This window comes from Gavia stellata, chromosome 19 (assembly GCF_030936135.1).
Source record: "Gavia stellata isolate bGavSte3 chromosome 19, bGavSte3.hap2, whole genome shotgun sequence".
Taxonomy (NCBI): Eukaryota; Metazoa; Chordata; class Aves; order Gaviiformes; family Gaviidae; genus Gavia; species Gavia stellata.
In genome coordinates, this window is record NC_082612.1 from 1347540 (window position 1) to 1450128 (window position 102589).

The window sequence follows — 102589 nt, forward strand, 5'->3', positions numbered from 1 at the left end:
CCAGACCCCGGGTCCTGTCTCTTCCCACCCAGTCCTGCTCCTCAACAAAAAAGAGCAGAGGCAGCCCCTCCAGGCATATACTTTTTCTGATTGGTAACACTGTGCTGGAAGGTAATGGTTTTCAGGGAAACCAAACTGATTTTTTTTGTCACTGTCTCTTCTTTCCTTCATTTCATGTTGTAATTTTTTTCCTATATCAAACTGAAAACCCCAGGGAATAATTTACATTATTCTGACTTCCTCACAATTCCTGCTATGGAGAACTTCCTTTAACTCCCATGGATTTTGTAACACTGATCAAAAGTCAGCAGCAGGTCAAACAAATGCTTTAGGTATGACCTCTTTTGCTTTCTCCAACTCCTCATAGATACGTAATAACAAACCACAATACTTGTGTGACAGGGAGAGTTTGTGAATTTGCACCCTGGTTTTTTTCCAAGCGCTCACAAGTAGCTCTTGTAGATTTTTAAAGGCCCAGTGATACGAAGGCAGAATTTGTATTTTTTAAGCCTCCGTAGATTGCCTGCAGTGTTATAGCACTTTTGGAAAGCAGCTCTGTTTGTGTGTAAAGTTTCTCAGATTTTGTGAACTTGACATTAAAAATACCATCATTTAACAGTATAAATCTGTGTCTAACCATCTTGGTAGTTATACTCCGAATCATATCTCCTCACATCCTAAGTTTCTAGTGCATTTGCAATTCACCCTGGTGCTTTGGGGAAAGTGATGAAGCTAGTGTTTAACTCTTCAAAAGAAAGTGACTTGACAGTTGAAAGTAGTCATCTGTAATCTGACCTAAACACTTCCTACCCACACTGATCTTCTTAATCTGAGATAGTTCCTATCTCTGTATGACTGATCTGTGTACAGTATGACTGTGGGGCTGATGTTTACCAAACCACCATCAACCGAGATTTGAGCTGGCTTGAACTGTCAGGGTTAGAACTGCAAGTGGTTTTATACCTTTAGCAATTCCTAAGGTGTGTCCCGAACTTCTGAAAGCCCTAATCTCCATCTGCCATTCCCACCCTACCCTCTCTTCAGTATTATGCTTCATGGTTTGTCCTTTCTGGGCTTGGATTCTCTTTGAATAAAAGACATCTTCTCCTATTTATTGTAGAAAAGGTATTTGTCATTGCGATTCAATGAAAGATGTGAAAATTACTCTTACATATCACTGTTTCTCTTACTTCCAGCCCAGAGCTAATTTACTCTTATAAAAAGTAATGTAGTTAGAATACATGCATTTACCCACTTCAACTTAGCATGAACAGCTGTGTTGACACAGACCATTAGTGGTCGATGCCAAACTCAAAGGTCTGAATCTTTAATGCAGATCAAGGTTATAAACCTACAGCAAGGAGTTTGATTTTCCCCAGCACTTTTTTCCTGAAGGTCTGCCAATACCTGTTTGTTAAGTCCAACCCATTGAGGTATCCAATCCCAGGACAGTTAACCAGGAAATCATCCATTATGAGCGTAAGGCATGCACTGGGGGTAGTCTCTGAGCCAAACGTTTAACCACCCTCACAAAACAATATCCCCTCCCCATTCTTCTTAGGCGTAATAACCACTGGAGAGCTTGGAAACTGTTAAGAGTCATTACAAGCTTCAATTCCAGCGTATGGTTTATCATTTTCATTTCTGAAGCGGCACGCCTGACTGCATGCTGGCTGACAGTCTTCCATAAGGTTCATCCTGCCAACCACACATATTCTTCAGAAAAGATTTCCATTGCTTCTGTAAAATCTTCATGATTTCTGCAGTTTTGGAGGACAAAAGCTCCTTGGGTAGTAAGATGTCCTCCAGAAGAGTTTCTCATATACTGTCAGAGAGTAAGAAAGAAATGCAAGAGACCTAGGACCCCTTCTTCTTGGTTAGGCTTTGTGTTTGCATCTACTTTTTGGCTTTGATGAGGTTTAAAACATTCTCTCCTGAAAAGATTGTCCTCATGTATTCTAGTTTTACTGTTCTATTTGAACCATTTGGCCAAGTTCTCTTCCACCAAATCCACTAAGTATTTGCCAGTCTTAAAGCACTTGAGATACTTTGAGACAATTTTTTTCTCCTTCACGCTTAGTGTGTCCTTCCTAGGAATCTTTGAGATGGTTTAAAAGCAACTCTGACTTTCGCACTGCCCAGGAGGTCTGGTGGAGCAAACCTTAGAGCCTAGGTATTCCTCAGAGCTAGTAGGAAACAAACGGAGCAACACTGTAAGCTCACCGTTCACTGTCTGATTTGTAACACAGCCCTGGGAGCGAGAACTTCCCCCGTTCACCTTTTTCTGGTATTAGCATCAAATCTATCACCACAACTAAAAATGTTTTTCCCTATCTCTGAAGCGGATGTGAACAAAACCGTGTTACTTTGAGGTTTGCTGTCTGCCATCTCAAAGATGTAGCCCTTACAGTGTCTGTAGGCTTCATTGTGTTTTGGAAAAATATCCCTACTTCCCTATATCCCCCAAAGCTGTCTTTCACGTTTATTTGTATTCAAATGTCCCATGTCTGACTATAGAGATTTCTCACTCCTTATTTCAGACAGTCTCCTCCACAAATCATTGCATGAACACTCTGGGTTGGAAATACTGATGTCCAATGGCACTGCAGGTGTCGTCTAACCAGACATCACTACCTCTTCCTGAGCTAGGTGGAGAATCGCAGTTTCAGAGAAAGATATGAGAGAGTAAGGTTGGAAGAGCCCTCTGGAGAACATCCAGTCCACGCTCATGCAAACACATATGTGCGCGCGCGCGCACACACACGCACACATCTGACCCGTTCAAAGCAGGGTCAACTAGAGCAGGTTGCCCAGGACCTTGTCAAGTCGAGTTTTGAATATCTCTAAGGATGGAGACTTCACAACCTCTGTATGCTTTCATTTTACGCTAGAGTTTTGTCAGTAGCTCCTTGTTCATCCACGCTGGCCTCCTGCTGCCTTTGCTTGATTTCCTGCTTGCTGGGATGGACCGCTCTTGAGCTTGGTGGGGAGGTGGTATGTGAAAATCAACCAGCGCTCCTGGACCCCTCTGCTCTCCAGGATGGTCTCCCTTGGGATTCTCTCAGCTCTGTTTCTGGAATTTTTAAATGCTTTTCTCTGTGAAATGAAAGTCAATTTGGAAAGTATTGCAGATAATAAAATTGTCCATTCTGTGTACCAGGAGCAGTGACAGGGGCTCAAGAGCTTTATCTCATTCTGTACAAGTGGTGGTTAGTTGTAAAACACTGTGCAATTATTAGTTCATAAGGATTTGGCTTACGCTTTAATGAGGGAAATGTAACAGTATTTTTGATCAGGGAATGGTTACTAAACCAGAGTTTGAAAACAGTTTCCTTCCAGCTGATGTTGCAAAATGAGCAGGATGTGCACTTGTTGACTTGAACGTCACTCTGTTCACCTTTCGCATGAGTTTTTGAAGTACACTATAGAAGTGTGGGAAAGGGAATAGCTACAGATTACGCTTGAACTCATAGCCTTTGTTATTACAATCTTTAAGTAATAAGGCTTGAGTTCCAAGGCATACAATTGGACAGGAAGGGAAGAAATGAGTTCTGGAGTATAATTGTGCAGCGTCATTGACATTTTTAGTCTTTTATGCCCGGTTTCAAGATAGAGCTCAATTTATCATCGACCTTTGAAGCACTGTATACTGAAATATACCTTCAGAATGAAAAAGCTGACGTATTCTTTGTTGCTGGCGTAAACACTCCTTCCATGATAGACAAGAAAATCCTGTCCAAAGCTCTCTGTCACAGTAGTACTTTTCATCATGTACTTTTTTCATTGGTGTTTTGTGATTCTTGTTTAAGAAGTTACTAATTGTGTGTCATGTCTTAAACTCACCATAGTGCATTCTGAAAGGAATACTTGTAATTCCATATAAGCCAGTGCATGTCCTACTCTTTTCACAACCCAGTCTGAAAGGAAATGCCAAACATTATGGTAATCATTTACCAAAAGAAGTTCCAGATGAAAAGCACGTGGCTGTAGCAGAAGGCGTAATAGCAAAGAAGTTTGGTTTTCATACACATTTTTTGAGTACTTATGTGATTGATTGACAGTAAGAAGTGTAAACCAGGTAGCACAAGTTCAGCCAATGAATGGATTACTTCCCTTCTGAAGATACTAAAAATTACATTTTACTGTTTAGGCAGAAGATTAAGGCAAGTTGTGTTGCACCATGGTGAGTTCCTCAGAGTCCTCCTTTATCGGCCTCTCCTTATTTCTTTTCTGAATCAAAGCTATTTCCCAATAACCAACAGTTATTGTGCTGTTTTACTATGTTTTGGACAGATTAATCCAGGAAGGGATAGTGTTTCTTATTAATATGCAGTCAAATTGGAGTTTCAGTGGAAGACTTTTGGGACTTATTTTGAGATCTGGGAACAGGAACGGGCTGAGATTTCTGAGGTGCTTCTTATTACAGACATGTTTTTTTCACTCCAGTGCTGATCATTTTATTTTTAGGGTGATTCTTCCTTGTTTATGTGAGGGGGGTCCCATTTTATACTCTGGCTATATGATAGTGGTAGTGAAATAACTGAAGAGACGGTGCAAAAGCTGCACTGCAGAGGTGGGAACAAGAGGCCAGGGCAGAGGAAGGCACAGGAACTTCTTGTGCTGGCTTCCCCAAAGCGGTATGTCTCAAACTACATCCTTAGTTGTAACAACATAGCCTGGACGGTTATTTACTGTAATTCATGGTATGAAGCATCAGACATGCTGTATTAGCTGGCAGATAGTATCTGAAGGATTAGCAACAATTGCTCTGAAACCTTAAAGGACTGAGGCACCATCAAATTAAGTTATACGACACAATGGAATTACAAGGCATAATGACATTTTTATCACAGAACGAAAGCTGTCTTTATTAAGCCTTACTAACATATAGGTCACTTCATTTTGTGGCAAGTTCAGTCGTGTTGGCTCTTCCTGTTAGCAACAATGGGTGTGAGTTAAGGAAGCGCTGGGTAGCTCTAATAACACATCCAAAGGCCCTTAACCTCAACAGCAACCAGTGAGGGTATCAGGTACTCAGTGCTGCTGAGAAAGCAGTCAGACCATCTTGTTACTACATCTAGTTTACGTCTACTGTCACTGCTATAGCATTACAGCTAGAGCTATGGTATCAAGGGAAAACAAGCAGGCTGGAGGCAGAAGAGCAGTTGTTGCCTAAGGTGAGTTGCTCGCAGATGTGCCTCGTGTCTTTCAGACTGTGACTATGTCTCTCTGTGCCGTTTATCTGCAAAAGGCAATGTCCGTACATTGCGTCTTTGCTGTTTTTCAGGGCCCCGTCCTCAAGCCCATGTACCAGCCATTGCTCATTTCAAAATGAATCATTTGTTGTGGGGACATCCAAAGGCCATTTTCATGTCATTCTTTTACTTGGAGGCAGGAACTTGGTAATGAGTTCCAGCAAGGCAATAAAATTGTACCGGCATCATGTTGCAATCTTGTTGTGTTGCACAGTGTCGTCCTGGGAGCCCTGTGTAAGAAGTCACTTCTGCACTAATGGCACGCAAGCAAGGACGGTGACAGTTTGACAGAGCAGTGGTGGTCCCTCTGTAAGGACAGCAGGGCAGCTTCCTGCCTCGGGACAGCAATCGGCATTTTAACATTTCTGCTAAGTGAGAACGCTTCTGCTCTGAGCAGGCGGCATTTCACCACCGTTCAGCCCCAGTTCCTGGTGTAGCTCATTAGTGGGTTCAGAATAATCATCTGTCCCTGTAAGAGGATCAGTAAGTGGATGCATTAGGTCCTCACTTTCAGCATAAACCCAGCATAGACAGCATACACGTATAAAAGTCAGGAGTGGCAGAGAGTGCGCGTCCAGGGTTTCTAGCAGCACTCGCAGTCTTTCCAGATGTCATCTTACAGCCTTTGGTGCAGGGCTTACAGCGGGTTGTAAGACTCTAGCACCAGCAAGCATCCCATTTTCCTGTTTTGGAAGAGGATCTAGAATAACGGGCTACTTATCTGAAGCCAAGCTTTTGCACACTGCCTCAGCAAAAATGAATAATAGTAGGAGTGACTCAGCTCCAAGATGCTCTGCACACTGCCCCGTTGCTGAGCCACAGCTCTTCGGAATCAGACAGAGCCTTTCCACATCCTTCAGCGCTCTTGCACAACCAGCAGCTACTTGCTTTTGTCCCAGGCAAAGAAGAAGCCGCCTGAATCACAAAGCTGAGATCAGAATCTGGATCTGAAGTTCCCATTTCCGTGTGGATATCTGAATACAGAAATTTTGTCTAAGGCCCACCCTAAGGATATGAAATCACTTTGTGAGAAGAAAACATGAATGTGCATATTTTCTAGCTGGTGTTATCTGGTATGGAATGTGATGTTAACATTCTGCAGGCAAGTTAACAGCATGGCCTCTGATATGTAAAGTTGTACCCTTGAATCTGTATGTGGATACTTAAATAAGTGGCCTGATTTTCACATTTGTAACTGTTGTTGAAGTTGCTGGGTATCTGTGAGAGCAATAATCAAGGCTATGTCAGTATCTTACTTTAGAAGTGCCCATGTGAAAGCATGGACCCATTAGGAATTTTCAGCTTAAGGCAAGTCCCTTGTGAAAGAAAAATTTAAGGACAATGCAGGACAAAATCAGCAAGTAAATTAGATTTATTGCACGTACATGATGTGAAAGATGATAATCTCAGAGCAAGGACAATCACATGGCTAAAGCGTTATTAACCTGGAACCCCGGAGATTTCAGTCCAGCTCTTGGCTTTGGTGCAGAGTTTTGTGACTCTGGGATAGTTCATTAGGCCAGGATCTGCAAAGATCTTGTCCAAGATGAGGCTGTCACCCTCAAAGGTCATTCCAGAGCAAATTAATTATTTCTGAAGAGTTAAGCTCTATTTCTTTGTGCCTCACTTCTCCTCTATAAAATTACATAGCAGCATAGATTGAAGCTGTCTGTCTCCTAGGAGATGTGCTTGCGTTAGCTTGACTCTCCTCTAGAGATTCAGAAAAAGAAACGCTCTGAAGTATGCAGCATGGAGGAAAGTTAGTTTAAAGACCTTGAGAACTGAGTGATTAATGGGGTTTTTTAATTAAATAATATATACAATTTAAAAAACAGGAGCAGAGGATTGCCATGGGTTATGTGAGTAAATAAAGCATTGGCACAGTCCTTAGACACACCAAGTACAGACCTCAGACACAGTAAGAATAAGTGGGTTTTCTTTTTGCAGAAGTAGGATTTGTGAGTTATGAAGTATACTTTAAAGTATGAATCTAGAAGACCTTTGAAAGAAACACCGCCTTCATTCTGTCTATCTTGCATGAAAAGATGGAAATTATGGGTATGAGCTTATCTTTAACACTTCAGGCACTTTAACCTTTTAAAATGGAAACAGAATCTGTAATTCAGAATAACAGAGGCTTGCTTTCTTCCTTTTTGAAATTAATCTACCTTATAATCCTCTGGAAAGGATTCAAGCAATCTATTTCACCCTTATCACATTTCATAAACAAATAAACTAACACAGAAAAAACATGAGAGTTGGATTATGGTTTTGCTCCACACCTTAGAGCCAGGCAATTCAGCTACAGGCGACACACCGCTTTTCAATGCAACCTGGTTTGTTTTCATAGTAATGCCAGTTATAGACACTAGCTGAAAGCTGAACTTCCTGCCAGAAGCTGACATAGGTCACACTGCTAATGTAGGATTTGCATGATTTATTTCTCTTTTGCATTACTTGACCTAATACATTGTTAAGGGTCTTATTCACCCCACTGAAGTGATTTCACTATCATACTTCCCACTTGCGTAATCTGATTCCCCCCCCCCCCCCCATCTCACATGCCTTAACAAGATCACTTAAGTGAAAAGCACTACCAAGATTTTCTTCTGGAAGGCGATATGGCGCAAGCTTAAAGCATCTAGGCATCGAAGACCTAATTCCCACCACCTCTGCCATTTTACAATATCCAGTTCCTTTCACGTGCGCACAGTTTACCAGTCTTTTGAGTTCAGAGTTTTAATGGTTCTGTTTCTGTAGGTGTGAAACTGCTCCCTAAGGGACTGGGAGCCAAGCACCGTAACCCAGCAGGCAGGGCAGGGACCTCACTGCCCAGGCTCCCTCCCACAGTACCCAAGCAAGGTGAGCCAGGCAGGCCCAGGGATCACAGCCGGGTTCAACTGAGAGCCCACACCACCAGGCGAGTTCACCGCAATGAGGCAAGTCCAAGGTCAAGCCGGGAAGTCAAGTGACAGGTCAGGGGTCCATCAATGAGGTCCACGGCCAGGCAAACCCAAGGCTGAAGCTGAACCAGAGACAAGCACTCCTCCAACATGGTTCAAGAAGAGCAAAAAAAGCCAAAGCCAGAACTTAAATGGGCTTCTGGGCCCATGGGCGAGGGTGTGTTTGGGGAGGCTCCAGGTGAGGCTCATCAGGGCTGTTAAGGCCAATTGGTGCACTCAGGGCCTTGACAGTAGGCAACCTCTGTTGCAGTGAGATCCCTAATGCTGGAAATTCTATGTTTTCGCCTGCTTGTCATTGCTAGAAGAGCTCAGTGAGGTCATGAAATAATTCAGCTGGAAATACTGAAGGAGCAAAACTTAATCAAACTCAGCAGCCTTTCTTCCTTCAGCTACAGGCTGCAAAAATTGAAGTTTCAGCTTATGAGACCTTCTGTGACCTTCCTGAACGTCTGATTTCTTCCCCAATCTTACCCAACTCTTCTGAACAGAAATAAAACTCAATCTGAATAATTTCTGAACAGCAAAGGAAAAATACAGAGGTTTTCCTTCCAGCCATGGCACAGCAGTAAAGCCCTTCCTGAATCTCTTTGCCTGCCATTTCAAATGACAACTGAGCTTTAGAGATGTATCCCCTTTTTTTGAACTGTCTCCAATACATGTCTCTCAGTGTAAACAGTCCTGTGTGAGGTTACCTGCTCAGTGCCAGATACTGAGGGGATTTTAAATCACATGTGCTTGCTCTGGGCTTGATCTTGTGTCCCTTGTCAGCAGTGGCAAAATACCCTAGTGTTGTGTTTCATGGTCCAGTTGTTGCCTGCAAATGCCTTCAGTTTTGCTGAAAGCTTGAATGCGGCGTGATTTTCAGAGTGCATCTTCAGTTCTTTTTGTAACCCAGTGTCATGGTTTAACCCCAGACGGCAGCTAAGCCCCACGCAGCCGCTTGCTCTCTCTGCCCCGATGGGATGGGGGAGAGAATTAGAAAGGTAGAAGTGAGAAAAGTCGTGGGCTGGGATAAAGACAGTTTCATAGGTAAAGCAAAAGCTGTGTGCACAAGCAAAGCAAAGCAAGGAATTCATTTGCTACTCCCCATGGGCAGGCGGGTGTTCAGCCATCTCCAGGAAAGCAGGGCTCCATCATGTGTAATGGTTACTTGGGAAGACAAATGCCATCACTCAGAAGGTCCCCCCTTTCCTTTTTCCCCCAGCTGTTATTGCTGAACACGACCTCGTATGGTCTGGAACATCCCTTTGCTCAGTGGGGTCAGGCTGTGTCCCCTCCCAGCTCCTTGTGCACCCCCAGCCCGCTCGCTGCTGGGGTGGGGTGAGGAGCAGAAGAGGCCTCGGCTCTGTGCAAGCACTGCTCAGCAATAAGGACAACATCCCTCTGTTATCAGCACTGTTTTCAGCACAAACCCAAAACACAGCCCCATGCTACCTACCAGGAAGAAAATTAACTCTATCCCGGCCCAAACCAGCACAGCCAGGTCTATTTGAATCTCAAAGTAGGTACCCAAAACCATGTCATTATTTGGAAAACCCCTTGCCCATGGATTTCACCATTCCTTAGGTTTTTAGTATTAATACTTTTGTCACTAGTGATGAGGTTTTAGACTAAGTTTACTCATATTCCCAAGTGAGAGGTGTTACATAGAGGGAGCTTGTTACTATTAACAGCTATTGCACATTTTTTTTCCAGGGAAATTGCTTTTACTGTTGTAGCAGAAAAAAGAATGAAGTCACTGAAGTCACTCCGCCCCAACATCACGCACAATGAAATTAGGTGTTTTCCCCCACATTTTGGTCTGGTGTTTATTTTTGAACAAGGTAAAAGAATACACTAGCAGGGCACGTTGATAGCACCAGAAGTGTTGTCAGTGAAATGCATGAGAAATGTAGAAGAAAACCTAAAATAAAATGCTTGCCTCTCCTATAGATTTTGAAGTGCATGTTTAAAAGCTTTCCAGTGTATTTTAAGGTTCTGCCCTAATACAGTGTCCAAACATGGACATAAATTGTGTTCTTGAGGGTTGCTTTGAACAGGAATAGAATAAACTGATGCCTGTGTGATTTTCAGAACTGGTGACAAAGAGGTACTCGTATTTTATTTTATGAGAAACAGAGTAATTTATGATACTATGTTGAAAGTAACCGGCAGCAACAAGTTACTGCATGCATACACAAACGACCCAGGAAATAGCGAGCTGCTGACTGGCTAACCGAGCCTCCTCTTTTGAACACAGGTGCTGCATTGTATTGTCAAGTCTATTTTGGGGTTTGTGTTTGTAGTGTTTTGCTGTGTTGGTTTCGGGCACATCGGCCCGGTCCTGGAAACTGTCAGATTATCCATATGGGTCATAACTGGTAAGAAGCTTACGTTTATTACGAGATGTGCCCTTCAGCAGCCTTGGTGAAAACAGTGTCTAATCGACAGTGAGGGTCTCATCCCAGGAGAATTCCTCTCAGCAGAATCCTCTTGTACCACTAGTTCCAGTATCACTCCCTATCTTTCACATAAAGATTTCATTTGCTGTCCGTTTAGCAAGAACAGCAGCCGGGATGAAAAATAACATGTGTACTTCCTGCAGGTGATCCAGTGCTGGCATACCTCCGGAGAACTGCTCCACACCGGTATCTCAATCATTTTAGGTGCTGACAGATCCAGCAGATAAGAGCTCAGCCCTATTTACGTGATTGCAGTGTTTCATGGGAGAGAATGTTTTGTCTCTTTGTAGTCTAGAAACTCATTAATCTGAAAGCTAAAAGAAAGGATATTTTCCTATACACAAGAATGGCAGAAGCAGCCTCTTGCACTTGGGACAGAATGGGCTAGAGCGGCCATATCCATTTCTTGTTTTGTCCAGGACTTAGCATTTTTGGTCTAGATTTTTTCCTTTAATAATATTTGGCTTTGCTAGGAATATGGGGATTTCTCTTTGCAAGTGCTTCACTAACAACTTCAATCAAGCAGGAGACCATAGAGTCATTTCAGCTTCTTTGTCCAGGACCAGCTATCTTTTCTGTCATTGAACCATCGTAGAGCTTATAACCAAAACCGGACATCTCATGCCCTTTTTCTGCTCTTATTTCTTGTGCAGGAAGACCTGCTGATATCCCCGATGATGGACTCATTTTCAGTTTCACACCCGCTCCCACAACCTCAGACCCAGCATGGGCACCCCTTTGGTAGGGAAACGCTGAGTCTGGTTATTCGGGTGCAGCCAGCTGGCTACCAGTGTACTGTGGAGAGCGTACGAAAGGCAGATGTATCTAAGTCCATCCCTTCCCGCCCTCTTTTCTGCCCCGGGTCATCGCAGTAAAATGCAGAACAATAAAATAAAATTAATTAAAAATAAAACTAAGTGCTTCTTAAGGCGGTCTAATTAGGAAGTGAAGTTTTTCCCCACGTATCTTGTAGCCAGGAGGTATATGAAAGACTGGTAAGGCAGCAGTACCTACGCATGAAACATCCTTCTCCCAGGAGCCCACTCTGAGGCTCATGCCCCACCTCCTCTTCTGCTAAATAAAACCAGGGTGAGCAGTTCCCCACCCGATGTTGCGGTGACTGCAGGCGTTCTGGCAGCAGGAGGAAGCCGGGGAGCCCGCTCGGTGGGGCCGGGCAGGGCCACAGTTCCACCTGGAGGCCAAGTCTGATAGAGCAGCCTCTTGCCACTGAGACAGCCCTCGGCGCTTGCTCTTCATGATATTGAGAGAGAGTTCAACACCACATCCAAAATCTGTGTGTCTAGCCCTGTGCTTTTCATGCACATCAAGTTCATTCCACCTGACCATTACTTACGTAGAAGAATGTTTTGCTCTCACCCTGGAAGCTACCGCTGTGCTGCGACTGAAGTTGTTCCCCGCAGTTATCCCTAGCTGTAATCACATATTAGTATTATTACTATGATCAAAATGTCACTGACGGGAGACTTGATTGGTACACGCTGTGCCGTACTTACATTGTATGTGAAGCGTTTTAGAGGACAAGGAGGACTGTTGCCTCTTTGTACGTAACTCAGCTCTTTATGATGGAAGTTTTCACCTTCCTGATTCGCTTCATGTCAAACAGCGCAGCTCCCAAAGCAGCTCTCTGGGACTCAGACCACCTCTCTCCAAAAAGAAAAGTGACCATTATTTAGTCCTGCCTTCTGTTTCTGACCTTTGATTCTTCTACATGAGTCATTTCTCCCCTCCTTTTTTAAGGAATCTTTGGGGATGGACATTGTTGATTTCCTCCATGGAGCCAGCGTATCCCTTCCACCTGGGTCACTGCTGCTTGCAGGCATCCTAGCAGATCCTGAGCCACGGATTTCGCCAATAAAAGCTGTGTTAACCCTTCCCTAATATTTTAGGTGTAGTCCTGTGTTCACTGACTCCATCTTTCGTTCACTTTTCTACTAATTTGCCTGGCAAAGGCATCAACCTAGAGGTCTGTAGTTTTCTAGACTTTCAAAAGACTTAGCTCTAAAACCGGACCATTTTCAAGCCTGGTGTAAATGAGAGGTTTGGCATCTGCTATGTTTTATCTCCACGTGTAGCATGCTAGAGTCGGTATTCGCTTCATTTTTTCTCCATTTGGTCTTTCCTTAAACCTTGGAAGCTACCTTCCATTCTAATAGCCTCCTTACCACTGTTTAATTACATGGGCCTTGAAAACATCTTTCCAACATAAATTTAGCAGCTATTTTTTCTGAACTCCAGAGTCAATAGAGCATTCTCACAAGAGATAATTCTGATACACGAAGGCTGACAGCTCTGACACTGCACACACCAGCAAAAGATTAGGTTGCTTTCAGCTTCACCAAGTTAAATACCAGCTTTTGTCAAAATGAATTGTGTGCGCCAACGGGATGCATCCCTCCACCTTGGGGCACTTCCACTCCAGTGCACCCTGGTTATCCGAGGGTTACAGGGCAGGCACTTCTCAGAGTTCATAGGCATTTTTCTACATTACAGTGTTGCTGACTTCAGTTAGATCTAATTATTACTATTAGTGTTTATATTGGAGTAGTGATTTTTTTCAGTACTTCACAGACCAAGACAAAGGCTAACGAACATGTAATCAGAAGCCTTTATAGGCTTAACAGTCAAAAACATCAAGTACTAAGGAACAAGCCCCATTTAAGATAAGTGATTGGCATATGAAAAAACTTTTATTAGTATATCATCTTTACATCAAACTTCTGAATGCAACAGCAGTTTATGTACCAGGGAAGGCTTGCACTAACATGTTTTTCTGGAAACAGACTTGGTGGAAAACAGAGGTAAAGGAAATCAGAAGAGATCAGGATAGACAAGCTAAGTAGAGCTGGCAGACATGATTTTTACATTCACAAGAGCTCCTGAGAAAATCCAAGAGCCATTTCAGTTTACTTTCAGCTGTTAAATTAAGTATAAAATTATACATTTTGCAAAAAAAATTTTAAATTATGAAATTTTAGTTCCAAATATCAGTGTTTGAACAGATACAGCATTAATTAGAAAGATTATTCCACTCCTGAAAGTATTTTAACAGCATATGATTAAAATCAGTTTTACTCCACAGGGGCCCCGGCAGCTTGTAAAATTTAAGTGTTGCAGTGACACACGCAATGGGGCCATAGATGTAGGTTCTTGGATACAAACAGCATGAGGATTTGAGTGTCTTAGCTCAGTCCTTTTTAACTACATTTGCCATTGTGCTTGCTTTTTGTAGTAAAGTAAGAAAAGCAAACAAAGCCAGTTTAAATGAAGATCTTTCAACAGATATGCCTTAAGATACAGCATCTCGCATAGCCGCCCCAAGCACCCTGGAAGATGGAGCAGAGCGACAGCATCCATGACTCACGTAGGTCTGGTGCACCTTTTGCCGCAGAAGCCAGCAGGGGCCAGTGGAAGCTTAGCATGTTGGCCTGCAGGCTACCTGCAGCCCAAGCCCAGCTAGCCCTGGCAGGCACCCTACCCCTACCACCCTGGCAGCAGTTTAGCTGCTCAGCACACCCCCGGTCATCTCCCCTGCTAAAAATCTCCTCTGGTACCGTAACAGGGGAAGGTGAGCAGAACCAGAGAGTGTAGCCACAATGAACCAAGAGTCCAAGTACTAGGTAGGAGTCATTGCAATGAAACAGGACCAAAGTAAAGCCAAGAAATCAATCCCCAAATCACAACCAGACCATCCAGTGATTGCCCATCACATCCAGAGTGACAAAAAGCAATCTATTCCGCAGATCAGGATCAATAGGGTCCACTACCAGGCACAGATGTGTCCACCACTGAGACAAAGACCAACACTCCTCCAGCCCAGCTCAAAAAGAGAACAACTCCTCCAGGCTGAGCTTAAATAGGGTCATGGGCCCATGGGCGGGAGTCATGGGGTGGGGAGGTTCCAGATGAGGCAAATCAGGGTCATTAAGGTGAATTGGTGCCCTCAGAGCACAGACACTGAAAGAGATCTTACTTTTTATTGTGCAGCATGGAGCATTGCTGTATGAAGTCCGGTACGCTGGGAAAAAGCATATCCTGCACCTGGAAGGGCCTTGCTCAGTGGTGAGGGGAAGAAGAGGCAGAAGGATCTAACCCCAGAAGAATGTCACCGTTGATGAAACTTCAGGTAACAAAGGCAGGTGTCTGTGAACAGCAGAGACAAAGGACTGTCCCTCTTTGAAAAACATTGTCATTTAGTGCAAATCTGTGATGTTTTATGTCAAAAGAATGATGCCAGGCTTGAACATTCGCATCAATCTTGTAACAACGGTTGTTGATCTGTGAGTCTTCAATTTCAGGGTATTTCACTAGATATTCCTTAATTTTTTACAAAGGTGTCTGAAATTCTGGAATTTATTGCCGTAAATGAAGGCTTGAAAATTGAGTGCCAACTCTTGCAGCACTACTGAGCTGACTACTGCAGAAGCGTACAGGGGCCAAAAAGGATCTGGGCAGATGCCAGGGGCTCTGGGAGAGGAGCGTTCAGCTCCCTGTCTGTACGTCTCCAGTAATAGCCAGACATTTACTGCTCGGATGCGGTTCCCGTTTCTGCAAAAACTTTTGCGTAAAATTTCACGCCTGAAATTGCTTCCATTCCTGCACCTGTTAGAACCTGCGCTCTCTGCACAGACCTGGGCGAGCATACCATCCAACTTACAGTCCTAAAGACACTCCTAGTTCTCTACAGCTTTTTAGCTGATTGACCATCCTTTCGTTGGGGACTGCCTCCGTCACCAAGCAGCCCGTGGTTTCCTGCGGTGAGGTTTGCCTCCTGCAAGCGTGGTACGTTTCCCCTGTGCGGCATGCATTGTAGCAGCTGGGATAACACCATCCCAGAGGCTGAATTTGCATTTCCACTGGGCAGCTTGTTCAGATTCTTCACTTGTAAGGACATGTGTACTGGCTAGAAGCAAGGTATCACCCGCAGGGCTGAGAATGACAAGATGGATCAAATTCCAAACTGGAAGACACACCCTCCAAACAACAGTGCAGGGAAGAATCTTTCCAGAATTCCAACATCTCCTAAACAGCTATTGACTTGTTTATGTTGCTTGACACAGGAACAGGCAGAGCTCACAGCGCAAATCAGATAGTGGTTTTATATACTGCTGTGTTCCATATGCCTCCAGTCTCATCTGGCTCTGTTTTTCCAAAGTGCTTCTAGACCAGAAAGACATTCAGATATCCTCAACGGTGAGATAAAATTTTAGCCTTGTTAATTCCCACGAAACCTAGTGTAGGTTGTAAATGTGTTAGCCGAGCACTGAGAAAAGATTTAGCCCTTCAACGTTAGAGACACTATTGTTTCATCCAGTGCCACTGAAATGCCACCGCCTCTGCCATCGAACTGACACATAACTGCCAGCCATAGCACGCAGCGCTCACTGTGCTCTAGGACCCTACTCAGAAGAGTTTGGGCCTTGGATATCTGAATGAGAAGAGAAATGTCATCCATACTATCAGACACTCAGGAGAAGAATACGAATATGACACAGTAAGTATATAAATGTATTTAGTCTTGCTAAAATATACTAGGCAGCTGAATGCCCCAAGGGGTTATTTGATATTGTGATAGAAAAGCGGCATTATGGAAGGACAGGAGTGATCCAGAGCAAGCAGTTGCAGTGTCTATGATGGGGTGATTTTCAGCAAGAAGACTGAGCAGAGTTGAGGAGTGTCTCAGTGTCAGAGGGTGAACTTTCTTAGAGAGAACTGAGGAGTCACGGAGGTCTCTTCGAACCGCCAAACCCAAGGCAGACCTGCAGTGAATCAGCCCACTCTGTTTTGCTTTGCACTTTCTCCTTCATAGTGCTCTCTGTGCTTGTGCGAGATTGTCAAGAGCAAATTAATAAATAAATGCTATGGATGCTTATAGATCGTCTGCTCTACTCTCTGTTTAGATACCTAATGCAGTAAAAAACCTAAAAAGTCAGTTCTCTCTCTGAACAATTTTTATGATGCATTTCAGGGATGTTACTTGCTTACGCAGTCAATATTCATTATGGAAATGTTTGTAAGTCTCAGATGTTGCTGGCTTTATGCTAGCTTCCCAGCAGTTTGCTGTATCACTCAAGTTACTGGTGCTTAGCAGCAGACAATGAAGAACTGTATGCCATGCAGAGACACCGGGACACAATGTGAAGAATGTCTGCACTGCACAGCAACTGTGAGCAAAGGAGCGTGGGCTGCTCAGACACAGAGGCAGGCTGCAGGTGCCATGCGTTCCCCCCATGCCCACCAGCTTCGGATGCCTCACTTCATAATCGCAGAGCAAAAACAAGAGAGTACTGTTTCTCACGCTATTCCTTTTCAACCTGAACGCTTTTATTGCACAGTTAGTTACATATGTGAGGATAGCAAACTTATTTCAGTGTGCTTTGCTGCAGTGACAAACTATGTCCTCATCTGTACGGGAGAAGCTCTGGTGTGTAATGGCTCTTTAAGGAAATCTGATTTTGATCAGATTTCCTTAAAGAATGGATGCTAGAATAAGTGAGGTGGCATAAGTGCGAGTGTGCTCTTTATACTGTTTATCTGGGCACCTGATATGAGAACACATGGTAGGAGCTGAGCTCTTGCTAAGTGACTTGTGGTTGAGTCTTCTAGGTCCCCTAATGATGCTGTATACACTAAAAGGTTTTTTTTCCTTCAGTATTGATGGAGTTTCATCATTTTATGCCATCAGGAAACTTGGCCCAGTACAGTCATGTAAAATATGGTGGAGATGTCACATAGCTTTGCATCACACATTCTTCACTAAAATTGCTTTAGAATCTCGATCTCAGTAAAACATCTGCTAAATCCAGTTCCCATATCCCCTCTTTGTCCTTACCATTTTCTTGAGGTTTGTCAGTTCTAGCAATGCTGGCTAGCACAGGTTGTCGTTCTTTCTTAAAGTGACTTCCACTTAGTGCCCCAGAGCAGAGTACCGGGTGAAAAATTTGGACTTTCTGTTGGCAAGTGTGAAGAGAATGGTATCTAGAAACCTGGGCTACATTTTTTAACCACTAAAGTGTTTACACAGACAGTGGCAAGGTATTTAATGAGTGCTCTTTAACCCATATCCAGCCTAGCATTAAGCTAATGTAACATTAGGAGGTTTTTGCTTCATAATTATGACTCAGCATCAATTGCTATGTAGCAGGAATTTTTATCTTAGTTTAGTAGTACATTACACTGCATTTAGGTAGTACAGTTTATAACAGTGACACTCCTGAAGTGCAGTTTATTTTAAACTTTTTTTCCAAATACATCTTGTGGTTTACACACAAAAAAATTTGCTGCCAAGCCCGTCTCTGAAATTCGCCAGAGACTTGCGTGTGCTCAGAGCATCTCAGGATCTGGAACTGTGCACATTTTCGGAAGATGAAAGTCTGAGGAAAAAGAGATAATATCTTTGAAAGGAGATGATAATATCTTTGAAAGTCTGACTGGTAGGCTAGGGAACACTGACAGCATGTCAGTAAACAGCCTCCGACATCCCCTTGAATTCAATAACATGCAGGCACATTCAACAGGGCTTAGGACGGTGCTGCAGACCATATGCTAGAGATACTTAATCATTTCATTACACGGTGTCAAGTCAAGAAAACAATGTCTCATATGCATTGTGTTCATTAGAAATTAAACTCAGACTGATTACTGGTAGACTTTTTTGCATAAGGTTCATGTATTTATAACATGACTCTAGGACTGACCTTCAGAGGAGCCAAGACATTTCCCATTTCTTCCCCGAGTTTGCGGAGAAAAAATAGACTTGCGTACGTACGTCTGTGATGCAAAATATATTGGAATTAGAGTTATTGCTGAAGTTTGCTTTACGATTTAGGACATCTTAGGATGAGGAGAATGGGGAAAATTTGGGCACAATAATTGTCCCCTCTCAAATAGTCATACAACACTTTGCAAATCAGATCTTCCTATTTGTACACAATTTAAAGGCAAGCGTAGAAGTAACGGAAGAAATAACTGGTTGTTTTGCAAGGGCAGTTCCAACTGCAGCAGGTGAGTGTGCCTCCACAGGAACGATGGTAATAGCTTCAAGTCAGAATTAAGATCGGAAGCTTCCTCAAAACTCTAGTTTCGATCTCGTGTGACTGTTTGATTGTGGAGAGTACTGAACTGGTATTTTTAAAAGGAATAGAAAATAGGAGACAGTCCACATTATGACTTAACTGCTTTAAGAAAGACGTAATTAAAGAAAAAGCATTTGCATATGGGAAAGGGAGTCAGGTGCTACAGTCACATGGCCCTCAATTGACCATTATGGACGAGTGACCTGAGCATAAAAGGATCCTACAGGGCGAAGGGAAGGATGGCTAGAGGCTGGTCTTCTGTGGTAGAGTGCTAGAGGTCTTGATTGTGCCTCTTGAAAGCAATGCAGAGTAGGGGGTTAGTCTCTTGAAGAGAGAAGAGCCCAGGTATAGAGTGGTTTGTAGAAAGAAACCTGAGGACGTGACATTTTATGGAAAACCTTAGGTTTGAGGAAAATCTGGGTTTGGAAACCTTGAGTGTGGAGGAGTTAGGGTTTATAAGTGTTGTGTAACTTGGATGGGTGTGGTGAGGTTGTGATTTTACTCCTGGTTGAGCTTCAATGGGAGTGAGAAAGCTGTATGATTGTAGCTCTTCTGGACAGGGCAGTTCCCTCCGGTTCTGCCCTTTATTAGATTTTGTAGCTCCAGGCAATGAAAATCCTTGTATGGATTTCTAAAGCTCTATAACACCAAATGGATGACTTAATGGGTGTATATAATCAATGCTGAGTTATGATCTGTGACTAATGTTGTTTCAGGTGCTTAGGTAAGATCTGCCCCTCTAACAGTGGCTTGTGAGGCTGAAGACAGGGATATCTGCAAGCTGCTTTTCTTGCAGACAAAGGTCAGCACCTGGGAAGTTCCAGCTTTTTAAATGATGACAAAAACCACAGCCTTTAGCACACGTGCTGCTGCAAACATCAGCTCTGCTTCTTTTTTATTCTTTAAAAACTTGCAGCCCCCAAAATTCACGAAATAGTGTGTGCGAGGGACCATGGCCCACGATAGATAATAAGGCACTGCAGTGGATCTGTGCGTTGCATGTTTCATTATTTGAGCTAACGACCTGTTTCCTAGTTTCTGTTTTCCATGCTTATCAGTTGTGTCTGCAAAACATGTCCTGGCACACAAGTATTGCTGTTGGCACTTTGGTGTGATGATGGAAAATAATCTTGCTAAAGAATGGGAGGTCCCTTGCAGGGTAAATCCAGTAGTTTTAAATTCCTTGTGGCTATTACCACAGTCCTCTTGGTAATGTTTGTAATATAAAGGAAAGAACGGATCACTTGGTTTAGGTTAATTTTAGATCTTGTCAGTTGAGACTCTACCTTGGCATTGCAGTAGCTGGCTCAGAAAGTCCAAGAAGAATTTTCCATGTTTAGAGTTAATGATCTGAAGTTGTCCAGAAACAGCTGTTTGCAATCAATATTAGGGATTTTCCTTCTCCCTATAAAGCAGAGAAATCTGTTGGGAGCTCATGTATATCCTGTTGTGTTTATTAAAACACTTCGACTGAAGTCCAGCATGCAGGTATGATCTTGCCATGGCCAGCCTGCTTACTAAGATTGTGTACTATAAAAATAGAACAGGAATCTCTTAGTCTTTTCTGTTTGAGATGTTCTTCTAGCTTCAGCAGTCTGTTAATGATTTGAGGCCAAGTTATTAAACAGCTGAACTCCAACTTGCCATTATTTATTAACTTAAAATTATTTGAATATTAAACATGCAAGGAGCCAGAAATATAACCTGGCCTTTAAAGACTCAAGGATCATCACATTCCCTCTCTGTTCTAAACAAATCATCATTACCCTTTAAGGGGTGAAAGAGTATAACCAGGTTGTGACTTGTTCTTAGATTTCCAGGGCTTATAAACTACATTTATTATGGAGAGAGAAAATAATGCTCCCTGTGAATTGATTATTTACTATGAAAGGAATAGAAGCAGTCTGTTTCATGGAATTTACAGTTAAGTAATTTCTGCTATGTGGCCCTAAAGACCTCTTTTTTTTTCTTTTTTTCCTAATGTGATACCTATTCCTAGTCTGCACTGACCACTCTCCACGAAGTACTTACCAGGTAATTGTGTATGACAGAAATGAGATCAGAACTAGGCCATTGGTAGGAGTAGTTCAAGTGTGAGAGTGAAAACTAGAAACAAACCTGAGCCATCTTCACACAGCCGATGTAAAAATCAACACACTTGGTTTAACTGGAAATGAGTACTATAGTCCTTTATTTCAATCAGGTTTTTTGCTCCTTTATAGTATTGATTTCTTACTGAGACATGTTTGCATGATTCTACATCATTTAAGCATTGGATTTTTCAAAACTCGATTGTAAACTTAAAGCTATCCCTAAAAACTTAATATTAAAAACCCAAACAAAACCTTGAAAGTTGGGAGTCAGGGTGAAGCTTGAGTTACACTGAAGGGTTAACATCACGTTGCCTTGTTGTAAGCTAATAATGTGGTCTTCAGTTCTAAAAATACTCGGACACCTCCCGGTACCTAGCAGCTTTACAGTGTAAGTGTCCGAAAGGGTGGCGTGCTTGTCAGAAACAGATAGAGTTGGCATTATCTTGGTTTAGAGAGTGGAAGGTGCCGGTTTGTGCCTACTCTCTGCTCTAGCTCTCTGATCCGAGAGCCTCAGGCAGAGTGCTCAAGTGTCTGAAGCTGTGACAGGAAAAATCAAACCTCTGGTTTTAACCAAGTTGGGAAGTTGTATGGATTTGTATTAAACAATTGCAAGAGAGATGGAGCAGCTCCCGAGGTTGAGCCTGGCGTGAAGCTCCAAGCCCACCACAGCACGGAGCTTCTGTGCTGTTGTGAACTGAGCAAAGATCTCATGTGTTGACTCCTTCCTGTGTTTTGTGGGACTTCTCAATGTTACATGTACCAATGAAATCTTTATTCAAATCTTTTTCAGCTGCAGAGCTCGAAACTGCAGCATAAACTGTAATCCCAAATCTGTTGTGTGTGGAGCAATGAGTGTAGCTCTTGAGAGGAGTACACCAGAGGATAATGATGTGGTCAGAAATCAAATATTTATGGGTCTGTTCTGCCTATCCCTAACATAAAATTAAATAAAGCAGAAGTGACTTGATATAAATCGCACTGCAATAAGATGGGTATGAAGGCAAGTTCAGGCTCAGTATTTTTCATGCTCTTCTCTCTGTGGCCTAATAACTTATTTTTAGGCCTGATCCTGTGAATAAATTGCTTGCTATAAATGGATGGGCAAACAGTAGGAACTTGGAAAGTGTGTGTTGGTTCAAATATTTTTTTACAGCTTAAACAGCTGCTTAGACGATTAGCTGCTGAGCAATTAAGCTAAGCAGCAATGTATTCTGTCTTACAGACACAACTCTTGCCCAATGAATCATTTTCATAAGGCTATTATACAGCTAAGTAAGAAATTGAATTTACAGCTGTATGTGATTAAGTGATAGAGTTGTGTTGTCATAATTTTGGTCATAATGTTATAAATCCATATATTTATGCTTAGGCATGATCTGATTGTATGTATTGGTTATTCCACTAAACACTGAAGACAGGCGTATATCTGGAGAAGGAAAAGTGCCTTTATCCTGTGGATTAGAAAACAAGACAAGAAGTTCAAGCCTAACAGTGCTTTCAGCACAGGATGTTTCAGGGTGCACCCTGTCAGCAAATAATTACTAAGAGTCAGCAGGTTGCCTCTTATTATGAAGTTAGTGATTAAAGTGTTAACTGGAGCCTCCCCGTAGGTGTAACCATGACTAAGGGAGTGCTCCTGCAAGCTGCTTGGAGGAAGGAAAGTGGGTAGGTAAATATTCCCGACATGCACTGAGGTGCGGGGAGTGTCCTGGGTTTCCAGCGCTCCCAGTTTGTTAAGCAAAATAGTAATTAACAGCTCCGTGGGTTCCATGAAGTAGCAGAGGTAGCTGTCAGCCAGTGCAATGCTGTCATGCCTGGTCCAGGACTCAGTGAAAGGTATGTGGAACTCCTCCTTTGCTTCTCCTTCTCTGATCGTACGTTCAGGTAAGTGAAATGTAAAGCTGGAGCCGTTCGTCTGCTTGCTGTGTAACCTGCAGTGTCAGTGGAAAGCAAGGTCCTTTGCAGTCACCCAGAAATTGAGTCAAATTCCTTTGGGGTAATTAGGGTGCCGGAGGGAAGGAGAAATATTCGGTCAGAATTTCTCGTCAAAGAAGTTCCTTAATCTCAAGGTGGCTTTGCGTGAGTCAGAGTTGTGATTAAAATGGGCAGATAATAGGTGCTGCTGCTGCTCAGCGTGTACATGGGCGTAAGCCTTTGCTGCCCTTCATTCAAATACCGGTGTGATTTAAAAGGTTACATTGGTGACCTTGTCTGTTCTTTTTGGCGGGTAAAAGCTATCTTTCCTAAGCGACCTGAAATAGAAAGTTACTTCTCTTCATAATAATGGATTTACTTAGTGTTTGAAATACATGTGGTGCAAGCCCTGCTCTATCATCCTTGTTTGTGTGGAGGGGGGGAGCTTGTGTATCCCTTCCTTGGTGACTCAGAAAGTTAAGGGGCCCCATGCACAGATAAATACCAACTTACTTTTGGTTTCAGTAATCAAAGCCCATTCTGAACCTGCCGGAGCAGAGGGGTTACACCGTGTTTTGTGTTCAGGTACTGCTGTTACTGCTCTCTACTGCAGCAGGTAATTTCTAAAATAAAGTGTCAAGAAGTCTGCAAGGCAAAGAAAAAGCCCCCTTGTTTTCAGTGGGGAAAACACAGGTGTTGGCAGTAAGTACTTACTTTTGATTAGACCTTTGCTTTGGTGGTGAGGACATATAACTTAAAAAAAAAAAAAAATCCAATGAAAAACCCAACATGAAGGCTCATATAACTAGAGCGTGTGACTAGGTAAAGACTAGTAAAAATATTCTATTGATAATGAATTTCTTATGTATGTGAATAAATCCTAAACTCATTATTATACAAGTGGATAATGGTCCAAAATTTTGTTACATACCAGACACTTCTGAGTTCAGAAAATGATTTAAGTATATGTGGTATTGTGCCTACAGTGCGAAGCTCTTTGTGCTCTACGAAATATTAGATGTATATGTTGTCGATAGCTAAGTTACAGACAGCTGAACCTTGTGATTTCTGTATGGGAAACTGAGAAGGTTCACCCCATCCTGACTTCCTGTGGGTTTGGAACAGCTTTGGGAAGCACTGGGGCAAAATAGCTGGAAGTCTTTAGTTTTTCGTAATGCTGGTAGGAGCTCTGCGTAGCACACTGCTTGCTCTGCAGTCCCTATCTTAATGTATGGATATGCCAAAAAGCACATCCAGGCTGTTACATACAAATCAAAATGCTGCTTTGCTGCTCCTGCTTGGCTCAGGTCTGGATGTCGAGTGTCCCTCTCCTTACAGCCTTCCTCTGCAGTTGCCGCCTTTCATCCTTGTGTAAAAACCTGCACGGCTGTTTGCTCTTACCTTTGCTTTGTCATTCCTCCCCTGTCCCTGTGCTGTCCCCTTAAGCAAATAACTTAAAAATTGCTCTACTTCGTAAAATTAGGTAACTCCTCTCACTGCCTCTCCACTAACACTTTGACTTTTTTCTTGGAAAAAAACTGTTTCAGGTAAGATACAAATCCTACAGAAAAGTCAAGTTCACTGCCTCTGTGAGATTTGTCTTGTGCCTTGATGCGGCTATTGATCCTCTCGCAGCTTTGGGACTGTGCAGTGGTCTTTTTTCCCTTTCCTTTCCTAGACTTCTCTAATAGTTGCAGTCTTCCTCTAGAGTTGCTCTTTTTGCATCTGCCCCACTTCTGATTTACTCCTGTCTTTCCCTTCTGTTTCTTTTCTTTCCTTCCCTTCCAAAAGTATTCTAGGCTTCAGTCAGTCTTCCTCTGAGCATTAAGCTGCTGCTTGGTTAAGTCTCAGGCCAGGAGGTTAGTCCAGCCAAGGTCCCCCTGTCAAGGTCTTACCTATCTGAGAGAATTCTGTGGTTCTAGTCCAGTTTAATGTAACGTTGAAGATGGCTGCCTGACACTAAGCAAGTCATGAAATAGCTTTGAATAGATGGCCACAATCATATACTTTTGGAAGAGCTGGAAAATTAGCACTTCTTTTTCATTCAAATCAAAGGGAACAATGGAAAAAACACACTTGACTTCTCCTGTTTGCTTCCTCAAAAGAGCTACAGGGAAATGACATGGAAAACAATAAAATACCAGGAGGTGATAGAAAATGTGACAGCTTTGTGGATTTATGGAGCACCAGTGTAAATATACTGTCATTTGTGGTGTCAAATAATTGTGCTGGGGAAGTCACTGCGTGTTCTCAACCCGCAGGTTTCAGGGTTAACTAAAAATAAAGGCTGTGCAAGATGTGTGTAGCCAAAACGCGCCTATGGGAAGGGTACATGGAGAAGTGTTTTATCTCTAGAGCTGGCGGTGTGGAAATGTTCTGTACAAGCCTGATAAGCAGAACTGGTCACATCACTGAGGAAGATGTAATGAGCATTTCTTGTGCTTCTGTGCCAGCTCTAGGAGAAAAGGCCAGCCTTCGTCCAGGCTAATCGGGCAGCGAGGGAGGGAACAGGGGGAGGCATTGGAGAAGCATTGTTCCCATCACCAACTACTCTTCCAGTTTGTTACATTTTCAGCATTTTAATGGCATCCAGCTGATTTAAGATATGCTCAAGGTTTTTAAGGGAAATAATTTGTAAGAGCCATTCACTGTGTAACAAAACAGGTAGTTCACTGATAATATTTTTTTTGTGTAAAGATCACTTCTCTAAATCTGCAGAGTTCAGCTTTTTCTTTCTTATGAATCATTTTGAAGTCAAACTCTATTGGAAAAAATGCAACCATGAGCAATGAAGCGGTGCTAGAGCTTGCTAGAGTCACTGCTCTACGTTTAACAGTGGTGACGGCTATCTGCTCTTCTTAACGTGTTGTTTCCTGACAGATGGGAGGAAGCTTAAGTGTATATCCAGTTATTCAGGTGCCAATGTACATAAACTCCTCTGCATCTTTTAAAACTGCTTTGAAATTACATTGGCATAGGCAGTTGATTCAGTTAGAGGTATTAGTAAATCACAGAAAAGCAGGTTTCAAGGTGTGGCCGATGGTTACTGAGCTCATTTCAGAGGCAAAGACAACACTATTACAGTGGCGTACAGCAATCTCTTCCTTATAGACAAACTCATGTCTGTACAGAAGTCCCTGAGCTTATTTGGCTTTCAGGTATGTTTTTGCCTTGATGGATGTCACCTGAAGGGTAATGGGCATGTGGGATCTGTCCCGCTCTTTTCAGCGCGCTACTGATCCAGCACTGCTAAAACCCCAGCTGCTCGTGTAAAGCTCATTTTGGTAGCGCACTCGGGTTTTAGAGGTTGTGAAATAACTTCCTACGTGCTTTGTAGGTTGAAGATAATGTATTTTTATGCAAAGCTGCTCATTTATCCACGTATATATTCTTTAGAAGTCATTTATCTATGACTGTCAAAACTTCATGTAACTTTTTCTGAAAGAGAAGCTCATTAGTGTAGGATCATTTGCGCAGAAGCTAGGCACTTACTCCTTAGCTAGCCATGATCTTTTCAAGCTTGAATTTCTTCTCTAAATTGATTTTCTGAGGGCTACTTGTCATGAGTACTGTAGACAATAAACTGCTTTTCAGATGTCTTTGACCAGGCTCTGTCCCATGCAGTCTGAAATCAGACGCGAGTTGATCTCCTGGTGTAAGGGAGGATGGACATTAAGTGCTGTTGGGCAAATTCCGCTGTTGTCATGCCCAAGTAAGAGAGAAATAAAAGTGGAATAATCAGCTCCACATGCAGTCCTTGGAGATTTCACTGTTTTCTGTGGGATTCATTGTTTTTCCCACCCATCTGTGTGATGCCACTTCTTGGGCTGAGACTAAGGTTCTTTTAGTGCAATATCAGCTGTCAATCTTGAGTCTCTAAGTCTCTTCAGTTACTTTCCTCAGTTTGCCTTTTCTTCTAGTACCTGAGGGGGAGTGAAAGCAGCCAAGACTCCATAATTAAGCTTATTGAAGAAGGCATTGTTGGAGTTGCATGGGTCTGGCTAGTTGCCTTACACAACATGCTGGAATTGCTACATGGTGATCTGTAAATTATATTGCTACATCACTTTAATTATAGCCTTGTTCTCTCTTTAATATCTCAGCTGCTTTCTTTGCGTGCTGCAGGACTCGGCCAATGATCAACACTTCTCCTTCTCTTGTCTAGTTTTATGAACCTGGTTAAGAGTGGTTTGCTGAGTCACTTTTTTTTTGGTGACCCTGGGCAATGCTCTATCCATAATGAACAACTGAATCCTAACTAGTAAATGGCTTGCAGTCTCTGTCTACTGACAAGTGAAGCATAATCATGGAGTTGTAGAGTAGTCCTAAAACTACTTGAGAAAGTACTTCTATATGTAGTATTCGGGATTTAAGGTACTGTGATATACTTGGTGGGAATGGCTTACAGCCCTCTTACTAGGAGTGGGAAATACTCGAGTATTACGGCTAAGTACTCAGTAGTTAAAATACGGTATAGTTAGCCCTTAGCTTGAGTGTCCGAGCCTGTTTCACTTGCAAACTAAGGCTTTGTTGTTGTGTTTACCATTTAGTCTTTCTTAGTGGCATTAGTGGATATAATCTTTTTTAACCTTTTGTTTAGATTCATCTCTTCTGAATAAATGAAGAAAGTGACTATGAAAGCACAGCATCTGCATTCTGTTTCCATCAATGAGGAGAAGTTCATAACCAGGTAAATTATTAAATAAAAGAATTAATAACTTTGCTACTTTCTTTCAAGTTACTCCATATTTATTCATTAATAGGGGATTCTGTAGAGAGCTGAGCCTGTAGCAGCAGAAATTCCTACAACTTGCTATCTGTGAAGTGTCTACAGAACTAAGTTGCCCTTTATATGGATTTCAAAGAACAGAGCATTAAATCTTTTGGTCTGTGGATTTATTTCATTAGGTAGAACAGCACTTGTAGAGGATACTGAAATAAAATTCCAAGTTAGGGAAGAAGACCTTCCTATCTTTGAAAACTATTGGAATTGAACATGCATTCCAGTGTTCAACTTGAGCTCTACTGTTGGAGGCATGGGGTTTGGTCTCTAGCCCCAGCGGCAGGTTTTCTTTGCAGAAAGACCTACTGGCTGCCAGCTCTCTTCTGTGGTGAGTGAAAGTTGTTCTTTAACCTACTTGTAGAAAGCTTGGAATTGCACTCAAACTGTATTTTGTGGGATGCTTTTCCACAGTTAAATCTGGCTGGTAGGAATTTTTCCTAGTGCTGCCATAAACCCTGAGCCTCCTGGCGTATAGCTCCTTCCCCTTTTTAGGGGAATAATTTTTCCCTTGTTGACCAGAGCACAGGAGCTGGAAGAGGGTGCTCTTTTCTCACTTCATTTCCATCCTTCTTGATGGTCCTGTAGGAAGAAGCCAACTGTAAATGCACTCAGAGATACAGCCTGTGATAGAATTCGTCATGCTGCAATAGGTATTTGCATCTGAATCCCGATACTTTTATAGGTGGCATGAGCAGTGCTGTTGATTTCTCCCTTTTTAAGGAAGGGTGTCAGAGCTTTGCCCAAAGCCCAGAGGCAATAAATGGATCCTTCCCATAAAGAGTTGTTCCTTTAATACTGCTAGTAATTTGGGACACATGGTGCTTTTGTGTCAGGGGTAATTAATCTGTGTGAACTTCAGTATACTTGGCATGCAAAAGCATTGGAAATGTACCAGATGAACCAATGTCTGTGTTTTTATTGCCCTATGTATTTGCCTGTTCAAGTGGTGAAATGTGGATCCTGGTTGAGACCCTTCTGCATTACGGTCATGGTTTTAAGTACTGTTCAAGTTTCTTTGCCTTGAGGAAAAACAAATAGAGTTTCAAGAATCACTAACAGATTCTGCATGCACTCTAGCTTGCCTCCAATACAATTGGCAGACTATCGTCCCTCATCTATACCTTGAATCTGCTGTTACATTACTGCTCTTTCAGTTGTATCACGCAGAACTTGCTGACGTGGCAAGCCTGCTGTTGGGGAATTGCACAATGGCTGGATAAAAAAGCTGACCAAAGCATGTGGGATTATTTGGCTGGCTGAACTATTGCGCATTTAAGCATAACTGCCATAAGTATCCCTGGATAAATTCGTAGGGCTCGTGGGAGAAGAGGACACAGGTGAATTGTCCTGGGTTAGGGTTTCGAGTGAACACAAGCTGGGCTCTGTTGTGGTTTACCACTGGGGCACTTGACCTTACAGCTTGTATCCCGCTTTCATTACTGAAGAAAGCGGTGAATCTGCAGTAAATGTTACCTTTTTTGGGTTTGTATAAGTTGTTCTACCAGTTCCTTAGCTTTGGCTTGCATTAATAGCTGCACTTGGCTGTTGTCGCAAAGCCGTGCTGTGAGGAACAGTCTTTGCAACACAACAGAGCCGCTGATTTTCTGGCAGCGTAACTCTGAAGGGATGACCGTCTGCCTCTCGGTTAGGGCAGTCTTTGGGCCTTGGTAATGAAGATGCATTACACTAAGGCTGGTTCTGGAACTAGTAGGCTGGTGCGTGTGTTATTCCTCTCTGGGGCTAAAAGTAGAAAGATTTTCTTTGCTAATATCTTTCCACTACACAAGGACAAACAAGTCGGTGAGAGCTGCTGTTAAATCTCCCTCTCAGGGCTCTTCTAATGGCTTGTGTGGTTTGTCACCGTTGGTTGCACTAAAACAAGACTGAAACCTGAAAGATATATTTGTGCAAACATCTGTGGAAGTTAATGGGAAGTTTTTCTAGACAAGGCGTGAAACTAAGTGAAAATCTTGAGCTTGCTCTGAGAAATGCAATCTGCCTCAGGTAACCCTTACCACATCACTTAGTGCTTTTAGCCTATGATTTTATTTGCGTTTGTAGCCCACATGGACTAAGAGTAATAGATGGGCCTCAGAGTGTGACCAAGTCGTTATGCATTCCTAGCCTGTCTTCAGGGAACTGATCTCCGCAACTTTCTACCTAGAAAAAGCTTGCAAAATAACAGCTGTCAATAAAATGATTGCCAAAGGTATTAGGATGCCAGGTATGAAAAGACATGTTTTAAGCACCTCGCAAGCAGGATCAGCAGGTCTATCACAACATATGTCAAACAAAACTACGTATCACCTACTTGCATGTTAACCTTCCATTGTGTCTGGATTTTGCCTGCATATGAGGCCAAGACATGCATAATCTTGCTTACCTTTAGCCAGCATGATGAAAATTTCGCTTGTATCTGATTCATATCTAAGTCTATTAAAACTTTCCCTTTTGGTGGGAGGACCTGAATACAAGACCTCATGTCTCACGAGACACAAAGAACCTGTAAGAGCTATTCCAACACAATGAAAAGAAAGGTTTTTACCACCTGCATTACTAGGATATAAGATCAAAGTGGGTTGAAGTATATGTTGAAAATGCTGTTTTGGAGCCCAGCACTTTGTTGATGAAGCCACTTAAAAATATTTTTTTGGGAGTTGCAGTAAGTTAACCAAGTAAATAATTTACATCCAGAGTGTTAGAAGGGAATGCAGTTAACCTTGTTGAGTTTAGTGGTGCAGCCCCTGTCCTAAGGTTACCTGCTGAGTAACAGCCCTGCTGATCTTTTCCCTTCTCATCATGGGAAAAGGCTCACCCAGCAACAGGACACTGCCAAGTTCCGTTTATTAAGTGGAGCGAGGAAGGGATGGCGTATGCCAGGGACAGCTCTTCACTCACAGGCTCTGCCTGCCCCTCCGCCCCAAACACAGCATATACACGTGAACTGGCCTCCCTGCTCCCCCAGCTTCCCTCTCCAGTGTGTCAGCAGCCAAGCCTGGGGAAGGCCACGCTCCCGCTGGCCACTCTCAGTGTCCGGCTCTTGGGCAGCAGCGTCCATCAGTCTCACCCGGGTGCTCTGATTTGACGCAGTGTCAGATGTCTGCCTGTCCCGAAGGAAGAAGCAGTTGCTCCAGGTCTGTATCCTGTGTAGAGACTCACGTCATGATCTAGTTCTGCTTAGTGTTATTCAGAGATACCGTGTTGTCCAGCTGCTTTGGATACGTATAAATGGTAAGAGGTGCCTGAGAAACACAATCCTGCAAAAGGCACCTGCTTGGAGCTCTCAGAGAGACTGTAGGCAGCGCAGGCTGAAGGTGGAAGAGCAGTACGTCTGTCATAAGCCACAGAAAAGGGTGTACGCAGCTGGGGTAAGACTATGACAGTCCCAGGGGAAGATACTTTTGTTGTCTAATTGGTACACTTAAAACCATACGTAGTTTCCAACCAAAATAATTTTTATTTCTTTGCGTAATCCATCCTTCTCCTATTATCTCGCACTCATTTCTTGGAGTTTCTTGCTATCTTAGGTGAGATCCCCTGAGTAACGCTGACTTTTTTATTTTTTAAGTTGACACAGTCAACTATGCAGCCATTTAAACAGTCAGTTTGAGTAAACTGAGTCACAATCTGATCAGCGAGAGATGCTATGAAATAGTATTCATTTCACCTCTGAAAATAGCCATGTGAACAGGGGTGGACAAGCTGATCCTGTTCCTAGGGGAGAGATCACTCTTAGGTTTGTCATGCCTGATAAGGGTGCTGCTGTCACAACTGATAACGTCCTTGTCTTCTGGAACGTGGGTGTGTTGTGACGGTTACAGGAAAACAACTGTTAAAAATTCTCCTGAAACTATTCATGCCAGTGTTTCCGATGCCCCAAGGCTGTACTGTAAAGTTAATCTCTAAATCTATTTCTCACAGAAGGTGGTGTGTAATACTTGGCATATAGTCTTGGTCCCTATATTCCTGCACCTCCGACATTATTTCTTTGATGTTCTTGGTGAACTCTGAGTGCTGAAATATTAAAAAGTAATTTCTACTGAACGTCATTCCCATGTGTGACTTGTTTTTCAGTGATAGTGCTAGAAGTCAATTCTTGGTTTTGGTTTTGGGGTTGGTTGTTTTTTACTTAAAATTGGAGTAGTTGTAATAGTACTTCTGATTGTACATAGGTCTTGAATAGTTTCAGTAGGTCTCTGCTCTGTGGAAGTTACAGTGAGAAGAGTTTGCAAATGCTGTCTCTTTTGCCTATGGTTCAGCTGTTATAATATCTCATACTAGACAAAAACATGGAAATAATAGGCACTATTTGGAAACAAGCTTGGTGTCTTCACTCACCGCTGCAAGACAGTACATTAAACCATCTTGATCATTAGTCATCTCAGTTGGTGCTTCGAGTTTGTTCGTGAGGAAGTATTCATATGCTTCCATGAAATTGTTTGCCATGGTTAATTATCTCTGGTGGTGGAAATGGCTTTCTTGAATTACAGTCTAAATCTTTGCTGTCTAACTGGTGTGGGGAAGAGCGTGTCATTCTTGATGGTCCTGAAATATGTTATTACTTAATTCTGTCTTTTTTCGGTCCTCCTTAGCCTGAGCTGCAACTTGCTTTTTGTCTTCGTGGTTCATGCTACTTATCACTCCCCCTGCTCTTCTTTGGCCTCTGTCAACTTGGTGTGTATCCTTCTTCAAAAGTAGTGCTAAGAAGGCAGAGTACTTTGAGGAAATTCAGCCTTGAGCTGTAATTCAAGCAGCCTTGCTCTGAAGAGAATGTTTTGGTGTATGGTGGTTACTTCTCATACAACAGCATGGCACTGCTGACTTGGGATCAGCAGCTGCTTAGCAGTAACCAGAAGGTGCTTTTCCACAGCGCCGGTGCCGAAGCAATCATCCCTCAGCCTGTGTTTGTGCAACGTGGCATTTATTGCTTCTAGCCCGTTTACAAGGGCTATATGGGCAGGTCAGTGATGTGGGCTGTCCACAGCACTGCTGCTGTTAGCTCAGGTGGGAGTGGTGTTTGCACCGGCTGTCGGTGGAGAGCTGGCCTCGTCCTGCGCTGTGCCCCGAACCCACTTGGGATGCTGCAGGAGTGCTGTCTGTGCCCCCACGGACTGCTCAGGATTTCAGGATGTTGGGTAGCCCAGTCTCTGCTGAAATTTCCCAGGAGGTTTGGAATTCACATAGTTAAAATCCAGTAACTGAAGTTCATTTTTTCCAGACAAAGTTGCCAAAGGAGGCGGCAGCCGTGCCCTAGAAACTGGGATGTGCAGTGGCTCTGATTTGGTTATTTTGAAATGCCACCAAACGGGAAACGTTTTCTGAAACCCTCTTCTGCAGATTTGAGAGTTCACCAAGGATGGAGGCAGGCGTAGTTATCTCCGATGGAGGTTCTTAAATACTGTTTTAAACACCGTTAGCACCAGTGTGCCTCCCATTGCCTTCCTGCCTCGACGTTCTGCTATGAAAACACTGCGTTACGCTGCTGTTTTTTAATTGCATCATGAATTTCTGTTTGAAATCTGAGATGATGGGTAGGCTTATAATCCTTGCTTGTTGGCAGACGTTCTCTTCATCTCCATCCTTTCTCCTCCACACAAAGACTTAGCGTAAAGCTGTTATGCTTCAAGCAGAAGGAAACTCAAATGGTTTGTCTGGGCATACTGTAGATATTCTGAAATAAGAGGAGTATCTGTAAAAATACGGAAACCATCATGTGGGGAAAACGAATTGTAACCTAACTAAAGTTATCTGCAACATTGGTGCATGGGAGTGTTGTTCCTGTTTGCTTCCCACTCATGACTGTAACAGAAGTCCGAAGTACAAGTTATTCTGGGGCAGTGTTATTAACGTCACATCAGACTGTGGCTAACTAATTTCCTCTGTGTACCACATGTTTAAAGAAGCAACTTAGAAGCAAGCTGGTATCCTGACAAAACTTTACTCCTGCAAAATGATGTATTAATCATTAACAAACCTGTACAAAGATGCAGTGGTTAACACGGATACAGGGTGTTACCCTGCCACTTAGCACCTGGATTTTACACTCAGAGGTGTTTAAAATGTTTTTTTTTCATTGTGATCTTGTATTCTAGAGAGCAGCTCAGTTCTCTTCTGAAGACTTATAACTCTTACTATTCTGATCAAGAAAACCTGCAACTGTCACATAATCAGGTAAGGATCTATGTACAAAAAAATACAAAAAGCATGATGTGATGGTGGGAAAAGCACTGATGGGCACTGATGTTTAATGTGGCTAGACTGAAGAGTGCAGGATATCTGTTCTGTGTTAGTATATCAGAAGGAATATATCGCTGTAGTAAAAAAGCCCCAGCAAGTGCCATAGTCAAATGCTGTGAGGAGAAGAGAGCAGAAAGAGCTATGTTCAGACTAGTGGGAGTTTCACATTTTTAACAGTGTGATGTCCTTGCCATCCCATTCCATAGCGTATCACAGCAAATCATTCTTTGGGCTGATCTCTCAAGTGTTGTATTGTTAGCTGGGAGGGATTAGTACTGCAAATATTTCTGTGGGGTGCAGTTCCCCCCCGCCCCTTCAGCTTAAACCCACAGTGCGCAATGGCAGGACTGCTGTCACTCGGGTCAAGGGGAGACTACTGCTCTCTCCTCAAATGTGAACCTTTAGTACAGCGCTCGTGAGCGTAGCCCCAGGAACGCATCCTCTGCAGAGACCAGAAGGGCCTGTGGAGCTGAAGGATGGATGAAAGCACGAATCATGTCTCTCATACCACAGAGTCCCTGGTTTAGAGGTCTGAACTTACTTCTCCTTCACAAGCTGCGCTTCTCTTTTGCTGATCTCAAGACCCAAAAGGACATTAGAGCAATTCTGGGCAAAAATGGTCTGAAAATGGGCAGTCCTCACTTCCCTGTCCCAGCTCATTCTGCAGTGACAGAGTTCTGTGTCAGCAAGAATGGGGACCGATAACGTGTTTTGGACTGATGCAGTGCCCTGCGTCAACAAGGACGATTTCATTAACTGCTTCTTCCTCCTTTACCAGCAGTCGTTCTTCCCCTTTATCACCTTGTTAGCAGCCTGATTTCAGAAGGGCGAGTCATCCAAGTAGAACAAGCAGGATTTGACTTGAAATTGTATGGAATCATGGACATGTTGGTTGGAAAACCTCCTTGTTAAAGTCAGACCAATGCTGACACGAGATCAGGTCAGCTGCAGCTTTAGCTAGCTGTTTTGGAAATATGTTAAGTATGGCTGTTACACAGCCTCTCTCGGTGACCTGCTCCAGGGCTGTGTCGGCCTCAGGGATTTCATTGTATTCCTATTACTTAGAGGGGAAATTGATTATTATTACTCGATTATTATGCAGCACTCATTATTCCTTTTTTTGTTTTCCAGCAAGAAGGAAGCAAACCATTTATTGAAGGAATCTTGTCAATATTTTGGGGAGTCCGACATCCCATCCGATTAAAAATTCAGGATGAGAAGCAGATACCGTCTTTTGTAACCCTGAAGTCAACAGAGAACGTGGGTTTGTTCCCTAGTAAAAGGTAATGTATTAACTTCCATAAGAAGGAGGCAGGCTAGTGTTTCAAGACAGCTCATGTAGGTGGCTGGTTTTATATCCCAGATCTGCAAAAGCTGTGGTGGTCGCTTGCGCAACAGTACTCTGTAACTGGTGTGGTCTTCCAACAGCTTCTGCTGGGCAGAAAGGTGCATCTTGGTAGCATCTTGGTAGCATCTTGGTAGCATCTTGGTAGCATCTTGGTAGCATCTTTGGCTTTCAGCTTAAGAACAGTTGAGAAGGTGGAGGAGGCTGCTTTTGTCTATACTGACTATTCCCTTGCAAGTACTGGGAAATTTATGGATATAGAAATTTACAAAAAAGGCCCCCACCAAACCACCCACCCTCACATGTATATATGTACACCAAATAACGTTGGTAGCCCCTGAAAGACTCCATGGCGGTGTACGTTCTACAGAACGGAGCAAGAAGCTGGTAGGTTAGTGCTAAGTGATTGTTTTTCGCAGGTTACCTTCTCAGGTACTCCGGGTGTGACACCATTGCTTCTCAGCGCAAAGTTTGAGCCAGGGAACGAAGACTGGCTTTGTCTGTGCAAAATCTCATGTTAAAACCCCTTAGAAATACACACAGACCGGCTGCTCCCTCAGGCTGCTGCCTATGGCATTTCATACCTGAGTGCATTGTGCTGATTGGACTGCTGCTAGATTTGCCATATCTTTAAAAACTGATGTAGGTTCTTCGAGTATTTCTTCTTTCTGTTCTGAACGGTATTTCCCAAGCCTTGGTTGGTAGATTTTGAATGGTATCTGATGAGCTGAAGCTGAGTAATGTGTAATATGGAGGCTGAGCCAGTGTTTACCCTGAATGACTCCCTGATAAATTCTGTGTTTCAGAGCTTGTTTTCTTAATTTTCCATTGTCTTAGGTTGCATGTGGTACATGCTTGAATTGTGGATTTAATTCTGCTATAGTTGCAGCTGTGGAGTTCCAGTCAAGTCAGGGACAGTCTTCCTCCCCATCTCTTGCTGTTGCAATTAAGGGATGTAACCTGACAGGAGTAACCAGCCAAGAACTCGAGTCTGAGCCAAATCTGGTTCTCTTTGCTTACCTTGACCAGGTCTACTGGTACGGGATGCGTGTGGCCTGTAGGGTAAGGTCCAGTCTGGCAGTTTAAGTTATGCTTTGCCTTTTATTTCTTAAACTTATGACTGGTGGAGATCTGAATCTTAAAGTAAATATTAATTCATGATCACAGAAATGTGAAGCTGCCCTGACATGCTTTAAGGTATGCAGAGCAGCTTGACTGTTTGATCTTAAATGAACTTTTTAAATACATGGAACACAACTGAGATCGTCATTTGGCAGGTTCATTGGAGTTAGTTGAATATTGTTTTGAATATATATAGGAAATAAATTTTTTCTATATTCCTACAAATTGGTTTATTCTCAGTCAGAGCAGTAACTGGCCAAAGACTTACTGCTAGAGAGTTTATGCAATGAATTATGGAAATAGTGGCATAAAGAAAGTTGGGTTTTAAAACAGGCTGGATTGAATTCCCTGCTCTCGTACAGAACTGGTTTGGATAGCACGAGGGTCTAGCGGGGTAACTTAATCTTTCACGTCCTCCCCATCTGTATAACAGACATGATGTGTCCTGTGACGATTTAAACCACAACATGTATGTGTTTTCTGTATGCCTGCCTGGTATCCTACTTGTGATTAATCTAGGGCATTGCTATAAAATAGATAAAGAATTACTGCAAATTATTTAAGGAACATCATGGTCAATGTTGACAGGCTCTAAATAGGATTACGTTACATTTGGGATCCCTAGTCATACCACATTTTACTCACTATATTACGACATAAACTAAAATTACTGGCTTCATATACCACATTGAAGTCTGTAGTCATGTTCTATAAAGTTTTGAACAGGAGTAGGAATGTATTACGTGAAGCCTGGCTACAGGATAGATTGAAATCACTGAGTTAATGAGGAGTAATCAACTAAAATATATGTTTGGTATTTCAGGGGAATGACGCGCTGGGGAGAATTTGATGATCTACATCATATTAGCGGGGAGACCTTGAAATCTACTGAAGAAAAGCCAAACGTTGAGAAAAGTTAGTGTCGGTGCTCTTACGTTCACTAAAAATGTTTTGTTCTGTAACTGTGCAAAAATAATTTGACATATGAGGCCTTCCTTACCAGTAAGGGGAAATCTTTTCCTGTCTCTATTTAACATCTATTACATGAAGCACTGTCAGTGAAACGCTGACATGTGACTGGTTAGTGAAAACATTGCTGTGCAGATGACTTCTCAAACAGCTGGTGCTAATGGGCTGTGCTTCCACCAAAGAAATCATTCCCAAGAAGTGAACAAAATAGCAAACTCTGGGCACTGCAGACAGCCTATTCTTCTGCATCATTATGCCTATGCCTTGCTCCTGTCCCACTCGCCCCACACAGGCCAAAAATCACAGAATCACTAAGGCTGGAAAAGACCCGTAAGATCATCAGGTCCAACCATCAACCCAACCCCACCATGCCCACTAAACCATGTCCCGCAGTGCCACGTCCACACGTTCCTTGAACACCTCCAGTGACGGTGGCTCCACCACCTCCCTGGGCAGCCTCTTACAGTGTCTCACCACTCTCTCAGTAAAGAAATTTTTCTTAATATCCAGTCTGAACCTCCCCTGGAGCAACTTGAGGCCATTTCGTCATTAAATCATTAAAAAAAAAAAATCCCTCCCACAAGAACCTTCTTTCTGTAGGGGTGCTGGCAAGGAGGGGAGAGCAGCTGTACAATAAGCTGATGTGGTTTCATTTTGTCCAGGTTATTCATGTTACGAAAGCTGCACTCTGAAGTCCAAGAGCGAGCATGGACATGACTGTGCTACCCTGCCCAGGGCCATCAGCCATGCTGCGGCTGTGCGCAAGAGGACCAAGCTCCCCACGATAGCGAGGACAATAGTGGAAACTCACAGGTTTTCAATTAATGGCCACTTCTACAACTACGAGGTGCGAATGTTTATGCTTGTCTTTCATCACCGGAGGTTGGGTACTGGGACAGATACAGATGTCCAGCAAGCTTCTGGCCCTCCCCTGCACCCCCTGAGCCAAGAGGGGCACTCCCCACTGGCCCCCCACGGTGCCAGGCCGGTGGCTCTGGGCCTTGGGCTCAACCCCTGGGGTCTGTTTTCGGGGTCTGCTCCAGAAGGTGGGTTTCAAGTGCGCATGGCCACTGTGCAGTGGGGGTCCACAGCGGTCCTACGTACCGGGGTGCTCTCCTGAGGACACCGCCCGCCCTTTGCTTTACGGCAACAGTGGCAGCATACCCCACAACTTGCTTTGTACCAGAGCTGTGCTGGTTTATACCCTTTGGAGTCCCAGGCATTGAGTACAGCAATCCTCATACTCATGTCCCTTTGCCGCTGTGTTTGTTCCTAGACATCAGTTTTTACTCCTGCTTTTGGATCAGAAACCAAAATAAGAATAAACAGCCAGATGAGAACAAGACAAGTGATAGAACAATTGCTTCGAAAGTTTAAGGTAACTCAGCGTGTTTGCAGAAGCAAGTGTAGCCGTGTTCTAGAAATGTTAACTTCAGTGTGTCACGCCAGTGCTGTGTGGAGGGCAGGAAATAAAACAGAGAGGACAGTGCACGGAACGGACCACAGAGAAAAACCACACGGCCATTTTTCAGGAATGGGTTGGTTTTCTTTTACAAATGTTTCATGGCTATTTGAGTCTAGAAAAGGTATATGGGCTGTATAGTGTGGAGTAAAAGGAGCACTACAGAACCACTTCTCTATAAACTCATGCACAGGAGGGGAAAACGCTGCTGCACTTCCAGCATTTCCCAGCATGGAGAAAGGATGTTTGTTTGATGCACATGGCCGTGCTTCCCTCTAGTGACGGGCACTAGTAGTTATGTTTTGCTTAAAACAAAAGAGAATTCTCTGTTACCCGAGTGGCAGGGATACGAGTTCTGTTAGATCCAGGCACATAGAAAGCTACAGAAAGTCAGAGTTAAAACTAGCACTCAAGATCAGTGCCATACTGTCTGAAATTACCTTTTCTTTTTTCCTTGGAGTTTCTTTACTACCATCTTCCATTGGCATGATTATACCTGGTCAGAAATATATTTACCATTGGTGCTGTATGTTTCTCCAAGACTTGATTCTACGTAGCTTCTTAGTGTACAATTTTTGATAATTCTCCATTTAACTGGTCTAGAGACTTTGCTATTGCAGAATTACTTCATACGGTTAGTAAGACTTGGTAGTGTAATACTAAAAGGAGAAGTTGACTTCTACGGATAATAACCTAAGGACTGGAATTAAAGAGCAGGTTGTAAAGTTGTAGAGAAGAAGTTGAAGAATAGGTGTCCAAAAGGACTACTGTCTTCTGAATGTGGTTGTGTGATCGAGTGGATAGGAAGCGATCTTTACCCTAATGCTAATACTCTTGGCGAATATGCAAGTCACCTGAAAAGAAAGTTGTATGAAGTACTTAAGGATACTCCAAGGAAACAAGGCTGTAAAAATCTGGTGTTGTCTAAGAGGGTATGTTACTGATGGGGGCAATATGGTAATGTAAGCAATCATGAGGTGGTGGGGTACAGGGGCAATGGACATGGCAGCACAGCTTTCTATCTTACCCAAATCCAGTAGCTTTTAACTTTTCCCCAGCAGGATCCCAGTCTCAGACTTTGATCTAAATATCTGAGTTGAGAAGTACAGAGAGCGTCTGCTGGCAGTGAAATGTCAGGCAAGTGTATCAGTCAGGCTGAACAGACTTTTTTGTTTGTGTTTAACAGATAGAAAACAGCCCACATGAATTTGCACTTTACATTATCCACGTGTCCGGAGGTAAGTGTGGACCGCTTAACTTGGAGTGACAGGATTCATCACAGGCATCTGTCCTTGTTCAGACAGTGTGGGCTCAGTGTGGCATTTAGCCTTTTCCAGAGACCCCTTAGAGATGTGTGGCTCTCTGATGGAGACGGAAACCGGAGCAATTGTGCTCCGGCTGCTTTCAGCGTGCTGCCAGCATGGTTGGTTCAGTGAAACAGGCCTTCCTCTTTCCTGTATTTAAAGGCCATGCTTAAGACACTTTTCTGCTCTACCTTTTGTTCTGCACGGCCGCGCTGCTATGGTGGGATGCCGGGCTCCCGCTGGTAGTGTTATGGGGTTTTTTAACGGACAGTTTTGGATGGTTGTCCTGGATCGCAGATGCCTAGTTAATGTACTCGTTTTTCAGGGGAAGGTGTTTACTTCTGCAACACAGTCTACTCTGTCCCTTCAGGAAAAAGGAAATTTTATCTTTATTAGAAGGAATACCTGAAAGAATGAGAGAGAGAACTGATGGGCATATACCTTAAATGTCCAAATATGAAGTTGAAATTATGTTTGAAAATAATGAAGTATGTTTTGTTTAGGGGGGTCGTGATTGAGCTGATGTGCCTGGGATAGGTCTCTTCAATGCTTACTTGGCTACCTAAATTGCAACCTCTTTGTGTTGCATCTACCAATTTCTTTCAAAATGCATGCCTTAAGTTAGGGGCCCCATCCTCCTGTAAATACGTCTTAGAGACTTGTTAAGTATCTAATAATTGCACATCAGTCAAATACAGGATCTTTGTCAAGAGAAAAGACCACTGGTTGCATGAGGTATCTAGAGGCACTGTTGTAGGTTCTGCGCATCACGACTTCTCTTGTAAATCCCAGAAAAGAAGCAGCTGAGGAGTGGAGACGTTCCCTTACTGCACAGACTCTTGCAGGGGCCCTCGGAGAAGATTGCCAAGTTTTTTCTCATGGACAGGGATGTGGAAGAGATTAGCAGTGATGTATGTATATCATCAATTCTAATAGCTCACGGTCTTTTTCCCAGTTAGCATACACGGCAATGGGCATTTCTTGTCATCTTCTTGATAGGTTGCTCAGTATATTCAATTTCATCTTCCCTTTTTGGAGTCAATTCTGCACAGAATAAACGAAGAAGAAGAACAGGAGATTCAACGGACAATTGCAAGGTAAATAAAAGTAAAATGAGTGGGGTCGCTTTGAGTCCAGCAGAATATTTACAGTTACGGGTTGGCTCAAGAGCTGAAAGCATTTATGTAGCAGAGGGCATTTAGAACACTGTGCTGTGACTACTTCAGTGAAACTTGGTGGGATTTATAATCCTTTGTGTATCCTGCATAGCCAGTTGAGCTGTTGCTGTTAAAGATTCCAGAGAAATACTGACTACATACACATGGGGGGGATCTTTCCAGAAAATTTGGACCCTCAGGGTCACTTCTGTTTACTCTGTGTGTCTTCTGAGCCTTAGCCTGGTTCCTCAGTCTCTGCTTGCTGCTGCGTATTGCTTGGAAGGTATAAATGCAGTATATACTGTGGTACTCTTTAGGTAGCATAGCATTTAAGCTAGATTAGTGCCAAGTTCTTCATGTGCATTTCAAACTTCACTTCTGATAAACGGCATGAGTTCTTCTGATGGTAGCTCAAAATGCACAACAGGTACAAGTTAGAAACGCACCGGTATTTCTGAACGTATATATGAGTCCTGAGGTCAAAAGCAATGAGCGTCTATACCAGCTATGGCTCTGTTACCAAATGACCATCTGATAATCACTTTGAATCGAAGTGGCCAGGAAATGTAAAGAAAAAAATAAATAGCAATTGCCATTTTCTATCAGAAAAGCTTTCATAACAACATTTTTCAGCCATTCAAGTAGCACATTAGAATTTGGGTTCAATTTTTGCAGGACTCCGTGTTATATAAATGCATTCTTTCTCTCTCTCCCCCCCCATCTCAGGTACCTAAGAGAGAAGAGTATGATATGCCAGCACCTTCATAGTCGAACTGTTAAAAAAACAGAGACTGCTGTTTGATGTGAATGGCCCATTGCAAATACCCCACTCACCACCTTTGCCAAAGGAAAGTCAGTATGTTTGCTTGAGTGTGCCATGACAGAAGAGCACTTAAAGCACAGGGGTGTTCAAAGTGCCAAAGTTTCTCTTGATAATTATGCAACCGAAACTGAACCCACTCCTCTGCAGCTCTGGAATACAAGTTGGGAACCACCTAAGAAGATGCACTAGATCCCCCGTAAGACAGATGCTGAATCTAGCTTGAATCCTGTGAAAAGCACAGGCTTTAAAACCTACTAATTTGCAAACCATTACCAAAAGTCGAGCATGTAAGAAAAGTATTGAAATAACGAATGTGTTAATCGTACAGAAAATATGAAAATTAAGTATATGGTTTTCCTTCTACTGTAGAGAAATGTTGAATTACATGAGGAGGAAGCTTTTCAGTAGAGGTAAGCGGCAAGAGGTATTTATGTATCTAAGATTGCAGTTAGGCTTTTCACTTGTCTCAAAAAAAACCCAAACAACCTGTGCAAGAGAGACCTGAAATCCCACTGGCTTCAGATCGGTAGGTGCCTAACTTACTTAAGCTTTGAGCTACAGTTAGAAAAATATAAATGGAAACTCTCCCGCTCTAATACCTACTCAGCTTTTAAACATAAGGGGGAATTTATCTGTGAAATATCTCTTCAAGTACAAAGTAAGAACTCTCACTAAATACTGATGCATCTGCTTGATTGGGTCCTGGAAGGTACCTCAGGAGTTGCTGCTGTTGTTGAAACAAATGATTCCGTATTTCCTGTGTTTTGTATTTGAAAATGGAAATGAGAAGTGTTCAGTGAGAAAGGCTGAACATCACAGTCGTGACAGGGTCGGGTTGGTGTCCTTCCCACAGGTGCAGTTCTGGGACAGTCTGGCCCCAGCGCAGCATACAGCAGTCAGCTCTCAGATCCTGTCTGGTTGAGTTGTGCTGAATATTAAAGCTCAAACTGTAGAGATGTAAATAAAATCCAATTTGTGCACAATTAATTCCTCTCCTATATTAGTTTGTGTTTTTTACGCAGTATCTGTGTTTTGCATCAGCTGCCTTTGGCTTATGCAGATAACAAGATAAACACTGGGAAAGGGAGGGAATCAATGGGCAGAAAATGTTGCCTAGAAATCATGTGGAATAAATCAAATGTGAAAAACTTTACACTGCTTGAGATGATGTTACTTGGATGGTAATTTATAAATGAAAAGACAGTGTGCTAATTGAAGCTATTGTGGCTGGGGGAAGGGGTTTATTTTGATGTGCAGCCTGTTATAATCCTGCCCAGGATTATGGGCAAGGGAACACAGAGGGGAGAAATAAATCTAATTCAGCAGTCAAGATGCATGGTCTTAAATAACAGTTGCCTTAGAGGTGCAAATAAAGTTCCTTGAGGCAACAGAAGTATGCACACAACTGTCACTGAAATTTCCCCAGGGACGTGTTCAAATACATGTTAGCCACGTTTTAAGAGGTATGAAACTCACCCTAAAATGTCACAGGTTATTCTGGTGAGGTAAGGTGAAATTTCAGTGAAGTCTGAAGTAGACTGTGGTCAAGTTCTTGCCCAAACCCAAACATAAGTGGGTGGTTTCAGCCATGTCATGGCTGGAATTTTTGTTCCTCTGAAGGTGTTTTCAGCAGCAGCTGGCTCTACCAAAGCACTAGAGAAATGCTGGAAGAGTCAGAATAGGAACAGACCTCTCTTTCTGGATCTCTGGCTTTGTTCTGTTTTAATTACTATAAGGAGCAAATCAGAACCCATTTGCAAAGCAATGTTCTGATAGCTCACACTCATGAGCAGGAAAGTAAACTAGTCTGCACTCATTAGAACAGGGCAAGTGCTACAGCCATCTCCGCTGTCACGGCAGCACCTCTTTCTCATTTGAACCAGAAAAAAGGGGGTTTATGCAAAATAGGCTATTTCTGTGACATGTTCCATTTAGTAAATGCTTGAGTAGTTGTATGAAGGTGCAGTATGAAAATATTGGAATATGAAATATTCATAATTCCTTGGTCGGAGACCAAAAGAGAAATCAATGCACAGACCATGTGGAAAAGAGATAAACTGTTTTCAAGCAGGTTCTCCAGTCCGCTGTGTATGTACACAATTCCTAAATTGAGCCATTTTTGCCACCATCTGATGTTTAATACTTGAATTCTTTTTATTTTCCTTGTCCTGTTGATTTGGGACTGAAAGATGAAAATAACTGAAATAACTGGGGAACATAGCACAGATTATCTAGAGTCTGCTGGGTTTAAAGGCTACTGAAATAAAGCTGTGACTGTGCTGTGGTGTTAGTTCTTTGTGAATGTGGTGCTGGTCTAAATGAATCGTTTCTGACAGATACAGACAAGAACAGGGGAAAAATTTATTCCAGCGCATTATTGGATATTCAAGGTAACACAGCAATAAAAAACAGAGGTGATGGAGGAAATGGGGGTTGCTTTTGAATTTGGAGCCTAAGCCATTGACCATAAAGACAGCAATTAGAGTATGTATCTTACCTGAATTTGTACTACCAAACTACCCCATGAGAAAAATCCGAAGTCATCAGTGGTTTTAAAAAAAAAAAAAAAAAAAAAAGCTGAAAACCCAAGCCACCCCCCAAATTCCAGAAGGCTGATCTTCGTCAGAACATAAAATCTAAAGAAAACAGTGCTAAGAGAAGCCCAAGATGGCCATCTAGTCATCGGTTTGGTATTGAAAACATCACTGATACTTGGGTAAAGCCTGTTAAATATTTGTGACTCTCTTGCAGCTCCCCACCTTTCCCAGACAGTTGATCCTGGCGCTTTGTTGTCTTTACTGGGCACTGAGTGGCTGCTCTTTGTCCTGGGATCAGGCTTTTTTGGTATATGAAGATTTCCAAGTTCCTGCAGCGTTTCTAGTTAAATCAGGCAACCCCAATCTATTTTAGCGTTCCTTTTCATGTTTTCCGGATCGTTGACTGTTAACCGTTGTTCTCTTTTCAGCGAAATGCTTTCTAGAAGCGAGGAACCCAAGATTTGTCTTAATGCTCCAGCAAAGTCCTTACCAGAGGTGAGGAAAATGAAACCATGATCTGTGTGTTACATCATAGCTTGTTCTTCTGTTTCATCTGTTGTTCTGCTTATACCCCTGGTATGCAAGCACGACGCTAGACTTTAATTAGCAGCAAACCGTGGGTGACTCAGCCTGTGATTTGTTATAACTGCATTGTTATCGACACAACTCCCTAAGGAGTAGTTTTCCTGTACTGAAACAGTGCAGCTGCTTAATCATACCTATGTCATATGTTGAATTTGTCCTTATAGAACAGAGCTGTTGTTTTTTCTAGGCTATTTCTCTAATTTGCCAAGATGATTTTGACATTTAAAACATTGCTAAGGGATTTGCAACAGTGTGTCTCCGTCTTGGGGTCAGCCACAAGCCTAATGAATGTTTTTTCTTCTCATTATTTATATCTTTAATTGAAATATTGCCTCGCAGTATATACAGGATAGATTCCGATGGGACTCAATTTGGCCGACCTCTGCAAACGGACTCTGAAACCCCCTCTCTGATGGTAATACTTTAAGCTGGGTTTGTATTTTGAGGCGTTTGTTTGAGCAATGTTTCTTTATCTTAGAAATATTTTGAAATGCTCCTAGGATAACTGCTGCTAGGTACACCCATTGGAAGCATCTGATACCTGGGCATCTCTTCCCTCGAGCCAGAGGTTTCCCGAAAAAATCTTTCTTTCTTGTAGTACGGTTTTTGACATAGGATTTTTAACATGCCTTCTACTCACTTTTAATGTAAAATAAAGTAAAAACCCAAAAGCTGTTTGTGCGACAAACTACCTGCAGTGTACATTTGGCAGCCTCCCAGCGCTTTCTCTAAGCATTTGCCTGCTGACCAGGCGTTCAGCAGTCCCTGTTCTGTCCTTTCCATGACATTTCACTCGTCTTTCTTCTTTCTCACCCAGTTTGGGATGCCCAACATAATCATCTTCTGTGCTTAAAGGCAACTTGACAACTCCCCTAGAGCAGCCTATGTTAGTGAGTGAATGTGTTGCACTTCAAGGACATATATATGAAAAAATGCAAAAATAATTATTTAGTGATTGCAAAATAATTTAGAAGCGGTTACAGGCAGATTTTCTTAATTTGATCTCATTTACGTTTATGCTTCGTAAACTTAAGATTTAAAACACCTTTTTTTTCATGTGTCTGTGACTATTTGGTGTAAGGAAAAATAATATTTCATAACATGAGATGGTGGCCACATCTAAACCCTGGATTTCCAGCCATTTAACTTATTCTTTCAGTGGATTTCTTTAAGGTGATGCACACTCTCTCTGGACTTAAACTGGCTTGAAGTTACTTGTTTTGCTTTAAAGTTTACCTGTCCTTTCCAATTTTGAATCACAGTGATAAGAGGCAGAGGATAAACACGTTTAATTGTCAGGTAAGCTGAGCTTTGCGAGCAGACCGGGGTTACAGTTCCACAGCTCAGTGGATTCTGTGCGGGAATTTGATGTTTTGTGCGGAGGCACCTCTTTTACCGTGGTCACAGCGGCAGACCTGGAGCTGGTGTAAACCCTCCTGACTTCATTAGATTTGTGAGTAAAGAGCCACAACACAGTTTTCTCCACTACGACAAATCATATGTTCCTGTTTATACTTCATTGAGAAACAGTTAGAAAAGATATGCTCACTGTTAAGTTTGTGACTTCCTATCATTCAGCAAGCATCTTCCAACAGGCTGTGCAAGCTCTTTATGCTGACAACATTTTTTCGCTTCTTTTTATAAGTTCTGGACCCTGAAACAAAAGCAAAATATCTATGAGCAATGGAGTCAGGAAGACTGTGTGCTTGTGAACAAGTTAAATGAGTACAGCAGCAGTAGGTAATGTTTTATAATCTTTGCAAGCTGTCTGCAAACACTGTCTGTGCAGAGTGCGCATACATATATCACTACGTTTAATATGCGTTTTGCTTTTACTGTTCAGCTCAGATTACCTTAGAAGATTCGGTATTTGTCAGAAAAATATTGAAATACAGTTCTAGTAGGAAGAGTTAGTAGAATGCTGCTTTGCAGATACGCTGTTCGCATGTACTCAGAGGTGGACACTTCTTACTAATAAAAGAGAGAATTTTCTGTATTTTATCATTTGAAGCAAAGCAAGGCAAAAACGTAGGAAAAGAGAGCAAGGCTCAAGGGTTGTGGATGGTTTTTTCAAGTTCAGTTAAGGAATATGTCAAAGAGAGAGATGAGAAGTAGGCAAAAGGAGATTGACTGGAGGACAAAGAGAAGTCAAAGTAGCTCTGCAGTGTGAAGTTCAGTGAACTAAAATAACATAGGAAGGACAAGAGGAAAACAGAGGTAGGGAGAATAAACAGGGAACATGATTTGACCTAAAATTTGAATATAGCCTTTCTCTCCCTATTGCAGCAGAGCTTTTCAAGAGAAATCCAGTTAAGAACTGTTAGCCAGGGAAGGACCTTCGCCTGTATCCTTCAACAGTGCAAGCCCCAGCGACTCCCCAGAAGCAACGGATGTAGCCGAGCTCTGTATCTATAAACTATGTAAACACAAGACTAATTAGGTAAGTTCTCTAGTGATCATTCAACTGGTACACATATCTACTTGTGCAGGCAATGAAGTTTGTCTTTGGAAATGTAGCTGCAGGGATCCTGGCTAGCCAGGCTGTGGGTTTGCTGCTAAATGGAGAAATTCACGTTCTTGCCTATACTCCGTGTTTCCATTTTGATTCAGAAAGTACTGGTGAAAAGAGAAACGATACCTCTTTGACAAAACATGCCTCGGGGTTTTCTTCTTGGCAGCACTGTTCCCTCATGGCAGTAAAGGCCGCCGTGACGGAGGCCAGCTGGTCCTGTGTGAGCTGGGGCTTGTATTTGATGAGGTTGATGAGCATCCTGCGGGAAAAGCAGAGCAAGCCCTGTGAAGCTGGGAGGTAAGCACATGGCTTACGAAGCACGGCTCAAACGCGAGGCCTGCAAAGTCCCTGTTTTGTTCCTGCCCACTTCCTTTCTACAGCTTTTTCATTTTTATTCACCACCCAGAGACGTATTTGCAGCAGGGACCAACGATGCGCCCTGTTGCCCTGTGAAATAAAATACCATTGCTCGTTTTTGGAGTTGCTCCTGCATGAATACCCATGAATAAACCGTGCAGATGGTTTCCGTGTTGAGCACCGCTCCAGAGGGTCCAGGTCCATACGGGTTCACCACAGCACAAGTTAAGGGCCAAAGAGGGTTTTTTTTTCTTGCAGTGACAGTGGAGCGGGGGGGCCAGCACACAAGTTTTCTCTGACCAAGGCAACCAAACACCAGAGCTTTTCAGAGACTGAAGGGATGCTTGGGATGAGGAGAAATGTGTGGGCTTTCCCCTTCTGGGAAATGAGCCCTAATTAAGCCACAGAGGTCATGCAGGGCTTTAGGCAGTAGCTCCCTTGTCCTTCTGGAATCTTTTTATGCAGTGCCTTGTGCAGTTCCCATAAAGGGCAGTGGGAGGGCACGTTTTTCAGACCTAACTTTGGACACCTATTGCTCTCATTCTGCTGGTGTACGTAGCGGTGCCGCTACCCGCCTCTGAAAATGACTTTCTTCTAACCTAAGGCAGGTAAATGTAGGTTAAACCAGATAGCAGAAGGAAGTGGGACTAGCTGGAGAGGAAAGAAAAGGAGCCTGGGAGAGGGGTTGGGGGGTGCGTGGCTGTTTTTTCATGACGTGTTGTGGAACGAGAAGGCCAGACAGAGTGGACAAGGGAAAGGTGAGCATTGCCAGGATAAGAATAAGAAATGCAGGGGTAACAAAGTAATACAGGCGTGTCTTACTCCTGCTTCTTGTGCTGTAACTTTTCCTCTTCAGTCGTACACAAGTCTTGATGGAAGGTGAACAGACCAGGAGTCAACGATAAGGGCACATAATTCTCATCAATTTCGAGTTTCCCCATGCATGGCCTTCTGAGCGCATAGGAGCTACTACAACAGTGGCAAACTCCTGGGTTTATGGGATTGGTCAGGTGTCTTCTACATATTTCTCCAAGCACGAGATCGAGCTTTACCAAGAGAGGTGAAAAAAACAATTTTACATTATTTCTTCATTTTCAAAAATCCCTGAAATACATGCTGCTCTTAGTAAAGTTATAAAAAATAACTGAGAGTTGAAACTAAACCTTCTTTGTAAGATAGATAACAGTTTACATTTCACAGAATCACTAAGGTTGGAAAAGACCTGTAAGATCATCAAGTCCAACCATTTCTACTGAGTGCTGACTTTTGTCAGTGCAAAAATGGCTCAGATTTTTCAGAATAGTTACGTATATGCAGTTTTAGGGACTATCCTTTGCACAGAGAAACGATGCGATTTCTTTGTAGAAGCACGCTTGCATTTGACTTGTTTTCATCGGCAGGGTTTCTGTGGGGATGTTCGGCTGTTCTTGTAAAGGTGACGTTGTACGAGTGGGTGGCTGGAGGACAGGCTGAAGCTTTTTAAGCACTTTGGTTTACAGGCCTGGAGAATTCTTACGCAAGAGCTATACAAGATCGGTCGTTTTCATAGAGCCCTACAGCTTCGGGCATCTAGAAGGGATGAACTCAGACAAGAGATCATTAGCTTCAGAGCTAATTGTTCGGACTGCCTGCACTGCGTAACTGCTGTCTGCCTCACAATTTCCTGATCCTCCTGCAGTTTAATTCAAGCATTAACTTCACTGATGTGGGTCATGCTTACTTCAGGCGTGTATCTGGAAGTACATCTTCAGACCAGCTCAATAGCTCAGGGAACGTTTTTCTCATTTACCTTTAAGCCAAGCTCTCGGACCCTGCTGGCAGCAGAATTTGTGGCAGAGTTTCAAGGAAAAGTAGGACCAAGATACAGGAGAAAAATACTCACGTTCTCCTCGGCACAAGGCAGTAGCTTGTCCGGGCTTAACTGGCAGCATTTGGAGCCAATTGTAGTCATTTGCTTGGTGAATTTTATCAGCTCTGCAGCTGTCAGCTGAGGCATCTTCTTGGTGAAGCTCATGAGAAGCCTGAAACGATAATTTCTTGGATACTGGTGTTTTTGTTCCACCAGGCAGCAGTGAGCAAGCCCCTGCCTTCACATGTGTAAAGCTCCAGCCAAACCCCGCGGAACGCTCATTAGTACAAGGGCAGGACCAAGCCTGGTGTTCATAAACTCACGTAGGCGAGTATAAACGTGCTCTGTTTGTTCGAGCTCTCTCCTTTTTCTGACCAGTCTCTTACCAAGCCAAACAAACAAAATTAGTGATAACATTGGCAGTTATATGTTGGTGGGCCCTCTTACCAGGTGGTGCATATGTTTTTCCCGTGTTACTTATTTCCCTGGGAGCGTAGCGAGCTTGTCTAAGAGCAAAACTGAACTCAAGTGACTTCTTGGCAGACTAGATGAGGGCAGAAGATGAGCTCAAAAACGTCCACTTGTTTTTTCTTTTAGAAAAACTGTGCTTATTAACCATCATGGCCAGGAAAACCTTAACGACTGATACAACAGGCAGAAGCAGCCCACCGGGTTTGTTGGAAACCTCTAGTTCCAAAGATCTTTTAAAGATCAAACATGCTCGGCAGTGCAAAAAACCCAATGTATCTCCCCAGGGAAGGCTAGCTGAAGCCTAACTTTAAGTATGCAAGCAGTTTAGAGATTTCATTGGGATTGCTTACATACTTGAAGTTAGACAAGTGCTCATTAACATTGCAAATGAGGGCCAAAGTTCCTCTGGGAGGCTTGTGCCTGCATGTTGCGTTTAAGCGTAGCGTATGGTTCAGCTAGTCTGGTTTTGCTCTGTCTACTGTAGTTAGATTTTTCTTACAATTGTTCACGTTTACATCTGCTGCAGGAGCTGGATAGCATGAAGTCTTTTGCAAAAGACACAGCACCCGTCTTTTCGCCAAATTTGTGACTGTTAAGTTACAGCGCACAGCTCAAAATGCAGCTATAAAGCAAGAACATCATGGGAAACACGGATGGGAGATTGATCAAGTTGTTGCTTCCCTGCTTCATGAATTGGGTTAAGGAGAGAACTCATGAGAGGCTAGAGCATTGTCTTGGAAAAGATAAACAGAAATCCTAGAAGCTGTTAATGTATTGGTCCAAATATTCAAGTGGTGTTTTTTAGCCTAGCTTTTCTGACATGTGTGGCTTTACGCCAGCCCGAGTTGTGCCCAGCTGGTGCAGGAGTAATGGAAGCATATGAAATAGTAATACTCGTTTTGGAAGTAGTAATCTCCTTTCTCCTTGTAAATGTCACAGCTTGTCTTCATGACACTTTCAGTTTCATAAATATGTTTCTTCAGTTCTTCCTCCTGAAAAAAAAACAGATTAATTTGAGGATTAATTGTATCGGGGGAATGCAGAATGCCCTATTGCGTCATGATAAGGCCTGGATATCTATCGCTACCTCTCACCTCGTATATACCACCCATTTTTAATTCCATTAGAAAGTCCTCATCTGTCTGAAACCTCTATAAACTGCCTGAAAGTGATAAATGTCCACCTTCAATCACCTTGAAATACTTAGTTTCGTATCAGTGATGGAAGGCTAGGTCAGAGACACAGGCTGGCTCCTAACTTCAGGTATTTACAACGCCGCTGTCTTTATCTGAGACAAGAACTGTAAGCGCCTTTTACATTGCAAGAGGGCAATCGGCACTGCTAGGGAGCCCAAAAGAGAGCAGGGCTCACAGAAACATTTGCGCCGCCCCTTTCCCCGGCCTCGCTGTCTACCCCTTTTAAATTGCTTCGCAATTCAAGATTGCAAAAGTTCTGTTGATGCTTTTTCCCTATAGGAATCAGTCGAGCCTCGTAATATTTGCTGGGGTTGTTAGAGGAGCTGTGGGTACTCGCTCTAGACCGGGGGCAGGGATAGTTGCTATTTAGCCAGAACCAGTCCCGAGTTCACGTGCTTGACTCCATCGGTGTGCTGTGTGAGGCACAACGGGACCCACCCCTCTGCTGCAGCAGTCGGCCGGCGCACCGGTTTTGCAGCACTCTTTGAGTAGGTCCTCATAGCCTTTACCAATTCTTAAAAGCATTTGAGCAGAAAATTCGGGGTGTCTCCTGGAATATTCATACAGGAACCTGCAATATGGGGAGGATCAGGAATTAGAGATAAGGCAAAACAACTGCCCTCGAGAGGTCGGGGATGGTAAGAACAGCAGGGGTGCTTTCGGGATGGTTTTGTCTGACGTCCGGCGGAACAGGGAGAATTGCACAGCATCTCAGCCTGGGATCGAACCTGAACAAAACGTGGCTGCCTGAGCACAGCGTTGCCTGAGCGAGTCCTGTGCATGTGACAGTCCCAGCTCAGCATTAGCTTGGGTCAAGCATAGCTTAGAGCTTTGCGAGGCTTGGGGTTTTGCTCTTTTTTTAATCCTATCTAAATGAGAATGAAATAATTTCCAGTAACAGACCCATTTCTAAGTAAACACTGAGAAGATTGGCTCTACTGAAACAGTCACCCTACACAGCAGTTGTGCCCAATAGATTAGCTGCAGTTCTCATAAATAGAAATGACATATGTCCTTTGAAGTGAACTCTCTGTCTTTGGGACTCGATGCTGTTTCTGTTGCAGCCCGTGGCATTCTTGCCCATGTTTACTACCGGTAGGATCAGGGCTTCATTGCGCAAAGGAACACGCTAGACCAGAAATGGACCGATCCTGCTTGAATCAAGACAGGAGTCTGACTTAAACAAGTGGTTTTGAATTGCCGCTGAAGAGCGGATCAAAGCTATGTGTTGGGCCTGAGGTCAGAACTGAGAGTCCCTAAATTTCGCATGCATTTCTTCAGTTTTGTCTCTGATGTAACAATCGTGCCCTGTTCTGCCTTTTGTCCCATTCCATACCTTCTCGGGTTGAGTGGTGTTTTACTAAGATCAGCTTGCACAGCATCCCATGCCTGTCTGCTCACAGAGCAGACAAATCTGAGGCTGATGAGCTGGGCTTTAGCATGCAAAGCGTCATCATTTGACCCAAGTATTGAAACAGCAAAGTTGAGGAGTAGAGGAAGCCCCACATTACCTGGCTAAGTGTGTATCTTTTTCCTGGGCAAAACGGTCACATATTCCTTTGTCTTCTATAAACTCCCTGACATGGGGGGACAAGTCTGCGGGTTTGTCATCATTTTCTGCATTAACTATGCATTCACTTCTTTGTAACAGAGGCTTTTCACAGCACTTCTTAATTTTACTTGATAGGATGTCTTGGTTGGTGCAGACATAGTGTAGAATCTCTTCCTGTAAAGCAAAAAAAGGGACGGAAGGTCATTTTAGCAGATTTTGGTCTTTTTTTTTCTTTTTTTTTTTTATCAGTGTTTTAATCTCTGTTTTACAGACAGAGAGGTGACTCCCAAAGAGAAGAGGTGGCCGGCCAAAGCTGTGCAACAGGCATCTGTCAGAACAAGGAAGAAGACTGAAGTCCCGTTGATCTATTTGGTGCAGCCCCTTGCTTGCCATTTGCTAGGTGCTACTAGGTAACCACCTACACCGAGAAGTTAGCTGTCTAGCTAGACACCGCAAACCAGCGGTGAGATAAATGGATTTGGTATGTTAGAAGAAGGCAGAGAACAGAGGATGGGCGGATACTGTATTCTGGCAAAAGTTGCACAGGAAATATGTGGCACGGCTGGGAGCTGCAACCAAATCTGCTGAAGCAGTGCTAGGTCATTTTACTCACAAAGGGATCTTTCTGCCCTTGTTGATGACTTCACACCAGGAAAAGTCAAATGGGAAAATCAACCAGGTCTTTAGACTGAAGAGTTAAACTCCAGTTTTGGAGAACAATCAGTACAGCACAGGAGGAAAAAAAAAATAAATCAGAAAACAACAAAAAAAATGCATTCAATTTCTGCAAACATAAATATTAAATGAGTTTTACCCTATCGTGCATACAGTCCAGCATGTCTCCACGACAGCAGTCCTTGTGCATGTTAGCGATATCCATCACAAGTTTGTTAACGGTAACAAAATCAGCTTTAGGGAATTTTTGGCTTATCTGAGCAAGTTTCCTACAATGAAGAAAACCAGTTACTGTTCACATTCACAGTGTGAGACGGTGATAGCTATCATCATTTTTCTGCAGAGGGGGTATCCAGACTGCTCAGGAATGGTCTCTCCCTGCTCCCACTGAAGTTAACAAATAAATGTCCCTTGAAGCCAAGAGATTTCAGAGTTATCTAAGGATCCTCAGTGAATTTCAGTGTGAGGTGGTGGAAAGAAATGTGGTAGGCGAGCACAAAATTACGAGAGCAACCTTGTGTCAAAAACGATTGAGTAATGGTTGTGAGCTGGATTTTGCTCACAATCAGTCCAACTGTCATCACAGCGAGGTGCGTTCGTTTCAAACTTTGGGTGTAGATTTTGCAGGCTGGTGGCAGTTTGTGAAGAAACGGTGACTGCTGTCATGCCTAAATGTGTATTCCTAATCTGCCTTCCCTGTTAGATGCTGTTAGTGACCTGCACACAAAAGGGCCATGGCTGGTATTCGGGGTCGCTGTATGGTATGCAGGTGTGGAGCCACCCACAGCTAACATGCAACATCCGCGCTTTATTTCAAGATAACGATAAACATGGGGAAGACTCACAGAGCCTTTAAGGTCCTTTCTCCAAACTTCTCCAAGATTCCACAGGTGTGTTCCTGTCTCAGGTTGTCTTCTTTTACTGGCTTCACCACCTTTGGTACCTGGTAGAAAGAAGATGCAGACTGTGAAAGTGGAAGAAAAGACAAGACAATGCTTTACGCTAAAACTACTGCGGCGATGGTTTTTAAAACAGGGATTCTTTAATTTTTTAATAGATTTTTTTAATAAGAAAATTGCTGTCCAAGCTGCAACATGAACTAACTGCTGTGCTTGCTATTTAGTCACCAGCATTCATTAAGTGTTCTGTGAGAAGAAACCAGAACCCTTTTAGACAATAGTTCATTGTTTTTAGCACAGGGAAAGAAATCGTCATCTGGGAGCTACATGACGGGCTTTGCGTTGCTATGAACTAATGTGAAACTACGCCATCGTTTGCAGCCCAGCCAAGCTGCGTGAAAGGCGTATCGAGCCCTTCAGCAAAAGCAGGTTGCCCATGCTTATTTTCCACCGTTACACGTAGTTTGCTCTGAATTTCTGACACTGGTTACGTGTGGGGCATGTCTCTCTAGTGCAAACATTTGTCCAAGCAGCAGATGTGTCAGGGGGCTATCAACAGGGAAAAAAAATGAGATCTCTGCACTATGCATAGCACCGCGTCCTCTCTCAGCATCCTTCTGACAAGCCCAGTACAGGCAGCAGAGTCAGGGTGGGCAATGATGCTGTCGCAGGGCTGAGCTCTGCTTCGGGATTTGTTTAGCTGTAGAAAAGTCCCTGGTTGCACATGAATAAAGTAGAGCCCCGCGGTGGAATACCTGTCTCCGAAAGCATTCCTCCAGGTTATGAGTGGGGTCTTCAGCACTTCCGCAGCAGTTCTTCATCATCTCGTCATACCGGATAGCGACAGAAAGGATTGTTGGGGCGTAGAGGAAAGGATGCCTTCTGGAAACCTCATAGATAAAGCTAAAACCGAGAGAGAAATGCCTTCAGCGTCGGAGTGAGCCTGTACGTGCAGGGGGCGGCTGTGTTACTGCAGCATCTGCCGTGTATTAAAATGACACCTACTGAGAGCGATTGTTTTCCTGTCATAACAACAAGCTGTAGAGTGGGGTGTTTATCTTGGAAAAATTCTGATGGGGCTGACGCTTTCCTGGAAGTTGCAATCTCAAATCCTGCCAGTTCTGGCTTAGAGGCAGCAAAACATCTGCTGGTTTTAAGGACTAAGGGGAAGCCCTTGGTTTCAGACGAGTCTTTTACATAGACTACAATAAAATAGTCCAGATTGTTTGTCATTTGGACCTATAACCAAGGCAGGAGGTGGCAGAACAGGCTTCGCATAATGACAATTACAGCTCGCTGAATTACGCGACTAAGTCACGTTCTGAAGGAAAATGAGTACGTGATTACAGAGAATCTTAGACTGGACTTTTTGGTTGATATTGCATTTGTTGTCGCTAGGCTCGTAACCATCAGATCTGGGCAATGAATCTATTATTTATTTACTTACTATCCTGTTAATGAATGTTGCTGCTGTGAATGATTTTTGCAGGCAGCTTCAACATTTGGCTTTTCAAAAGGAGAAATGAACCCTCTCGATGAATTTTTAAGGGAGAGGAAGCAGTCATTTCTTTCAGGATCCTTTTTAGCACAGCAGTCAGTAAACCTGGGAAGGTTTTCCTCCTGGCATATTGTATCGAGGAAAATCCTGTCCTGTGAAAAATTAGAAAAAAATGAATTTGTGTGAGGAATCCATTGGACTCCCGTGAGCTCTCTGAGGAGGCTGCTTTAAGCCAACAAGCCCTGACTTGCATAAACTCACAGTTTCTCTCTTTATTACCTCCTGCTTTGACTGCAGTGAAAATCAGACCGACCTTTAAAACCTCTAAGTGATGATTTCTCAGACTTCGATACCTACTGTTATGCCAAGACAGACTTCGAAGCAGAATGGTTTTCAAACACTCTGAACTTATAACAATATTCAGACCCTTGCTCTTGATAACAATCCAGATGATTGTTCGATTTGATCCCGCGGTTTGCAGCAGAGCAGGATCTATATTTTCTAGCTACAGTCAGGTTTGTACCATGACAAATGTCTTGTTTCTGGTCCATCAAGTAGCAGTGCTTAAGCCCATCCCTCAGCTACGCCTCCGCCGGCAACTGGTTTAATTCAGGGGCTGTTTCGGTGTGTCTAACAGGTTGGAAATGAGTCGTAACACAGACTGACATTCATGTTTCATGTCTCAATCTGCCAGCTCCAAAAGTGTGTTGGAGCAGACACCGTCAAAACCCAGGCATGTGAGTTAACGGAGTGGAGCAAATGCCTATAAACGTTGTATTTGCTAGAAATATTTAATTTGGCTTCTGAATTTTTTTACAATAGACATAAAACCACAACTTTCTGAATGTCTTTTAGAAAGATACAGGCCAAGGATTTCAAAAGATGCTGTGATGTTTGGGTGGGGGAAGGAGAGGGGCGTTGTTTTCCTCTGCTTATCTTGAGGTGCTTTATAGATGGGAGCCTGGAGAAGGAGTCAGTAAGGCCAAGTACGCATACACAAGGAGGTCACGTCTCTTAATAATGTATTCGTGCCTCTCTGGAAAAACGCATCCCGGGGCTCTGAAATTACAAGTCACTTCTGGAAACATTTGTCATGTTAGAAGCATCAGTGCGCTTACCAAAGGCTTCAGGCAATCCGGGTTGTCTCTGGCTGCAGCAGCACAGCTTTGGGCAAGGTCTGTGACATCCTCAGCCATTTTAACTGCTTTGCCAAACGTGCCTCCTTGCACATACTGAGCGAACATGATCATGGCACTAGAGAAGAACACAGAGCATTAAACCTGCTGCTGGCTACCTAAAAACTAATCATAGAACTTTTACACGCGAGCCAGTAAGAGGATCCCTATCGCCCTGGACTGAGCTGGCGCCGGCTGGCAGAAGGGGTGAGTGTTTGACTCACGGTACATGTTCATTTCCAAATGACACGAGGATGTTCAGTGGCAGCAAATTTGCAAGTAGACGCTTTACCTGGACAACTTACATGGCTTTAAAATTATTCTTCTGCAGCTGAGTGAAACGTTGGCCAATGCTGTTTTTTTCCTCTGAAAAACAAGATAATTCAAATAAAGAATGTTTAGTCAGTGCTTCATCAAATACCTTTTTTCCGCCCCCCCCCCCCCCCCCCCCCCGGTACTGGAGTCTTGGAGAAAGAGAATTCAGTGCTTGGGGTACTAGCAGTGGGAGTAGGAAGGCATAAGATTGAACTTCCTCTTTGACTTAAGCATGAGGATGTGAAACTGTTTGTTTCTGACCTACAATAGAATAGGGCCAATATACTTTCCCTGCCTAGCTCAAGTGTTGTGGGCAGGAGTACGCTAAAACCTGGAGGGCGTTCAGCCACTTCGCTGATGCACGTCACGTGATTAAATAAGCACCTTACAAAACACCTTTTAACCTTGTCTTAGCTATTTAAAGGTGTGCTTGACCACTCTTTAGCTACAGGTGAAGGATTTTCTGTGCAGAAAACATGGGATAAATTGAGGACAACATTGGTAGGCAAAGCTCTTCAAAAATTCAGAGCTGCATCCTTCTGTCCATATTGTGAAATGGCCCAGAGGAAAACAAATGTGCCCAATCTGTGTGAAGATCCTGTGCAAATATTTTTCCTGTGCCACTGGGCCTTTATTAACAGGCAAACCTACATGCAATAATTTCTTGAGTTCCTTGTTTGTCAGAGAATATTCTGAGAGTTTAATTTTAAAATAAGGGGGCCTGTTCCCAAACCAAGATGTTACTGTCTCGCCCTTGTGTTGTAGAGCTGAGATGAGTGTAAAAGGATCAAACAAATCAAAGAAATAAGCCAGCGTCTCCCTCTGAGTAATGTGGGGCATCAATTGAGACGATAACATGAGATAAATAACACAAATATTGGTTCTGTTTTATACTGTTGGGCCACTTAGTGCATTTGGAAGTTATAAAGATGAAAAAAAAGTTGACTAATGATAACAATGTAATGTGAAAGCAGCGTCTGAACCACACGCTACTGGAGGTTTTCAGTTGCCTCATTTTAGGCACTTAACCGTAGTGAGAAGCGTGGTGATCGTAGGCTCCTTCAGTAGTCAGCAAAGAGAGAGTAGGACACCTCCAAAGGATAACGCAGAGCAATAGCCTAACTTAGCTACTCTGAGTGGCCACCTGGAGGGAGCATCCCTCTTGGGACTTCTCTGTCTTGCTTCCCCATGGGCTGTGGAGGGAGGCTGGAACAACCACAGGCTTTACTTCAGGGGTTTTTGCAGTACCTAAAATCAGTGGCGCAACTACCTTCCTGTGGATTAAATTGCCCTTCAATAGACTTCCTCTCAGTAATCACTGGCTGTCCTGCATTCAACATAAATTCTCAAGCCATAAAGAAGCAACGCATCTAAAGTCGATCACAAAAAAATTCATACAGAGACAGTTTTGTTGTATATCTTTGACCCATAAGAAAATACTCGTATAGAATTGGCAGTGGCAAGGTGACATACCAAATAACCACGTGTGCAAAGTTGCAGCCATCAGTATTACACAAAAGAATAGAGTAAAAACATGAGATATATTCTTACCTGTGTCCCGATAACTTCTAGGCAGGGCTTTGACTACAGTAAGGCTCACCAATAAAATAACATAAATTACTGTTCTCCAATTCATACCGTCAGATTTTGGCAGGGCCCTGGGGTGAGCTTGGTGCATCTGTGAAAGACAGAAAGAATTAAGGGGAAAGAGTTACTTTTATACTCTCTCAAATGATTTCTGGTTAATCAAAACCCTTTTACTGTCATATATAACATTAGCCCTTTTGGAATAGTCCCACAATAATTAGACACGCCATTATTTGCTCAGTATGATGAACTGACCAGCTTGTTGCAAAGAAAGGACCTTGGAGAGTCTTTTTTTTTCTGCCTGAAATTTAGACAAATAGACATTTTTAACTTATCACACTTCAAACAAGAAGTTTAAACACTCCTTGGGCTTTTTATTGTGCATACCGATCTCATCTACTTACAAATTTGTTCAAAGGTGACTGCTGTGCAGAAGATGCCTTCGTAACACATTGTTGACAGAAAAATCCCAAGTTCAGCTGTTAACCTGATATTTTTGCATCCCTCCTTGCTGTACAAGCTCTCTCTTGCTCTCAGCTCCCAAGGTGTCATGGTGAAAAGGCTGAAATAGGTACCCCCTGCAATATTGTTGCAGCATTAACAATTACCGTCAAAATGTCTCCTAATCTTGAAACAAAACCAACTCCAAAACTGTAGAATGAAGGGAAAGATTCCAGTTAATACCGTTATTTTACTGACTTTTTAAAAAGCATGCTTAAGTGTCAGCGTGACAAAAATGACAAAGTTTTGGAGATAGAATGGCTTTAGAGAGTCACAGGTATTTGTCACAGAGGTAGGTGGGCAGGGATACGTGTATTCGGTCTGAAGGAAGAGGCAAAGACAGAGCTTTTTATTTCTTTAGAGAGAAAATGGCAATGCTCCTTGTTCCATGCTGGAGGAAGACGATGAGGGTTGCTCGTTATCACACGAGACGGTATCAAAAGGAAAAAGGATTCTGAGTGGGAAGATGGGAGCAGGAGATGTGAAATCTGAGGTGAAACCACAGCTGAGGAGGAAGACACAAATAAGCTCTGTCACACTGTTAAGTAAAAAGCGCCATGGGAAATGGAGAAATGTACTTGGAAGAAAGAGGTCTGGAGGTTATGGACTGTATTTCTACGTATGTGATCCTCCTTAAGTCCATAGGAGCAGATCAGAGAAAGCTTTTCTCATCCGGCTGTTTCCAAAAAGCTGATTCCCTTATGCTCTTGAGAGTCAGCGCTATCTCACGTCTGCTCGTCGCAGATTCCTCCCTCCAGCCCCCCGGACGCAGCAGTGTCCCGTCTTCAGGCTGCCAGAGCAGAGCCCCCGCGGGGGCAATCTGGGGACCGTCCAGCGTGTTCCTGCTTCCCTTTCCCCAGAGGCGGCAGGGAGAGATGCAGATTGATCTTCTCGTTTTCAGAATAACCCCTTAAAACAACCTTGTTACTATAAGCTATAAAAATAAAGGGAGGGGGTGCATTACTTTAGGTGGAGCTGCAGAAACAGCTGGGACACTGATGTCAGAAACTTGGTATAGCAGGTTCTTCTTTGGCCCAGAAGACTGTGTTTCGGAGATTATGTATGCGTAATGTGTTGTCCTGTGTATTTCTGGAAGCTGCACTTGGCTGCTGCATTTAAAATCCTTTAAATCAAATTTCTCCCCTGCCCTTTTCCATGTTCAGCAGGATGGGTAACTACTTGTCACCTTTCTTTGAAAATACTTGCCACTATTCGGATGGCAATCTGCCTATTTACAGTGAACACTCTCTCATTTGCAGGAGGGCAATGTATGTATAGTATTTAACTGGAAAGAAAGAGCGTGGCAAACACCAGAAATGAGATCGAGTGAGGAACTTAGGTCCTCATTAAGAGTTCCCGTTGTCCTTCAAAGTACGGAAACCATGTTGACCTATTCAGTTTTACACCTATTGAGGACCCAGGTGTTTCCAGAACTTCTTAGAAACTGTCTTGCAAGGCCCAGAAGGAGCTCAAAGCAGCTGATGGCCCTCAGGGTGGGGAGTTGTGGATTCCCCTCAGCTGGGGATGGTTGGTGGGGGATGTTCAGGGCAGTCTTGAAATGCCCGGGCAGCAACTCTCCCTGGGTTCTTCTGCTCTGTGGGTTCTGCAGCGGAGAGGTGAGTTTGTTTTTACTGGATGTTTCTTTTTAATGATAGTCACCAATTTTAGGGGAAGGTCTCTGTGTCCTCGGCTGGTGCATGTTCCTGATAGACTTTAGCCATTGTTTGTCGTTCTCAAACTAGACCAGTGAGGTGTAAATGTGTGTGCCCAGAGCTCAGCTAGTTTGCTTCTGCTCTTACTGATGAGAGCAGAATTTGTGAATCCCCCTTTTGCTTGGGTTGGTTTCTTCATGACTGTGTCAACAGTTAAATTCTTTTTCTTGAAATTCAACAATGGTGTTTTCAGGTAATGTAAGTAGTACATGCATAGGATTCAATTACATCCTTTCTTTATACTTGGAGAGTATCATTCTTGTCAAATCCTGAGCATGCACTCTCAACAGGAGTGATGTTCATAGGAAGTTCATGCACTTGGAAGAACTCAGTTTCTTCCCGAGTAGTAAGAAAGTTTGTCTTTAAAAAAATCTGAGTTGCTCTGATGTGATATTTATTTTCCCTGTACGTAACTTCAAGTACTGGGCTGTGCTGTGTAAGAAGCATGTTGCAACTTATAAAGTGTTTCGTAAAGAAAACACCTTTCATGCTCGTGTTCATGTTTTCAGATGGAAATATCAGGAAAGGAAGCTGGCTAGACTTTATCTGATTGTGTATTTTTGAATGCGTCCTGTTTTGGTACTGATGTCTCCTGCTTGGGGAAGATAGGATAGAGCAACAGTCATGAAACATGGGTTGGTGATTTCCTCCCTTCTCCTTCCCAGTGTTTCTCTGTTGCAGACCCAAATCACCACAGGCCTTATGAGTTCCTTGGGTAATGGAATTCTTGTCTCATCCTGGGGACCTTTTGCAGGCAGCTGACCTCAGCACGGTGTGGGGTGTGTTTCCCACTGCCTCACGTGGCACGTAGGGCGTCAGCAGTTCTCCGGTTCCGACATCTCTCATGTAGTGTGTGGAGCCATTTGGTGGTGGCAAGAACAAGTTGCCAGCGCTTTCCCCCTTGCCGCAGAGGAGTGAGGTGTTGCCTTGACATCTATTTCAGTGTGTTAGGCTGTGCTCCTTTATGACCCTGTGAAACAGGCATCCCTGGCTGAGTGGTTGGTTTAAATTTACAGAAGGGATCAAATAATATTCCAAAGAAATGTATACTAATCCTGAAGAGGGACAGTCCCAGCTTGTATCAGCTCCTTCTAGGCCAAATTTTGCAATGTTTCAGGGTTGGTTTTTTTTGCTGGTCAGCTGGGGCATGGGCATAGTTATTCTTTTAATAACTGCAATTATGTTAGTACGTAAAGGACCAACTTTTCATCATTTACCATGTTTCTAGCAAAACAGTCTTTGCTGGTAACTGAGACGCTGTTTGCAGTATTGTAAATACGTGAAGACAGAGTCCCAGGAAGTTTCTTGGCTAAATAAAACCAAAAACATGGGAAAGGGAGGGAGGGGGGTAAAAGAAGTTGGAAACTTGATAATGAGGTAAGTTGCAAGTTACTAACATTGCTGTAACTTGAGTGGATCCGTCTCCCCAGAAAGCCACACAGTACGAGTGTCTCTTGAACCCAGAGATTGTTGAACCCTCATTATTCAAACCATTTATCTGCACAGCCAAGAAAAATGAGATGTAGCTCATATGCTGGAGGGATGGTCTGTTGTAGCTGAGCCCTTTAACACTCTAGGTCTATGTTTTGCTCCTAAGGTCTCCCTACTTTGCCTCGCTGCTCCATTGAGCAGGAGTATGACTGTTTTGCTGCTCATTAAACCTTTATCCATATCTAATTTAGCTCTGTCTTTGTAGGTCTGAGCTTGCTGCTTCCCGTGTTCAGTAAAGGCTAGTACGTCCTTTTTTCTCATGCGCTGTTTTGGCCTTTCACAGAAAGGGAAGAAGAACATAAAAGATGAGCATTAGAGAACGAGGGGTCGCTGGTGCGGTTCTTCACTGCCTTTCCATAAATAGTTGTGTCAAAAGACAAAAGTCAATACTTACACACGCACATGGATTTGTGTGTGGATATATATGTATAGACACATAAAAAAATCCTAGTTCTTTTTAATTCTTTACTCTGTCAAGATTGTTAAGTTGAGGTGGTCACAGATTGCTGTGAAATATCTCATCCATATGGAGTTTCATTCTGCATTGTTAAAAACAAAGAATCCAGCTGGTGTGGAGGTTGGTTGCTGTGTATGGAAGCAGCCTGTGTTGTCTATAAGGCACCTAGCACTGACTGTAAATATTGTGATTGGCCTGTCTGTAATGACTTGAGCTTGCCTGTGTGTTGCTTGATCAAGAAGCATACATGATGTGCAAGATGCAGCTTGCCCTTGTTGATCTGCTGACCGTGTTTGCCCACAGCGGTAGCAGAGTTGCTGTTAGGATGGTGGGTGGCAGCTGTGCTGCCCCAGCAGCAGAACCTTTTTGGGAATGAGGAATAATTCCCTGCTATGAAGAACAAGAACTTGTAATGACTGGATTTAAAAATAAAAGGATAGAAGTATTGTTTTAAATGCTAGAAATGCACCACAAAGGTCTGGTTCATTTTTGCAGGTTGGCTTTGTTTAGTTTTTATTGAAAACCCTGACTCCTTTCCTCTTGTCTTCAGGTAATTGCTTTGTGGCTGAGAACACAAAATTTTCCATTGAAAACCAAAGCTATTTCCACTTTTTCCGTGTTATTCAGTTATTTAACTGCAGATTCCCTAAGAAAACGCACTTTCATGGAACACACGTGAGTCTACTGCCAATATTTAGCTCAAAAATCAGGCACAGTCCTCTGTCATCTTGTATGTGTGTGTGAATGGCCTTCGAAGTGCTCTGAACTGGGCTTATGCTCAGCTCCTCTTGCTAAAATAGACTGAATTGACCACACATACTATGGCAGTGCGGGCCAGATCCAGCCTAATTCACCGGAGAGCCGGTGGCTGAGTTGTTACAGCTTGAGGCTTACTGAAGCAGAGCAGAGATTTCTATTTGGCTTTTAGGGTCTACTTTGAAGCTTATTGAAGAGAGCAGAAGGCTTTCTCTTAAGATGACTTGCAACAGTATGACAATTGGCACACCTTGCTGAATCTGTGCCCCAAAACTTAAGGTGTGGCATGGGACATATTATACAAAACTGGATTACCTCTATATTCAGCAAATCTTTTCCAGTGTGTGTAGCCTGGAGGCAATACAGGGAGGAAATCCAAGTTGTTGGTTTCATTGATGCAAATGATTTAACAGATTATTTGGCAATGCTGGGAAGTCTGATGGTAAGGATTGCTCCTTTCAGCCCCTGCAAATGACTGGTTATATCAAAACCGTTTGTGAACTGCTGTTTGACCTGGAGGTTATTTCCTGAATGGGTATATTTTGCCAAAATGCATGTCTTAACCTGTTTTCTGACTATATATGTAATCTGGATCTTATTTTTAAAAGGCTTTATAAATTCATAGACTATCAGTACATGGAGAAGTATGACTTGTTTCATGAAAAACAGGCCATTTTTGACATGGTATTGAAGTATTCTCTTTCTCCACAGTTATCCCTCTTTGCTGTTATATATTGAAAATATATACATGGTGTAACACAAACCATAATTTGTCTAGCTAAAAGGATCCCCTTTAAATTCTTGAGGGAATGAAAAGATTCATGGATGATGTCTGGCTTCTCCCTTTTTTTAGTCACTCTTAGGTGCTTTGTATAGCCCCTTAGTTTATATGAACTGACAGTTTTTCCTTGAGTCCTTGTCTTCGGGAGTGTTCACCCTGTGGGTGTATAAGCGTGTCGGCACAGGAGACGGGATAACCTCTTGCAGTACAGGCAGGAGCATGCCCAGGCCACGCACGCCTACGTACTGCCCTAAGTTGGCAACCAAAGCCTCTGTCCTTTGGTTCCTCTAAGTCACTTGGCTGGGAATGAAACAACTTCCTCCACTGCCTTTCTGGCAGTGCTTCTCTCAATCCCGTTTGTCTCAGGGCTTGCGGGGACGTATTTGCTGCGTGTTTTGTGTCAGAGTGGCATGTTGGTGGAAAGTGCACTGGGTGCTTTGTGTGGTCCCGGAGTCGGAAATAGATTGACAGGTGTCCCAGGAGGACTTCTCAGCGTGGGTGTTCGTGGCGTTGGGTCTCTCAGCATGCCAACACAGGGGAAAGCTTTACTTCTGTTTACAGTCCAGATCTGTTAAACAGATCTCCCTTTTGAGAGGCATAAATCGGCATACAACAGTGTCAAACGCAGACCAGTCCCAAGGGCTCTCCTTCCTCGTCCTGGGGCCCCCGCTGTAAGACCTAGCCCCTTGCAGGGTTGGTGAAGCTCCCCAGGTTAGCAGGCTGCCAGTCATGCTGGCGGTCCTTCAGTGTTGTTGCATCTAAGGTCAAGCACTAAAATCTCGCCTTGCCTTCAGCTGCTTTGATTCTGGTGAATTTCTCTGGAGTACTACCAAGAGAAGCAAGGAGGAGCAAAGCCTGTTAACAAACTGACAGATTAAATCTTCGTGTGCAGGATATATTCATTTGCTTCAGGCTCTATAGCCCTCTTCACAAGGTAAACTCATGTAAAACTCAAACCTTTATTGCATTGTGACTTCTCCTTCCCTTCATGCCATTTCTCTTCCCCTTCTTTTTTGCTGTGACAGAGATGGGATTCTGGAAGAGGGATGGCTGCTCCCCAGGATGTCTGCAGGCTGCGTAACACCCTGTGGGTAGCAGGGTGACAGAGCCATCTGGTTTCCTTCAAGAGGTTTGGTCAGTGACTGATGTGCCATGAAAGGTCACCTTATTGCCCCTGCAGATGTGATTGCTACTCATAAATGGTGAGGGATTCCTGGGTGACCTGTTCTTGAGGGAATTACTCCTGAGCTTCTAAGACAAGATTCAGCTTTCATTGCTGTTTGAGGCTATTCTCCCAGCTTCAGTTGCATGAAGCCTTTCTCGCAGGCATGTTGTTAAGCAACAAGAGCGTAAGAGGAAAAAGCAACTATCCCACCACTGCTGCCTGCTGAAGTGGAGCTCTGTGGCACTGCTCCCACTTCCTCCATACAGCAGGCAGGCAGCCTCTGACAGCATGTCAAGCTCCCATCTAAAATGCAATTTGGTTGCCCCTGTGACATGAGGACAGAGTTGTACCTTCTGAGTTTTACTACTCACATTTCCACCCTGTCCTATTCCTTCACTTCCACTTAATTCCAGGACCATGTCAAAAGCAAAATACACTTCTCCTGTATGGTAGAAAAGAAATGTTCTAGTAATTCCAGGAGCTATTGCTCACCTTAGAGGCAATCTCTTTATTATCAACAACGTTTGCTACTGAAAAAGGAGAGAAAATAGCTATGTATTTTGGACTTGGAGGACTGACACCTCTGTTCAGGAGTCCAAGTCCCAGTCTGGTTCAAGGGGTGGTGTTGGTGCCAGTATGGCTTCATCAAGAGAACTAAGTATCTGCTTGTGCTCTGTAGGATGCTTTCTTTCACACCATAATGAGATGGTTTCATTGGATATAACCTTGCTTTGCCTCAGGTGAGGAGTATTTCCAGGAGAGGCTTTTCCACTTGCTGTATTTAGTGCAATGAATATCCTTGTGGAGAATCTGAGCTGAAGCAGTTAGCACCCCCTCAGAGGGAGTAAAGAAGTCATTGTTGATCCTGGGTGTTGGGACGGGGATCTGCAGCCCAGTGTTTAGTGTGAAAGGTTTAAAGGAGTCGTGTTTTGTAGAGGCTGCTGCATACATGTTTGTTACCAACACGGTATGCCCTTTATTGGGAAGCAAAGCCTATATGCCAGCTAATCACGCGAGTGTAAGATGAACCTACAACATCTACCATGGAAGAAGTAGGAAATTCCTCAAGTTAAAATCCTTTGCCCCTGCCCCACCCTCCCCTTAACTTCCTAAGCAAAACACTCCTACTTCTATCTATGTTCCAAATCCCACCGTGGGTTGATTGCAACTGAACTGGACACAACAAAGTACAAAGGGTGACATTTACAACTTGTCCTTGTCTTTATCTGGTACTGGTAGTCATGGTGGTCTAGCCAAGTGAAACACCATCGCTGAATGTCAAAACAAGTTATCTTAATACAACACAATCACTGTTATCTTAACACAACACAAACTTAGGTTGCAGTGACCTGCTTACACAGCACTTTGGAGTAAGGCAGGGAACTTATTTTATCTGCCCACAGGTAATGAAACAAAACACAGGCACTTTTGAGAAGGCCCCAGTTGCAGCTGCTTTGTGAAAGGCACTGCTCCCAAGACATTGAGTAGTGTACAGCTCGCTCTGGATCTAGTGGAGTGTTAGTTTTTGGAGTACAAATTCTCCCTTGACTCCTGGAGTCAAGTGTCCGGCATTGCCTTGTCCAGGCCTTCTTTTCTGACAGAGCCATCCTCTTTGGGTCATTTTTTTTTTTACACTGGTAGTTCTCCGAAGATGACTCCATTTGCAGCCTGCCCCTCAGGTGTCACTCTTAGGGTGGCCCCACAGAGCAGAGACAGCTGTCAAGTCCAAATCCCCTTCTGAAGCTGTGCTGCCTGATATTTCAGGTCACTTTCTGAAAGGGATGGGGATTTCCCTTGGTTTAGCTGCACATAATGGCTATTTTTGCCTTGTGCTTGTAGTGGTAAAGCTCTTCTTCCACTCCACCGGGTTTCTGTAGGTGTTAGTTCGAGACACTTTCTCTAGTCAAGGACCCTGTCTCTCGGTGGAATTTTACCCTATGATTTTTTTTTTTTCCTAAACAGGACAACGCTGCTATGGGTTGTCGGCTCCTATCCCATCTTCATCTTCTCCTGACAACTTTTAGGTTGTTCATGCAATAAATAAGGTTATGGTTGAATTAGTAATTTTGAAGAACAGTTGTGAAGCTCTGATAGGTAGTCATCTCGGACTAAAGCCTGTACCTGATGATCCTTTTTCTGAAAGGAAGAAAGAAAAATATGTCAACTTTCCCAGTTTTAACATTTTCTTGTTTTCCATGGACTAACACTCCTGGGGTGTGTGTTTCTTGGGTTTAAGATGGAAGCGCACAGAGTAGTGTTGAGTCCCCTGAACAGAAAAGCTGAGTGTGACATGCCATTGGGTAGCTGCAATACTGCGTGGGGGTTGGCTAGGATGGCACTTTGCCCTGAAAAGACCTGTGACCTTCTGGGGTAGCAGGTAGAGACCAGGCAGGCTGGTTAAGGTATCCTAAATGGCATTAGATGCATACTTCTAGGCAACTGAATCGTATGTGTAGCTTCTGCATGTCTGTATAATCAGAAAAGCTTAGGATGCCTTAGACTTATAGACACTTAAGGGCTTGCTTGTTTGTCTTTAGAGGGAGGGGTATGTAAAATTGCTCCCCTCTAGACAAGGGAGTGTTCAAGTATGTCTACCTGGCAGAAATACATGGTAGGGGGGGAAAAAAAAAGTATAGGGAGGAGTCTAAAAAGGCCTAGCTGCTAAAAAAGAGTCCATGGAACTAGCCACAATTGCTGCAAATGATTATCAAACCTATATAGCTGTTCTGTAAGGAAAGGAAATGGAAGAGTAAGGAGGTAATGGCTTTCCTTTCTACCATGTCTGCTCTTGCATCAAACCACTGCTGCATCACGAGTTGTTCATTTTTGCTTTACAGAATTAAACAGTAAACTGGAATGATGTAGATGTGTGAAGTGTTTCTTTGTTGCCTGTTGAAAAAAGAAAACAATACAATTTAAAAGGATATAAAAAGTCCATGGATTCTTAGACGTTGAGTAACTTAAGTGACTTTGCTACTGCTGGAAATAAAAGTAGAGACTGAGCAGATGGCTTTTCCATCATTAGTGGTGTTAACCTAAATTGAGAGAAACCAAAAAGATGGTGTACAAGCCTAATGCTTACGTAAACCACCAAGAAGTCACTTGCCTAAAGTTGGAGAGTCACGAGTCCAAGGTGCAGTGCAGGTTCTGAAAAGGGACATTTATGCTCCTGATGGACCTTGCAGATGCCTTGTCAAAACTTGAGTCTCAAGAGAGCGTTGATTCGTTACATCAGTCAAAGCTGTTGAAAACCTTCAGCGCTAGTGGTATTAGAGGAGTACTCACATCATGGAAGCTGACTAGTTCATAGTCTCAAACTTAGAGATCTTTGGGAGCCAAGACTGTTCCTGCCCTTCATGCTATGCGTTGAAATCTTCTTCTCTTCTACAATTTTGTTTTGCAGTCATTTTCTTAGGACTGAGGCCTGTTATCTCATGACAGTAGGTTTTACATGTGATAGTAGAGATAGTACAGAAATTCTTCACATAATTGTACATCTAGATGGTCTGAATATTTATGTATAGTAGAGGGACATTGCTGCTGTTATGTGCAGTGCTTTAGACATCATATCCTAACATGGCTCTGCTTTGGGCTATCAGGTTTACAAACTAAAAGAAGAATACAAACATCGCGGAGAGAGAGTCGAAGGGGACTTTGGGACCAACCCTCCATACAGTTTGTCTACTGGTCTGGTGTCAGCAGACACAGAATACACAGTTCTAGAGAGACTATTTTCTTAATTGTTTATGGAGAATACTTACTCTGGAGCTAAGGAGTTCTCACTGAAGGATCATGATAATAAGGAAAATGTAACCTGTTAGACTGGATTTTGGTTACATTCGATGCAAATCAGCACCCTAAGACTTCTGTAACAGACAGGATCAGTTGGGAGTTTTCAATTTGTCCCACTTGAAATGAATGTGTTCAAAAAAGCCCGGGCTTTGCACGCAGCAGTGTCTATCTCTACGTAAATTTGAAGCCCTTTGTCTAGCATTCATGGAAAAATGTTCAATGTGTAGAAAGTAATTACTGGAACTTGTAAGATAATGAGGATTCCCATATGCTGAAAAATGATATTTAAAGTGACATTATTTGGGGGTTGTGTTGATTTCTACGAATTTTTTTTTTCACTTAAAACACATTTTTGTCTACAAGTAGTGAATGTTTCATTGAAAATAAAGATTCTTACTTTTAACTGTTTTTTTTTCTTAAAAAATGGGAAATCATAATCTTTAAAGAAGTACAGATTCTTCCTGTGCAATGCAAAAAAAAAAAAAAAACCCAACAAAAAAACCCCACCGACCTCGACCAAACTCACAAAAACTCTAATGTTTAATTCATCAAATTAGCGGATTGTGTGCCTTCCAGTAGGCTGAAAACAAGGGTGTTTCACTTCATGTTCATTATGGAGTTACAGAAAATTAACTCCAGCCAGTTACTGACACAGTTGCAAAGCTTGTAAGGACACCATCCGAAGGAGAGCAATTTGACTGGAATGTTCTTACCTGCATCTCAAGCAAATCTCTTCTGATTTTTGCATGTAGCAAAACCGGAGAAAATAAAGGAAATAAATAGTATCTGCTATGTTATTGTGGATTATTTGCAGGTGTAGACCATGTAGGGGAGCTTAGAAACAAAGATTGAAGGCAATGACGTCATTTGTATCCTGTTATCAACCAGTGTCTGTAAACAATTATCCATACAAAAGTAAGTTGCTGGAAATTTCCATTAAGACTGGGAGAGAGATCCCAGACTGAACCCCCCCCTTGCTAACGGGAGTATAACAAAATAATAGGTTTGTGATTTAGAGGGGGCAGTTTTCAAAAGACCTTGTAGATTCAGTTTATTGCTTTGCCCAGCTACATCAGAAATTGTGCAAATTAAGAACTGGGTTACGAGACTTCATGTGAAATGTAACTTGGTTTAATCTTAGGATTGTGCTCTCTTCTGCTGTCCTTTTTGGGGGGGTCAGTGGTGAAGGCAGTATTTGTTGAATGCTGTTCTGTATTAGCAATTAGTGGCTGAGGCAGATGTGAGAACTGCAGTCACAATTCACTTAGGACTGCAAATCATTAGAAAGTTAATTTAGAATTTCAGTTGCTTTACCTGAGCTGAAGTACAGTTTCCTTAGCATGTTCTCAGTGCTTTACAGACTTCCACTGAAAGAATTAAAGTGGAGGTTTGTTTTTTGCTCATGGGGAAGCGCAGGACAGATAGAATGCACTTGTGGATCTGGTTTAATACTTGCATCCAACTAAATTTGGCAGATTCAACTGAGTCACTGCTGCAACCGAAGCAAAATACTGTGTGTTTTAATCCTGGTACCACTGGCATGGAGTAGTTTTATGTTAGTTGAAATGCAATTTACTACTGCTAGTATGTAGGAGAGTCACATTCAGTCTTTGGGCAAAGAGAGCAACAAATCACAAATGGAAACCACCAAAAATGAAGTCATTTAGACAGCACTGACTACTAAAGTATACTTATTCCTAATTGTCACGAAAGGTGTATCTCCCACTGGGCAGCAAGGTGAGCGATACCCATAGTATGCCGTAATGGAGAACAGCCCTGGGCAGTCAAATGGGTCGTAAAGATTTCTGTTAAGAAAATACACACCCAGAGGTACTAGTGGACTTCCTTGTATGCTTTAAAAACTTTGCACATCTGTGATCTGATGCAGTCAAAAAGGTTTCATGACACTTACCGGAGAGCAGAAAAGGGCTAAGCACGCGGGTAGTCAAGAGGAGTTTTTCAGAAACTCAGGAATATGCCCTGGCCCAAAGCCACTGCCCCTTACCAAACCCCGGCCACGCTCTCCTGTATTTTCACCAAGGCTCAGTGCTGTGAGTTCGGCATCATAAGCTTGTACAGAGCGCTGGAAGAACATTCTTGCTATCTGATCATTTTTCTATTTGCTTTGTCATGAACTGGATATAGTTTCCAAATGTTCAGGTGAAAGCTGAAGCATGCATTAAAGGAATTCCCATACATTAAGGCCACAGCTAGCAGCCTTCTTACAAGAGACGCTCCAGCATCATGATACTAGCCCTAACTCCCAAATATCAGCCATGCATGCAGAGCAGCTGGGGCTTAAAGGTCATGACATCGCGCCAACCTCCGAGGGACTGTGAGGGATCAAGGAGTAACATGGAAATGCCGTGACCAAGAGATCCAGCTTAGCCCAGTGACTGAGAGATGACAAAACCTTTAGGGATATCCCTAAAAAGACCACTACCAATACCCACTGTTTTAAAAGATATAAGAAATGGGGCTTACAGGTAGTGCTACTGTCACTTTATGATTGAGGGTGTGGTAGAGGCATGGAGAGAAGCTGGTGGTTGAATGTCTGAGGGATGCAGACAATAAGGAGCTTAGGGCAGCTGGGAGGGGAGTCTGATGGATGCAGATGATGTGTGCTCAGCTGAAGGAATTCAAGACTGAAGGAGAAGGCGGAAGGAAATGGATGCAGCCCCTCCCCTGCCCACTAACAGCAGTAGAATAAAGACCTTGTCTTCAGTCACCTCGGAGGAAAGTAGCATTTCTAACTTCTGGACCTGGCTGTTACTTTGAAAACTTTGGAATCTGCAGGAAGAACTTCTTTGTCCAGCAATGGTAGGTTGTGCGTTTGTTAAGAATTAATGATTTTGTGTTTGTTTATTTCACTGTCTTAGCATAAGGAATCTGTATATAGCAAATAAGTTAATTTAGAGGAGTCGAATCTGAGATTTCTATCGATCAGTGATAATGGCTAGTGCTGTCAAAATTGCGGTTCTTGTAAAGGATGGGTGTATAGTTCCCATCAGGCTTTCTCTAAAGATTGGAAAACTTGGTTTAGGGGAATAGTTTTTGTGAGTGTTAGAAGTTCAGTAGTTATGGCTTTACTAACCCTTATAGCAGATATATGAGAAAGAGACACGAGCATACAAAAAAATGAGAATGGAAAAAGTAAAAATCAGCCTGTGTACGACTGAGGGGTAACAGTAGATCACAGACCACAACTATGTTCATTATACTGTGCTGTAGAGGAAAGAGAAGGCAAATGGGGCATACAAACAGGAGCAGACAACAAGGGGCGTAATTCCTCCTCCTACTACTCAGTACCCTCTCCTCTCGCTGGTTTAGATCTTTATTGCCACAGTACCACGTTGTTTCCTGGGGCACCGTCTCCCAGGGAAGGCGTTTCTATGTTTACCTCGACAGTGACAGTAAATCTCAGTCTCTCCGGGACACATCACGAGCAGCAGAGCTGCCGGGTGAGCTCGCGCAGGATGGGAAGCAGATGCTTACAGCGGTGCCCCGGCTGATCCGGCATGCTGTTGCAAGCTCAGTTGTTGGCAGGCAAGGACATGCGCCTTCAAAAAACTCGTGTCTGCCTTCAAATTGACGTGCTGGTTTTTATTTTGTTTTCCTCCTTGAATACTCGGGAATACTTGTGTAGTTTTCAGTGAGTTCTAGGGACTGGAAGTTGCAATGGAAGGAATATAAAGCCTCAATATCTCTTGAAATAACCTTAAAAAAAGCTGCTGCAGGAGAACGAGTCACAGGTGTCGTGCTAACGGTTACCGTAACAGTTGGACTTTCCGAAATTTGAAGCCATCATTCACGTTTGGTAGCAGAAATTTAAATATGTTCCAGGTGATTGGGGGGAGGTTTCCCTACCTCCTTAGGTGACGCTTAAGTGGTTAAAGAATACTTTTGTGCAAGTGCAGTCTTAGCTACAGCTGCAGGTGTGCTCATTCCTTTTCCTTCTGAGCTCCGCCTCTACAAGGGAAAAAGGGAAGTCACCCCGTTACAAAGAAACTCAGATGGTCAAAAACATACCAGTTGTGGAAAACCACAGCCCAAAAGAGAGCCCCAGGAATACCAGGAAGATTGCTCAGCATGGGGGCAAAACCCCTAAAGAAGTAATTTTCACAAGCACATCAACACCGAGGCTTAACATACTTCTTTAAGTGCTGCAGCTTGGCTGCAGTGCTCTCTCTTTATGCAAACTGAAAGACACTGTGGCATGCAAGAGTGAAATAGGTGGGTTCATATGAATTGTAGAAATGGGAGCGGGGTGGAGGGAAATCAATACTTTTCACATAATTTTTGTACATTGATATTCGACTCGACTCTACCCTCTTGACACATTACTCTCTTCATCATTGCTAAAGTATAAATACAGCCTGGAAATCCATTTGTATGTGAATTCTCTAACTTTCTGGAGCCAGCAAAATTATAAACATGTTAATTATAAGCACATTTTCAATTACTAAATCTTAATGGAATCTTTAACCTGCTTTGTATCTGGAATTATTCAATGTGCAGTTGAAAAGCCATACCAGATATGCCAGGAAGCTAACCAGCACACGTAGGAATCATAATGTGATACGGCGTGGGGATTAGCTGGAAATCTAATGAGAAACCTACACTTCTTGATAGATTTGTGGGGCTAGTGCTGATTTCTGTGCCTCGGAATCTTCAGCGAACCTCTTTCTCAAACAAGCTTACCTTGTCCTAATTAACTACGGCTACACTGTCCTAGAGCAGGTTAGTTTTAGCTGCAGTGAATGGCTGTCAGCTTTTTGGATGGTGAATTAGATAATGGGAACGGTCATTATAATGACTGTTTGTGCTCCCTTGAACTAAGGGAAAAGGTGCTTAACTGCGGCTGACCAATGATTCCTGCTCAAATTCACAGAACTTCAAATCTTGAGTGAGATGTTTGTGAATGTCTTGGGGTCACATAAACTCTTCTAACCCAATACATAACTATGACTTACCATGATTGAACGTTCCAACCTTTCAGTCATAACAAGATTGATGACTCTTCCTTCTACATTTTCAACCCAGTGTCTGAGAATGTTTCATTCTGAGTGTACTTCTGTGGTTCTGGGGGAGAGGCCCAGTTCATGAGCTACAGGCACAAGTTGTTCCCAGGCCAAGAAAACTTCTCTTATGAAATGTCTTATTATGCAAGGGCTCGTCTAACAGTGCAAGGGTTATGCAAGGGTCCTTGTTAAAGTGTAGAAGATGTGGGGGTTTTGTGTTCATGGACTGAAATTAGATATGAACTAGAAAATCATGCTGCTTTAGTGGCTTAGGACTGAAAACTTTCTCGGGAGCTTCCTCAATGAAGGGCATGATTTAGATGGCGGGCTTTTCAAGAGACGTCTCTAAAGTCAAAAGCTGTTTTAAAAACAACTTAAGACGTGACGTGTCTAAAACCAGATCTGTTTGCAACTCTTTGCAAGCAAAGAGATACTTGATTTGTGGCTGATGTAAAAAAAAAAAAAAAAAAATCCTTTTTTTCTGTTTATAAGAGCTTGTTGCTAGTCATCTTATTTAGACTGAACAGTTCCCTTGAACATTCTCTTAATGTGCAATTATAATTGCTGAAGTAAAGCATAAAATGAACCTGTAACTGAATCGGAGTATTACAGTCCAGCTAAATGTCTTAACACCTTTCATATTCTTTCACATGTCCTTTCCAAGAGCAAGAAACACGAAAAAAACCCAGTGGAATCCCTGTCCATGTATACAACTTAGAGCAACCATTTTGTATAGGGAGTGCTGCAGAGCATTGCTTTACAGTAGTCACCAGCAGACAAGGACAGATGCAGATTTATAAAGCTTTTATTTATTATTCATTTTTTTTCAAACTAATAGAATTGAAAAGTTTCTGGAAAAGCATGTGGTTTGACAAAACACTGAAGATTTATGAAATACTCATTCAACACCAAAGGAAAAAAGGGTAATGGACGGGAGAAGTTACACAGAAGTGGTTTTCTTCACATTTTTCCCACTGGCAACCTAGATTGGAGAAACAAAAAGGATTATTTGTAAAATGGTAGCATACTAGTAGTACTTGCAACTTGCTGTATGCTATGTAATGGCAGATGGTAAATCACCCATTAGAAAATGTAAACGTCAGGTGGTAAAAGGGAAGCTAGATGCTTTTTTGAGTTGAAGGAGTTAAAGGGGTGGAAGGGTGGGCAGAGAGGGTAGATAGATAGATGACCTGATATATATGCATTATTGCTGTTACCTACCATGTGTTAAGCGCCGATTCCTAATGTGGCTCTGCTCTGGACTATTAGGTTTGCACCCTAGAAAAAGGAATACAAACAGTTGTGAGAGAGAAACCAAGGCAGCCAAGTACGTAGTGCTTGAGCAGGAACTTTTATAAACTTAAATTTGTGTCTGTGTTACAGTTTGAAGGATAATTCTAACGGCGCTTCCTAACCTTAGAATCTGTGCACTCCTGTGTGTTGGGTATTTTTCAATTTTGCAAAGGTAGAAAATAAACTTCTAGAGTGAATTAGAGACAAAATAATTATTTCCTAAGTCTTCCTGATATATTTACCTATGCAATACTTGGGTTATAAATAAAAAAGGGTTCAATCAATAAGCAGTTGAAGACATTAGTAATACAGTTCTGTGCTTCAAATGACAATGTGGTTGCTGTCGCTAAGTGTCACTTATACTTCCTGTAAATGCTTTGCACTTGCTCAGCAATATGGCTACAGATAAACTTCTCCTGTGGTTATTTCAGAGACAAGTGAATGAATGAATGTATTTCTGGTTGATGAGCTTGAAAAAAAGTGGAATGAGTGTTCATAGGACATAATCAGCTGGGCTCCACCTGCCAATATATCTATATTTGCTAGGCATCTCTGATCATTGATCCAGATGTACTTTTTACTGATAATCCTTCAGAGTTCTGCAAGAATCTGTAGCACAAAAGGAAGTTTATGTATACTACAGATACAGTTTAAATTCAACACATACATATTTTTTCAACTATGGCTTGTAGATATTCAACTCTTCCAGACAAGGCCCTGAAGAACCTTACCTAATCTAGAATTTAGCCGTGCTTTGAGCAGAGGACTGGACTACATTACCTCCAGACAACCTTTCCATATGAAATTGTTCAATGACTATAATCTCTGACTCTAATCTGTACGGTCAAGACGTATGTTATGCTCTGCGGGCAAATTTATTGTAAGGGCACACAGACGAGTAACCACAACAGTTGGCAGAACCACTTTCATAGTGCGTGGTTTCCTGTTTCCTGTACACATTTTTTTTGGTTTGTTGGGTTTTTTTTTTTAAGGAGATAGGAAATACCTCTTCCCCAAAGCATGTCTCAATATCTGATTGCTTGCAGCACTTCTCTACCATGGCAGTGAAACCATCAGCAATTGTCTTTATTTGTTCTTCTGTCATCTGGGGCTTGCGTTTAATGAGGTTGACAAGCAATCTGAAAACAAAGCCACAATACACAGTTAACGCTGCCTGTTGTAGTTCGATTTCCCAATTTAAAATACGCCATTCTATGCAGGTACAGCTCACTTATGAGGGTTTTTTTGTCATGCCTAGAGAAGTCTGTACCTACTTGTGACTCCAAACTCCCAGTCTATCACAACCATCTGTTCGGATTTTGTTATCCCGGTAACAGATGAGAAAAAACTTATTGAAATGATGTGTATGTTATCTTAATTAAGTACATCCTAAGACTTGCACTGGCAGTGGACCTACATGAAACTGGTTAGCTAAGACACTGATTTCATTTGAAGAAAATACCCTGTTTTGCCTCTTCCGAAGTAGACAATGTTATGCACTGACAAGCTCAGTACAAACACAAAGTTCCATCTGGTTTTCTCTCTGTCGCTAGTTAAGTCCCAGTCAGATGACAAAGCAGAGGGGTTGTAGCTTCCTTCTGCCCCCCCCCAAAGCGTTACACTTCAGAAGTTTTTCTACACGGCATTTCTTTCAGCTTACTTCATCTGCCCCAATTCCCGCTCAGCAGGAGGAGCAGTGCACAATTTTTCATCAAAGCTGAACATCTCAGGGTCAAATGCTGGAGGCACGTATTTGGTATCTACTCCAATGGCGGTGAAACACGGTCTCCTGTAAGCATAGGAGTCGCTGCAGCAATGTGAAACGTTGTCATTTATAGGTGTGGTCTCCTGTCTCCTGCACATATCCTGAATCACAATGCTCAGCTGAAAAGAGAAGGAAAGAAGGACAAACGTGAGTTACACCCTCTACAAAACCAGAAGAAATATGTGATGTTTGTGACACAATAGCATAGCTAGAAGTGGAAGCTGTCGGATCGAAACACCTGCTCAGAAATGGCATGGTCTTAAAATGTAAATTAAATATGTATTCCTGGAGTCGGCCATTTCTTAATATGCAAACAGTCTGTCCAGTAAGCATGGGGTGTTTTTTAGGAGACCATTTAGCTTTTCCAAATGCAAGGTGCTGCAGACCCAATCGACTTTTGCTGACTGAGGCAGAGCAAAGTTTAGCTAAAATTTTCACAAGCTACCATCAGACAACTATTTAGGTTCTCGCATTCATTCAGAATGAACAGGCTTTGAATTCTGTTAGGTAGATGCTTAGCTTGGGGTTTATGAAAAATCATTGTGAGTTTGCTATCTCACCAGAATTCGACATTTTTGAGAACAGAAGAAATCTCCAAGAGAAGTAGAGAGAATAAACAAATGTACTCACATATCCCTCAGAACAACGTAGGCGTCTGTCCTCAGGAAGCTGGCAGCACTTAGTACCAACGGCTGTCATTTTCTTTCCGATTTCAAGCAAGGTATCGGTTGTTACCTGAGGCATTTTCTTAGTGTAGCGGATCAGAAGTCTGAAAAAGTCATATCAAAATGACTGTTTGCTCACATTTGAAGAATGCTCTACTGAGCTAGACCACTGAAGTGAAAATAGACGTGAAGACCACATAAATCTGCCAAAGCAGCCAGCATCCTTGTTTACACTCAAGAACATTTATCAGAAAGTACTTACGCTTTAAGAAAGTCTGGCTCGCCATGGGTAGTGAGAAGCTCACAGTTTGTCTTTACAACATCCTGAGTTTCTTTGATATGTTTGTGCAATTCCTCTTGCTGCAAAGAAGTATAAATTTATTAGTGAGGTTAGAGCAGGACATCCTGGTAACAGTCGTATAAATATACCTTTTGACCTCATCTAAATCTTATTAGCTGTAAGATACCCATTTTGCAAGGCCAGTCGCTTCCGTACAGCCTGGACGCCGTAGGGAGGACTTGATTCTCACGGGACTTTTAAGTTCTAACAGAAATTCCGTTAACCAGGCAGCAAGACGTTTGAAATGTAATTTAAATTAATTACCCATTGGACTTATTTTCTAGACAATGGGGTTTTTCTGTTTGTTTGTTTAAACCACGTGAATATTTTTCAAGTATAGGAATATCAACCATGAGGGGAACATCCTCTTTCTATCCCTTGGCCAAAACTGTCAGTGACTCAACTTGTGCTGTGACTTGTGTGCGATTTAGTTGATGAGGAGACTTAAGTTTAGGCATCTCTATGTGAGCTGGCCATGCAGGCTCCCTTCATAATCCATGAGCAGCTGTACTCAGTATAGGCAGTGGAGCCCCTTAAGCTAACCAGCTATTAATCATAAATCACAGAACCATTAAGGTTGGAAAAGACCTGTAAGATCATCAATCATCTTCTTCAGGACAAGCAGAATCACTTCTGAGAGACAGAGGCATCAGGCAGCTGAGTGAGACTAGTGTGACATTTTGTAAGGTGACCACTGAAGTCGCTCTGGGATGTGAGAAAACCCTGTATCCTTGTCACCGGCCCTGGACTGCTTCATTTCCCATCGGAACACTAACTTCCCCTGGGATTAGTCTCTCAAAATGCTTTCTGTCTGCTCTTCTGTAGGAGCTTCTCAACCCAATTGTTTCATGACAGATACCGACCCAGCATTCTAGTTATCTGCAAACAATGCTTTGCACTCACAGCGTTTCCATAGCAGTCAGCAGGGTTGTCTGTTTTGCAGCACTTTTCCAGGAGTGTTTCATATCCCTTAGAAACTCTCAGAATCAGCTGCGTGGAGAACTCAGGGTGTCTTCGTGAGTATTCATAAACGAACCTGAAAGACAAACAAGCTGCCAGACTTAGAGGTCCTGAATAATGTTCTGCTTTCTTCATGCACAACACAGTAATTGACAATGACAGTTCCTCAGGTGAGATCAAGCAAGGTGGACAATGAGCTTGGAAGGCTGTTTGCTTGTTTTAGTGGAATGTTTTGGTCATTCTGTTGTCTGCCAACAGGGCAAATGAGAGAGGAACAAAATAGTTCCCCGGGACAGAATACTTCTTAAGCAGATAACGTAGGTGGGCATGCGCAGAGGCCTCGAATAAAAGAAAGGCACTGATAAATTCAGCTTTGATAAGTAGGACAATGCGGAACAGAAACGGTCACAAAGCGTGAATGAGAAACTAGGGATTCCACTCGGGTTGAAGCTACATTAGTTACATGGGACTTCCATGTGGTCATCTCTTTTCTCCGCATGCACTGGAAACACCCAAGAGGACAGTTTTTCCAGCAGTGCGAAAGGCCGTAGTCCAGAAAAAACAGAGGTTCATTTGCAGGAACGTTCAGATACAAGTACGCATACTGTTGGCTCTACTTACTCTGCCAAGAATTGGTCATGGCCTGCCTCAAAGCTTTTACACACTTCCTTGTCTTGTAGGTATCTTTCAACTAGTGAAGGAAGATCTTCAGGTTTGTCATCAAACTCTGCTTCGATAATGCACTGGCTTCGTTCCACAACTGGCTTCTCACAGCAGTCCTTGATTTTACTTGAGAAAACATCTTGTTTAGAGCACATATAGGTCATAAGCTCGGCCTGTAAAATTAGAACTTGTTATCAGACAAGCTGTGAAATAACAATTTAAAAATAGATTAATTCATCTCCTGTCTCTTTTTCAGGCTCTTGCCTTTTCATTCAGGTCAATTATTTACTCAGCACTTTCCTAAAAAAATGCTGTCTCTATACAAAAAGAAATAGTCAGAGGGACGGGCACGTCCTGTCCGTGTTGAGCACAATGTGCACAGGCGTGGGAGAGAATGAGCTTCCCTCCCTGATCTTAGAAACTTTGAGAAGACAAACTCTGGAAAGCCAAGGCAAGTCATTGAGTGGCCTGTCACAAGGATGCCTGATTGATCTTTCCAGCTGTGTCCAGTGCCCAGCTCTGACGGAGGACAAAACAAGAAAAACCCCAGAGCTTCATAAAGCCAGCGCTGGACAACAGCTGGTTTAAGAAGCGTCTCTAAGTTCCAGCCAGCCAGGCAATATTTAAATCCTGTCACCATTGCACAGTTTTGCTAATCCTCCCATGCAAGCTGTCCTGTAGAGTTCATTGGCACTAGAGGAAAGCTGGATCAATGGCAGTACATGCAACAGGACAGCAAAAAAAATGTGGCCTTTTTGCCTCTGCTTTCTTTTGCTTTGCTTCTGATTGATTTTAAGTGAGTTAATACCATCATGCAGTCTCCCTGATACATGTTTTTATTTCAATCAAACACTGTGTAACAGCTCCTTGCCCTCGTGATCATTAAGGGCTAGATCCGGAGCTGGTCCAAAACCTCGCCCCAGTAACAGCCAGCTGAGCTGGCCGTGAGTTTTTCAGTGGCTGAGGAACCTTCCAGCAGTGTCGAGTATGAGTTCCCTGGACTGTGAGTGAATAGGTGCACAAACTATTGTCTTCCTAAACATTTTTCAAGTACGTAAACATTTTTGAAGAATACTTAGCTTACCCTGTCATCCATGCACTCTACCATGTCCCCTTCACAGCACTCTTTGTAGATGCCCTTAATATCTTGTAGAATTTTAAGAATTTCTGATAATGGAGCCTTGGGATATTTCTGGCTCAGGAGAGCAAGTTTACTAGGTGGAAAAGAAGAAAAATACGCTTGTTTTAAAGCTCCGTATTGAACAGAAACCTTGCAAGTCACTAATACTTATGATACTGTAGCTCAGCATTGTTTCAAGTAAATATTCATTCATTCGTTCTTGTTGTCTAATGTCTGGTGGCTAGAAAAAAAGGACACCAGCACCAGTAACCCAGTGCTCCTTTAAAACAGACAGAAAGAAACAAGTTTGTGATTCTTCTGTTCTATTTGAGCTGTCTACGTAAGCATCACACCCTAGAATTGCCCATCGCTCTTGAGTGACTGTAAAGCATCTCTAGATTACTTAGCACAGAAGTATATAGTCCTATTTAAACCTTTAAATCAAAGCTGACTATATCTAGTAAGGTAATCCTAGACAACGTTAGTGTATTAGACTAGCCACAGAATGAAAGCAGTTCTCGGTGCTCAGGCAGGTGATCTGCTTATTAATTGCAGAAGTCTTTCTAATCTTAAAAATGCACCTTTGACAACAGCTGTGATTCTGCCAAATTTGACTCTTTGATTGCTTGAAGGTTCAAACCAGCAACTTACTTTGCTGATTACTGAAGTGCCTATCACTAAAAGCTGTGGGCATCTGAACAGGGCACAGCTTTGGCAAAAATGTAGGTTAAGCACACTGGAATCTCTGGTTCTGAGTGACACTCCATCAGTTAACTCCGCATCTCCTGGACTGGTTCTAGACACGGCTTCATTTCTCTGTAACTCACGGCTGATCTTTTTACTAGTACTCATTATCTGCCTGGGATACACAGGTTCCCCTTTGCGTCCAGTCTTTACGCAGAAACCTGACCAGAATTGAATTCTACATTTAAATAAACAGGGTAAGAAATCACTGTCGCTCTAGTGTTGAAAGACTGACCCGCTGATCTCTATTCTGTTGGATGATGGTCCTCAGCCAAAAGCATGCTAGGAAGTACCATGAGTGCAGTTTTCAAACTCAGGATATAGAAGTGATTTATATATGCTGATGTTTCCCTCTTGAGTAGTTTCAGGTTTAGGTTAACAAGCCTGCTTTTTATAAAAAACTGGTTGGAACTTACTCTGCTTTGAAAGTTCTCTCGCCAAACTTCTTGAGGATTCCACAAGAATACTGCTGCTTCACACTTACTTTCTTGGCTCTTTCTTTGATGGCAGTTGCCTATAGTAACAGGATGCACATTGTCACATTAAACTCATTACATCTAATGGACTGAGAAAAAAGCAAATCTGTAAATCCCACTTCAGAAAGGCAGCAGGTTCTGGTCCAGTAAGCTCTGATGAAAAGCCAACTGAGAGTTCTTCACGCAGTCCTAACCAGTTCACAATCAGCATTTAACTTCTAGTCTATACACTGTACCTTGTGGCACGGTGCCATTCTTCTACGGACATGCTGCTGTTTCAACAAATACTTCAAGTTCATTGAAACCCTGTGGCTTCAAAGGAGCATAAGCTGTCTTTCAAAGTGCCACAGTGATTACACAGAAGTCACCGGGACTGAGTTTGAGACAAAGGGGAAGTTTGGCGCATGCCATTCTGAAGGTTAACATGAAATCTTGGCTCCAGTTCTCTAAAAAGCAACGCTATGTGGAAGTCATCTGCTATTGATTCATAGGGCTAACGTATGATTAATCCTAACCCTTCTCTACAAGTTCTTCATACACAGATTTGCACGAACAGGAAGATTCTACCTGTTTCTCACTCCTTCTCCTCCATTTGCGTGGGCAACGAACAGGGGAAGAATGGGAGAGACCTCTTATACACCTCCACGTCAGATCAGAAGAGACCTTTATGTAGCAGACAAGGTGCTTACTTTTCATCCACAGTGAAAAATCTGACATACCTTTTCATCCAAGCAAGCACCGACATCACTCTCTTTGCAACAGCTTTGAAGTGCATGTTCGTAATCAGCAGCCAGACTGAGGATTGTTGGGGCATACAAGAAGGGGTTTCTTCTTGCAACAGAATAGATGAAACTATAAGGAGAAGGAAAACATAAGTTACGTATTCCAATGACAACAGCAAATGGCCTTAAATTTCTTACAGCTTCTACAGCTTTCATTTCTAGTTCAGAAATGTAATCGGCGTTCCTAACATAATGCCTACTAATGGTACCTGCTCTGCTAAATCTCACTGTTGCCCAAGTAGGACTCAATAACAGCTCCTTAGATTGTCAGCCACGTAGTTTGTACATACGCTTTTTTAAAAAGCATTGTCAAATACTTGAAAATTCTGATTTTGAGTGTGAAAAATTTACCTATGGCCATTTCACCAAGATTTTATTGCAAATTTCTATTCTTTTTACTGTTATCTTTCCTCATCCTTTCCAATTACAATGGGGTAGTGGGAAGCTGGAGCAAGTGAATTATTAAATCGATATTGGAAACACTGTGGGTTTTCAGGGCTTTTTTTGGGGGGAAAAAAAAGTCCTCCAAGATTCCTAAATTGTGATCCCTTAAAACCCATTTTTCAATGGAAAAACCTGCCCTAGCATGGAATGAAAAACATGATCAGACCTTTGGATATTTAGTGATTGAGCAACTGTTCTATACATGCCGATATGAGGTTGAATACTTGCAACTTTTTCAAATGTCCTGCATGTCCACACACTCTGTATAGCTTGGGGATCCTTCTTCTGCATGACTAAATACTTAAACAGTAGAAAACCGCCATTTTTCTTACTGTCCCAGTAATGACACCCGGTTGTCCTGGTACTCCTTGCATATCACGTCAGAAGCTGGTCTTTGGTACGGCTGAATGAAGTCTGGTTGGGGAACTTTAAATGACAGGAAACACTCATTTCTTTCAGGATCAGCTTTACTGCAGCAGTCAGCCATTGCGCCATATGAGTCGCGGAGCTTTTCTACTTGGCAGATTTCATCCAGGAAAATGGAGGGCTATAAGGGAGATGCTGAGGGTCAGAATTATTGTTTACAGACAGTGTAAAGTACATTCTATTTACCTGTAAAAGAAAACCCAGATTGAAAAGTAAATACTTTTTTACTGGATAAGATTTAGACCATAAATCAGAATAAGTCATTGTTTTCAACACAATTTCGTAAAGTTTTATTTTATGTCATCCAATATGAAAACTGTTACAATGCTTTATTGAAAAAAAATTTCATTATAATTGAAAATAGTCTGTACAAGACAGTGATCTCCTTTTACTCATAATCTGACTAAACTGAATTTTCAGATGAATTGAAGCAGGATTTGATACTCTACTTGATGATCAGCTTGGGAAACCTTTAGGGAGACCTAATGTAGCCATGTCACTTGGTCTGAATGTTAGAGCTCGCAAGAGCACAAGCACCGAACTCTCTGAAGGGCCGGGCTGAACCTGATGGACATCCAGGGATCTTACATACCTGCAAACTTCTTTAGTTACCCGATCTTAGGGGGGCTTTTTTAAAACTTCTTAAATTAAGTACCTTAAATTAGCACACATACCTTTTCAAGTCACCCCAGTGTGAAAACCCACATGCTTTGGTCACTTTAATACCTAGAATTAGACCTGTATTTTACAGCTGGGGTATTTGTACTAAATGCTAACGTTTATTTCCAGGCGATGCTAAACTTAATGTGCCAAAGTGTGCTGTTTGGGCTCCAATATATGGCTCCACAGATCATTTAGGCACTTCTGAAAGGCAGAGTTTCAGAACCTGGCAAAAACAAGTTCTTTGTTTCAGCACCAAAATCTGAGCATTGGCTGATGCCAACAGCAACACCTGAAAGGATCAGGTATAAATCCTCAATGAGGATGACTCTGGTATCTGCATAGAATGAGGAAGAACACCATGCCGAAGGATTCACTGCCTACCAGGGATTTTGTGCACTCGGGAGCATCTTCATTGGCCACACACTTCTGTGCCAGATCAACAACATCCTTCACCAGCTTGGACAGCCCGTCGTAAGAACATCTCTGGAGGTACTGCGCAAACGTGATCATGGTACTGAAACACAAAGCATATTATGGAATAGGGAGATAAGAAACACAAAGTCAATATTTTCAAAGGTGCTTCTGGATTTGAAATTGTTTCTTCAAACGACAGGCGCAACTGCTTGAACAGAGTACCACTAAGAGCATAGTACTGGACCCTGTATCCTCCTTCTTCTCACCTCCTTTCTGAAAAATGTTTTTAACCTTACTTTCCAGTAACAAAGTCTTGAATAACAGATTAGAAAGAAAACAGAAAAGACTGTGATTTGAGCTTTCTGCCACTTTTACCAGCATCCTCGTAAATGCCATAAACTGAGCTGGTTTTTGCCATTGTTACCAATGATGATCTTCAGGCCGCCTTCTTTCAGAAGTAGTTATGTTCCTGTCAGGGCCCTCTGCCACTCCCAAAACCATTTCAAAAGAAAATAATTGAATTGCCTCAGAAAACCTGTCGCAGGTTTGTTTTTTGAGGTTGGTGGCTTGTTTTGGTTTGGTTTGGGGTTTTTTTTGGTAATGTCTCAATCCAGCATAACTCCTCTCCGTCCTACGGTTATCAAAACTGTATTACTCATGCCTATTTTCTTTTCACGTAAGGAATACAGTTCTTTTCCTACAGAGCAAGAAAGCCATTGTGACTTTTGCAAGTCTTAAAATAGTTGTAGGCTTTGTATGCTAACAGTAAGAAGGCTAACTCAATGCCATGCTTCAGTGAGCCGTACACCCTCTTCACTAGCTCATACAGTGTGGTTTAGTTCCCCTTTTCTGTCCAATATCAACAGAGATGGAAAACAATCAGAAAATGTAGGCTGAACATTCACTTACACTGCCTTAAATGTCTCTTCTTTCAAATCATTGTAACGATGGGCAATTTCACTCTTGTACTCTGGGAAGAAAAACAAAGAGAACAATGATGCTCGCTGTCACGGCGGCTGTGCTAGAGCCCTTCCAGAATACATTCTGAGCACCTTCCACCAGATTTTCAGAAGCGTTCAGCATTCACCCAGCTCTTACACTTAAGGAAGTACTATCATTGTTTTGAAACAGACCAAGCTAGTGGTGAGCACTTGTAAAATCCTGCCTTTGGGTACCCCACCCCGGGTTTTCTCTACTCCTTTTCCGGGAACTTCCATCTAAAGCTTTCTTCAGGCCGCCTTGAACTCCTCTTTGTCTCAGGTGACCACTCTTGTCCGTTTGTCTGCGGATACCTAACTCTTACGCACGCTCATCTTTCTGAAGGAACCCAAGCATGTGATTTTCAGGATTCTAATACAATATTTACCTCTGTAAGCCCATACTTAATTCAAATATTCAAAATGACTGCTGTAGCTTACTTTTAAGGATTAGCAAACATGCCCTTTGCATAACCAACAACGTGATCATGTCTACGCTACAAATAAAGGAATGCAGCTGCAGTTTGATTAGAGCAAGCATTAGCAGAATTCTCTCTTTTTGAACACAAAATTATTAACTTGGCCAATTCATTTTCTTGTTCCACCCAGTGCATATCAACTGTGCTCTTCATGAGCAGGAAAGCAGATAAATCCCTCCCCTTGGTCCTGACGGTAACAAATGCAGGTTGTAACTATACTTCGCTCTTGGCGAGAAGACTCCCACAAGATTTTCCCAACAGATACTGAAGCATGTGGCCACACTAATGAATGAGCTAGAATGGGGCAGTCGTTTTGTTCTAGAAATACCATTTAGGAGTATTTAGAAAACATGAAGAGGAATTCCTTTACCTAATGGAATATACCTGCTTTGATAATAAGGGTTTCAGTGCAGAAAATTGTAATTTAAAGACTTTTTGCTGCTGTTCACTGGCATTTGTAGCCAGCTCCTGAAAAGTGAGTTTTGTTAAATTTGGGTATTTTGATGTTTCAAACAAAAATCAAAAATATCAGTGCAAAAATTTCTAGGACTGCCTGGGGAAATATTTGGTTGACCAAGGTCTAAGGTTTTATAATACAGGGAGAAATGACACAATGAGGCGTTTTCGGCTAGCCTTCTTATAGTCCAGCCTGAGATGTAGATTTTTGGGTTTTTGACGTACTCGTGTGAAAACCACTGCCTTTAATTGGTGAGGAGCTCGCTTATGAACTACTATTCTAAAGGCAGCACTTCCAAAAGCACAGTGTATCCGCTTTCTCCATGCTGGAAAGTAACAGATTCTGAATAATCAACATCTGTACATGCGCTGCACTGATGTTGCAAAGGGACGTCACCAAACTTACTCGCCCAGTTAAGTTGAGTTGTCTGCAGTGTCCTACCCATCTCCTCACCATTTCTTCATTTAGTTTCTTTTCAAGTTAACCAAATTTTTCTGTTCTCTTTGGATCAGGCTTGCAAGAATTGTTCGTGAAATTGCATTAAAGTCATTAAATTAATACAACAAAGACTGCAAAGACAACTAATTAGTCCTTTCTTACCTGCCTCTCGAGCAACTCTTTGCAGATTCCTGGATGTAGCAGAACTAAAGAGGAAAATAAATGAAATTAATGTTACCCACTTCATGGTTGCAGATTATGATGTGGGCTCAATTGCTGAGAAATGCTAGGAAGATCGAAGGGAAAGCATTTGCTTATATACCCTTTACTACCTGTGTCTGTAAAATATTAACCATAGAGCTGGCACTTGTAGATTTCCATTTGGTCTGAAGAAGATTACAAAACTTGCACTGTCCTTGCCAAAAATGAATTTGATATTATTTGTTTATTATGTGTTACTCTGGGCCTCTTTGTCCTGAAAAGGCTGAACCTTCCAGCACCCAAATAGATAAAGTTTTGCGTAAATTTCCTTATCAAATGACAAACAAGGAGTTCAAGGCATCACACAAAAAAGTCAAGTCTAATCCTATAGCTGTGCCGTGCCCCCCCAGTATTTGCCCAAAAGCAAAGCAGGTTGGTGTTGTACAGTAACAAACAATTTACCCAGACAGGACTCTGTCCACATACTCACTTGTAATTAGAGAATTTTAATTTTAAATCACATGACAAAGATGAGATGGCTCATCTAGACTTTGATATAAAAATTACAGATTGGTAAAATACAGCAATGAGCACAAAGATAGGGGTAAACAGTGGCTCCAATTTCAGTTGGCTTCCGAATTCTTAAAGAAACAGAAGGTAAAAGTGTGGAACGGGTACCACGGGATCTGACTCTCACAATATATGTAGCTCCAGAGTAGAACAGTTTCATGCAGACAACGTATGTCTGTCAGCAAGTTGGAACCGACTCTTTTACACTCTTCTAGACTGCATCTCGCTCCAAAGTTTGGGATGTACCCTTAGGGAAACATCCAAGAGGGAGGCTGCTCCAACAGCCACAGGGCTGATTTGAGCACCTGATTTGTTAGGTCCCGGTCTGGTTTTCTGTGGGTGCTGTTATTCGCCAGAATCCAGAAAACTGCCAAATGCACGGGTAAACATTTGCAAGAGCTGTCTTTTCATAATTTTTGCAATTCCTCAATTGCGCTGACATCCTCCCGAGAGTAATCTCTTAATTAAGCACCGCTCGCCTCTTTGAAAACTTTCTATTGATTAGTCGGTAACTTAGGAGTTCAGACACAGGAAGAGTTGTGAAGTTTGCACAGAGCCCCGGGACATGGGATAAAACTGAAATTATTTTTCCAGAACACTCAGTGAGAGGCTCCAGAAAAACCCCCAAGTATAAGGCTGGATCCTTCCTGAGTGCCAAGTGATGTAGCTCCACAGTGGGAAATACCATGGTTTACTCTGAATGAATTTCTCTCTCCGGTGGCTGGATGTCAACCCGCGCAACCGTTCTCAGTGCGTTGCTGGAGGTTGTGCTCTGCCTCGCAACTCATTGCTTCCGGTAGGAAGTGCCTACCCGGTACAGCCTAGAGCAAGGTCTTCTAACACTTCCTTAGTCCTTAAGGTTCCCTTTTCTACCCTGTTTTTTTCTCAAGTGGGCAGTTTTAACACAACTCTGTATTGTTCCTACTGGGAGTAGTGTGAATAATTCAATTTCCAGTTTTCTGGAAAACGGACGAAATTAAAAAAAAAGACTGCGCTGTGTGTCTCAACTTGAGTTTTTAAACATGTTTTCAATAAATCAAAAGAGATGTCTAAGCATAAAATATTTGCAGGCAATTTTCATTTAGAAAAATGTCACGGGAATGCATCTTGCCTTTCAGAAAGACCGTTCTGTTCTCCATAAATAACCACATAAAGCTTTTAGATGAGTTTACAGAATGGTTTGATAGAATGGAATTTGTACTAGTTGCCGCTCTTGCAAAAAAGTTTTGCATTTTCCCAAGTCTGCTCCTGATATCTCTGTAGGTGAAGAACAGCGGTTTAGTTAGTGATTTAAAGGAACAAGGCTCTATTTTGGGAATTAAAGGTTATCTGGATAACTCGTACATGAAGGATGGTGGAGGAAAGCCAAATTTGCAGAAAAGCGCCCCGCTTTTGTTATAATGTTAGGAAGAGGGATTATTTCTAGGTGGTTGTAACAAAATCCCGACTTCCTGGAGAATGATGGGAATTATGATGAGCAATCTGGACCTTTCAGACCTGCGCTGCTTTGGCCTAACAAAATCCCAGGAAAGAGCTGGTTAAACACTTCAGTCTGCAGTTGGTTTTACTGACCATATCCCTCTGTCAAAGAAGAACCCATCATTATAACGTGGATCTTTTTCGATTAACCTGTAACCTTCAGAATGGCTGCAGACTACCTAGCATTTTTTTGCGCAGTCCCTTAAATCACTGACATTGGGATATATCAGCATTCTGAGTTTGGAAACTTCTGCACACATTTTGCATTGATATAAATGGTGCGAGGTGGAATGGTGGATAGAGGGGCTTGACAACGCTTTTCCCAACACCTCAGATAAAACGCATGCAAGGAGCCAACTCAGCAAGCTGACAAGCACCTTCTGACCCAATGAAAGCTGCTGTAAAAATGGAATGTAACTTTCCTGCAAACATCAGCTTGATTTACCTGCGCCTTGAACCTGTGCCTCCTTTCAGATCTTAACAGGGCATTCACTGAGACATAAACACACATTTAGGTGTCTTGTTGATATCCATAAAGTGACTGTAAAAGGCAACCAGACCGGAACATTGCCCAAGTCAAAGTGGTGAAAAGAATGTGGTAGCAGCAAATGATGCCTTAGACCAGCTCTTGGAATGCTCTCAGGCTGTATCAAAGCACTCTTCAGAAAATGACGGCTGAGGACTGGGAGGGGAAGGTATTTTCTGTTACACTGAAACGTAGCACAAGAAAAAGTCTCGATATGTAATGTTGCATCTTGAAGGCTATCTGGAATTTTCCCCCGCAGCATTGTGCAGTGTTAGCAAGAACACTGTTGGTCCCCTAGAGTTAATATGTAAGTTTGTAATACAGGGTCCATGTTTATTTCTAGATATCTTCTGTTGTCTGTCCTGTACTTCATGCCAACATTTCATATAACTGCTGAACGAGAGATCTGAACTCCAGTGTTGGTGTTTGTTTAACAATATTAAATATTATACTGAGCTTCCTGTTACTCAATTCTTCCATACTGTGTTGAGTACGCTTTCAACAAAGGTGCCCTGCTATCACAGAAAGGGACATTTCAATTGTATTTTAAGACGAAGGTGTTTTCACACACATTCATGTCTAAAGTTAGAGATGGTAACTAGTGTTATTTCAGATGTGGGGCACCAAAGGACAGTAATTCCAAGAGTATTTGACCTGGGAAAAAAGGACACATCACTTTTAAATATTCGATCATACCATGCTGTGCAAAGTGAAAGAGTAGATACAAAGTGGGTTACTTGATTCTCAGGCTCCCACTGGAGAAACACTTTCAGGGACACCTATTTAACCAACTTCTGTTTGCATACAGCCAGGCTTCATTTTGCGTTGTGTGCTCTCTTATGCTAGATGCAACATAATTCGTAAGGATGAAGAGATGCCACGGTAGAGCCGCAGCTCTTAAGGAATTCCTGAGCTACGAATTTTACAAGAACACCTCCTTTGTCAGAAAAATCCCACCCATTCACCTCTACGTTCAGGTGGTTTGCACTTGAAGGAGGTTGCAGGGGAGTGGAAAGCATTCAGAAATTGAAGGGAAACCTATTCATATTTCACTGGGATTAATGTTCCTACTAGAAGTTACGCATATGTGGACCAAAATGTACTATGAGACTTTTGAGTAACAGATTTGATATATCATCGTAAGAACAACTGCCAGAGCACTTTTGGAAAGTAAGTCCTTTTCAAAGTGATCTCTCAAAAAACAAAGACTACTAGTAACCCTCTAATTTTGTGGCCCTCAATTGTATTTACTGCGGTTTCTTCTTTGTTTTAAAGACCAAAAGTTTTGTTTGTGTGAATGGACCGTGAGATACGCACCAAGCCTCGAGACATTCGTGTGCCAGGATCACAACTACTGCCAGTAACCACAGTTCTGTTTTGGAGGTGGTTTTGTTCTTTGTTTTGCTTTGGCTTTTTGCGTATCTAATGATAACGTGAAGGAGGGCAGCCAACTAGCAATTTTTTTTTTCCTCCTCAAAATGAAAAACAGCCTTCTGCCAAAGCAGATGGAACCAGCAAAAAGAATGCTACTTCTCTTCTGTCTGCTGGTGGGGGTGAGATAATGCTGAAAAAGGTGTCACCATCTCCTGTTTCCAGTCCTGTGCCTACACACGTGTGGCTTAGCTGTTATTTTTTTTCTATTAGACAGTCACTCATTTTTTAAATAACTGTAATTATCGGTGTATTTCTAAATGGATGTCTATAGTTCTGGACACATGGTCAGGTACTAGTCTTTTCCTGCTCTGGTGCATTATGTTTGCTATTCTTATCGCTGATGTTTGGCTCCCATGCGAAACAAGTCAAACACCTCAAACAGATATATGCCTTTTATTTGAACAGAGATGGTCTCATAGATATAAAATGAGCAAGAAGCCCCATCTGATGAGCAAATGTAAACGTGGAAAGGATTTGGTCACTGTAGCAGAATAGGCAGCGACCTGCTAAGGTGTAGCTAACAGCATTCCATGACAGGGCATATCTTCTGGGCACGTCCTCACTTCTGATGCTAAGCCATTCATCTTGGGTGACCAGCCACTCATCTGCAGTTCCACAGAGTTTTCTCTCATTAAAATCAGCATTTTTAAACCAACCATAATGACTATTCGTAGTCTCACTGCGCCTAAATAATTCAAACAGCTAATTCCAATAAGCTCAGTTTGTAATTTACTGTCTTATTCCTGTAGTCCTCTGCTGGAACAGGTTCAAGACCACAGATCTGCATCCTCAACACCTAAATAGTTTTGTAAACCTGAACTTCATGCCAAAATCCAGAACACAGGCAAGAGCGGCCAGAACATGCAGTATTCGGTGCTTACTTCAAAGTGAGGGAGAAAGACCTCAGACAGGGTAACACGCAGACCTCATTGTCCCCTCTGTGCTCTCTCTCTCTCTCTCTCATCCAGTCCATCTGGAAAGCAGACATGTTTCAGTTATGCTGAAAAGCATACCCAAAAAAATGATGTTCATATGTGTAAGAAAATGTTTTGTGTATGTATTGTTATGTATGGTGGATGTATGTATTCCAGGTTGCAAAGTTAAGCTTGAATTTGATAACCTGATTGCATTACTTGACATTACACCTTCCAAAGTCCATGGTCAAGACACACACACACGTATTTATGAATTACTCTGCTTTCTTAAGTTATTCCTTTCTTTTTGTTTAGGTAGTCCCCTAATTACCTGTTAACACAGCATTTACTGTAGGAGGCGTTGGAAAAAGTGTCTTTCACACCACGCCAGCCCTAAAAGCCTTGGGAAGGTTTCGCAAGCAGATGGAGGAGAAGCCAGTGCAAGTCAGGCTTCTTCCTACGTCTTGTTGACCAGGTCTCGGTAGGCTGCCTGTTTCGCTATGCTGTATGTTGTCAATACTACTGTTTCTCACCTACGGGGCTATAAGGATTTATAGCTTCATTAAAGTGAATTCAGTGCTGCCTTCCCTGCAGAAGTGGGTATCTGTTTGCCAGACACTTAGTTTGAAGTGCAGAGTTTGAAAATGATTCATGCATGGTCTTCTGCTTGCATTTTTCTGCTAAGCTGTTCGCCTCTTGGTTATATTAGGCTTCAGACAATACACGCTTTCCCTGTTCTTTCTATTCTGTCCTGTACTTCACTGGCAATGGTAGTGCTTCTGAGTCAGCTTTTTCCTATTCACTGTGGCATCTGTGTATACTTCTTTGTGGCTGTGCTCTTTACTATGGTATTGAGAACTTTACCCAGTGGTTTACCTTTACTATTTGACGGGCTGTGATATAATGAAGATGCAACTAAATGTCTCTTCCCAGCCAAGTTGCACCAACCACCTCCAAAACATTTACTGTAGTACAGTATCCATTAAATGCTACGTTGCTTTGCTTACAGTAATCACTGCAGCAGTATCTGACAATAGGTATCACTTCCAAAAACCGAGATAATGGTTTACAGTAACGAGATAATTTATGTGCATTCCTAACGTATACTGAGCTCTACTGGGGATGTTGAACATTTTCATTGTCTGGCCCTGGATTTTCCTATATAGCTATTTACCAGGTCTTCCATCTCTCTTATAGTTATCTGCGTATGAGAAGTCAAAACGGTTCTAATGTATATTTTCAAGAATAACTCTTCTCAAGAATATGTGTTTAAGAGTACATTGCTTATATATGATGCCTTTGTTTTCATACGCAGATCTTCTGAGTATCCTTAGGATGCTAGTAGCAATCGTGACCCTCTGATCAGAGCTTATGCTTGTTCTTTCAAGTTCCTGCCTTCAATCTCCTACATAGTTGCTTTAAATGATGCTTTCCCTTAGGAATAAATGCATTTTTCATAGCTTTCTCTTTGTGATCTAGGACTGCTTGTGAGAAGTCATCTACTGGCATCTCATAGTAGCTCAGGTTTAGCTCTGCTGTTCCAAGAACATCATTTGACAGTGTTCTGGGGGTGTGTAGGGTACTTCATAAAAATGCCTTCTGATCATTTACAGTAGTTTCTGCAGACTCGCCTTCCCCACTATGCTGGTGGAGCTTACTTCACATGCAGGTGATTGCAAGATACTTCAGTCGCACGTACATTTTTCTGTGAGTATTAGTATGAGTAATGTGAAAGCTCCTGGTTGCCATATTTCTAGAAACAATGCCCCAGTCCCCATCTGGGCACAGCTATCCGTTCATTCATGCTGCAGAGTATCACTGAATTTCAGAATGGGCAAGTTAGTCCTGACTCTTTGATTTATCGTTTATATGAACTGCACCTCTTGCATTTCCATCCTCTGCTCATCCAGGCAGTTTATATACAGTAGGCTGACGTGGGAAAAAAGCCTTCAATATTTTTTAATGAAGGCTTTGATATGATGTAATAATATCTTTTAAATGTGGGATATCTTCTGTGTAACTTTTACCTGTTGAAAGCAAGCTGCAGGTAGGGTAGGGAATATATCATGATGGTGCAGCAGTGAGCCAGAAATCACCCTGTTCTTCCACCTTGCCTACTTACATTGATCAAAGAGAAGAGATTGAGTTCATACCTTGCGACACTTCTTGTTATGCTGACTTTACATCCAAAATATTCTCCATTCCAACATTAATCTCTGAAGTGTTTGAGCCCTGTTAGTGAGTCTTGTTGTCTGTCCTGCTTTTCAAATCCCGTACATTTGATCCCTAGGGCATTCTTCTACCATCCCTACCAGTTTGTCTCACGAAATCCCCAATGTGGTAATGCAGCTGTTCTCCTTATCATGTAACAGTTGCCAGCATCATCCTTTGGCAGCAAGTACAAGAACGGTTTTGTTTTGCCTTGTGAGGTAATACCGTATTGATTGTAGGCATTTCTTACTGACTCCTCTATAATGCATTAAATTGCTCGAATCTATCCAAATATATGGCCTTCAATGTTTTGTGAGGGCTACCAGCAGGCAAGTTCTGAGACTTCTCAGAATTAGTCTCTTTTTTCCATGTTCCTGTGACTGGTTTTTCTGTCAATACAAGTAGGTAATCCACAAAGTAGATGAGCTACTGGCTTGATCATTTTATCCATTTCTAGTTCTAAGGTCCCTCAAAAACATCAGAGTGGTGTTTTGCTATGGGTGAAGTGCACATCAAATTACAAAACAGACGTAGGAAAGAATTATCCTAGGTGCAGCATTACTCAGTTCCTTATGTCCTTATCAGAAAGAACGTTTTGCTTCAGTAGGTTTTATAAATTTCTTTGCTATGCTATCTGGGATTTAAATTGTTGCGGTGGTGTGATCGATGTTTGTTTCATGATGTAACTGGCGGTGGCGATCTTTTTTCTTCCTCTTACATAATTCTCCGGAGGCCTTCGGAATCCAGCACGTTCACTCGTGCCCTAGAAACTTTTTGGCACTCAGTTTCCAATTTCCAAGCTGTTGCCTGAGCTTTGCAGCCCGTGTTCTTCTGAGTTTTATGATCCAGCTATTTTCTCTGTTTTCTATCCCACTGATGTCATATCTCCGCAGAAGGTCATATTCTCAGTGGCTGCTTGCATTCTTCTTTAAGGTGCCATTTAAAAACAGTTGGCATAGCTGGTGTATGTGGAACCATATACATTTCATTAGTGTGTTTTTTCAATAGCACATGAAGCACTGATTTTGTTTAAACTCTACTTTTATTTCTGAGCTTCATTTCCCACCAATTTTGATATATTTCTCATGTGTTTTCATGTTTGATAAACTGTCGTTGAATCTGTCCTACTTAAGCTCATGTTTAGCTGTGAGCTACTTCATATATTTCTAACGATCCTAACAGATCTGCTTAAGTTCTCTCAAAATTCTCACTGAGAGCCTCTGCGGTTCATCCTTTTCACCAGTCTGTCTCCACCGTGGCTGGTTTGCTTCCGATAGCTAATAAATGGCATTCAGCCTCAAAGACATTGTTGGTGGCACTGTGCCTGGAAAAGTGCAACTGCAGTCAGCTGTAGCGTGATGGTCTTTGGCAGTATAGAAGAACCATTCAGTGAACACAGTTCAGTCAAGAGCCAAAGCTGAAAGCTTTTGTTTGGCAAGAGATTGTTAATATTTCTTTCCGAGGTTTGACGTACTTCAGGTTTAGCAATGAAAGCTAAATTGAAAACTTCTGAGGAACGGCAGGAAATGTGTGGCGGTTTTTTAATTTTTATGCCTTTAAGGCCTTTATCTGCGACCTCCAATTTATAGAAAACGCGGCTACAAACTTTTTTGTTAGTGTGAGCAGTTGTATACGCTAAAATCAGAAGAAAAGCATGCTGAAAATGAACTAATGATTCTGGGAGCCATAGGTTTTGCTCCCAACTTGAAACACTTCAAGAGTCGAAAAAATTGCTTTATGCCTAGCGGGGCTGTGGGACTTGTGAAAAATTTCTGAGATTTTACCCGGACTCCCCCGTTCTGCAGCTAACACACCCAGATGTTACCGCACCGCTGACAGCCTTTGCCCCTCGGCAGTGCCGACACTCTGACTTTGTCCTATTTTTCATTTAGTTTCATCCTAAACTTAGAGTTTTCCCACTCTGGCCTAAAAAACGCAGAGCTGATAAATATTTTCTCTTTCATGTCCATCTCCATAGAAAGAGAATCGGTGTTACTGCTATAATGGTTCTCTGATTTTGTGCTGGTTTCTCTGTTGCAGCCTCTGGATGTTCTTACGCTGGTTTGTTTCTTGGGAAGATACTAGTTTATCTGTCTGAGACAACTTGTAAATGCTCGGGCATTGAGGAGACAGAGAGTGGTCCTGTTCTCATTCTTTCCTCCATTTCTGAGTAAGCAGTTCCTGAAGGGAGAGCCCTCGCAAATCTGAAAAATGGCAAGAGTGAATTTAAATGAAGCCCTGGAGCAGGAGTGGCATTTTCCGCCTCAAGTACCCCTTACCGCCTTCTTTTTTTTCTTTACCTAAGAGTCAGGGCCTGAACTGGCACCTTAACAGGAGAACAGAAGCTTGTAGAGCCATTTGTAGCTCCTCGTCGCTGGAGGGATGTTTACAGCCGAGAGAGACAGATGAAGGTGTAGGGGAGGATCCCATCAGCCCCCCACGTACTGAACAAAGTTCTGTCCCAGTTGTCTTCGAAAACATTGCTCCTTTGGCACTCCTATCAGAACCCAGGTTTTGAGTTTCCTCAGAGCCAGTGTGGAGGACGGGTGGAGGACGGACTCACCTCCCGACATCCCAGCAGGGAACTGGACCTCTGAGAGGGAGGGATGAAGAGGAAGAACCGGGGCCCAGAGCTCCGCAGCCCGCCACGCAGGCCTGCTCCGGCGAGGGCCGGCCTTGCCCCTTCCTTCACAGCAGGCAGGTTAAGAAATTCTGAACGTCGGCACTGTCATTCACTCACTGACATAAAAAGATAATCCACTTCTGCGTGTTGTTCCGTTATAATCAACTCTGAGGCTCCATGAGGTCTATGTGAAGCTTTCTGTCCCCTCAGGTGTAATCCAAAACCACAGTGAAATATTTCAACATTTTTGTCTTAGCCTCAGAAGCAAAGTTCAATTAGTCAAACCGAAGCGTGTGTACTTTGCTGCCTGAAAAAATCAATTGTTTTGAACAGCTTAAAGCTTTTCAAGCAGCATTCAAACAGACCACATGTATTAGGTGATCTCTGGCTTGTAGTTCCAGGTCCAGCACTACCTTAAACGTGACTCAAGCTCCCTATGGTATTACCAGCACATAGCGGTCTCTTAGGAGAGAGTTTGATTTGTAGCAGCAGCAACAAAAAGTTGTCTTTCTTCTCGTTGCCATTTTCCTTCATGTGTTCTCCTTTACCTGTATTTGTCACAATATAGCATGTAATACTGGAAACCTGGGATTCCCAATGTTAAGGAAGTGACTAAAAAATAGTATGGAACCGAGGAAATGTTGCTTGGTTTATTTGTTTGCTTTTTCTTTAGAGTAGTGCTTGCAAACTCTCATTTTAAAAGGAGACAAATGATTTGGGGTACCTAATCTGAGAGCCTTCGGGAAGACCTGATTTTAAAAGAGAGGTTCCTCAGTACATTCCAAGAGTCAGAAAAATTTCATCTGAGCCCAAAAATTTTGATTAAGCTTAACAAAGATCCGTATGGTTCATGTGGTTCTCTTAAACAAGTAATAAAAAGATTGGTCCAGACAGTCACATCAAAGGAATTAAAACCAGGCACCAGATAGATCTGGGGCTTTGCAAAGTCTGAATAGCTGGTTTGTTTTTTTTTTCATTTGAATGCTAACCCGAGAATCCTTCGCAAGTCATGAAAAGAAATATTAACGAACTCTTTCCACATGAAGCTTTTAGTGTTGTCTTTTGGATCAATTAGCCAGCGGCTATACTCGCTAGGCCATTCCTCTATACTGCCCTCCAACCCCACGCTGACAGTCCTTGACATTTGCTTTCTGTTCAAATGCCTTTTCTTCTAATACCAACAGTGGTTCACTATTGCCAATCGAGCATATTCATAATCTATCTATCGCTCTCCAAAATAACTCATGAAATTAAATTCTAAGAATGGATTTAGAATTGCCCTTATCCGGCTCTTGGGCTTTTAAGTGCACTTAGGTTTCTGACTTCCCTGCATGACTCTGAGAGCTGGAAACACAGAGTGGATTCATTTTATTAAGCTTCAGGTGTCTACAATGCAGGCACCTGAGCTATTCTCACTGCAAGGAGACTCGAGGCTTTCTTTAAACTCAGTGCAGATCTAATCAACAGAGCCACGGAGTGAAGGACGCGTGTCATCTAACCAGAAGTTGCTGCTTGATTTAGAAAGAGAGGAATCCCGCCCTGCGTCCCTTATGGTAACACAGGGGGATCCCCCTGTCCCTGTTCATAAACAGCTAGTCACGTTACTTGATTTATACGTTACGTCTGCCTCCTGTGTCTTACTAATATATTTTCCATGCCAGGGTTGCCTAAGGCTGCCAGATTCCTGGCTCCCCGGGAAGGGAAGTTGGAAGCTGTGCAAGCGATGTGTCAAACCAAATTTCTCACAGCTCCTCTTGGCAGAGTGGAGAGCCTAGTGCTGAGCCAAGACCTAGGACGCAGCTCCGGGTGAGCCCGAAAATGTTGAGAGCCTGACATGAACATGAGTCTCACAGCCTCCAAGGTCCTGCTGCACGGTCGGGCACTGTAGCCTCATTGCTGTCAGCACGGTAAGAGTTTTGGGATGGATGCTTTGGCACCCCAGAACACTGATGCTCTTGGCTCATTTGAGTGGGTGCCCCGAAGCTAGAAGTCCTACAAGCACAGGGCCTGCCTCCCTGCAGGTTTGTTAAAGCCAATCCGGTTCTATAGGAAACGTAACTTTGGATTTCATGAAAGTTTATCAGAACTCTGACGTTTCCCTTGAAACATTTTGGATTCAACTAATTGACATTTTTTGTGAAAAGTGTGCAATAAATAGGTAGAGCGGGTCTACTTTATGTCATAATGGTTGCTTCATCAGAAGTATCACCAGCACGTCTTTGCTCCTACTGAAGACACAGTAAAGCTCCCAACAGGAGTCTGAGCTAGGGCAGCACTGAAGCAATGGGAAATTACCATTCTAAATGCATTTGTTGTCCCCGGGGATGGTGTTTTGTGATCTACAACGAAGGCAGTTCACGAAAGAGTGAATGTTAAAAATGTTCAAACCTTTCAAATGACAAACATCTTTCAATCTGCTGACCCTGACCTATGTCCAATAAAAATTCAAAACAAATTAATAAACTACAACACTGCTACCCTAGAACCAGTACTCAACTGTCACCTACAAGGACAAATGCCCATTTCTCAGACTAGGAGTGACAGAGTTCAGCTACTATGCCTAACCTTGGTGTCTCTTCTCAGAGACCAAAACTGGCTATTTGTGAAAGTCTTAGCTTTTTAGAGCGGTTATTATTTTCCTCTTCAGACTTCTATGAATGTGCAGGATTGTATTAGTCCCAGTGACGCTCTCAGACATGTAAGCCCACTCCCCCTCCACGTCTTCCAAGTCGTGAATGCAAATCTGAGTGTTGCATTCATCCTGTCAATCATAAGGAACAGTCTTAAATCTAAAAACTTGAAAGGATTGAAATAGTCACCCAAAGATGATTAATATAATTCCCAGAGATCTCACACTGGAAAATATACAAAGTGCAATATGTCTTAAAAAGACCAAGCCTCATGTTCCTTGTGTACTTCATTTCTGTCAGAAAATCTGTATAAAAAGGAACACAACGTAAGCCAAGCGAGATGTGCATGAGGAAGTGCTGTTTCAGTTAAAATCCTGCATGTAGAAAGCGCAGGACCGATCATTATTGGCAGTGTCAGTTCAGAATGTTCAACGCCATCCGCACCAGCACAAAACAGAACAAAATTCCTGATCCTGCGCGCCCATTTTGTCTTACTTTGACTGTCCCATGAAACTGAATGAATGTAGACTAATGCGACGCGAATTATACCTGCAGAACTGAACCATTCCAGTAGGTGCCTGATCTCATGCAATGGTCAGATGTGAATAAGAAGATATCCTGTCAACAGACCTTCTGTTAAAAATATGACCATTTGAACCAAGTATAAAATCAAGAGAACAAACAACTACCGTTTGGTCACCGGGTCTGCCTCTAAAATTAAGATATCATCTCTCTGGAAATTCAAGAGTGACTTGACCTTTTTTAAGACCTACAGACCCAGACCCTATAAAAGATTTGTAGTTGTCATGGTTTTAGAACAACAAATGCAGAAGCCCTTGGCTAGTAACCTTCCCTGTTTTACTGATAACTTGTATTTTTATCAGTCCCCATGGCATTTATTCATGAAACTTTGCACTGGATTTTCTGTTCTTTGGAAAAAAACACACAGTTATTGTACCATGTGGCAATAAACAAAAACTCCACTGACATGGACTTAGGTCATTTTATCTTGCCACCCACCAAAAGAAAACTTCATGATCAAGCTGGTCATACAATTCAATACAGAATGATGTAACGTTGAAACTAAAAACTACTGTGTGGAGAAAGTGAAATTTAGTCTAGGCTTCCCAAGGAACTTCTATGTAGTTTATTATTTTTATTCTTTTTTTTTTTTCGAAGAAAAAGAAGACTATTTTATTTGATTCCTGGGTATCAAGTAGGCAATCTATCTACTTCCTCTTCTGAAAGGAAAAGCAAGTACTCCTCCCTTCCTCCTTTTAGTATATAACTGCACTTTAAGTTGGGTAAGGACAGATTTAAATGAGACAAATCAGACCCTGTCTATTAGGCACTGACATTGCCTAAGTAGCTATTTGAGAACTCACTAAGGTTATCAGGTCGTCAGTGTAGGATTTGGAAATATATTCAGCATTGGCCTAATTCTGGTCATGCTGAAGTCAGTGCTAAAACTCGCCTGACTTCACTGGAAACGGAGTTAGATAAAACTGTGAGCTTTTAAGAAGTGCACTGCTTATTTACCGCGGTTGTGACCAGAGAAGTGGGTAGCTAAGAAAAGAAGACGAGAACCTGCTGAATGATCAAGCAGTAATCAAACTTTTTTTGAGTAAAGTAATATCTAAAATCACAGATCCATTCATGTCAGGTCAAAATTAAAATCTTTATCCTGCCATGAGGTCTGCGCAAGCAAGCCTTTATACAAACGGATCTTCAAAGATACGCTTAAGTGTGTGCACAATGGACAGCCCTGTTGAAGTCAGCAACGCACGCAAGGTTAAACTCCAGCAGAGACACTGGTTAGCATGAATGGCGCGGAGACAGTTTATTTTACAGAAGTGGACACAGTTACAGGTGGGATGCTGTTCTTTTCACGCAAAAGGCTTTTTGTCAGGCCTTGATTTTGGAAGGTAGGGGTTTAATTTACAAAAGTGCCAAGAGGTATCGTATCTTGGATCTTTCCAGATGTACTTTAGACTCTCTCTACAATATTTTAAGGATGTTATTTCACATCAAATTACACAGAGATCTTTAG

General features: G+C 42.5%; 3 protein-coding genes across 3 annotated transcripts; 1 reads left to right on the forward strand and 2 right to left on the reverse strand.

Annotated features, from left to right (window-relative positions):
* The first annotated feature begins 22709 nt into the window (after window positions 1-22709).
* RASSF6 (Ras association domain family member 6) lies at window positions 22710-43067 on the forward strand. Its single transcript, XM_059826867.1, has 11 exons — window positions 22710-22729; window positions 27360-27449; window positions 33635-33713; window positions 34911-35062; window positions 37070-37161; window positions 37878-38062; window positions 38492-38593; window positions 39864-39915; window positions 40774-40892; window positions 40981-41078; window positions 41865-43067. The coding sequence occupies exons 2-11, from the start codon at window positions 27379-27381 to the stop codon at window positions 41938-41940; spliced, it is 1026 nt and encodes a 341-aa protein (XP_059682850.1). The 5' UTR covers window positions 22710-22729; window positions 27360-27378; the 3' UTR covers window positions 41941-43067.
* A 3497-nt stretch (window positions 43068-46564) lies between these two features.
* LOC104259684 (alpha-fetoprotein) lies at window positions 46565-59580 on the reverse strand. The gene is made up of 15 exons (XM_059826895.1): window positions 59557-59580; window positions 59134-59260; window positions 57573-57633; window positions 57211-57346; window positions 56042-56244; window positions 55350-55497; window positions 54541-54638; window positions 53835-53964; window positions 52980-53194; window positions 51907-52039; window positions 51167-51264; window positions 49835-49973; window positions 48775-48998; window positions 47722-47854; window positions 46565-46737 (listed from the first exon to the last, which is right to left on the reverse strand). Exons 1-15 carry the CDS (start codon window positions 59563-59565, stop codon window positions 46693-46695), a joined length of 1899 nt encoding a protein of 632 aa, XP_059682878.1. The 5' UTR covers window positions 59566-59580; the 3' UTR covers window positions 46565-46692.
* A 16052-nt stretch (window positions 59581-75632) lies between these two features.
* Window positions 75633-88208, reverse strand: ALB (albumin). The gene is made up of 15 exons (XM_009815153.2): window positions 88114-88208; window positions 86510-86570; window positions 85568-85700; window positions 84430-84644; window positions 83591-83723; window positions 82812-82909; window positions 81616-81745; window positions 80490-80704; window positions 79812-79944; window positions 78831-78928; window positions 78534-78672; window positions 77799-78022; window positions 77145-77277; window positions 76067-76123; window positions 75633-75827 (listed from the first exon to the last, which is right to left on the reverse strand). The coding sequence occupies exons 1-14, from the start codon at window positions 88196-88198 to the stop codon at window positions 76073-76075; spliced, it is 1848 nt and encodes a 615-aa protein (XP_009813455.1). The 5' UTR covers window positions 88199-88208; the 3' UTR covers window positions 75633-75827; window positions 76067-76072.
* Between the last annotated feature and the right edge of the window lie 14381 nt (window positions 88209-102589).

What these genes read in the sequence shown, in the direction of transcription:
- RASSF6 (XM_059826867.1), top strand. Translation starts at nt 27,379, where the DNA reads ATGAAGAAAGTGACTATGAAAGCACAGCATCTGCATTCTGTTTCCATC. An exon ending in AATTGCTTCGAAAGTTTAAG is followed by an intron (nt 38,594 to 39,863) that starts GTAACTCAGCGT and finishes TGTGTTTAACAG; the next exon opens with ATAGAAAACAGCCCACATGA. An exon ending in ATTCAACGGACAATTGCAAG is followed by an intron (nt 41,079 to 41,864) that starts GTAAATAAAAGT and finishes CCCCCATCTCAG; the next exon opens with GTACCTAAGAGAGAAGAGTA.
- LOC104259684 (XM_059826895.1), bottom strand. An exon ending in CAACATTCATTAACAGGATA is followed by an intron (nt 55,498 to 56,041) that starts GTAAGTAAATAA and finishes TCTCGGTTTTAG; the next exon opens with CTTTATCTATGAGGTTTCCA. An exon ending in TTACAGCACAAGAAGCAGGA is followed by an intron (nt 47,855 to 48,774) that starts GTAAGACACGCC and finishes CTTTTCCCGCAG; the next exon opens with GATGCTCATCAACCTCATCA.
- ALB (XM_009815153.2), bottom strand. Translation starts at nt 88,198, where the DNA reads ATGAAGTGGGTAACATTAATTTCATTTATTTTCCTCTTTAGTTCTGCT. An exon ending in TAGAGTGCATGGATGACAGG is followed by an intron (nt 80,705 to 81,615) that starts GTAAGCTAAGTA and finishes CTAATTTTACAG; the next exon opens with GCCGAGCTTATGACCTATAT. An exon ending in CTGACTGCTATGGAAACGCT is followed by an intron (nt 78,929 to 79,811) that starts GTGAGTGCAAAG and finishes ACTTCTTTGCAG; the next exon opens with CAAGAGGAATTGCACAAACA.